Raw genomic sequence first — 144179 nt, forward strand, 5'->3', positions numbered from 1 at the left:
ATTATGCTTTTTGTTTCACCAATGCCGTCACATTAATATATGTGCACTTTAGAGACCAACGGGATTTATGTACGAGATAAAATCACACACATGTCGAATTTTACAAATTCATTGTATTCTAAAGGTAGCTGCTGTGACTGGATCATATTGGAGGATAAAAAAAAATGGAATTTTAAAACTGCCGATCATGTTTCATACAAAGCACAACCGTCCTAATACAATCAAACTTAAGTTTCTGCCTATAATGTGACAAAAATCAGGGGTTGTGAATATTTCTAAAAGCGATTCAGACATAAATACTTTTTCATCAGCCCTCGTTATCTTTCTTTTTCACAATAAGAACAGAAGATGTGCTCTATTTTGTAAAAGGATCCTTTTATTAAGGTGCCAGACATTTGTGAAAGCAGTTTGTTTTATCCCACAAAACTCAAAGTGATAAGGAAACCCAGGACACTCCACAGTGTAACTTAGGTGTAGTAACAGAAGCGGAAGATGACCGCTGACGTAGTCCAGAGATAAAATATTCACAGCGTGGACGATGGGATGGGGAGGGGGGTACTGGGTTGTTAAGGCAACACATTTGTGGGTAAAAGAGAACCTTTTCTTTACAAGACGAGAGAGGAAAAAAAAAACAGCACCAGGGATAAATTACACGCCTCTCTTTATCTCCAGAGGGAAAACATAAAAATAATGCTTCCTGTAGCTACTGGAGAAAAACCCAAACTATAACTTCTCATTTCCTCTGCAGTGGAGATCTGCTTTATTGATCCGGAGATGCTTTTTGTTAGAAGTCCATAAGAAAATCTGCTTTGCCTCCTTTTTCTATGAACCTATTAGTTGTTGCAAAGGAAGCTGCTGGTGCTTTGAAAGAGGAGGATGGAACCAAATGTTCACACGTTAGTATATATATATAAAAAAAAAAATCTAACATCAAATGTCTTGTTTGTGGTTGTTAGCTTGTTAGTGTCGAAGCATCTTATTTTCAATAAATACCAGAACACCGCTTTAGCAACAAATGTGAATAATAAAACAAAAAACTGTACAAAAAAAATTAATGTTCAATTAAAATGAAATTTCACAGATAATTAGTCCTAAATGGTGCTGAATAAAACCACCAAGATTTCATCCAACTGAAAGCGCAGGTGTGTCCGGTCACAGTTCACGTCTTTGGCTGGCATCCAGTCCTTATCTGATGGATCTTTTTTTGCATAATATTAATTTTAATAGGGTGATAAAACACAATGCAAGAGGCTGCCTTTTAGTGACAGGCGATATCACAGGTTGCTTAACGCTGTAGGGCCAGACGGGCCGTCAAAGTTGATAGCTCCAGACAGCTGGGCCAGCTCATTGGCTGAGGAAACTAGTCCATCATTGTCCCTTACCTCTTTGTGAAGGACAGGTGCTTTGTGTTAAAATTGGTTTCAGTTTGACGTCCCTTTGGTAAACTTGAAGCAGAGTCCGGTTACTTTAGAGATGAGACACGTGGAAGCTTCCAGGGAAGTGCCTTTCTATATTAAACTACATGTAAACAGCAAACGGTTCATCTATGCGGGTCTACCTCAGAGGGAGAAATCTTTCACAGGATTTTAACTGACGTACAAACAGAGGAACCATTAAAAACAGGTCAACCATCATAGAACCTCGAGTTAACTACTTCTAAGGTGTAAACAGAGATGGTTCCCTATGCTCAGATATCACCCTCACCACATATATACACATTCATGTCCAAAAACAATACAGCTTACAAAGAGCATAAGCTTCCCAACTTGCTCTTCATGTCCCTTTAGTCCTCTTCACTGTGCAAGAGCGGGTATTTAAGTGGCCTCGACCTTTTCTTAATCAGTGTCACACGGAGACAAAGACGTCCAGGTAGAGACGGTCGTAGGACTCCCTGAAGAAGAGGACGGTGACGAGGCTGAAGAGGCACGAGCCGGTTACGCACCAGTTCAGCCACGACAAATCTGCACGAGACAAAAACAGAGGAAGAGCAGATAGAAGCTTAGATACTAGGCATTTGGTCCAAGTTTATTTAAATGTGTAAACATAAAATAAATAAATAAAAAAAAAATATATACATATATACATATATATATATATATATATATATATATATATATATATATATATATATATATATATATATATTAGTTGCCCTAAAAACAGCCCGACTTCCTTAAGTCTTTTGGACTTTTTGGTTAAAGCTTCCAGACATGTAACACCATCTGTTGCCTTTTAGGTTTTTTTCTGAAAAGCTGTTTTCCTTTCCTTTTTTTTCTTCTTTTTACTCATTTCTAAATAAATACATTTTTATGTAATTGTATATGCAAATCCCTTTATTGTCCCACAATGGGGAAATTCACTCTACTCATTTGATCTATCCCCTTGGGGAGCAGTTAAGGGTTTTGCTCAGGAACCCAGAGTGGAGGCTGTGGGGATTGAACTGAAAACCTGCAACCTTCTGAGAGTACAAGCACACTGCTCTAACCACTAGGCCAACACTCCCCCAATGTGAAAGACATTCATCTTTTCATTTAGCTGCTATTAAAAAAAATATTAATTTTAAAAGGTACATACAGGTCACTTCAAGTTTAGTATTTCTTCATTTGTTTCACAGAGTGAGACTCGTATAATATAAATATTTAATTGAAAAGAGAACAAAATATTTTATTTCTTGTAATTTGCCAAGCCTAGATAATGAAAACCCAAAATTAAGCATCTCAGAAAACATGAATATTAAATAAGATCAATAAAAAAGAGATTCATAGAACATCTGCTTGCGATATTTAATAAAATCCATTTATGCCTCCATAATGCTAAAAAGGTTCGGCCATACAAGCTAAGAAACCTTTAACACGACCTACGTTTATCAATCAGACATATGAGCTCGCTCTTCTCTTATCTTTTCTTTTCTCTTCTCTTCTCAGTTCAGACCACAGGTTTTGGACAGGATTTTGGTCTAAAAATTGAACAATAACCAACCAAATATCCCTTTTAAGTTTCGACAGATCTTTGACTAAATTGTACAGATAGAGACTCCATGATATGACACACTTCAATGGGGGTTACTGGAACTTTAGGAGAAAAAAAAGCACTGTTCAGGTAAACTGGATTACTTTCAGATGTTGTGAAGTGTGGACATAATGTGGTCAGACACTAATATTCATGTCTTTCTTTCTAACAAGCTTGCAATATTTGCAGAAAGGAGGAAAAATGAACACACCCCCTCCTGACAGGGTTTACACGTTTTCTTGTGCAACTAGACACTGTTGGAGAGGCCAGATTCAACGAGCATAAATTCTTGTTAAGCTTGAATCGAGCTTCATCTGCCCGTGAGGTCCTTTTTAGCTTCCATGTCCCTCTATGTGGCATCCATTTGTTACCACACGGACAGATCCACATGGGAAAACATTCAATTCAATTCAGTAATACTTATTAATCCAAAAGGGATATTCAGTTTCAGTGCAGCCCTTCGAAGAAGACAAAAACACAGACATAACAGACGTAGGGGTGGGGGGTGTGCTGCCCATACATTTGGGAAAAAGCAAAAAACAAGAGATCACAATGGGTAATGGGAGGGAAAAAAATCATATTTTACACTTTATTTTTAGCAGGATACAGTTTGAAATTGCAGAAAACCTCAGCACAGAAGCAAAACGGCAACATTGCAAGCAAGCAATGGCTCCTACCGGCGAGGGTTCGCAATGTAAACATCCAGAGACATGTTGATATTTAGCTTATAATATCAAAAACTTTTGCAAAGAAATGACTGTCCCTCTTGGGTGGCACAATGTGGCTTTGATTCGTTGTAAACAGCTGTGTTTTTCTACTTCCTGTGTTGAGTGGTGTTTTAAGCTTGCCGTTTTTGCTGAACACACCTCCCTGGAGTCGTCCAGAAGGAGAGAAAAGCAGTTTAAAGTATAAAAGCTGCACCTATTGGCAACTCTACATGTTGCCAATGTTGATTGTAGAAACAAAAATTATTATTCTGTTGACGTCTAAAGGTTGTTTTGGAGAATTGGCGACGTTCCTATCTTGCAACATGCTGATACCCTTTCAACCTTCTATGCATCCTGCTTTGGGTGATGGAAATATCGTCAAAAGCCATTGGCTAAAAGAAATGGCAGGCCTTAACTTTCAAACCGCTGGCATTACCATTGGTTTGCATACTTCTTAGTGAAAATAACCCAATTAGTTATTTTGAGGCTACAGAAACCTTACTCTATTATAAAAGCTGTGCACTGATTCATTTAACTGAATCAAAACTTCCTTTAGATTTGTGCCAATAAAAGATAAAATGAAATATTTAATTAAATGTTAGGGGGGTAGTACTCCCTTCTGTTAGATACTGCAGGTGAGCCAAATTTGCGCCATGATTTTCAAGATTATTGGAGGATTTACTCCTGCCAAATTTAATTGCATTGAGAAGTATTAAGCAAAAGCTGTGAATGCTTATGTAGGCTTTGTGTGATTTCTAGTTTTTTTTTTCTCCCAGTAAATCTGCAGAAATCTCTCATTACTTTTCATTGTGTTTTTTGCAGTCATTGGAGGGAGAAAATGAATTTAATTAATCTTGAAATAAGGACGTAAAATCACATTTATGGACAAAGTGAGGCTCTATGAATAATTTGTGGAAGCACTGTCTTCAGAGTTATGCAGAATATATCCTGGGGTAAATAAAAGGATCAGGGAGGTAAGTCTCACATCAATCCTGAGCTATAGACCCCAACATATTGATGTATACACCTTTATAATGAACTATGACTCATCAACATATATATTGAAACCAAATGAGAGTTGGTTAGAAAGGATGTAAAGTGATTTATTACCTGGTCTAACATATAATCAATGAGAATTTCTAATATACCATAAAGTAAATAAGAGCTTGCACTCCTGTCTTTTACAACCATTCTAAATAATTCAGTAATATTGGCAGTGTTCCCTGATACCACTGACCTGCACTTGAACCTAAACATTGGGAAGAATAAGTTGTTTTATTTTCCCTGGTTTGTTCAGGCTCCATTAGGCAGTGGAATATTGCTTTTGCCATCTTTGCTAACGCTGAATCTTTTGGGCACACGAGGAGCTACACCACCGCTGAACCTTTGGTTCCCTATTAACTCAACACCTCTAGGGCACAAGCTCCTCTCATTCAACCTTACTGGTGTTTAGACACTCAACATGTATGACAGAAAGCACAAACCTCTGTCTAATGGAATCTGTATATCTTGAAATGCATTAAATGTACTAAACATGACCCTGTTTGTTGAGACAATCTCAGCCAGTAGAGGTTTGGTGGAAACAGGCTGCTGCCTTGCTCCAGTGAGGATGTAAACTAAATATAGAAAATCAGGTCAAAGACAAAAAGTGTGTTTCTGGGGCCCAATCCTAGAACAATGTCTCACAAATTAGTAGTGTTGCACCGATACCGATACCAGTATCGGGCGGGGCCCCAATCCAGCACTAAAACTGTGGAATCAGTCTCGGTGAGTACCAACAAATAGGGCACCGATACCATTTTGAGGGCCAAAAGTTTATTCAACAATTGTCACCCATTCCAGGCAGCAGCTTGACAAAGCCATGATGGCAAATATTTTATATCCAAGTAATATGCAGTTCTTCATATATATATACACACACACTCCGACCTGCACTGTCGGTCACTTTACACCTGTTTTGCACTACCCCCCCCCCCCCCACAATCTGTGACAGTACTGTTTACATTTCCTTTTAATATATTTATATATTTTTTAACTGTTTACATTTCCTTTTCCTTTTAATATATTTTTATTTTTTATTTATTTCACGGTAGCTGATATGGAAGTCCCAAATCTCATTGTATCCGTTGCAGAATATAATGACAATAAAGGCTTTTTGACTTTTGACTTTTTGACTTTGACACATCAATTTCAAACAGATGGTATTGGCCAATAATGCATAACCAGGTATCAGTGCCAAAAAATGGCATTGGCGCAACACAAAAAAATTATACTGGTTCTGCTTGAAGTACAAAGGGATTTTCATACCGGTTTTGCTACCAGATCTGCTCGGGGCCCTGCCTTTTCTTATTACGTCATATACGGCAACGCCACTCGTACAAACCATATAGCACATGTTTCTTAAGACTTAGATCTCTTCTGGAGTCTCAACATAATATTACCCATATTTGCTTTTTTTTTTACGTTTCATCCGCGATCTAAAGTAGCCAAAAGTAGAAAACCATACTTCTCAGTCTTGAAGGTAAGCAGTGCCTTCTTAGACAGACTAAGCTTTGCCATTTAACAAGTTGACAAAACAGTCTCAGCTTATTTTTATTATTTTTTATTAAGATCTAAGGGGAAGGGGAGGACAAATGGAACATTTTAAAATGACTTTTGTGGAGATGTTAGACAAAGAAAACCAGTTATCCTACTTGTAGAAAACAAATGGTTGTGACACTAAGTTAAAAGTTCTATAGCTTAATATTGCTAACTGGCTGAGCTAAAAGAACCTATTAGCTACTGAGCACATCTAGCCACAGTGCTACCCAGCTCTCTCCCCTGTTACATCATGGTCTTGCAGTCACTTTATTCACCATCAACAATTTTCTTTTTTTCAGTTGATTTTTATCCATATCAGGTAAAATGTCATTGGTCATTAAACGCGCTAACCCTACAGATGATCCAGACTCGGCACACAGAGGGTGCATTATGTTATTATTGTTGTCTGGGCAGCCACAATGTTTTATGTCATGTTGCAACATTCAGCCAATCATATAGTGCAACATCACTGGCATGCGTAGAGCTCGAGCAGATCTGGTACATACACCGGGCCCCAATCAGTTATCATGGTCAGGGCATAAAGAGGAAGGGTAATTTTCTCAAGTATAAGTTCATTTTCTATGAATAAAGATTCTCACATTAATGCAGGCCTTTCAGAGTCTATTTAAAGGGGCCATAGAATGCAAAACGGAGTTTACATTGCATGGTTGAATAACGATAGTTCAGTGGATGAAATTGACATACAAAGAAGTTCAAACCCCATGGAAAGCTCCTTTCTCTGCAAATTTCACAATTCTAAACTTCCATCATAAGACGGGGGAATTCAAAGGAAGCCCTGATTTAATGTCAATTCGGTGGGGTTGCACTGTAGTTGACCAAAAAGAGGACGTCTGGTCACCCTACCATATCAACAATTTTGATGTTTCAGTGAGTGAGTGCTTGTTGCTATGATGCGTCTTTGCTGAGCAGCCTCGCTCGTTGTAAACCAACCAATCAGTGCATCTAAATATTCATGAGCACCATACAAGTTATTAATTAATCCAAAACAATGTCTCCCCTGTGTTGCCACAGGATGACGTAAGAAAATCACCCTGACCCTAATCTCAAATTGCAATAGAATATATTAGTATTTTATTTGATACACCAACCTAACATTTACCTTTAAAAAAGTTGCTACTCTTTATTGATATGCCTCAGTTCATTTTACACATTTATAGAGAGAAGATTTAACCAACTTGTGTTTGGAGATAAAAAGGATAAAGAGTGCCGGAGAACATAAACTTTCAAGTCTCACTACAGGTTGTCACTTGGCTTAGACTTTGACTGGGCTGTTCCAAAAAAATTCTAATAAATTAATAAGACTCCAGCATATTTTCCTCCAGGACTGTCCTTTTCAGGCAAAAACAGGAACTAATGTACCATAATTCATTAAAGTTGAACTCTCACAGCTGCTGTATTCCTATGAATGATAGCCTTGAATTTGATGTCCATATCGTAATCTCTTGCAGAGGCAATTTTTGGGGTCCTTATACACACGCTGTAATACTATGATGAGGCACAGTATGTATTAATCCTAGTTTGTCCTAATACATTTTGACATTGCAGTGCACAGTGCAGTGGTTAGTAAAAACAGAACAAATCCATATATAAGGGACTTGTAAAGGAAAGCCTTATGAGTGTTTTACAGTGCAGAAAATATGGTGGCTCATTTAATTAAAGCTGGGATGAAAAGTTTGTTAATAAGAGGAATGGAGCTTTCAAATTTTCACAGCGAGAACTGGACAGTTTTTATCAACGAACTGCAAAAAAAAATTGTATCGCCTCATTTAGCCAAATCTGAGAGCACTCCATAGCAACCACCTTAGCAACCGGATACTTTGGCTGTGGCCACAAAACAAGTGACGTCACATCAGTGCTGTGCCCAAACGTCCACCCTAATCACTATACAGGCCACAATATTGTAGTTGGATGAAAAAGTAGCAGACTTGAAATTTCCCACAATGCTCCTTAAAAAGTAGTATTCATCCAGGGTCACTAGACAAGCAGATATAAGATGTAATGCTTTGCTAGAGCTCTCCTTGCAAAGCATTATGGGATTTGTTGTGGCACAGAGATAAAATAAAGATGGTGCATGAACCGTTGGGGGGGAGTAACAGAGAGTAAAAAAAGTAGTGGCCATGTGTTTTACCGGTCAGTTTACTGAGCTCACTATAAGGTCCACTAGATAGTACCAGTGTATATAGTGATTGAGGGTTTTAGGGTTTAGGGCGAACCTTTGGACACAGTCCAGGTAATCGGCTCTCGTCTGAAAGGAGCTAAAGAGATTGTGTTTTAGTTCTGATCAACACATTTTTGCTACTATCTACAATGACACGGAGATGTGTAGCAATGCACAGCTTCCAAGAGGGCAGTGGGCGTTTTCAGTAGCCTTAAACAATCATCAAATTTTCTTCATCTAACCAGGAATCTGCCTCTAACATTCGGGACAGCAGTGTGTGTGCATCCGCCACGTTGGCTTGCAAATCTCCCGCAGTGACATCGGACATTGCTAAAAAAAACTTTATCTTTATTTTTAATCATTAGTATCTGAATACCTCAAGACTGTTGTTGGTAATTAATGAGAGGAAAGAACTTTTAATCAAACATTTCATCCCATCTTTACGTCAAACTTTTTAACTGTATTATTGTTGTGTGTGTAAAACACCTTAATCTATAACCTGATCTGCTCTAATTGGCATATTTTCAACCAATATGATATTTATGATTTATCACTGTTCCTCTTTTTAAGTCTCACGCAAGTCTTAGTCAAGGCCGAACATTTTGTTTTTGCAACTCTGGTCTAAGTCACAGGCTGCTGTCCATATCTATAAATATACAGATGTGTAGTCTGTACCAAGAGCCCAGCTTGGTTTGAAATTACAAGCTTAACCATAAACTTTTACACACTTGATACTCCTGTTCTTCTAATAATGAAAAAGCATTGGGTAGATGGCGTGAAGATGAAAGTAAAGTTAAGCATGTGGTTTAAGAGGAGAGGGGTTGAGGGAATGGGATGTAGGTGTCTGCTGAGAGAAGTCAAGCCTCCAGAAGCTGCCTCATTAATCAGGACTGTGAGTCGGACAGCAGGAGACCGGGTATGGAGGTAGGTTAAACGAGTGTATTTATCTGACGAGCCTACTCCATCTCCAAATCTCTCCCTTTCTGATTTTAAACTCATCCATCTAAAGTTGGAGAAACTCAGCATGTTTGCACGTTTGCTAGGGAGAGGCAATAGCGTTAAAGGAATGCTAATATGATGTTGAAAGATCTGGGAGATCCCTGTTTTCTAAGGACAGAGCTGACAGCTGTTTACTTAAATACTTCGCAAGGGTAAGGCAGGGTTGGGGGAAGGAGGGGGAGCAAAGACCAACTGAAAATAATTTTTTATATTGAACGGCTTTAACAACAATCTTTCATTTTGTAGGAAAAAATATATAATCAAAGCCATGTACGTGTTAATGTCAGAAGAGCTTGGAACATAGAGAAAATCAGAACAAAAAATTGTCTACATGATCACCAGCATAACCTTAAACCACTGATCTCCTTATATGACAAGAAAAAACTAAGCTGATGGGGTTTTATTACTCCGACTCTAATTAGGGATCCAGAATGGGAAGATTATGGTAACATGTTGGAGACCAAATGTCATTACTAGCTGCAGGAGTGTCCCAGAAACAAGGATGGCTGTTTTATAAACTTACATTGATATGTTGTGTAGACTGGATGCTGAGCACTTTTATATGTTTATGCATGTGGATAAAAATACATCTCCAGAATACAATGGAACTAAGAAGGAAAATTTGATTAGTAAGTTCATTTTTTTACTTAATTTTTGAGGACAAAAAATGTACAATTCAGATTAAAAGATGTTTTAGCTACAATAGAATAGGATTGGCGAGCAAAAATCAAAGACGTAAACCTTTGAGGGGTGGTTGTCCAAAAAGATTATGTTTTGCACACTTGTTTAAATATTGAAAACATTAAATGATCCTTAAGTAAACTCTATAAATTGAATAAATAACATAATTAACATTCATTGTTATCATCATGCTATTTTTGAAAAAGGGAGTTTCTGTTTGAAAAAAAATTAAAATAGATCATGAAGTAATTGTCTTCTAAAGTTGGTTGTAGTTTGTTTAAAGGTCTTACATGCTCTTCTATTTACTACATAATCAAAAAACACCAACACATCAAATGTAAAATTATAACACAACATGCAGAAAAACAAATAAGACTTAAGCCCCGTCCACACGAAGTCAAAACGAACACGAAACGCTAATATTTTCCAGAATGTTTGCCATAAAGACGGAGACATAAAATAAATGTGATCGTACACACGAATGCATGAAAACGCTGCAAAATGTATGCCAGGCCTGTAAGTGGCGCTGTGGTGCCAAAGCAAAAATAGGCGACAAAATGTTGGGCATGCGCACTATTATTTATACATGGTTGCCCTGCGGGTCCATTTTCGTGGTTACGTCAAATTCAGGTGCTGAACTATGTCGTCGATATTGCTCTGTTCTTCATGGAGATATTCCAGAAGAAGAAGATTCTGTTGTAAGCCCGACAGCAGGGTGAGCAGCATGAGCAGCAACCATTCAACACAGTACGGCGCCATTGTTGTTGTGATACTGTGTCGCGCATGCGTGTTTAGAGGCGACGCTATGACGCATGTGTGTAAAAAAAAAATGCGGTTAGAGCTTAAAGATGGAAACGCAAAAACGGCATTTCAAAATCTTCCCACTCTGAAGGCTGAATAAAAAAAAGATTGTTTACAGACCCCCGAAACGCCGGCTCTGTATGGATGAGAGGCTGGTTTGGTGAAATATTTGTGCGTTTAGGCCAGGGTTTGACTTCGTGTGGACGGGGCCTTAAAAGCTGTATGATAATTTTAAAAGATGCTGTTGGCAGGTGGAATTAGAGGACTTAAAAGGTCAGATAAATGACGTGGAACAAAAAACAGACACTGTTCATTGCTGCTAACGCTTTGGTCATGAGCTAAACATGGGTTTGCTGTGAATATAGGTTTACATTAAGAGAACAACGGTGAGAGGGGCGACGGTACGATCATTAAAGGAGAAGTTCGGTTTTTAACACTTTTAGCCCATTTTCTGTAGTGTCCAGGATGAAATCGAATGATCGACACCAAAATTTTGACAATTGGTCCTGTCTCTGCTTTTTGGCTCATGCAGAATCCCCCCTGGCTGCTTCAGAATGGCTTCCATAGAGCATGTCCGATAATGTCCTTAAAACAACCTTAAACGTTCTTTTTTTTAAATATGCTACTCACCGGGTCGTCAGCGCTGTTCAATGACGTTCCAAAAAAAGTTTTGTGAAGAAAAAACGTTCCTGTAGTGTTTTATTTAGCATTTTGTAAATCCCATTGAGTTCTGTTGGAATAGTCAATATTCCGCTGCCACCGGAAACGGAAATGGGGCCTGTTTACACAGTTGTAGTCTTTTCGCTTCACTCTGTGTACTCCGACGTCGAGGTGCTAACGTCTCTGTTAAACACTTTAAAAAACTCTGAAAATGGAATACGAAAGGTGGATTCTTGATTCTCGACGTCGGAGTACACAGAGTGAAGCGAAAAGACTACAACTGTGTAAACAGGCCCCATTTCCGTTTCCGGTGGCAGGGGAATATTGACTATTCCAACAGAACTCAATGGGATTTACAAAATGCTAAATAAAACACTACAGGAACGTTTTTTCTTTACGAAACTTTTTTTGGAACGTCATTGAACAGCGCTGACGACCCGGTGAGTAGCATATTTTAAAAAAAGAACGTTTAAGGTTGTTTTAAGGACATTATCGGACATGCTCTATGGAAGCCATTCTAAAGCAGCCAGGGGTGGATTCTAAATGAGCCAAAAAGCAGAGACAGGACCAATTGTCAAAATTTTGGTGTCGATCATTCGATTTCATCCTGGACACTACAGAAAATGGGCTAAAAGTGTTAAAAACCGAACTTCTCCTTTAAGAGGCTATGATAACTGCTTCCAGACTCAGCAGACGGTGCTACAGATCAGCAAAGGAAAAGGTGTCAACAGCCTTCTTATGGCCTTTATGAGTCTTAATTGAGGTCAGTGTAGTTGTATGATTAATGATGCTCACTTATTTATGACGCTGGCCTTTGATTTGAAAGCACTGGGGTCCATTGCCAGCTGCTGCTCTCGAAACAGGGGAGGCTCAGTGGTGTTACTAAAATCCAAAAGTCACGTATTGCATTAACAAATGTTGAAATGCATAAAACCCATCACTATAACCGGTGAAAATAGCTGTTTTGAAGCACTCTGAAATATTAAACTCCTGAAACTACGACAACAGTTCAGCACAAGGCAACTGTTCTGACTGAATGATTACTTTTCCACTTGACTCATGAGGAAAACCTCCTCGCTGTCTGGCCACTGTCAGTCAAATTTCTTTAAGTATGTTTGCGAATCAGCATCGAGCAGCCAGCTTCACAACCCGCCCTGCTCCATAGACATTCCAAGACATGTGTCAAATTCAAGGCCCGCGGGCCACATCCGGTCCGTGCAAGATCATTTTATATATCTATTTTTAGCGGCCCTGTCATATGAACTATCACTTAAGTGACGCACGTCCTTTTAGACTAGGACATAGCGCTACACACATTACAGATCCCATGATGCAGTGTGATAATCGCTATTGGCAAGCCGGGGTTCAAGTTTGTGGTCTTTTTTTGTATACAATGCTGAGCGGCTTCAACCGAAATAATATTTGAAGGCAGGATGGTAATCTGGTTGAACTGACTGCACTGACGATGTTTTCAGGTGGACTTTCTCACTTCAAAATAGATTCTACTTTTTACCCACTGATCACAGCAAATATAGCTGCCATTGTTACAGGCAAAGACAGGATAGGGTAGCTCTGACCAACGCGCATCAGACCCACTTTTTCTTCCGAGCAACTAGAGCAGCAAAGATGCTTCATCCGTGCAACAGAACTAAACTTGTACAAGCATAAAAAATGAAGCAGCACGTGCGTTTTTGCTGCTCTTGCTGCTATAGGTGTTAACGTAGCATAGCACTGGCTAGCTTCCAGCCATGGCGTCCTGCACGAGCATTGGGGGGTCGATTCGTTCATGTGTCAGGGTACGCGCACAGGGGGCAGGGACAAGCAGACGACCATGATTGACGTGTCGGGAACCAATAGTGTACGACAGACCGTGTTTTGTGATTGGTTGGGGTTACTCATTGATTTCTCACTGTAGCAGGGACCATTTATTTTAGTTTCAATCTCAGACCTTCTATTTCACTGCTTGCTACAGTAAGTGGCTGTGGGGAGATCTTTAAGCCAAATGGTAAAAAATGTGTAAGAAAAGATCTCCTACTGCACCTTTAAATAACATGCTGCTCTCTTTTTGCACATCTCACTTTTCACATATCTATTACTGTAAAAATGTCCACAGCTGTTATTTTTATACACTTTCTAAGGTCCACATTATGTGACCATTTCTCCTATAATCTTTTGCTGCTGTAATACCACATTTTCCTAAATGTGGGACAACAAAGGGATTTTCTATTCTATTCTTTTACAAGAGTTCAGGGATTGTATGCTTAAAAACCTGACTTTCTAACATGCATATGCCACTTCTTTTCTTTGGTGGTTTTAGTGATTCTTGCATAAAACAAATCATTGGCAGCGTTTACACGATTACCATAGGATCTAAATAATCTTGCATTTTTGTACATATTTCAAACCTTTGCTTTAAGCACTTTTCTTTCTTTTAAACGCTCATTAAATCAAAAGTTTGATCCAAAACATAAATATGCAAATGTATTACTTTTGGTGAGAAGTCAAGTTAGAAAGAAAATGAAAAGGTTCCTGTAATTCTTGGCTGGAGACTCCTCAACCCTGAACTAAGATGCCACAAGAACTGATTATCCTTAGGCCATAGAGGCAAACACTGCCAGCTGTGTATCACCAACACTTGTCATCAACCTGAGCATGTCGTCCCAATAGTGATAAATGATGGTGACACCAGCATGCAGCGACGGGCATTTATCAATGACTGGGAACAGGAAATTCTAGAAGCTTCACTATTTAGGATAGCATTGACCCTAAGCATCTTTGTAGACGGTCTGTCTGTCTGTCTGTCTAGTTGTGATTGAAAGTTTACATACCCTTTCATTAAAGACAGAAAAAAATCCACTGCCAGTAAAATACATTGAAGTTGACAAAAGTAAAAATTAAAAAAGATAAAAAATGTAAATCATGACATTGATATTGACTGGGTTGGGGGAAGCAGAAAGAAGGGAAACAATGCGGCGTTGAGAAAAACTGTTGAGAGACAAACAGCAGACATTTTATTTGGGGATTTATATATTCATAGAAAAACTAAAAAAGGAAAACACGTATAGTAATATGCTATGATATGCTTCAGGTGTTAATTTACAGTTTTAAGTTCCACATAATAATTTCAGAGAGAACATGCTGTGAAAAAATACTTTTAGACTAGGGCATGGGTAGTAATTTCATATGCAACATACAGTATTCACAACTTAACAAAACTTTTCAAATCGCAAGAGCACGCAATTTCAGTAATGTTACATTTAACAAGACTAAAGCTACATTCACACCAAAATCAGCAAAGACAGCAGGAGCAGCTAGTTTACATGCAAAGTCAATGGTTGACGCACATCAAGGCGCAGCAAAACGTCCTGCAGCGCGATTTGAGCAGCTAGCACAGCGCGTCTGAGCAGCTCAAACAGTGCGTTGTGAGCATTTGAGCATCTGACGTGCGGGACGCGCCGCAAACGCAGCTGCTCGAGTTGGAAAATTTTAACTTTTGCTGCTCGACGCACCACATCAACCAATCAGAGAAGCTGATCTGGGAGCTGGCAGAGAGAGAGACACATCACTGATGATAAAGATCACTATGATCAGTCCTCTGAAACAGTTTATTAACGCCTAAATTAACTTAAAATGCTGAAATCTGCCGGCAAAACATGAAAACCGCTTTCGAGACGCCGCGGTAAACCGCGAAGAGGCGACCGGGCCAGAGGCTGCTATTGAATGGGATTCCTACTGACAGCGCACCGCCGGTGTACGGGGATCTGAGCGGCTCCAAAAGCTAAATATTATTTAAAGGCAGGAAGGTAATCTGGATGAACTGACTGCACAGATGAAGTTTTCACGTGGACTCTCACTTAAAAACATATTAAAAATACTTTATTCCCACTGATCACAGCAAATATAGCTGCCATTGTTACAGGAAAAGAAAGGATAGGGTAGCTCCGCCCAACGTGCATCAGACCGAAAAGCTGCTTCAGCTGCGCATATGAACTAAACTTGTAAAAGAATCAAAAATGAAGCAGCACGCGTGTTTTTGCTGCTCTTGCTGCTTGCGGTGTGAACGTAGCATAAGAGACTAATTTCTTCTCCAGCCTTTTAGATGGCCGTTAGATGTTTCAAGAGGGTTTGCTGCCTCAGAAAAGGTAAAGAGAAACATCCAGTTAGCAAATAAATCTATGCATGTGAGTAGAAGTAACCGCTTTTCCAACCAAAGGTAAAGTCAAAGGAAAATAGAAATATCGCAATGTTACTTGAAAATAATCACAACTTATATTTTTGGCAGAATCATTCAGCCCTATTTTAGATTTTATGCAAGTAGAAAGAAACCAGCAACACCACCATGGTAGCCATGAAGGTACGCCTGGAGCTATGAGAAGACTCGAACAAGAAACCATGGGAGCATCATTATCTATTTATCAACTTTAAGGTTGGAAGTGAGGAAAAGAGACATTAAAGCCTCCATCTAATGTATCTGATATTTTTAATTCCTGTCGCACAGGTTGTAGCGATCCATCTCAACCCCCTCCCCCATAAACACACGCACACATACGGTATACAAACGGTTGTATGTACATGTAATGAACTCGGATATCCAGAACCCTGCATTCAACCGCACCATGTAGTCAATCATTCAGAGCTGAGAAAAGCACTGTGCAGAGGAGGCATCATGTATACTTTATAAGTCAGGCTCTGGCGGCAGTGTGCCAGTGTGGGCCTGCAGTAGATCAATGCCCACCTGATATATTTCTGTCTCATCCATGATTCACTATTGCACTGGCAAGTGGTCATTTCAAAATAAATCAGAATACATTACCTGTCAGATGGATCGCAAATTTCCAACCGCTTTCGTTCTGATTGAGCGGTTGCTTAACTCTTCCTGCTGCGGCGAAAGATGAAACTACGCAATATTTTACGAGTGTTTAAACCCTTCATATAGTGGTTAAACGACCGGAGCCAAGATGACAATAAAACAGGGGATAGCCTCAGTTTTTTATTATCTTAAAGTGAAATAATACAGGGAGAAAAGTTCCTTAACCAACAATATTGTCCAGAGTTTTCATCAGCAGCAAATTACATCATGATTGAGCTTTCTTTTTTCTTCCTCTTTTTATTTTCACTTGCCTGCAAGAAATGCAGAGGACAGGCTGCCCTCTCTATTATGGGCGTAAATTACTGCCATAAACTGGTTTATTGAGCTAACTTTGGGACAGAGCAGGGGGTAAACTGCAACAAATAGTTTTTATATATTGCTCTGGAATAGCTTGCCCTGGAAACCATCTTCCTTTAATTCCACCCTTCATCAGCAACAAAATAAAAGCTCAAACTGATGATAGAATCCTTTGGGAGGAAAAAAGAGCCAAAAGCAATCTGAAAACAGCAGAAAAAAAACAAACAAATCTTACACTTTAAACTAACAATGAAAAAAATGAAAATATTAAAGGGATAGTTCGGTATTTTTGACATGAATCTGTATGGCATCCCCATCACCAGTGGCATGCAATCACACTGACTTACCCCTGGCAGCGTCCTGTGAGCAGAGTTATCGTCCAGTTTTGGTCAAGCCGAAAGTAGTCCGGCAGGTTTTTAGGAACAGCGAAATAAAACTTTTCTCTTCCCAAAACATTGTGTGTTCAAAAGAGCGATATTTTTGCATCCCAAAAACATTGTAGTGGAAAAAGTCACACGTCGTTATCACTTGGTCCTATTTTCTCTCTGTTCGTATCAGTGCGCGCCGTCATTCAGACAGCGAGAACCTGACAACAGCCATGTCTCCCTCCGCCTAGCTGGGCGGAGGGAGACATGGCTGTTGTTGAGCCGCCTAGCTGGGCGGAGGGAGACATGGCTGTTGTTGAGCTCGCTGTCTGAATGACGGCGCGCACTGATACGAACAGAGAGAAAATAGGACCAATTGATAACGACGTGTGACTTTTTCCACTACAATGTTTTTGGGATGCAAAAATATCGCTCTTTTGAACACATAATGTTTTGGGAAGAGAAAAGTTTTATTTCGCTGTTCCTAAAAACCTGCCGGACTACTTTCGGCTTGACCAAAACTGGACGATAACTCTGCTCACAGGACGCTGCCAGGGGTAAGTCAGTGTGATTGCATGCCACTGGTGATGGGGATGCCATACAGATTCATGTCAAAAATACCGAACTATCCCTTTAATGCTTGTAACAGTAATGAAATATAATTCTGATGCCAAACTGACTAAAATTTGGAAATACTATAAAATAATGCTGTTATAAAATACTTTTAGAGAGTAAGCAGGGCTTAAACCTTGGGGGAAAAGAAACAAAGGAGTGGTGGGACAATAATTATAACTATTACTAAATAACTCCTATTATTATAACTGTAATAAAAACATAATTTCAATCTAATTATGGTCTAAGACTGAATCTGATCTAATATTATGTATCCTGATGATATACTTCAATTAACAAGTGATCACTGAAATCTGACCAGGCTTTCATGCTTTGGTCCATCCCACAGTAAATAAACTGAATAATAAATATGCTGAATTTATACGGCATTTTTCTTAAAGGTCTCTACATTTCAGACACGGTCATTCAAACGCACAAAAATCAGAGTATAGAATGAAGTATTCTAGGGCTACGTTCACATAGCAGCCTGAAGTGACCCAAATCAGATTTTTTTGCTCATATGTGACCTGTATCTGATCTTTTCATGGCTGAACAACACAGATGTGATTTTTTCGAAAGCGACCCAGGCCACTTGGCTATGTGGTCCTGCATCCGATCAGTATCAAATCTTTTCAAATGTTAACCTGTGTCTGAATGGCCAGGACGCATCCATCCGATCTGTACGCCAATAATACTCAACAAAGGTCACCATTCTGCGTCTTACTACGCAGAAGCGGGAAGAAGATGGTGGTCAAAAATCTGGAGAGCAGTCTTTATTTTCAACATTCTTGAAAAGATGCGTTATTAATGCACTGGCTGAGATTGGGAAAGAAATAAAAGATTCCAAGATGCGCTCCAGCACTACCATCCATGTTTACTTCCGTAAACACAGGACACCGTTGCTTTTGACATCATTGCGTCCTCTACTCTGCATGCGGGACGTTTAAGTTGTGTGACTGCAGTTCACACAAGAGATCACGTACAAGTCGCATATATTTGGAAATGTGAACGGCAATGCAAAAGATTTTACACAAAGAAAAAAAAAAAATCGGAATTGAGCATTAAGGCCTGCAGTGTGAAGGTAGCCTTAGATAGCCGATATGATACTTAAGCCTGACTCCTCTGCTTCCTCATTTAGTCCAGGGCTGATTTTTTAAAGTTGGGATGTTTCCTTTTAAAGCTCTTAATGGTTTGACTCCTTTGTATCTGAGTGATGCTAAAACTGTTCATACTCACACCTGCAGGGTCTTAACCAGCGCCTGCTGAAAGAACCGATCAGAGGTGATTCAGCGGTAAATTTAAACTGACCCGCCTCGTTTTAAAACAGGAATTAAAACATATTTATTCAGGATGACTTTGAAGAGGTGATAGTATAGCACTATTTTACAGCTATTTTTCTGAGGTTCTTATGTTTTTTTTTTCTTCATCTTAATGCCTTTTTATTTCTTACTTTTAACCTAAACAGCGATACAATATAATTGGCAACATTGTCACAATGCACTCCAGATATATAAAAAATGACTTTAGACATGTAAAATAGAAGGGTTTATACACAGTAAATTTCTTTATCATACTATGATGGGGGGATATAAGTTGTAATATCATAGTTTTTCATATTGCCATGTATTTCATTTATTGCCTGGTTCTGCTGGAGGTTTCTTCCTGTTAAAAGGGAGTTTTTCCTCTTCACTGTCGTTACAAGCATGCTTAATGTGAGGGATTGCCTTCGAGTCAATGTGTCGATGCAATCAGCTGGTTTTCCTTAGATAGAAAACTTCAAATCAATTTGATTGTATGATCTGGTTGAACTGTAAAGTGCCTCGAGATGTTGTGAATTGACGCTACAGAAATAAACTAAACTGAATTTCTTAATTCTTAATTCCTTCTGTCACTGTATGCTTACGAACCTGAACTGCGGCCCGCCTTCTGGACAGTGATGCTGCTATTTCGTTTCCCCCCAGCCTGACAATACTGGAATCTGATTCTATTTATCGTTTCACTTCACTCATTTTAGTTAGGAAATACTTTTCATGTGTCTGTTCTCTGTCTTCTCATTTTAACACTGGCTGAGAAAAAACATTTATGATCCAAAGATTTTTGGTGAAAATATTTTCTTAAAATTTTTCTCCACGTAGATTGAAAGCTGCAGACATATAGATAAATGCCTTTAAGCACAAATCCCTACAAAAACACTAACCTGTAAAGTTAATTATATTTAAAAAATGCCTTTTTGCTTCACCTAGACTCATATAATCCATTGATGGCAGAATATTCTGAGCTGTATTTACATGCACTGGGATCTATGATAATTATCCACCTAAAACAGTCATTCACGTGGCATATGTGTACAATTAAAACTTCAATATTTTATTATTTAACCTAAATTAAGATAAGAAAGTCAAAACCCTGTAATGAATACATAAAAGCTTTCAATAAATAAAAGAATCTTTAGACCAATGAAATTCTACATATTAAAAATGTGATTTAATTTTGTTAAAAAAATGCCATTAAATTTTAATAAGAAAACTAAATTCATTTAATTAAATAATGCATTAATTGTGTGCATTCTTTAGAAATGTTGCTCATTGCAGGTGAATTCAGGCTTTCTGTCTTACTTGTGGGGTAAAAGGTGAGGAAGAAGAGCAGAAGACCAGCAGCCAAGTTCCCTAGGAATGTGACGACTCCACAGGTGATGCCTTCAGGGACCGGGTACACCGTCTCAATGAACAGCTCGAAGAATATCGGCACACTGCTGTTGATGAATACGCCAACCAGGATGCAGGACGTGTAAAGGATGGCTGTGAAAAGAAAATGCAAACACCGGAACCAAATGAATCACAGTTTGTTTTAATGCACCAGATTAATAAAAAAAAATCTAACTGAACAATTCTTTGGGAAAAATGACAAAAAGGGTCCAGTTTATAGAACAGCAGTGATGTATTCAACCTTTAAGGGCTTCCTGCTCAACCATATTTTTTACCAGCAACAGATTTATGATGGACTTTCACCATGAAACAACGCTCCATTTAGTAAGGTGGCCCTCAAGGTGGCAATTTAGCACAAACAAAGTCAAAATACTCTGGGTGTTTTCAGAGCAAATAGTCATTTTTTTCCAAACCCAATTCCAGCATCTCCTTCCCTCTTTTCTCAGCATGAAATTATTAGTTTGTCATTTGAAATGTATTTTTCTGGCTAACTTTCTAATTATGATGTTTCTTTTTCATGAGCTCTGTATTAGAAATAATTGGTAGAAGGCAAAAGGTGCAAAAGCTATTAGAACATGTGAGTATAAAACATTTCTCTACAGAAGGGCTTTGTATTTTTTCTGCAGACATTGTATTATCTTTTTTTTAAACTTTAATCTGTAAAAATAAATAAAAAAATCTTAATTTTTGGTAATTATTAACTAAATAAATGAGAGCACGGAGACTTAAATGCCTCACCCCATCACATACCTTAAGTTAAAAGTCTTATTTGTTGTTACTACCTGTAAAATAATAGCAAAAGAGTGATAAATCCATCTCTATTTCTTATACTTCATCTTGGAGGGACAGTTTTTCCCAGTCAGACATGAACTGCAACAGAAACATTGTTGATTGCCTGGGTCCACCGGTTCAGTTTCAATTTATTTTGCAATATATCACTGGTTTTATTATGCCTGCACACATTGCATTAAGATGCAGCTCATGTCACAGATACCACAGTACATAAAAAAAAAAAAAACATATTTCTTATTCTTTTGCCAAAATACACAGGTGTCCACTCAGTTAACAGCTTGTCTCATTTGGTCCTTGTGCATGGTGAGAATCTTGGTGTTCAAGCCTTATTTTCAGGGTATCACTAAATTTTGCTGGGATTTCCACATTTCCATTCGAATATCTTGTGTTTTTAGTGCTAGTTAATTTCTTACAATGATTTGTTGAAGGCTTTCATGAATATGTTTGAAAAACAAGTTCATAGGAACAAGATGCAGTAGGTTAAACATTTATTTTTAAAGACTTGCAGGAAATGCTAGCTAGCATGCTTTTTCACGGATTTAGCCTGAGCCCATGTTTGCACATGAACCAAACCCCGGAGTCCTCCTTTTTTACCCCCTAACTTCTGCTTAACGCCTGAAATAACGTCCCATCTGTCTATGTCCTTTTATCTGAGCTCCCCTGAGGACCACGGCATTCATGCTTACAGGTTTGCAACTGGGGACCTTGACCCCAACAGGCAGCCTTCAAAAGCTGCCGTGTTTTTTGTCTATAATACTATATAGGATTATATCCCAAAAGGTAGAAGGAGACCCTTTGAAGGATGCCGACTAATTATCTCAGCAAATGACTGTAATTATTAAAAACAGGAAGAAAAAAGGTTTCCTTGGAGAAAACAGGTGTCCAATCAATCATATGTGAACCTCACATGTTCTTCCTCTGTATTTGTAGTATTTCCATAAGCAATGCTGCCCCCCACAGCTCAACCACAGTAATGTTTGAAATATAAGTTAACCATTTGAATTGTTTGCTCTGCAGGTACGTTTTGAGTCGCAACCCGTCTTTTGACATTTAGCTATAATGTCTTCTGTATCTTCTTTTTAAATTATTGCTTGAGTAATGTTTACCTTTTGTTTGGAAAAAGTAATGACAGACCTCAAGGTACAACAATGTCTAATGGAATTGCTGACGTTATCCTTAACTTTCCTACATCTGCCACTGATTGCTAAGTTTAGCTAAAGGGGAAAAAAATGGCTAAAGCACATTCCACTTTTTCCATGTAAAAGACAGTTAGCACTTTAGAGATATATTTAACTTGATAAAACAAAAACTCAACAGTTATATTTACATAAAAAAGGAGCAACACTTTTTCTCTTTTAAATTCAGTCTGTTTAAACCTAAATCTAGGAAGTCTGTTCAGAAGCAGACAGGAGGCTAGCTACCAGAACACAACAGCAATTATTAGCCTGTTGTCGTTGTCTTACTCTTTTAGAGAATAATAAAAAGCAGCAAAGTTCTGCACATAAAGCAACTGAAGATTCCTACCAAAGGAAATCTGTTTGTTCTATAGTTATTCCTTAAGTCTGTAGCTGCGTTTAGACCAAACCGCTCAGGCACGGACTGGGAACGATTTTCCATCTGGCATTTTTCCGTCTACACCGGCCCACTTATGGACGTAAGACTGGAAATGATGCAAATCCCCATCATGCAAAGCAACATATTTTTGCAAAATATTCAAACATAAATTCACCAAATATAAGAGGAACATTGTAGTTTGGTTTAAAGAAAGCATTTTAGTTTTATTATACATTTTAGTTTTATTATAATCTAGTTTGTTGCAAGGATTTTACAGTTGAAGAAATAGAAAATTACACCATATGCCAACTGTCACAAGGATGTGCATGACAATGAAGGGCTATATATACTACATGCATCATTTTTATAGTTAACCTTGTATTACTTCATGAGCTCCTTGAGTTATTTACTGTCCCAGGTTGGTGGTTCGGCCAGAGAGTAAGTGTTGGTGCCAGGAGGTTCTAATTGAGGCTTTTCACATGTTTTCTGTTCTGCGTTTGCCTTGAAGGTTAAGCTCAGGTTTAAGTATTTAATTTCCTTTTTGGGATCAAAGACATTTTTTTTTATTTGAGTTTAATTTAAGCTTAGGTTAAGTGCTTAAGCATAGCAAATTAACGGAAACATGAATGAAAGTTAATGTAAGGTCCCTTTTAGAATAAAAGAGTTAATATTCAAGTCTTTTTGTTTCTAGGAAAAAGCATTTTGTTGTGATATCCCATCAATCTGTTTGGTAAGACATCAGACAAACCAAACTGGGAGCCGACTGCATTAGGAAGCTAATATCTGGGATATGAGGACATGAGCTAGACAGACAATAATAGCAGTGGTCGGGAGAATGACGATAGATGATTATGATAACAATCTAAGGTATAGAAATACATGACTGAGTGCTTATTAGATGACTTAGGGAAAGGGAAGCTAAATCCACTAACATCCCTTAAGGTTTTATCTCCTGACGTGAATTGATTGATAGCCCACCTTGTGGCAGCTAGTTTCTTTAATCGCTTTGACTTTGTACTCTAACACGCACGGTGAGACAGTAACTACAGGGATGAAAAGTGACTAAGCTTCAGTGGCTCAAAAATCAAAGAGTCACCTTGATGGGGATGTTAGCGTGGGCCTACCTGCGGTGACAGGGAGGTGGGTGATTGTGCTCAAACAGGTGAGAGTAAACCACGTGGAGGACAGCGAGGCTCCGGCCAGCATCAGCACCAGGATCAGCTTCAGCATCCCACGGATGGAGTCTGCAAATCTGGGTTTCACAAGAGATGACACAAAAAAAAAAAAATCAAAAACAAAATCCCAGCTGTGTCAAAATGTAAAACGCTGACACAAATTCAAAGATACAAGCTGACGAGATTAAAGGCGGCTGCTCTGGAAACAAGATGCATCCTTCATAAACACAAGATGATACGCTGCAATATTTCAGCAACTCTGTTTCTTCTGTGTGAAGCGTCAAAATATATTACAGAGGATATGCACTGCTTCGCAGGAAGGATAGATCATTTCCGTCTCCCACTTGTTTCTGAGCATGTCAGTTCTGCTTCTCATTAGACTGAGAGGCCAAAAGTGTAGAGTTGATTCAATTTGTTTCAACAACTCAGCCGGCAAAGTCAAGACATGTCATAATGTAGGGAGAAGAGAAGCCATTGGGCCATATCTACAAAGACATCTTTTAAGTTCTGGGGCTTTTCATTGCAGCCTTTTCTAATATCTATTTGAACTGCTTTCTTCTCCTTTGAGACATATGCATATTAGAGGGAGATCGGATGAAGCTGTAGAAGCTCGTATTTAGGATAGACACTAATTGCTTTAATTTAATTGGTTACAAACAATAAGCGGAAGAAAATAGGCTGACAAGTAACCAAATACAAGCATAAAAAGACCCGCTGCACATGATTGATTGGTTCAGCTTGGGGGTGAAATTCTGTCAATGAGCTGAAAGCAAGGGGATGGCAGAAAACATCTTTTGCTTTGACGGGGGGGAGCATTCACACACTGTTCTCCTGTGGCATTTTTACGAGACATAAATGTCCTCCGATGTTGTAGAAGCTGTCTTTTATAGGCTAACAAATTAGCTCTATGTTCACAGAACATGAGACACATATGAATAAGTCCACAGATCGCAGGGGCAGGAAACGGGGCAGAACCTCATGAACTTTTATCTCTCCTGATGAAATCACAACTGAAGTGCTCATGGGCCCACATTTGCCAAAACACATGGATCCATCTCATGGTTCCCAGGCTGCAACTGCACCCCCTAAAATCTGCATCCACCATCTGCCACAGGCTGGCTCACATCCACAACTCTTCATCCACTCCTGGTGCCAGAGAGACGGACAAACACATTTCCCTCAACCCTGCACAAGCCTCTCAACCCTTTGCAGAGAAGATCACAGACAACTCTGTGAATTTTAATCGGCTGTTTTATTCAAACTAAGCAGCTTTTTCAGTTGTTTCCTATCTGGTCCCAAAGTACACTTGACAAAGATGTTTCTTGTTGTTTTCCAAATGTCAGTTTAGTTTTAAGTGTTTCGAGACAACTGGCTCACAGTACTCAACACAGCAAAAAATTTCTTAAATGGTAATACTGGCAAACCAAATTCCAATAGAACAGTTTGTCCATTTTAATTTGGTTAACACCCCTGTCATATAGTTGCATATTACCCTTTGGGGCACAATATTAACATTGCTACATCACTTTATAAGAAACTAATGCTACCGCACATACACACACACACATTGTGACAGGATTGACACAAATGCAACTCAGATACTGCAGCGATAATGAGCCAATAATAACATTGCATAATCTCATGGTGATCACTGATATTTGGTCTGACTTAGAGAACAATAGCTACCCTTGCTTAAAGGTAGCTACTGTTTCCTTTTCCCCACCACAATATGCAGATGGTTCATTCAGCAGAGGAATGCGGTCGGCAATTGTAGGAAGTTTCTCTCCTTTTTTGAAAACCTGATTTTAGTATTTTACCGGAGAGGAAGTTATCAGTGATTCTTAAAAGTAAAGGAGAGGATGTTCTTTTTCCGGGTGGATCATCTAAGTAAGAGGTCCTCCTAATTTTCAGTCATTCTGGTGATATGCTTAGGTAAGGCCATCCTATGTGCCTAGTTATGTGTGGTGAGCTACGGTTTCAAACAGCCATTGAAGCTCACCTTTCTCAACGCCGTTCTTTGAAAATGACCGAGGGTCGTGAGAGAAAAAGTGTCAACGAAGCGTATGAGAAGATGAGAAAAGCCTTGGAAGAGAGAAACAAGACCAGAGTGTTTTTGGGAGTTTCTTTCATGTGATAGCATACACTAAAAGCACAGGTCGGGCTTCCCACTGATCCCTTGTTTGCAAAGTTTCTACTTGACAGGTAAAGTTTGGCATGCTATTTGGAGAAATCCATTTCACATCACTGCTAGTAAAACGAGGAGAATGGTTGTTTCTGCATGCTCTCCCACATGTTTAATAATATCCAAGTTTTCAAAAGAAGCAGCAGGCAGAATGACTTCCGGTTCAAGGGTCAAACGGCGCCGTCGTCCAATCAGCGATGTCTCATGTTTCCCATTGGTACCTACCTTTTCCGGTAGGTTAATGTAATTTTGTTTTTCTTAATGTAGTTGCGCTTTGCTTTATGTAGTTTTGTTTTTCTTAATGTAGTTGCGCTTTTAGATTTGTAGTTGCAGTTTGCACTTCAGGGCCACCGTAGCAATCCCTCTCGGGAGCAGGTACAGGGTTGTGCATGTGGAGATGATGGGTCTTTTCATAAATTCGGGAATATCCTCCCCTATACCTTTAACTTATGATGGATAAATACACTATTAATAAAGAAGAGCACTCACAGGTGTGCAAAGAAAACGAACAAACCACTTCATGCATATACAGAGGGGTGTTCGGTTAATATGGATGTTTACTTGTGGACTACGAGTTAAATGAAGAAGAAAAAAAATCAATAAATTTGATTTCACATTTTATATTTAAACTTTAGACATATTTGAGAATTAATAATCTTAATAATCATTTTTTCTTTCTGGGACCCCGTCATTCAGCACTTCTAGGGATCGAAAATGTATTGCATTTGTAATACATGCACAATTTTAAAATTTACAATTTCCCAACTGCTGGTGCCTTTTGTTTGTTTTTTGTTTTTGAGGGGGTCAGCTTACATTGAACAAGGGTAAAACATGTCCTAGGAGGCAGTGATATGATAGAGTTTGCTGCCACACAGAAAGGAAGAGAGCAGCCAGTGCATAAATCCATGCATGTCAGCTTAGAAGTAAGCACTTTTCCACGTAGCAGTAAAGCCCCATGATAATGCACTCAAGAGTGAGCAATCAAGGCCATGAAAACAATAAGGAGCCAAACATGTACATCCTTGTGGTTGGTAAAATTTCTGTAAATATTTTGGTTAAAAAAAATAAAAAAAACAACCTTTTAAATTGAGCCAAAAAGCACACAGCCATTCTCAGGAGAACGGAATAATAAATTAGTCGAAGGCCATAGCTTTACCAGTGGGCCGCTGCAGGACGCTCTGGACAGATTATGTCCCTTAATGATATCATAAGGGGAATGTTTTTCTAACAGAGCGTTTTAAGCACATATCTATCACATAGTAAGCTGGAAAAAGTTAAAGAGAGAAGGATGAGGAATTTGTAGAGCAGTGTGTTGATACCGAGGCTGGCTAACTGTTAGCTATTAATGACTTTACTGCTTTCTATCAAAAATTAACGTCCCTGGTTTCTAGGAATCTGGGCTATACCTGATATAACCTGCACTACATTCAATCATTCATTCATCAAAACAGAATTTAACGCCAGAAATGAGGAATGAGGTGATTTAAATAATGAAAAAAAAAAGGCTCATCTTATTTCATGTGAATAATAGCTAATTATCTTATTTTAAAAGCAAAAATACTCATTACAAATATCTGCTATGGGCAAACACACAAGTTTTAGATCAGGTTTTGCAGTGCAATTTAACTTCAACATTAGTTAGGGTAAGTTATCAAAAGAAAGTCAGCATATCCCAGCTGCGTAACAGAGCTAATGTGTTCTAATGTGCCAAGCGCAGAGCAGAAATAGAACAATATGATGACCAACATGGAGTCACAGATCTTCCCTGTTTACAGATAAAACCCATCAATCAGGAGCTTATAATCATTTGTTTTTGCTCCATATCATCCCATCAATCTGGAGCTCTGCACACCTCAGGCCTCCGTGATCTGGAGGAAAATTAGCAGGTTTAGTTTGCTTCCAACTACTTTTGACTCGCCTACACTTCTCCAGGGTATTGTAATGGGAAGATAATTGATGAAGTTTGTAAGTAGAAATTCTGTTCACTCCCTCTTTTCATTTCAAGAAAAAAAAAGGTGCAATATGTCAACGTGAACCCACCAGCTGACAAAGGGATACTCATTTTCTGCCATCTTTATTTCAAAGATTCAGACTTCAGTTGGTTTAATACCCCCATCCTGCAATCGCATTGCATTAATATATTATGGCTTTAAGAGGAAAGATTTCTTCCAGTTCAAGAAAATAATTTAAAGGAATACTTTAAAGGTTACGAGAGCTAACATTAAAAATAAACCGATGCTCAGATTTGGACCTCAAAGATGTTTTCGAAGACGTCTTATGCTGTTTATCAAGACTTTGTTTAGTGTCCTACAGTCTTCTCTCTTCAGGAAACGGACTTTTATGGCTGGATGTTGGCATGATGAAGTTTCTTTGAACTCAAGCCAATGTATTTCAGAAACAAGTTAATAATGCAAAGGGAAATAAATAGGGATGCACGATATTGGGATTTTGGCCGATATCTGATATGCGATATATATTTTAAAACTCATGTAGCCGATAACCGATATCGATACCGATGTTAAAGCTGGACAAAAATACGTAGTCATTGAAAATAGCAGTTTTGTTATCCATTTCTGACACTTTGATAAATAATATACTCAAATATATTTTCATATGCTGATATCAAATTGATTTTTAAAAAGGCGGTATCGATCTATTTTACTTTCAAAATCTCGTGAAATTTCATCGTTCTGTTACAAACTCTCGTGATATTTTGCAAATTCTTGTGAGATTTTGTTAGTAAAATAGATCGATACCGCGTCAATATATCAACATATAAAAATATGGCAAAATTTTGTGAATTTTCGGGGGATTTCATAGGATAACGATGACATATAGCAACATTTCATTAGTAAAAGAGATTGATATGGTGTTTTTAAATGGCAATATATCAGCATATGAAGATATTGGGATATTTTAATTTCATCTTTAGAAGTTTTTAAGTCTGTAAAAAAGAAGTTTTTGAGGAAGAAGAAGAAGTAGTATTTTTTTTTTTAGACTTTAGAAACTCAGAAGCTGATCAAATATCGGGTTAAATATCGGTGGGGTGGCCGATATCCGATATTCAGTTTTAATGCCGATACAGGCCAATACCGATGGGGGGCCGATTATATCGTGCATCCTTAGAAATAAAGCATTGTAATTTAATCTTTTAGGGGTTTTTTTTTCTAATAAGCAGACCTTCAGTGATGCCCCCCACCGGCAGACTTTTGTCTTTACACTAGAATGTCTGATTTCACTTTACACACATCTGTATATACCCAACTAGATGCATAATCTGCTAAAACCATTTTTCTCTTAGCTTTCCTGTTTGAGACTTTAGTCCTTTTCAGTTTTAATAAATGTTTTATGGTAATTGGGACATTCAGGACAAATTCTATTTTAACTTAAATGTATTTTTTTCAGCTTGAAATATTGAAATTCAGTAAAAGTTTTCTGAATTGTTTGACATTTTTGAACATGTCCCCATATCTGCTAGGAAAACACACAGGTTGTGGTGTTTCAGTTTACAGATTTTTACTTTTTTTTTTGCCTCAGACCGTTTGTGTTTCCTGTGAATTCTGTGAAAAGTGCACACACGCAGTAAACACGTATACGAAAAGTTATATTTATTAAAAAAAATGTGAAAACTAAACTCTATGTAACTTTCAATTTTTTTATTTACTGTTTTCTTCTTAGTTGTAGCTAATGACAATAGCAAAGCTTCATCGTTTAAATTGGACTTCATATGCAACGGCCATCTCTGTCATCGACTGACATTTTATAAACATGATGCTAGGCATAAAAGGAAACATGTTTAACAGTTGATGCTATTTGATAGTAAAAGTTTGTCTTAAACTATAAACAACAGTTCATTCAGGCCTAGGGTTGCCAACTACCTGAAAAAAAGGGACACTTCATGTGCGTGGCAGCTGACCCGATTGCCTTTACCCCTCCTGGCGTGGTGATTTTTTTTTTTCAGCCCCGTTTGTGTGTGAAATGATTTTTGTAACTGTTTGACTCAGATCTGCATTGAATTAGATGCATATTTGTGAGTGACATGAACAAGTGGAAAACAAATTATCCAGTAATTCACTTTAATACAGAATAACAAGCTTTGCTGAATAAAAGAAGTATTTAGGCTGTCCTGCTTAACTTCAAACTGTAAAAATGAATATAAAACAATAAATAAATAGTGCATATTCTTGGTGCAACAGCAACTTTGTGCAAACATATTTGTGCCTTAAATTCAATGACTTTAGGCTACAGCTGCAAAACATTATGTAGCGATAGTCTGTTTTTTTCATTTGTATTTCCTCTGAGCTCTTGCAGCAGTGAGGAGTTGTTTGTCTTTGAGTGCTCCATGAGCAACACTTGGCTCGACCAATGGGATGAGGGTATTCTGGACCGTAACATATATGTTGTCAGCTCATTGGTCACACAGGACAGGGCGTTTTATATCTAACCAAGTTTCATTTTCCATTAGCTTTTTACTGACTATTTTGTTACTCTCACAGTAATATGGGACAAAGTGTGTTCCTTTTCCACTAAATACGGGACAGGTGCTTCTATTTCTAAACGAACGATTCCATTTTTCAAGGGACGTTTGGCAACCCTATTCAGGCCTCACTTTTCTACATATAAACAGTGAGGGTGTGTAGCAGCCTAGTGGTTAGGACATAGGGCTTTGAATCCTGAGGTTGTGAGTTTGATCCCTCACTCCCACAGACTGCCACTCTGGCTCCCTGAGCAAGACCCTTAACCCCACACTGCACCCCGGCACTGCACAATGGCAGCCCACTGCTCCCCAAGGGGATGGGTTAAATGAGAATTCATTTCGTTGCTCTGTACTTCTGACAGTGTAATGACAATAAAATGGAATTACTTTTTTTTTTTAAGCTAACGTTAGCTTAGCTCATACCAAGTTTCAAATTTAACAATCATTTTTAGACTTAAAGGCTACTGATGTCAGAATGCATTCATGACCGAGGTACTGAACTAATTTATTTACTGAAGACTGTACTTAACCAAACTTTAATTTGTGAAGAGAACAGCTATTCGCCTGAAGATGCTTTTCTAATGTTACTGATAAGGTTTGAGGTATTGAAACTGCCCGGTTTAACTCCACCTTTCAAAACTTTCAGGTCACAAATCTTGCATTTAGCAAATGTACTCGCCGGCGTTTCTATAACCAAATACTTCCACACTGCAGACGTTTTCTTCTCCTGGTTTGTATTCCCACCGCATGAAAAAGCTGCCCCGGCATTGGATAAGAGCGTCTATTTGCCAGCTCTCATTGGTCTGGAGCGGGCCAACAGCGATAGTTAACACTAGTGAGTGTCGGGAGAGAGAAGGCTGCTCTGAAGTGACATATAAACATCAAGATGATATTAGTGCCCTATCTGTAGGTACGCGCCGATGCCAATACCACCATTTTAGTGCTGGATCGGGGCCACATCCAATACTATCAACTAGGGGTGTAAATAATAATCGTTTTGTATCGATGCATCGATCCAACAGCCGACGATCTGATGCATCGATACATCCGCAAGAGTATCGATTCATTTTTTTTTTCCTCCGGTCTATTTTTATCCATTTGCTCCTGGGCGTAATTCTCCCTCCCGTGCTGCAGTGGCGCTAAACCTATTTTGCCCTCCTACCGCGCTTCCTGGTTATACTCATACAGCAGTGTGTTGTAGTGAGCTTGAGACAGACATTTTTGATTTATGCCCAATATTGAAGCGTGGTCTTTGCTACACGCTGTGGGTCTAGATACGGCCGAGGAGGTGAGGAAGTGGGGGCGAGTTTAGTCCGACGACGGAGGGACATGAGGGCCAAAAAGAGCGGAGATCCAGGTGGAAAAAGGGTCCCTGCGTTCTCGCACACCTCGCTCTTCTAGCGGGTCAAACTTAATGAGTTGTTTTCCGCAATTTCGGTCATAAAAACGAAACAAGCCGGCCTCCTGTCTGCGGTCAGCTACAATTTGGGAGAGGTGCAGCGGAGCGTCTGAGGAGGGGGCAGGGACTTCTGGAGCAGAGGTATTGAATTGCACTCATTGCACTGATTTTTGCAGTATTTTTTGATGCAACTTTTCTACTTCTGTTATTTGCTGTCGTTTAAAAAAAAAAATGCATAACGATATTACAGCTTTCATTGATTTATTTCAACTTATAAACATTGTCTAGCCTGTAAGGTGTAAAAAAAAAAAAAGAAAATGAACCAATTAATCGAATCATATCGTGGTGTATTCTTGAGTATCGAAAAAAAATTGAATCGTTGGGTCAGGAAATCGATACTGAATCGAATCACCATGATGGGTGTGATTTACACCCCTACTATCAACCACAAACGATGAGCAGGAGCATGCAGTCATACTTGCGAAATATCGGGGGACAGATTTAATCTGTACACATAAAATGTTAACGAGCATGTAGAGCAGTTAAAGCAACTTTCTTTTCTTTTCTTTTTTACTGAAAATCTAAGACAACTACTGAAACAAAAATTTAAAATATGTAAGACTTTTTACCCTCAAATTACCAAATTGAAATTGACAAAGTTCTCTAATTTAAATGAATGTAATGTGAGGCAGCAGATGATGAACATAGCTCTGTGAAATAAGAACTGCAGACCCAGATCCTTGCTGTCATCTTCAGCACATTTCAACCGTGTGAGCAGCGACGGGATAATTGCTGAAGCCAAAATTCATTTGACTATCAACTAATGCACCAAAGAGAACGGAATAATTTCCTCCTTTGATTCTCAGACTGCATAATCTACCAAACAATTTATCAGTTTTGTTTACAAATACTTCCATCTGATGCTGCAAACAGCTACATTGATTAAGACAGGGAGTTATGGACCCATTTCCCTGATTACAACTTACAAAAAACACAAAAACTGCCCGGAAGCGACGATTGGACCACGGCCCACATCCATCAGCGCGTGAACGAGTTTCTCTTGTTCTCTTGTTTTGCAGACTCCACGCTTTGTCTTCACCATGTGGCTCTCTACCCATCAGCGAAGGGGGAAGAGGTACTTGCATCAGCATCAATTCCACTCCCTCTTTTGTCACCAGGCTCTGCTCTCATAATAAAAAAGCCAGATGACACGAGGGGAACAACAGAGACATATCCTCTTTGCTAAGTTCAAGTGGACCCTCCACTGCTCTTCATATGAGATTTATCGGTTACTACTGATGTTATAAATAATGCCGCTCTAATGCAGAAAGAGAAGTTCCTAATCTTACTGATTAGACAGAACACTGACAGCCACGGCTTTTATAAAGAACACAAATGTGTTTACACGGCGCCTCGCTGACAACATACTGCTTTGACAGGGTGTCGCATATGTCAGATTTGAGGATGTTTTGAAGGAAAAATTTTTATAATTCACATCTTTTATTTTCCTCCTCATCTTGAAAAACAATGTAAACACATCCCTCTTGCTGCCAACCATTTCTTATGCTCCTGTTTCATGTTTGTTTGGTTTAATGTCAGTTTTAGGTCAAACTGATGCTGCAATAAATTTTAATCTAAATAAGTCTTAAAACAAGTGCATTTTTTCTTAAATCTAATTTAGACACTTTGCCAATGGAACAAGATTATTTACTTTTAAAATAAAAAACGACTGCAGTCTCTTATTTCAATCACATAATATCTAATTATCAGATTTTAAGAGTAAAAATACTCTTTCCATTTGCAAATCATCTTATTTAGATACTCAAATTAAGGTCAAATATATTTAATTCAAGAATTTTTTACTTGTTTCTAGCTTGTTTTTGCAGTGTTAACGTTCTGTACAACTTATCAGCCTCAAATGGTGATTTTCGTCACGTATAAAACACATTTCTAAAAGGATAGCCTATTTTTGTTGTAGACAAGCCTTTCTTCTGAATGACTGACGCAGCACGACACTGAGGATTATACGTGGAATATGTGTGCAACTGAGCTGCGAATAAGGAGTGCAGCTGTTAATGAGGTGTTACAGTGAATGCTTATTTTCTAATTTAATGCCTCAGTGGCTCCATCAAGTTTTCTACCGAGCTGGCTTGTATTAGCTTAATAAACAAACTGAACTGCCATTTAAAAATCAGATATGAGGGAGGCCAGTTCACTCGTGAGCTTGCATAGGGCAGCGTTCAATTTGTGTTTTCCAAACATATTCAGCTCACTCTGCTTTAGAGTCGTGTAGCTCAGAAGAGAAGGGTGTTTTTTTTTTACAGCGCTCTGGGAAAACAGCTGTGATCTTTTTTGCTAATCACACATTATAAATCGAAATTATACTGCAATTTCTTGGTGGCATCTCTTTTAAGGAGCATTGATGTCAATCAGAAGAAGACAGGGGCGGAGCTAGGGGGTGGCTTGGGGTGACCATGGGTTGCAATTCCTCTCTAGACCAGTGGGTAGCAGCAGTGATTCTCTCAAGTGTAAAGTCCTACTTACTAATAACTACTTAATTATTTTACATTCTAATTATTAATCATCATTAACCATAAACTGAAAAAAGCAACAACAACAAAAAAAGCTAATATATTTACCTATCAAAATACTAATATTGAAGCTTAAAAAGTACAGATTTTTTTCTTTTAAAACTATTTTTTGGTTTCATGTGGAAGAAAGGAATGTATGCGTCTCTGCGGGTCATCTAGAGTTTTCTATGTATTTAAAAAAAACAGCTCAACCCATTTAATGGGTATTATAAATTAATTTTAACAGATTTGTATATTATGATTAATTTAGACAGCATTAGAAAAGGCTTCATAAAAATGTTGTCTGTCCTGAGTGTTTTAGTAGGGAAATTTACTTGTGTGTCTCCATTTTCCTGCTGGTACAGTATACATAGACTCTTAACTGGTTTTGTCTTCTATTAGTTTACGTATTCATATATCAGTCCACTTCAGCATCATCAAGTCTTAAAAAAAAAGAGATGAACCTCTGTAGAAGAATCTTTGGATATAATTGTTGTATTTGCAAAGAGCTCAGTGATCTGCTGTTATAGCTTTACTTCTGTTTAGTGGTTTTAGCCACTCTTCATGCTTTAAAAGACTTTTTTTTTTTTGCCATGATAAACATTTTTTTTATCATGTGGGAGGCAGATAAATTGTATTGATGGGTCTGGATTTGGTTTGCAGGCCTTGAATTTGACACATAGGCTCTAGAGGAGCTCCAAAGATCCGTGGCTCTGGTAGTGAACCCATTAACAAATTGAATATTACCAAACCGCTTCAAAAATCTGATATTGCAGGAAGAATCTCTGGTCAGATGGGACCAAATTTGATCTTTTCAGGCTTAACCACAGAAAACTAACACCGCGCAGCGATGTGACCACACAATCCTCACCATGACACGAGGCAGATGCAGCATCGTGCTGTGGCAACGCTTTCAGCAGGGAAACACAAGCTGGTCAAAACAGATGGAAGGAAGGATGGAGCTGAGAACAGGGCAACCTTAGAACCTTAGGCTGCTAAATACTAGTGACTGAGGCAGAGCATTGCCTTCAGCAGGGAAATACTGAACATACGGCTATAACTACAACAGAACGGTATAAATCTCAATGAGGCTCAATTCATGTCAGGATATAAATCTAATCATTTTTTGAGTAGAATTTAAAAATTGTTGTTCTCAGATGTTCTGGGTCCAGTTAAATTAAGGTTTAGCTATTTTTACAGGACAAGTTGATGCAAACATCTCCGGATGTGGAAAGCATGTAGAGACCCACGCTAAAGGCCTGTTATAAGGGTTGAATACCAATTAGAGTTGTTCCTATTCTGAAACCAGAATCAGAAATGTCTCTGTTAGGATAATTGTCATTGATGATGTGTGAGTTTAGTCAGAACTGATGTTTTCCCCAATAGTGTATCTAATTAAGACAGTTCCTCTGTCTGGATATACAGATATAATCTTAATTCTGCATGTGGCAAAAATTTGGGAATGAAATGAGAGCGGTGTCCTTCAGCTAAGAACAGAGTGTAATATTGTGATAAGGCTGGAGTCATGATGTCTACTCATCTGCTAACGTGTATGATGTAATGATGTATCATACTAGAGATGTATAAAATGCTTCTTTAACTGTTAATCAGGGCCACTTCCCAAGAAGTGAGCCCGGTTGGTAAACAGCTGCCTTCTGTAAATTCTAAACAACTTCTCTGATCAGAGTAAGATTACAATTTCTTTTAGAATTTGTTTTCATCTCTCCTGGTTATTTAATACATATAAGTTATGATTGATCTCTTTTCAGGAAAAAGAAAAAGAAAAGAAAAATGTAATTTAAAATAGGAACTAAAATAGGAATCTATGTACCTGTTAGTTCTGGTAGTTCTGACACGGTTCTTGTTCGGCACTCTTAAAATAGTTGCACTGTGCAGGCATAGTAGGATTTTATTTTTCCTTTTTTTGGTAACTCGATATCAACCGACAAGTTGCCTTTTGTATCTCTGCTTCTGTCTCCTTGAACCCCAGTCGGCCTCGGCAGACGGCCGCACACACTGAGCCTGGTTCTGCTGGAGGTTTCTTCCTGTTAAACTGGAGTTTTTCCTCTCCACTGTCACTAAAAGCATGTTTGTTTGTATTCTTGTGAGAGATTGCCTTAGAATCAATGAAATCAACTGTTTTTCCTTACATAGAACACTTTAAATACATTTATTGTATGATCTGGTGAACTGTAAAGCGGCATGAGACGACGTGTTGTGAATTGGCGCTATAGAAATAAACTGAATTGAGTTAAAATTAATTTGATTGATTCTCGCAGCACAAGTATTGCAATCGTATCAAGAGAAAAAACTAATGGTATCGGAACATCTCTAATAACAATGCATGAAGCACTTTACAGATAAAAGAATAAATGGCATTAAGAAATCGTTGCCATTGTCTTTGTAAGGTTGCAGTAGTTTTTTAAGCCTCATAAAAAAATCAAATTGCAATTCAGTCAAAATCGTAAAAGGTTTAAGGGGATTAAAACCTTTATAAGGCACCCTATGTGAACTACAGAGTCTTTGGCAACGTTCACACTGCAGCCTGAAGTAGGGCTGCAACTAACGATTATTTTAAAAATCGATGAATCGGACGATTATTTTTTCGATTAATCGATGAATCGGACAAAAAATATTTTTTATATTAACCTCTTTATTCCAAAATAAACATTTTAGACAGAACAAACAAGCACACAAGTACAGGTTGCCCATTAACTGTACTGGTGCAATATGAAAAATAAATGTTTGTGTTAAAACTACGCAAACTTACATGAGAAATGTAGCTGTACATCCACAAAATATAGGGTACTTTGTTTCATAAAGCGCAAAAAAAGACATTTTTGTTTTTAAAAGCCTCTAAGGGGTTCAAACAATAGGCCCCCCATTTCAACAAATGAGTTTTTTTTAGACTAGAAGAGTTCTGCCTTTTAAGACAGGAAAGTACAGCAGTTAAAGTTGCTACTTGAGAAAATACTGAACCATAGAGATAAAAATAGCCCTGTGATTCAAATTATAAATTGTATTTGGAATAAAAATGAGAGAACTAGGGGTGCTAAAAAACACATCCTCCAAAGACAGATATTTACATGGGAATGTGGCATATAATTAATTGACATATTACTGATCTTGCTGGATTTTATTCTGCTTTACTTCTATAAATTGCAGGATCATCTTTACTTTATCTTTGCCAGAAGATTTAAACTTTAAAAGTCTTGCCCTCATAATTTGCAAGTTAATTTATTTATAAAGTAAATATAAACGCTGCTTAAGCTAATTCAAATGAAATTAAAAGTAAAATAAGTAGCCAACCTTATCACTGTCTGTAACCTACTAACACGGTAAGGAAAGCATCAGATGAGCTTCCTGAGAAACTAACGTTACGTTTCCCCACTTTAAAACCAAACAAACATGGTGGTTCCGTGCCATGTTAATTTCTTTTGAAAAAAGTTGCATGTTATCACTTTTTTCGCTTTACAAAGCGCAGGCTATTTTAATTATTGTGATCAATTTGCGCCGTCAATCCCGGTGCATGCGCGCTTCATTTGCAGTCTGGACACTGAGGCTCTGACTGAGAGGGACTCCTGCGGGAAAACGCGGTTGGGGTGGGGGAGGCGCCCCACGGCAGAGTAGGAACATGCATGCTTTCACGTAAGAGTCTCCAAAAGCCGCCAGTGACACCGAAAAAAGTCGCCAGATTTGTCGCTAGTCGCTTTTTTGAAAAATAGTCGCTGGAGGGGTCTGAAAAGTCGCGGAGTTGGCAACACTGCACCTGCGGCGCTGACTCGCTCTGCCGTATTTTTTTTTCTTCCTCTTTCAGTCAAGAGGCAGTGATGACGGCGCGGCGGATGACGCAATAATCGCGCGACACAACTAATCGATGATGAAATTCGTTGCCAACGCTTTTAAAAGTCGATTTTTATCGATTTTATCGATTCGTTGTTGCAGCCCTAGCCTGAAGTGACCCAAATCCGATTTTTTTATCACATATGCGACCTGGATCTGATCTTTTCATGGCTGTCTGAACAACACAGATCTGATTTTTGCAAAGCGACCCAGGCCACTTGGCTATGTGGTCCTGAATCCGATACGAATCTGATCTTTTCAAATGACCTGTGTCTGAATGGCCAGGTCGCATTCCTCTGACCTGAATGCCATTAAAACCCAACAAAGGTCATTATTATGCCTCTTGCTACGCAGAAGGGGCAAGAAAAACAACAACCATGGCACATGATGATGTGGAGAGCAGTATGTATGTTTAACCATATTGCAAAGATTGTGTTTTTATGGTTGGAAAAGACCGCTAGATGCACGCCGACGCTACCATCCATGTTTACTTCCGGGAAAAAAGAGCACGCTGGCCTGTGACGTCACTCCGTCCTCTACTGCGCATGCAGGACACTTGCGTTGTATGACTGCAGTTCACACAGGAGATCACATACAAGTCGCATATATTTGGAAATGTGACCAGTAACGTAAAAAGAAATCGGATTTCACAAAAAATGGGAATTAGAGTGCCCATAATCTAAAAAATGAGCAAAGAATCTGGTTGGGGTGTGTGGAGGTCTCAGAAGACTTAACGTGTTTGTGCAGATTAAGAGCAGTGATTTCATTTCAACTTAAAGGAAAAAAAAAACTGCAGGAAAAACTGGTAAAAATAGAAACTTGCACTGCAAATTTGGCTGAACTTACCTGGCCATTGCTACTCCAACCACACATCCGCCGACAATAGACCAAAAACCTATCCAGCCTGCATCCACCTGTGAGAAAAAAAAATGAAAGGTGGGTTAAAAGCAAAGTTGAGAGAGGGAGGACAGAGAAAGGCAGAGAGCAAGTGTTAAGTGTTTGAAACCTACTGAGACCTTTCAGTCACTATGTCTGCTAAATTGCCTCGTCTGACAGTATGCTGTGTGTACGTGTATGCTTGAAGAATTGTTGTCCTTCTTCTATTTAGAGGAATGGAAGCCAATCCTGGAACATTTGCTCAAAGTCAGGAGACAGGATGTTACGGCCAAGGGACTGTCGCAGAATCAATGGCGGGTAAAATGCTGCATGTGTAACAAACCTACACACAAACACACAACCAATCAGGGTGAGACACCCAGATGAAAACAAGCAAGTGCCAATGGCGCCGTTTAGTCTCCCTGGGGCTATAACTCACTTTTTACCAATTCCAACCAGATGGAGGATACACAGCAAGGGAACAGAGTCAAAACAAGGATACTGGAGCTTTTTGCTTAATCATTCTCTGCACCCAAATGTCATCAAAGGCAACAATAAATAAAAATGGACAGCCAAAGTTATTAATTATAAAATGTATTTTGGCTTAGTGAGTGATGAATGCCAGAATGCTTTTATACCTGATATAAAGCACTTCCTTCGGTGTGTCCTTCTGGAGACCCAGAGTCCTGTGATACGGTAAAACTTTGACATAATCGTCAAGATTTATGATTCTAGAATTGCACTACTCAAGATGGCAGCATGTTGGAGTTGCTAAATTAGCTTGATTCTCATTTTATTTTTTTAAAGAATTTCGTTTCCTCCATTTTGTGGAGAAAGGTTTCATTGATCTGAAGTTTTTTAGCTCTGATTTTGGATGCTGTGCAGCTGAAAGGATTTTTATTATTATCTTTCCAGTTTTGGATATTTGTAAGGATATGTAACCATGTCAAGTTATGTTTTTTTTTGCACCCAGGAGCTGCTTATCTCAAAAGCTGAAATAAAACCTCAACTGCTACTTAAGGTCCCAGCTGAGTTGAAAACAAGGAGCCAATGATGCAGAGCAGGAGCAAGGACAATAGAAAGGAGGAGGAAATTTAAGGCAGCTCTTCCATCAATCATTGTAGACTCTAGCAAGGACAAGCCTTCTCCAAAAGCCCGCCACTAATGACAACATCTACAGCTGCTTGAGGAAAATCTTAAATGTCTAATATATGATTTCTCTTTGGGATCAATAATTACCTAGATGTACTGAACATCAGAACATGTGAATCATCATAAAACCATTCAGTTGCTTTTAATGACTACCTAGTATCATCAATGCAGGTTTGTGCAGCATTGTTGCCAAGCTTGTTAAATTTCACTAATTGAGGTAGCAAAGTATAAATAGGTCTCCGAGACATTTCATTTCCTAAATCCGAGTCAACGTGCACCATGTGCAGACATGGAGTTAATTAACCGCAGTACTGTTACTGCCTTGGAAACCTTAGAAAAGGCAGATTTGAAGCCTAATCATCTCTGCTATATTTAATTCGTGTAATACGCTGCAGACTGCCGGGACTATAAAAGGTAAACCCAATGGTTTTTATGTTATGTTTTCTTTTTATTAACTCTCCAAATAAGCCAATCAAAACAAAAATGTCAACGCTCAGCTTTATTCCTACACAACATTCTTTCTCTTAATAACTTCATGTAATCCTGAAAGCCTACAAGTCGTATTTAATAGTGAAACATGAGTCGAACAGCAAAGGAAGGTAGCTTATGCACTCTGGTGGAATTGAAGCTTGCCAAGACCTGAGGATATTAATTCATTGGTAAACAAAAAAAAGAGGTAATTAAACTAAAAGATGCTCGAAACACTGGATCAGCATTCCAGGTATTGGAATTAGAAACGCACGTCCATTAAAGCAGTGAATGCAGATGACTAATGAGCACCTGTTTGGTGAAACATGTTCATTAGGATGATGGGAAGCTCTGTGCTCAATGGTTCTGTCTACAGGTTTCACAGATTTCCCCATACAGAGATCTTATATGCTTTCATACACTTCGAAAAGATTCTTCAGGATACTAGTTGCTTTAGTAAGTGAGCAATCACTGTCACTTTACACACCTTGAGAGGCAGTAAGAGCAAAATGCATATGAAAGAACCACTTTGAAACTTTATTACTGTGTATTCATTACTTTGTTTACTTGAAAAAGAAAAAGGGTGGCTAATCTTGTCTTTTTAGTGGACATTTATTTACTTTTAGAAATATATTGCATTTGGGCCACTATCATAAAAGTGAAATAAAATGACTAAAATGATTCACAGGAATACTGGAGCCTGTTATTCTACTAGATAAAATCCCAATAATTACACTGGATGCCAAGTTAATCCAGGTAATAATTATAAAGCACTATTCTAACTTTTAACCCAAGATGGTCAGGTATTTAATTAGTATGGGAGAAGGAAAGCATCCTTTGAGATTCTGTAAGATGCCTTGCAGCAGCTGTTGAAAGCGGTGTGACTGTCTGGTGGCGCAAAGCAGAGGTGGGAGAAGAAAACGTTTCAACCTCTGCTCTACTGTGTGCAATTTCCCCACAAGCAGCAGCCTGTCTGATAAGAATCGTGGAATAATGCTTGTTTTGACATGGGTTGAAAGCAGGGAACTACAAATCAGGCAGAGTATTTTTTTCATTTTCCCAGAAGCTTCACAACAAACAGTATCTACACCAATATGTCCGAATTCTGGCAAAGTCATAAAAGCATCATGGCCGTCTGATGGGTTAGAGAAATGTAAACAAATAGCCTGACAGGAAAACATTTCAGAAAAGGACAAATAAGTACTAAATCAGGGTTTACACAGGAACGTGTAACTGATTTAATGCTTTTTAATGCTCTAAGAAATCATTTTAAAGCCATCAACAAATACCCATGACTCTCATCAAAACCCTTCATCATCTTTACCGTCAACAGGCTGCAATTCCTCGATTTCCAGCCACTTTTGTTTAAATTTGCATTTTCCCCATTCTCTAGCTTTTCTCCGCCTCGAGCTTCTTTTCCAAACATACGATCAACCGGAAGCAGTTCCGCACAAATATATCTCGATTTAATATATCTGACGAAATTGTTTTTAGAAACTTTTTTTATAAAGCATTTTAAATGCCACAATAATAACATTTAATGAATTTTAATGCCAAATATTTAATGACTTTAAAGGATTTTTAATAACTGGTGGAAACCCTGTAAACGAACCACAGAGCACTCTAACAGTTCAAAAGGACACATAAAAGCAAGTCAGCTCAAAATAAATGTTTCAGTGCCTAAACCTGGAAGGTCTGAGTAATTTGAATATCTAGATCTTACCTGGCTGACGTTGGCTGGTGTAAGAACCATGTCCAGGACCCCAGACCAGCCAGCGATCACTCCTGTAGGGACTGCATATGCCAATGCAATCATCAGGAACCGGAAGTTGCTAAAAGTTAGAAAAGAAACAATTAAAACATGAAAAATAAACCACTCGGAATTCATATTTCTATTTCCTAGCATGTCGATTTTTAAAAAATGTTCCAAAGTGTCATCCTAGAATCTTTACATAAAACCTGTTGGATTGATTGGATGGTTGTCTTCGTTAAATGTCTTCTTTCTGCACGAATCCCAGCTGATGACAGAGTTCTGCAGCATTAGGTGCCTAACAGCTTAGGTATGCCGACCATGTACCCACTTAACCTTCCTCTTTAGAGTGTGCGGCACCTCTCCGCTCATATGACACCCCAATACAAACACTTGGAAAACAAGAATCTAATCTAATCACCTTAACCCAGTGAGGTGGCAAACTAATCTAAAAATCAGAGCCACCTACTCAGCCCAAACAATCAGATTAGAGACACTAAGCAGTTGACAAATGAGGCGAGTCTGGCAGAGCAGGCAGCGGATTCTAAGGTAGTTTTCTGTTTTGCTCAAGTAATTTTTCTAATACAAATAAACCGGTATTTATTGAACTTTGCTTTGCTGGAGTAAGACTCTGTGGCTTAAATGTCAAAAATAGAAAGATTTTGAACCTCCTAAAAACCCCTAACATGCATGTTAAATGCAAATTTCTGGAAAAATGTGCATACCTTTTACTTTGGCAAACAGTGGTGGACCTCACTTTAAATCATGAATGACTCTATAGAAAACTCCACGTCTCTCCCTGCTGCAGATTGCACAACCGTCCTCAGTAACACTAGACTCCTTGGCCTTGATAGCAGCATGGAGGGACAATCATAAAAGCCTTCTGATGGAGAGCGCTGAGGAGTTTTTTTTTTTTGTTTTTTTTCCCTGAGCACCCTTTTCATTAACCTTGCCACAACAGTGGAAAATCAATAGCCAAGCAGCTTTATCTTTAAACATGACCTTATATAGACATCCCCTTCAAAGCAAAAAACATGCTAGGTATGCTTTCACTTTTCAGGAGTGATGAAATGTCCCTAAAGAAGTCTCAAAGCTGATGGTGTCATCAGCTAAGTGCCATTCGTCCTTGGCCCACCAGGTTGGAGACAAATGCATCAAGATGACAACTTTCAAAGCTAAAGGGAGTCTGACCGGAAAGTACGGAGGATCAATACTCACGCTTTTGGTCTTTGAAGTCTGATCTCCCGCGGGGGGGAGGGAGGAAGAGAGGGGGATAGCAATGAAAATTGTACAAAATGCGAGGAAACATCCAGGGTCCTAATTAGGTGGCTGCTGTGGAAGCAGATGTGAGCAACTGGAAGCTCTCATCAAGCTGAAGATCATTAGCGTGTGCCTTAGCTCCTGACAGGCTAAATGGATGAGCAGATACATCACTGGGAAGGTGTCAGGAATACTAAGTGATCCGCTGCTCGGCACCTGCCTTCAAACTTATCCTGTGCAGTTCTGCATTTTCCAATTTCCATTTTTTTGAAAGTGAATTCTGCAAGCTCCAGCTGTTTTCACTTCTTCATTCATGATTGACCAAGTACATTTTCATATTGACTCGATGGTTGTTCATGTATAACTGATGTGCTTAGTGAGCAGCTGGAAATAGATCTAGTGCCTTGCAGAAGCACTCATCTACCTTAAATCTTTGCCTGATCTGACACATTAAATTCCCTACCTAAGGACAGCTTTTGATCATTTAAACCGTTATGAAAAAGTGACAAAAACAGGATGTCTGGGCATCTCTGCTGAGACTGAATGGATGGATGGATGGATGGATGGATGGATGGATGGATGGATGGATGGATGGATGGATGGATGGATGGATGGATGGATGGATGGATGGATGGATGGATGGATGGATGGACCAATACTTCAAAAAACACTCAACAGACATCATCTCTAGCCCCGTTTGCCACTACTGAACACGACAGTGGATGCATCATGCTGCGTGGAGGTTTCTTTTCAGCAGGGACAGGGAAAATGAAATCCTGAAGGAAACTCTTTTAAAGGTGGTAAAGACTAATCAGGTGGAAACGCAACTTTCAGGAGGATAACGGCCTAAACAGACCCCCAGATCTACGGTAAGGTGGTGTTAGGATTCATGTGTTAGGATGGCCCAGTTAAAGTCCAGACCAACAAATCTAACTGAAAATCTGTGCCATCTTCAGCTACACAAGTACAGGAAAAAGTTTCCTAAGCTAGCTGTGACATCATCCCAGAACATTGCAGGTTTAGCTCCAGTAAAATGTCACCAAATACAGATGAAAAAAATGCTTTTTACAATTGTATTAGTGAAAATAAATACAAAACAAAAACAAAATTCGATATGCTCTGGAATCGTCAATTTGTTTAGGATTATTGGGTAGGTATTCATTAACATGTAAAAAATGTGTTTTCACCTGTACCCCCTTTCTTTGTTGAAACTGTATCTCGGTAACAAAGTACTAGATATGGAGATTCATTGCTTTACATTTTATTAGCAGCAGGGGAAAAAAAACAATGAAGACTGGATCACGTTGTACAAAAAAGCTATATAATGGAAAAATTGTCCTGATTAAAACTGCACCTGGACTCCTTTCATAGGATTAGATCAAATGGATAGAATATATCAAACCTATAAGATCTGATTTTACATAAAAGTGCTTTTTAAACAAGGATGATTGCTGAAGAAGTCGATGCTTTGTCATAAAAGGCAGCCCCAACTGTTTGTGTTTAGCTCTATTGTTTGAAAACTGAGGAACAAAACCGCATGAAATGTTTTCCTCTCATAATTTCCTGTGCTTCATCAATTACATAAAGTACAGAAAAAGACAAACAAAATACAACTCATAACTATTATTTCCTCTTGAAATTCATGCTTTTTATTTGTTGGTAAATAAAATATCCCAAAGACATGAATGAATGTTTGTGACTGCAATGTGAAAAGTTAAAGGGGTGGGAATATTTTTTGAACAAGAGAAAACGATTGAATGATTAATCTGTGGACGTCTGTCACTTAGTTGTACAGTTTATGGATGATTGATAGAGCTGCTTTTTTTTGTAAACAAGAAAACTAGAGCAGACAATGTGTCGTCATTGCAAATGTACAATTAAATTTCCTAAATAGGTTTTAATTTCATTTTATTTCCCTTTGGGATAAATCAAGTAAATCGCAATGATTCCATAGACCAGAGGTCACGGATTGGTGCACTGCGGTCCGGATCCGGACCCACCTGCTGGCTAATTCGGACCGAACCTGATTTAAAACATTTATAAATTATCACATGCTGTCTGATGACAGTGTCTAATTTCACTTGCACAGCTTCTCCTGTTAATATGGCAAAGCCCTCCAGAGCTTCCGGGACCAGGCTATACATGATACAAATTAGCCAATGAGCTGCGTCAGTCTGGGTTGCTGCTGCTAGCTACTGTCAGACACAGCAGGCAAACCTGCGGCAAGCCGAGCAGTGGGAAAGAAGAAGACGATGAGAAAAAGTGAAAGAAAGTGTGGACTGCTGGAAGAACTGCAGTGAACTGATGACAGTAAAGTGAAATGGCGTGCTCAAAGATGACCCTGCACATTTTGAGTATGTTTGGCTCAACCTGCTGCTGTGAAGCAGGATTCTCCACCATGAACAGATTAAAAAATAAATATGGATCCAAGCTCAAAATGAGCACCTTGATATGAGCTTTAGAATGGCTATGTCACTATTTAAACCCAGGTTTAACGCTTTGCAGGCCATAAAAAATAAAGAAAAAAACAAAAACAACTGTCAGATCAGGTGTTTTATAAAATGTGTGAATCAGAAAATTATTTATATACTAAACTGAAAGATTTTTGTTCTCTACTTAAAAAAAACACTTTAGATTTTTTTTAATATTCAATTTTTTTTTATTATTTAAAAAGTCAATGTATAATATGGATGCATAAACACCTAGTTTTATTTCAGTGTTAAATTCTGTTTAAAGTAACAGATTATAATAAAAAATGTCTCCGGACCTTTACTGGTTGTTGATTTTCTTTATTCGGACCCCGCTGATTTTTTATTGGTTACCCCTGCCATAGATTTTATTTGAAGTCATTTTTTCCCTGATCTCTGGCTTCAAGTCTGTCAGCGACTGGCTGCCCCCAGCAGAAGCTCTCTCAGCTGGATGGACTAAAACTTAAGGGAAATGTGTACTGATCTGTCCAGAACCTTGATATCTGTTGGGGTCTCCATCATCTATCAACAGGAACTCCTAGAGGAGCTGAGTTTCTCTGAACTGGTCACAAGCCTCTGAAAATCTAAGCACCACAGCGGAGTGATTTCTTACTCAAGGGGGGACAAACACAGCCAAAAAAAAAAAAAAAAAAAGTTAATTCAACTCCCTGACTGCTACTGCCCAGTTTTTCTTCTTCCTTCTCCAGCCTTTATTCCCTGGCCACAGCTGCAGGCATCATTCCTTAACAAGCCAGGCACCAGTTCCCAGACAGTGCTGCTTCCTGGTCGCCTAGGGGATAAAAATCACCCTTGATGGAGAGTGTGATGGTGTGAAGAGATGTGGAGGGGGGGATGCACGAGATTAAAATAGAGTGAGATTCAATTTTACCTCCACTTCTAGTCTCTTGTGGGTGGAAATACACAACAAATAGATGCCACCAACATCCAGGACCTTGTCTAAATAGACCATCTCTCTCTGTGAGACAATTCTTCTGGGAATATGTTTATACAACACAGCAAATACTTTATCATGATTTAGTCGGGAATCTAGAGGGAAAGCAGGGAGATACTTTACTAACAACCAAAGCAGCGTTTGAGTGGCGGACAATCTAATGCTCCTCATCTGTTGCTGGATTGAATCATTTAACTCTCCAAGCCAAGCAGAGCCTCCAGCATTATTAAATGTGATGCAGAGAGAGCTGAGGCCACACACATCTGTGGAAATGGACTTCAGTCACGGATAAGGGTTAGGAGGGCTAAATGAAGCAGATGAAGGATACTTTCAGCTAAAAAAAAGGGTGTCTGTAGGTCTGTGTTGTTGTTTGAGCATCAGCGGTTTTACCTGAGGAGTCTGCAGATGCTGCTCCTGTAACTGAGTCTCTGGCTTGCCGCGGCCACGCTGGGGGGCATTGGCGGGCGCGATGGGAAGTAGATCAGGACGGTCGCAAAAAGCGCCGCGATGACTGCCAGTTCTGCCACAGCACAGAGATGCAGGAAGTTATTTTCACAGTTTCAGTAAAACATTGCCCGATGTGACATTTTGAAAGAAAAAAAAATTTGAAAAACAGGTCAACATGACTTCTTAGAGTCCTCTGAAGACTCTTTGCGATGATAAATTTGTGGCCTGGAAGACATGACAGTAAAATGAATGTGTCTGAGGAAAATCATCCAATCTGACTCCGGTTGACACTGCAGCTGGCTGCTCTTGGAGGAGTAATACATTTTACACATATGGGATTAAGAAAGAAAGAATGATGCATTGTTTTTATGTCACTTTAACACAAGGCTAAAATGGAGCAGTGGAGTGCAGAAGTTTTCCCACACTTTGAACCGCTTCCCATTTTTCCACATTAAAATTCCACAAACCTCAAAATATTTTCCTTTAATGTTGTAGACCAACATAATAGGGCATACACTGTTATTATAAAAGGGAAGAAGACAATTTATTTTTCTTACAAATAGAAAACAGAAAAGAATGTTACCAATTCACATGTAGTCCTGTTTGATTTCATAAGCCTGAGTAAAATCTAGCCTTGCTGGCACCACTCAGTTCAAACACTAAGTCGTTTTTCCTGAGTTTAACTAAGATTTTATTGGGGTGGGTTCACGAATCTTTAAACGTAATTCACGTGATGCAAAACATAAACCACCTAGAAGCGGCTGGATGATATGGCCAAACCTTCTACTGTGTTATGTTTCTTAAACTCAGGCAAACTGATTTAATTACCATATCAATGTCAACAAAATAAAAGCCTCTGACATTCTCCACATTTCAGTCTTTTCTCCAGTAAGTTGATGAAATGACACATTTTTTTGGTATTGTGCTGCTGTGACCGACTACTCTGTATTAAAATGGAACAGCATATATATTTCACATTGCCAGTTTTAATAAATTGACCTCTTTTACAAGAGACCTGGCAAAGGTAGCCGCCAAATCACAAGAAATACATACATAGTAAACACCAAGTAACATTTTCAAGATTAAAAAAAAAAAAAAAAGCAGTTTTCATGTTGTTGCAACTCGTGGCACATTTAAAAGCATCTGCTGTGGGGAGCATAGTGGATCGGTACCAGAGCAAAGTGAGAAGGTGTCTTCCAAGTCATTTAAAACTTCCATACATATAATGATATGTTTTTTTAGGGGGTTACCAGTCTCTTGCATTGTTATTTTTGACACAGGTTGATATATTTGAGATGCGCTACTGTATTTGTGAGGTTTGAACTTTTTCATTCAAAATGAGTCAAAGGATTCCTCATATTATAGGAAAGCAAACATGGAGGCGCCTCAAGGCAGCGCCCAAGAACATCTTTCCACAATGTCACCGATTCTGCTGTTCAAAACGCTACAACCCAGGCATTAAACCCGCAAAAGCGCTGAATGTTGAAAACATTTTATCACTGCTTGAAACTTTAAAAACAGAATGTCTTGAGAGCTGTACTGAATGAAATTTCTTTTTGTATACACTCTGTGTGAACAAAATGACAATATAGTCTAAGTCTAAGTCATATATAGATAGATCCTAAACTTTTGTAAAGTCTAAACAGCAAAAATGTTAGAACCTGTGGATAAAATAAACATAATTAGCAAAGACCATGAGTAAGGCTTTTATTTTGATAAGTCAGAGGTGTCTAGAGAAGAAGATGTTGAGGGAAAGTTTGTGTTTTGTCGGTTTTGGAACAACCTGCTGCTGTTAAATACACCGTTCAGCTGGAGAGACTTCTGACTTATTTAGCTCTACAGCAGACTGCTGTAAATCATTAATGGCTGACAGTGTTTGAGTGTCACCGGCTAATAAATCAGGACCCACCTTCACAACGCTGCAGCTCACACACTGCCTTGTTTTCATGCCTGATCACACTGTTAATAAGACCCGAGTGTTTTGGCCTCATGTATTAAAAGCAAAAATCAACTAGTTCGTTTTTGTGGAATAAGTATGAAATGATTTTGCTGCTGAAATCCAAATTATAATTTCTTGCTCAGGGTGATAAACTGTGATTTTTTCCCACATCAGGATTTTTTCATGTCTGTCATGCATTTCTTATTGCCCTCATTAACATAACTTTTTCTCGGCACACTGTGCTCCTTAAATAGCTTAAGAAAAGCTGCAAACTCCTTGATCCTTTTCACTCTTCCATAGAGACCAGATTTGTGGAGGGACCTGTCCTGTTTTCTCACCCGATCTGTGGCTCTTTGGTAGAAGAATCGTTTTCACCTCCTCATGATGTCCAGTTGATAAGTACGCCTGCCCTTTCCTTCAGAAATTATTAATACCAGCTTGGATTTAACAAAGCCAGTGCTTCAGTCCATCACAGCATTCTTGTTTCCCTTTTCATCACACTTTTAATTTTCTGAATCAGTTAAGCATAACAGTTGGAGCAAACTAATTTACAGAGGCCCAGTTATGAGGATTATAGCAGGAGCTCTTGACGTTTGTCTAAGACTCTTGAAAACCCTGTTGCCTGATTGTATTTACGTCCCCCGACAGCTCTGACACCATGTCGAAATAATGCGCCATCGATCCTGAGTGTGCCTTCATGAGTTCCCCCCCCTCTGTATATACCTGCATACAGCACCATCTGTATCCTGCTTCGGATGAATGTGAAGGACAGCGGCGCTGCAGTCGTGGTGCTCGTCTGGGATTCATTGGGAGCCGGAACGATGAGAGGTCCCACGATGAAGGAAGCGGCGCCTCCTAGGTAGGAGAATAGTGAGGCCACAGCGGTGGCCGTTGCTCTCTGATCAGGGGCGAACCATGTGGTGGAGAGGAAGGGTCCGGCACTCATTATAGTCGGCCCGGCCAAACCGTTTAGAAACTGGCCTCCGTGTATTAACCTGGAACAGAGAAGGTGTGCTAGTTAAAAAAAAAAAAAAAGAATAATCGGCATAAATGAAATTTAACAGCAAAACTCTCTGCACCCACAGACAGAAGCTAGAGTAAAACAGCTTATATGGTCATAATTTTGCACTGAGTGGAAAGGTAAAGCTGCATGAAATCAGGAAAACATGTAATTACTCTACTTTTGATGAATGTTGCAATGATGAAAAACCTTTTTTTTTCCTCGTGTACTTTAGCAGCTTAGCCAGCAAAAACGTACATTCACTGAAGGTGGCGACAGTCCGTTCAACAGGCCAAATTCATTACTGCTAAGAAGTTTGTAAAGCAAAACCAAACACTGCATTCTAGCAGTCCTCATACATCCAGTAAAAAAAAAAATATTCCAACCCTTAGTTTGAAAAGATATATTAAAAATGTTTAAAATCATAAGTCCTGCCTTTAATTTTCCCCAGAACTAAACAACCTCTCCACAGATGCATGGCTCAACACAGCAAGACTCGGCTGTCCACCCACACCTTATGGACAAAGGACATTCGGACAAAGAAGACAGGGGGTTTGAAAGGGGTGTGAAGGAAGCCTTTAATGTTAAGAGAGAAAAACCAACCTTAAACAGAGGGGGACTCAGGATTTAGCTCTCAAAAACCTACAATGCAGCGATAGAGTCGCTTCTTTTTTTACAGCCATTTTATTTATTTATTTATTCTAAATCTTTTGGTATTGAGAAAAAAAACTTCCTCTGAATCAAGCAAAGAATAAAGAGAATCAACCCTACATGGAGGGCTGTGTGGAGCGAGGGAGTGTTGTAGTAATGACATCTGGTTTGTGTGAATAACAACATTTACAAGACTCAGAAATTATTTTGGAGTCTTGAACGGTGAGAAAGTGAGGATAGTAGTTGAAATCTGTGCCTTTGTGCACATAAAGAACCAGGCTGTCTAATAATAAATACATTTAATTTATACTTCACTTTCCATCAAAAGATGAAAAACTCTCTGTTAATCTTTAGCATTATTATTTTGAAAAGATCCTAAGATGTGAATTATAGGCAAAGTGGCATCAATGTCGTACAACACTCGCTGACTGCAGGTAAAATGGTTCAATAATTAACCAAAAGCGGGATTAACCTGTATCTACTTCATAAGGAAGCTCGCCGACAGCTCATCTTCACAGGCTCAAGGCGGTCTTGTCAACCTCTACTTTATGGTGATTATTTCTTCAACAGAGATTGCAACAAATTTCAAATAAAGCCACCGACAGCCGTAAAATAAAGTTAGTTTTCAAGAATTTGAAAGGAAAAAGGCAAGGAAAGAAAATATGATATAATTATTGTCAAAGATTAGTTTACAAACTTTAGCTGAAAGAGTTCAACTTTGCAGTCACATTTTCAGCCTCAGCTCTGTGAGACAAATGTATTTGGAGAGCCCTCCCTGATGCCGCCGTGGCCCCTCGCCACCCTCTGGACCTGTCTGACTGAGACAGCCGGCCGCTAGAGACGGCTCAGGGCTGATTGATTGTCTCTAAGCTCGGTAAAGACACCGTTCCTTCACAGCAGTCTGAGGTGGCTCAGCAAGGAAAGGGGTCGGGAGACGAGGCAAGAAAGCAACTAGAAAAAAAAGAGGAAGCTGAGATCTAAGGCCAATCTTGAGCTTAGGAGATTCAAAAATATCTCCTATGTTTTCTATCAGAATTTAAAATAGAAAAGAGTTGGATACAGTTAACTTTATCTAAATTAAACTCATTACTTTAGCTATGATTCTATACGTCTGCAATTCTTCTACATTGTTTTAGTTGAAGAAAAAGTCTCATTCAAGAACTATAAACTGCTATTCCACAGTGAGTTTTACTGATATAAAAGCCCACCTGATGTTATAAATAAGGAGAGAAGCTATTTTTTTTCTAAGAAACCTAAAAAAAAGAAGAATCGTGAGCAATACTTTTAACAAACTAATCCCAGTTTTGATTTAAAAGATATACACATTTCCTCCTTCCATTTCTTTATAGCATTTTTTTAGCATCTGCAGCTTCTGGGCGCCACAGATGAATGTGTCCCAGTCAAGCACAAAGATCTGTGGTTAGTGGCAGATGGATAGGAGAGAAACCTGTTCACCTTCTATCTTCTTCCCACATCTTAGACCTGCTGACATCTCATTCTACACACCCGCACCTCCTAAATTACTCTCTGGGCCTCACTTTTCTATTCATCCTACTCCTTTGATCTTGAGCGCCTCTGTTAAAGAGTCTCAAACTCTAAAGCAAAGTTAACTGCTACAGTTTTTAAAATCTAACATGTGAATACATAGAAAAGATTGAATTGTTTTTAATCTCTATTAATTTTGCACGTTTCTGATGTGTGTCCAATATGTTCCTCTGCTTTTTTTAACTGACAAAAAGTTTACTTTATATTGCAACTTAGCTAGTATTTTAACATTTTTCAAAGTTGCATAATAGGTCTTTAAAGAGGCCTGGTCTTAAGTAAATAACTCCAGCATCTTCTTTTATGGATCAGATTGTGTATATCATCTAATCTGATTCCCAGCTAAGCTAACATGGGATATGGGTAAGATATAGGTAAGAGGATCATACCACAGATACACCACAATACACACACACACATATATATATATTTGTGTGTGTGTGTGTGTGTGTGTGGTCTTGTTTTACCTACAATGTGAGGGAAGTATTTTGTAAAATATCCTACATGCGGGGACTTACAGGTACATATTGGGACATTCAACTGGTCCCTATATGGTAAAGTTCTGTTCTTTGAGTTGGGGTTAGGTTAAGGACTAAGGTGTGAATTCAGTTTAGGTTAGGATTAGGTACATCTTGGTAATAGTTAGGGTAAGGGCCTGGGTTAGTCCATATAAAATTAAAGCAAGTCAATCAATGAAATGTCCTCATATCTCATGAAAATTTAGCTGGATGTCTGTGTGTGTGTGTGTGTGTGTGTGTGTGTGTGTGTGTGTGTGTGTGTGTGTGTGTGTGTGTGTGTGTGTGTGTGTGTGTGTGTGTGTAAGGTCATGCTACGTTAAGCAAGCACTCAATCTGCACTGATGAAGGTTTGTTCACTTTGGTTTCCTGAATGGCTTTAGCGGTTCCATCTGACATCCGTCCAAGATTTTTTCAGCTTTTTTAATCACCGTATAACATTCAAACAGTTGTAGACATATTTTTTGTAATGTTGAAATATGTAGAAATAAAATTGACTACAACACAAAAGTGCCCCATCCTAACAAGGCTGCAACATGGAGGGGAAGTTTAAAAGGAAAAGAAAACTAATTTGAGCAAATATGATTTTTAAAACTGCGCTTTTTTTTATGTCTGTGTAGGATATGTTAACATATGTCATGTTTAGTACAGCATCACCCTTTTAGGAAGTGTAAAATACATACTGAAGACTTCGTAAAATTGCAAGACTTTTGAAGCGGTTCTGTTTTTATATAAACTGCCTTCCCAATGCCATCTTGTTTGCCAAACAGCACATCATAGTGCAACAAGGACGTGCTTCTTCATATTCCTCTATTCAACTCTTTAAAAAGGTATTCCTATGGTGCTATAACTAGTAACTGTTGAAACATTGGGTTGAAATTTGATTTGCATTTATATTGCAGAACACAAGATTAAATCCTGAAGAGTTTGTGGCAATAAACAGGAGCCGAGTTACTATCCAAATGTTTTTTATTAAACATACTTGCCTCTTAAACCTCACCTGACTTATAATGATGCCAATGAACCTTGGAAATAGATATTAAACCCATTCTAGAGGGTGAAAATATTGGGACTTTTCTCAACAGTTTTTTGACCAGGCCTTTGTCAATGAATTGCCCCTGTACCATACTTGTTTCGACTGTCATGTCCATTTAACACATCTGCTGTAAATTGAAAATGCCTGTTGAGTAAAATCTGTGGCAATAATACAGTCACGGGACTATTGATTTTATAACAGTAAGTCTAATGCTCACCCAGCTCTATACAGAACATTTGTAGACTGCATAAAAGCTGTTTGCATCTGGAACTAAATGCGTTAAAAGCTTAAGAGTGACTTTTATAGAGCTGTACAAAACCACACATTCATTTTATGCTCCTTACATCTTTTCAAACTGCGTTGCAGCTTAACTAACCATGCTTATCGGAGCATTTGGTAGTTATTTAGCAACAGCTGCAAATCCGGGGAAACTGAAGAGAGTTAATGTCTGATTGACGATGTGCTCATGTCACTGAAGACTTTGATCATTTTAATAGAAACCTACTGATGTCCTGTTTGTCACTCAGCTGACTGTGTGCCCTACCCTACATGTTTACTTGTACGGGGAGCGGGAAACAGATTTGATCACATGCTCAGGTGGTCAGGATACTTTTATGCTAAGTGTGAATGCGCATTCACAGAAAGCTCAGGTTATCCTGAGCTTTCTCAATATTTATGCTGCTATAGCCTTAGACTTCTGGAGGACATAGGGACCCCATTTACATCATTCTGCTTCATTCTATCTCTATTCTCCTACTCTGCAGAATCTGTTAATTCAAAATCTAACGTTATGCTCGCTTTGCTTTTTCTCATAGTAGCTTCAGCCCGTCTGTTCCTTTTTTGGCTGTGACACCACCCTGGAGAAAAATATCAGCTGTGCGGCTGCCATCAACACCTTTGTTAATAGATGTTGGAGATCGGCCTGGTTTTCAGTGTAGTCCTGTTTCTCTGACTGTGACTGGCTGGATGTGCTCTTTTCCTCCTCCGACATGGGAGTTGGTTCAGAGCTCGTCTGCCTGGATGTGTGTTTCCTGAATGGGGCCACCTTTTTACAGTTGCCTTTTGTATCTCTGCTTCTGTTTATTTTAACCCCAGTCGGCCTCTGCAGATGGCCGCTCACACTGAGACTGGTTCTCCTGGAGGTTTCTTTCTGTTAAAAGGGAGTTTTTCCTCTCCACTGTCGCTACAAGCAAGCTTAGTGTGAGGGATTGCCTTTGAGTCAATGTGTCGATGCAATCAACTGGTTTTCCTTAGATAGAAAACTTTGAACCAATTTGACTGTATGATCTGTTTGAACTGAAAATTGCCTTGAGAATGACGTGTTTTGTGAATTGGCACTATAGAAATATAAATAATAAATTTTTCTAGTTCATTGAGATTAGGTCATCACTAAAATCAAAAATAGGGTGCAGAATTGGCAAAATGTTACAATATGTTACAAATCCAGCCTTTTTCTAAATCAAGTATCATTGTTAAGTAGTTACCCAAAAAAAGTCGAGCAAAATTTATTTACAGAGAACATACAGTTCATTTTGTCTCTGTAACTTTTATAACTATGTTGCATAATGTTTTGTAAAAGCCAGAAACTAAGGAATTTCAGTACTTTGAACATGGGCGTAGGTTTGCATAGGGACCATAGGGACATGTCCCTACCAAAAATTTGAACCGACCTAATTGTCCCGACCAATAATTGGATGTGAGCAACATGTTTATAATTTACAGCAGTAGTTGTTGCAGCAGTGGCTTCTTTTCCTCTCGCAGCTCCTCTGCCTGGTCTCTCCTGTCCCTTTCACGTAGCAGCGCATGGAACTGTGCTGCGCTGTTTAACTCCACTCTCATTGGTTGTTCTGGCTTAAGTTCCGCCTTCTCTCTCTCTGATTGGCTGTTTTCTAGTCTGCGTGTGCTTGGAGCACAACATTGAAAATTTATTCACACTAGAATGCAGCGGTTACTACAATTAATATTAGGCTACAAAACAAGTCCCAATTTAAAAAAAAAGGAATATCATGTACACTAAAAAACAAAAAACTTTTTTTTTCTTTTATAAAACGAAATATTCTGAGTCAGCCAGGAGTTCTGAAGACTGCTGGAAAAATGGGCAAATAAAGGCTGTAAGCCATCAACATTTCTGATTCTTAGCCACAGCCAATTAAAAAAGAAAATGTGAAGGTTTCCTTTTTGCCTATATCTAGTTGCTATTACTGTTTTCATTTTTTGATGACTCTTTGATGAAATTCAGGTATAATTATTAGCAGGTGTTATTTCTCTTATACAGTTTAACAAAAAGAAATGGCGCCTATACATCTGCTATTTTTGGTTTAAAAAGCATAATTAGGGTTAAACATAATAATAGTAAGGAAGAATATCAGAGGAAGAATATTAATATTGATTTTATCTTAGATTTCCACACATTCTATAAGTAAATTAGTACAAACATTAATGTCTGGTAAAAATGCTTGAATCTTATTTTGGATATTATTAAATTCCAAATAAAATAGTGTTATATTGTCTTTTATAATTGTTAAAAGTGATTCTATATTTATATTTTTTTAAATCATATATATATATATATATATATATATACACACACACACACACACACTGCATATATATATATATATATATATATATATATATATATATATATATATATATATATATATATATATATATATATATATATATATATATATATATTGTATTCTTACAATCTAAGTGGGTTGCTCTGTCGGGGAAAGGCACATTTTACATTTATATTACTGTATGTTTTAAAGTCTCCATACTCCAGTTAATGATAAATTACATACTAAATTAGTTAACGATGATTGAAATAATCAATTAATACTATTAATTTTTTTTCAGCCCCAGATAAAATACATGAAAGGGGCTATGCAGAGTATCTACAGCCCAGATGTTCAACTTTTATAGTGAAGTTAATATTTTAATGAATGTATTATTTTGCTTGATACAGAGAGAGCATAGTAGGTAAAATATAAGAGTGGGGTTTAACTCTGCACAATTCTATATCTTCAAAAGAAAATACTGTATTTACCTTCTCTCTTAGTCGTTCAAATGAAAAGATTTTCACAGTGGAAAAAAGTCCTAATTCCACATTCATCAGAGCCGGTGATACTTCAAACATTGATAAACAGCATCTAATGAGTGTAGTGCTTATACATTTTTTATTAATGTAGCAAAAGGATGCTTCTCTCTTTTAACAATGAATTCCTCTTAGTACGGATGCTCACATCGAGCTTAAATAAGGGCATGAATATTGCATAGCACCAATGACACTCGACCAATAGTGTCCCTACCAAAGTTCAAATCAAACCTACACCCTTGACTTTGAACAAGCTGCCCTCCACATAGTTTTTTTTATACATTAACTTAGCAAAGAAATAAAAGGCTGTTTGAAACAGAGCTTCACCAAAATGATGCATTTGTTTAAAGCAAGATAAAAACTGATTAGCTCTTTAGAACCACAACTTGTAATGGACTGTTTGATCTTTGTCTTTGATTTGGATTTTTTAATGGTCCTTTCAGGTTTTTCAGTGTCCACTAGAAGCGAATCACCTTCCCCCTTCAATCGATTTCCTCTTTGATCTGTGCTGCTAATGACTTTCAACCCAAAACAATATGTCAACGTTCACCTCGAACTTTGGTTTGAAGCAAAAAAGATACTCCGAAGAAAAGTACTGACATTTATGCAAGTGTGACAGAAAATCTATTGGTACCAAAACTTTCTGCATAAGATGAATCAGGGTATATCTGAAAGCTTTGTGTCAATAAGAACCTGTTTAAAATGCTTTCACTTTTCAGGAAAGTTATGTCTAAAGAATCATCAAACACTATAATAAAACTATTTTCAATGCTGTGTTTAAATTCAAGTTTATCACGTTAGAGTGTTTAACAAATGTAAAATTATCTTGTATGCCTGCTGTCCTCACATCCAGCCCATGTAAACATTTCTTAGCCCTAACCTTTGGGCCTTACTTGGTCAGAGTCTTCTTTACATACACTATATTGCCAAAAGTATTTGCTCACCTGCCTTGACTCACATATGAGCTTAAGTGACATCCCGTTCCTAATCCATAGGGTTCAATATGACGTCGGTCCACCCTTTGCAGCTAGAACAGCTTCAACTCTTCTGGGAAGGCTGTCCACAAGGTTTAGGAGTGTGTTTATGGGAATTTTTGACCATTCTTCCAGAAGCGCATTTGTGAGGTCGCACACTGATGTTGGACGAGAAGGCCTGGCTCTCAGTCTCCGCTCTAATTCATCCCAAAGGTGTTCTATCGGGTTGAGGTCAGGACTCTGTGCAGGCCAGTCAAGTTCATCCACACCAGACTCTGTCATCCATGTCTTTATGGACCTTGCTTTGTGCACTGGTGCACAGTCATGTTGGAAGAGGAAGGGGCCAGCTCCAAACTGTTCCCACAAAGTTGGGAGCATGGAATTGTCCAAAATGTCTTGGTATGCTGAAGCATTCAGAGTTCCTTTCACTGGAACTAAGGGGCCAAGCCCAGCTCCTGAAAAACAACCCCACACCATAATCCCCCCTCCACCAAACTTTACACTTGGCACAATGCAGTCAGACAAGTACCGTTCTCCTGGCAACCGCCAAACCCAGACCCGTCCATCAGATTGCCAGATGGAGAAGCGCGATTCGTCACTCCAGAGAACGCGTCTCCACTGCTCTAGAGTCCAGTGGCGGCGTGCTTTACACCACCGCATCCGACGCTTTGCATTGCACTTGGTGATGTATGGCTTGGATGCAGCTGCTCGACCATGGAAACCCATTCCATGAAGCTCTCTGCGCACTGTTCTTGAGCTAATCTGAAGGCCACATGAAGTTTGGAGGTCTGTAGTGATTGACTCTGCAGAAAGTTGGCGACCTCTTCGCACTATGCGCGTCAGCATCCGCTGACCCCGCTCCGTCAGTTTACGTGGCCTACCACTTCGTGGCTGAGTTGCTGTCGTTCCCAAACACTTCCATTTTCTTATAATACAGCTGACAGTTGACTGTGGAATATTTAGGAGCGAGGAAATTTCACGACTGGATTTGTTGCACAGGTGGCATCCTATCACAGTTCCACGCTGGAATTCACTGAGCTCCTGAGAGCGACCCATTCTTTCACAAATGTTTGTAAAAACAGTCTGCATGCCTAGGTGCTTGAATTTATACACCTGTGGCCATGGAAGTGATTGGAACACCTGATTCTAATAATTTGGATGGGTGAGCAAATACTTTTGGCAATATAGTGTATCTCTCATTTGCTCAAACCCTAAACCACACAATGGAGCCTGAAACAGGCCACTTAAAGGTTGGTGGATTTATGGTTGCAGTTCATTAAACAGACTTTTAGGAATCCACTCGCTCTGTTTTTAAAAGCAGCAGAAAACACTTATTTAGACAAGTATTCCTTTTGACTTCTATCTTTATTATTTCATATTTTCATACTGCTTTTTTTTTTCCATTGATGTGTCTTTGTAATCTCTGGGTTTTTGTGATGATAACCTTTTTTTTTTCTTTTAATCATCTCAATTTGATTTTTAAATCTCTGTCTTACTGTAACACCATGCATTTTTATCTATGAGCAATCCTGTATAATTAAACTTTTCTTTTAAATTTATACTAAATAAACAAACTTAAATACATTTCTATATTTATCGTGTTTTTCTGAACATTCATTTTTATAATAGAGCAGTATTATATACTTTGCAAACAAATTTCCAGGAAGACAAAACAATAAACATATGAAAAAATCCCATTATTTGAAAACTGAAGCTTTAGCAAAACTAAAAGTAAGTTACTTGGGAAATAAAAAGCATCCCGGACCTCAGAGCTAGAAGAATCTTTTTAGTTTGCTCCCTTGCTGTCTATTAAATCACAGGAGAAATATGATCACCAAAATGCCTCTGATATGACAGCGGATGAAGAAAAATGGTGACAAACAAGAGGAATTAGAGGTCAGCTGAGGACACTGCACTGTGTGAGGAAAGGGAAAGTGGAGGAACGGACCAGCCATTTCAAAAAGTGATGATTAATCAAAGCCGATGAACCCTGTCAGACCGAATTTGATTGAGGACAAGACACAGAAGAAAGCAGCCCTATTGAGAAATCATCCTTCTGCTTCTGGTCCATAAGGGCTTATAGACCCGACAGCCTCCCAAAAAACAAAAAAAAAGGCCAACCAGATTCTTGAGCAGAAAACTGCAGCACAGCGATCATTGGTAATATAACAGCCTCCTGCAGAGCAACAGAGGAGTCTGACAGCCAATCAGACAGACTGCAGGCGAAGGAGGAATCAACCTGATTTATACTAATCACACGGCTGTTCTGTATGTTAATGCCAGACGGATAGATGGAGAGAGATTGAAATTACAAGAAAATTAATATCTGAAAACAAAGCAGGCGGAAAAGGTTAAAAGGCTGACCTTTTTTCACTAGAGAGTAAGGTCTAATCAGTGACCGCTGATGCAAGCCCTGATTCTTGACCTAACTTCATCAAAACATTCAGCCTCGTTATCAAAGCTATTTTTCCCCCACCAGCTCCACAAACACTATAGAGGACGTTCCTCTGGTCAGCGTTCACACGTCCTTAGCTCCATTTGAACCCTTAAAAAAAGGAGTCCTGTAGGCAAGAAATAAACAAGAACTTAACTTTCTCAAAGGGCATAAACAAAGAAAAGGGCGAACCTTTCAAAGATGAAACGATGTGCAGAACAAACAGGTCTGCGGGGGGTCTTTTAGGCAACATAACTGTTTCTACACTACAACAGTGATCAGAGAAGCAGAGAAAGATCCCTGCTGAGATTTAAACGTTCATGCAATGCCGGCGATTGAAGCAGATGTATTTTTTGTGAACACGCCAGCTTCAGGTGTTTAGTTTAACATCTGTTTTTTTTCCTCCTGTCATAATCAAAGACATTTCAGCTCCATATGTCCGATACAAAACAAGAAGCCAGTGCTTAGGAGGCAGCAGACTCCACAGCAGCACATATAACAGAGCAAGAGCTCTTTAAAAGCTGCAGAAATTAAGGAAAGGGTGACATCTACTGGTGATCTATTGAGCTACATCATTATTGTGACTTTTCTCCTGATAATGCTGGAGATCATCCATTAAAACCTGGCGTCACAAGCTCTGACCTATTACATTTATTATGCAAATGATTCTGAACTGTGTCACACTAACATTTGCAGTGTGATTAATGTTATCTCAACTTTCACCAGGCTTACTTGTTCTCTCCTTTGAAGAAAAACTCCAAAGAGCTGAAGGTCATGGCTGCCGAGGGCAGCTCTGCCAAAGGAAACAGCAGGCGGCTGTGACTGTGCGCTATTTAGCTTTCGGCTCATCAGATGCCAACGAATGATGTATGGTGTTGTGTAGCTGGACTCAGATAAGGTGAGATGTAGGAACGCTGGGTTGAGGGAGGGAAGAAAAACAACAAAGTTTAGCCTCTGTTGTAATGAAGTGAAAATCCTACTCTGACTGCAAAAGAAAAACAGGTCCGCCGAACCCATGTTTGTCAAAAGGATGCCTCTGTTGAGCTCTCTAAACACTATGATTTCATTTTTTAGGGTTTTCTGAAAAGTTTTACCTAAAATTACAGGATTAAAAGGAAAGTTGAAGGGCATTTTATTTAGTTTATGGCGCTGTCACACCTTGACGATTTAGCCAGCGCATGCTGACATACGAAAAATTTGGCAAAAACCCTGTCGTACGTTGGGTAAGATTTGTATAAGTTCCGAGCACACTGAAGCACGCTGAAGCACGCTGGCACACGTCAACATACGGCAAGTATGCTCAAATTTTCTTGATGCATACAAACGTATGCTCATACGTGGGCCATAAGTTACAGGTAAGTTATCTGATCGTTGACAAACGTTAATTATAAGTTAATGTGTGTAAGTCGTGGTGTCCAGCTAATCCACAACCTATCAAGAACTTATCTTCTGTTTTTAGACAGTAAACAGCAGCTAGGTTAATAGCATGACTGCAAAGTTTAGAGAAATCTTCTTGTGCTTTTTATGCAGGCTGGGCGCTTCCGGGCGCATTGCTGACCCCTCAGTCCGCTGGCTTGTGACATTTCATGGGCATCACGTCATGCATAAGTTAGGCTGTCTTTGGACATATATTCTGGATTTGTTTTGAATATTCTATGTATACACCCAAATTAGAAAAAAAAACATTGAAAGTTCAGCGCATGCCAGCGTTTTAGAAGATTCTTGTACGTCCGGCATACGGTGGTTAAATCAACAAGGTGTGATAGCGCCATAATATAGACTCCAGTGATAGGGCAGCCACTTTCAGCTCTTCTTATTTTGATGGATAAAATTCAGTCAGTGACGAATTGAGGAGATAATGTCTTTGTTTTGTGTTCATATGATCGTGAACACGGGTCTCCAACACCAGTATGCAAGATCTCCTTTCCTGTTAACTTTAGGCTACATTAACACTGCAGGCCTTAATGCTCAAATACATTTTTTTATGAAATCCGATTGTTTAGCATGGTTGCTCACATTTCCAAATATATGCGACTTGTAAGTGATCTCCCGTCTTAACTGCAGTCATACAACTTAAGTGTCCCGCATGCACAGTAGAGGGCGCAATGATGTAACAAGTAGCAAGCGTACTCTTTGTTAAGGGAAGATCTTGAGGACCAAGGTTAGAGACCCCTCATATAGAATAGGAAACTTCCTCCAAATTTGGTGATAATAAACAGGTGGGGGTGGGGTGCACGTATGTAAAGCTGATAGAAGAGCATTAGAAATTGATGTGCTGACAGAAGTAAGATTTAGGAGACTCGATCCAGTTTTAATAGCGGACATCGTTCCGATATTAGCCAAAAAAATAATACCAGCCTGCATCTAAAATCTCCAATGCCAATAGAAAAACTCTGCTTCTGTTGAAAGATTCTGTAACCCATTGGTCAATACTACATGGGTTAGTTGTTCTCACACCTTTTCTTGTTGACTATTCTTTTCTGTTTCACTCAAACCTTTTCTAAAATTCCACTGTATAAAATAAAAAAGTAATAAGAGCATAATGCTTTTAGCACTAAAATCGTATCGGGTCAATATTGGTATCAAAACTGCAATATTGGTATCGATTCGGAAATGAAAAAGTTCCATCACAACAGCCCCCGTATATAAAATCCAGAATTTTTTTAAGCTGTTTGAGAAAAAGTAGACTTTTTTTTAAATTAACATAAAAAAGGTTGTCTTTTTTGTTTGTTTGAATAAATCGAACCATGCAGACTTTCAGCAGTCAAATCTATCAACTTTGCTTCTGCTTTTATAAACATATTCAACATAATCTTAATGTCTCCATTCATGTTTACATCAGAAACTTATAAATAACAGTTAAACATTATAACCTACATCATTCCATTTTAAGTGTTTCTTTTAAACGGTTTCTCATTATTTTCCTTTAGATTTATATTAATAAGAGAAACGAGCAGCACGTCTCTCGAAAATGGGCCACATTTTGTTCATTTCCATGATGATTCTGCTACCAAGTTGGTGTCCGTTGTGATAGACGGGACTCCTGCATCCACCAAACATATTGGTGCACGCTAATGACAGCAGCTGTGAAACTGTATCCATGTTAGTTTGGCGTTTTAGGTATGGATGGATAAGCTTAGTTATATGATTGCAAATAATTTACTATGAAATTTTATTTTTAATGTATTTTTTTGTTGTTGTTGGTTTGTTTTTTTTCCCAGCGTTTTATTGCTATTACACTGTTATGAGTACAGAGCAAAAAAATGAACTCTCTGCATTTAACGCATCCCCTTGGGGAGCAGTGGGTTGCCATTGTGCAGTGCACAAAACTTACTCCCAAAGGCTCTCTGAGCTCTCTGAGCCTTTGGGAGTGGGTTTCGAACTCAAAACATCAGGATTCCAAGCTCTATGCTCTAACCACAGTCTTAATTGCGTGTTTTTAATTATTGGTTTTGTAAAGGCCATTCTAGGGATAAACACTCCAAATTAGCCAAGGCTACAGGCGCTATAGCATTTGACATGTGCCTTATTGCATAAACAAATAAATAGTTATTTATCCTACTGTTAGCCTGACAGATAAGCATGTAATTCTGGTTTACTAAATTATAAATTATGACTCTATTCCCTGATTTGACTTGGTAAAACTGATGGGTATTTAATTAGGATAAAAACAAAAACACATTTAACAAAGAAACTTCATGACACTTTCTACAAATCTAAGTCAAAATAAAGCAATCAGTCAAGAATTAATTTAATGGTAATCGGACCAATTAATTCTAGAGAAAAAGGTGTCAGAATTTAGTTTGCTACTTTTTATTAATTGTTTGAGTGTAAAAAAAATATGCTAGAAAATAAAGACTTGAAATTAACCAAAAAGAAATAAATTGTCACAGCAAATTTTAATAATAAAATGTTGTTTTCTGATTCTTTCTTAGTGTAACACATCAATGATAAGTATTACTTTAATATAACGAAATAAATTTCATGTGTCTGCTTATTATGAAGCTTTTTCTGTGTAGAAGTAGGAAACTGGACTGTATGCAGCTTCCTGTCCATCCATTTTCTGCATCCATTAAATTTTTAAGGTCATGGGAGGAGGGTAAAACTTTAAGGACGTCGACTCTGAACCGACTGCCGGTTCATAGCAGAGCCAACAAAGAAATATAAAAGCAAATGCTCTTATACATTAGGACTATTCAAAAAATAAGAGGAAGCAGGAATACCTGAAATAAAAAACAACAAATGTGAAATGAGACCAAAGAAAGCAGTCTGTCCGATATAAATCTGAATCAACACAACTTGGAGAATAATTTGGTTTTAAATTACTGACAAAATTAAATGTTTGAGATTAGTTTTCTAATTTATACAATCCCAAATCACCAGAACCCATCGATTGGACTATAATAAAAGCTTCAAACACTGATTTTCATCTTAATTTATTATGATCAAAGGCAATGTAACTAATTAATAGGAAATGTAAGAATATCTGTAAGCAGCTCAAATAACCGATAAGATTCTGCTTGGTTTGAATATTTATCAGGATGAACTGTTTAAAAAAGAGGCAATCAGCCCTCTATCATGTGACTTTGATAAATAACCAGGGCTTCCAACATATCATGATAATCTTAAGGAAGTCAGCCACCAGTAATCAGAAGTTAGATTATCAGAAGGTTTTATTTATAACATTTTGACTTGAATGGAAAAAGTCTCCATTAATAGCTTTCTAATAGAATTCCCAATAGTAGCGAGAGAGTTTATTTATTGTTGTAATTGTCAAAGATTTTTAGGCGGAACAACTGATTCTCATTTAACAGAAACATTATGCAGCAGGAGATGACATTTGGTGATATCCTGCCTCCAGGTGGAGCCACAAAGGAAATCAATGCACAGATTACCTACACAATGAACCTCCATTTAATAACTAGGGTGAACTTTCCTGACCTCTTACATTCTCTGAAATAGAAACGATCAAATCAAAATGAAACTAATTGCCTTTTTTTCCTATATATCGACATGGATGTGAAAGGAGAGTTGTGGTTTAGAAACAAGATTGGTTTTCAGTTTGCTTTCAGGTTCGAGTTCCTCTGCGGATTTGCATTTCTCTTCATTAAGTAACAACAACAAAAAGAAACCAACGTGAACTTGTTAAAAAGTTATATTTCCAATGGGAAAATTAATATTGACAATGAGAAAAATGTTATGGTGGTTGTTAGTAGTGGTTAGACTGCAGCATCTCCACAGCAGTTTTCAGCTAACATCTACAACAATTAGTTGCAAAATGGCACTTCAGTTCCTGCAACTTTTAATTTCCTTTTGGGATTAAAAAAATATTTTTTAAATGAATTGACTTGAAATTATGCATTTTCCATGTTTTCCTTCTTGTTCCTGACCTTAATAATCCAGGATTTACTTGCAGTGAACGACAGTCACTGGCTTGAATGGTAGTTCCTGTAATTATGTAAACATCAATATTTTGTTGGAGTTAATAATCTAAAATTAGATTACCACTGTAATTCTATTTAGCGAGAGTACTAAAGTAATAAGTTAAAGGTGCATCGACTATAAATATGACTTTTTCACATTAAAACGTTTGTGTTAATGTTAAGACAGGCCAGACAACCCAGAGTGTGCGAGTAAAAGCGTTTTTTCTTTGTTTCTTTCCATGAGTGCCCTTTGTTTGTACAAAAAAAGCCCACAATTTGGGTTCTCCTCCTTGGCTAACGTAATCTATGGAAGGGTGCTAACATTAGCCACACCGTGCTCTTACCATACTTGCCTCTTTTTCATTAAAAATGGCCGATTCCAACAATCAGAAACTCCCCTGCAGGCAGTTGGTCAGTGCTGCGGAGTGTGTAACCTTTTAACAATTGTGTAAGAGACATTGACATGACTAGGGCCGAAACAATTAGATTAATCCTGATTAATAGACTATTGAAATAGTCGTCAACTAATTTAGTTATTGATTAGTTGTTAATTGGACTATAGAGACTCTCAAACATGCCTTTAGCTGACAGAGGGACCTACTTAGAACAGTAATAATACATAGATTGTAAAACAAAAAAATACATATATATAAACATTTTCCATTTAAGAAAAATTATATTTTTTGTCCACCCATATGCTATATGCAGAAATCCTCAAGTGGAAAAGATTTAATTTTGTTAAAAAAAAAACGTCTTTAAGGAACCTTTGGCTATCTGATCATTAATCGATTAATGGAAAAAATAATCAACAGTTTAATCGATTTGCAAATTAATCTTTAGTTGCCGCCCTAGTCATAATGGTAAACAATGGTAAACTGGTAACGTTGCTAACGCTAAATTAACACACATACATTAACACACAAGTTAAATTTTAATGCAAACCATAAGAAAAAAAAAAGGTATCATATGGGGTGTTAAATTAAATCAAAAGCCATATTAGAAGGACTGTATATGTAAAATACCAGGTAATGACTCCTTTAACATCCAAAGGTCAGCTTCAATCCATTCCAACTGTTTGTCTTGCAGCCAACAGCCATTTTCACCTCTCTTACTTACTTTAAATCTAACAAAGACTCTAGATAAGGGCTGCAACTAACCATTATTTTGAATATCAAACGGTTTCTTAAAGGAGATTTTTTTTCGAAATCAAACAAGGTAAAACTAAAGCTTTTGGATAGAGCATTTTGATGGAATAAAAAAGTTTATTTTATTCTAAAAGCAAAATGTTCATACATTTTTTTTTTTGATCAATTTACTGCTATAAGTGAGTTTCTCTGTCAGCTAAAGGCATGTTTTAGAGTCTCTATACTGCAGTTAACGATTTATTAATTACTATATTAGTTGACGATTGTTTCAATAACTGATTAATCCGATTAATTGTTTCAGCCCTAATCTAGACTGAGCAGCAATGTCTTTCCTGTGCTCCATTGTTCCGTTGTCTTTGTGTTACAAATAAGGCTACATCCACACTGCAGGCCTTGATGCTCAATTTAGATTTTTTTGTGAAATCCAATTTTCTTTATGTTGCCGTTCACATTTCCAAATATATGCGACTTGATATGATCTGCTGTGTAAACTGCAGTCGTACAATGCGAGTCTCCCGCATGAGCAGTAGAGGACGCAATGACGTCACAAGCAAGCGTGCTTCGTGTTTACGGAAGTAAACATGGATGGTAGTGCCGGAGCGCATCTAGCGATCTTTCCCAACTATATAAACAACAATCTTTTCAAGATGGTTCAACATAAACACTAGGGAGGCACGATATAATCGGCCCCCTATCGGTATCGGCCTTAAAACTGAATATCGGACATCGGCCACCCCACCAATATTTAAACCGATATTTGATCAGCTTCTGAGTTTCTAAAGTCTAAAAAAAAAAACTACTTCTTCTTCTTCCTCAAAAACTTCTTTTTTACAGACTTAGAAACTTCTAAAGACGAGGGAAAAAATATTGATTCGTTAAAATATCACAATATCTTCATATGCTGATATGTTGCCATTTAAAAACACCATATCAATCTCTTTTACTAATGAAATATTGCTATATGTCATCGTTATGCTACGAAATCCCCCGAAAAATCCACGAAATTTTGCCATATTTTTATATGTTGATATATTTACGCGGCATCGATCTATTTTACTAACAAAATCTCACAAGAATTTGCAAAATATCACCAGAGTTTGTAACAGAACGATGAAATTTCACGAGATTTTGAAAGTAAAATAGATCGATACCGCGTTTTTAAAAATCTATTTGTTATCAGCATATGAAAATATATTTGAGTATATTATTTTTCAAAGTGTCAGAAATGGATAACAAAACTGCTATTTTCAATGACTACTTATTTTTGTCGAGCTTTAACATCGGTATCGATATCGGTTATCGGCTACATGAGTTTTAAAATATCGGCATATCGGCCAAAACCCCAATATCGTGCATCCCTAATAAATACTGCTCTCCGCATTATCGTCTGCCGTGGTTGTTGTTTTTCTTGCCGCTTTTTCATAGCAAGACCCAAAGTACCTTTGTCGGGTATTAATGGCGTTCAGGTCGGATAAATGCGACCTAGCGTTCAGACAAATGTCGCATTTGAAAGGATCAGATTCGTATCGGTTTCAGGATCACATAGCCAAGTGGCCTGGGTCGCACTGGAAAAAAATTGGATCAGTGTTGTTCAGACAGCCATGAAAAGATCAGATTTGGGTCGCATATGGGCCAAAAAATTTGGATTTGGGTCACTTCAGGCGGCAGTGTGAACGTAGCCCAAATCATGTCACCTTTCAAACCACCTTTCTATGACGACTAAACCCAGATTGAGATGGTACCTCTCAACAACAAAACCTGAATAATGTTAGGGTCTTAATCTTAAATTCTGAAGGGTGACCTGTAACTTTTAGATATGTATTTTGCTCTAGAAACCTGAATCAAATGGCTGAACTTCCACAGTAAAAGCAATCAAGCTCTCAGGTTTTGCAAATGACTTCATTTTAGGAGTCGGTTGTGTTGAAGCAGAGAAGCATCTAAAATGTGCAGGACACATAAAAGAGACTAGCAGGTCAGGAGGGTTAGGACGGAGCAAGACCGCATGGGTTTTTGGGAACAAATGTGCACATATTTATCTCTCTGTTTAAAAAGATTTGTTACCAAGTTTTGTATCCTCTGGAAAATAAGCACTAAGCCCCATATAAAGTGTATACATAGCAGTGGTGACAACAGCATGGATTACCTTCTTAAAGTATCTTAAAGAATTGCCTCCTTTTGAGCCGTCTGTCTCAAATCATTAAAGCCTGAACTAATAGCTGCCAAGCTCTGTGCTGACATTAATACCCAACTATAGTGATGTAGTCAGCCTAGAGGGGTTCCAGTCAAAGATCAACACAGTATGGTTTCATAATCGGCTTAGGAAAATGTTGCCTCCACACAAGAATACACAGCACCAACGATGACGCTCTAGCAAAACCAGTAAATAAAATAAAATACCATACCTAAAGTGACAGATATTATAAAACCAAACAGTCAGATATAAGAAAAAAACATCAGACTGTAAAGAAAAAAACTGAAATGTTCTACATTAATATATTTACTAAAAGTGCATTATTAGGTAATGTAGAGGGAGGTAATTAGCGGGAGTAAAGGTAATTAAATGTAATTAGGGGATGTGGCAGCCTAGTGTTTAGGGCATAGAGCCCTAACCACCACAATAAGAGCAAGTTTGATTGTGGCCAGTTTCTTAGAAGCATCTTGCTAACAAGTTAGCAACTTAGTGCTAGTAGGTTACCAATAGTAAATTCCATGTGGACCAAGTGGCACTAAATTGGTTACTTAGAAACTACACTGTCAACGAACGCTATAGACAGCAGAAACATGCAAGAGGAGGAGACTTTTGTGTCGGAGGTCATGGATGAGTGTCGTCTGTCATACATTTTTTATTAAGAGAAGGAAAGTGGGGACGAAGAGGTTGTGCAACAGGACGCCAGGGCGGCAGAAGCTTGGTTTGGTGTAGAAGGCTTACAGCCGTACATGTTTGAGCCCTTGCCTCGCAACGCTGCCAGTTCTGTTAGCTCTACGCCTGCTGAAGACACAGACGTCCATCCCCGTGAACACTGGGACGGAACTCAATGGTAAGTTAACGATTCTTTTTTCTTATTTCAGCTGTTGCATATATTAGCTGCGACATATGAATCAAGAGGCTATGACCAAAAAACTTTGATTGACAGATGACCGTTGATATATGATTGGTTGAATTTAGGTGTACGGGCTGATGTATAACTAACTGGCCTTTAAGAGTTTAAGAAAATAAATTTTTTTTTTAAATAGAAATGTTGTAAATTTAGGGAAAATATCGTCTGATAAACAGTACATTTATAAACATGTTTAAGCCAGAATGATTTGACATTTAAATGTGATTTCCCTACTAGAAAAGCCTTTATTTTGTGGAATATGAATCTGAGTGTCATCTATATACCAGTGAAATAAATACAGCTTTAAAAGGTGGGTAGCAACTATCCACATTTACTGAATTACATTTATCTGGATACTTTTTCAACAGAAGTACTTCTAGGAATAGTTGTACTTTCCAGTACTTCAATAATATTCTTTTGAGAGTACTGCTTCTCCAAACTGTGTAATATCTCTGGTCACTTCACCCACCATGAGTAATTCACAAGATGGTCTTCTACTGTAAATACTGCTTTTATTAGTTTAAGTTGAAAAAATGATTTAGTAAAGTGTCTTCTGCCCAAATGTATGTTGTTGTAATATTATTATTTATTTACTTTAATAAATTTGAAATACTGGAAATTTGCACTCGGGTGTGATAACTTCATTTTAAACATTAACTCAGAAGTTACAATAATGACTGCCAGTGACGTCTCACGTGACAGCGGATTGGGACAAGAGGTCCAAACTTCTCTGCAGCTTCCTTCCCATTCAGCAGGTTAGGCCGAAAAAAGATATGTTTAACACCTTTAGCTCTGAAATCCATGACTTCTGGCTGCACTGCTTTTCACAAGTTACTCTGTGCCTCGTTTCCACCCACAGCATCACACTGGCCCTCCAAAACCTTCTGTTTCCATTATGCATGCAGGAGTCTTACCATCGTCTGAGGTGCAGGTCGGTCAGCGGGATGCTTCGCATGACTGATCCTAGCAGCATGAAGAAGGCAGAGAGCAGGAGGGAAGCCCGTAAGCCTGGACAGCAAAAAGAAATACAAATGTCAGAGAAGCTGATAAAAGGAAACTGGAAAAACTGGCCGAAAATAAAACCAAACGTGAGCATGGTTTGTTTTAGATAATAAACCAAACAAGCACGACTGAAACGGATCACTCAACAGGAATATTTACCAGGAATTCGTTCAAGACTCACCCCAATAAATATTTCTTTATTAAATTCATCTGCTGCTTTGCTGAATAAAACTGCATCTAATCTATAAAGATATTACCTACTTTTGTAGCCAAAGAGCAAAAAGGTTTTACTCCGTTATGAAAGCTTATTACCCACTGCAAAGGTACTGCTTTACCTTTTTTTAAGGACAATAAAAAACAGCAGCAAAAATTTTTTTTTGATTGCTTTAATAAATGAGGATCTTTCATGATAGCAGGATAGGACATACCATGATTGTGTTAAAGTAACTAAATATGATTAAGTAAATGCCAAAAGCAAGGATATATATATATACATATTTTTTTTTTTTATCTTCTTGATCTTACCGGCATTGGGCTAGTAGAAAATATAAAAAATATCCAAAGTCGGTTTCTAATCGGGGTGACAATTGGTAAGAGTGTTGCCATATAATAGGGTCACGATATATTGCTTTATAAGTGCTTTTTATATGTTCATTAGAGGATATTGATCAAGTCAAAAACCATTTGCTTCAAAGTATCCTATTTATCATTCACACATTTTTTTATTTTTTACACATTTTCACTGAAAAAAAGAAAATTTTACATACACAGCAATCATAAAGTACAAGTTTTTGACTAAAAGTACTGTGCAGACATATCAAAGTAGTCATTAAAACATAATGACAGCACTGTAACTGCTATGAGTAAGAACATTAAGTATAAAGTGCCCCGAGTTACTGAAAATGTACAAAAATGAGAAAAATTTGTTTTCCTTATTGTAGGAGAAATATTTTTTTTTAATCAATACAAGGAGCTGAAAGACTGATTTCTTATCGATCAGCCGAAAATCCTCATATATCATCAAATCCTTTTCCCCGCACTGAAGCAATGATTCGGATTAATCATGAATAGTCGATTATTGAAGAAAAGGTCAGCTAATTAAGTTACTGATAATTAATTAACTGGAGTATAGAGACTCTAAAATTTGGCTTTGGCTGAAAGAGAAAACAATTTATTGCAGTGATTATACCAAAATTGTAAAAAGAAAATCGAAGAAATTTGGCATTTAAGATAAAAAAAACATTTTCTAAAGTAAATATGCTCTATCCAGAACTCCTCAAGCGGAAAAGTTTTAGTTTCATTTGGTTTAATTCTGTAAAAACAAAACATTCTTTAAGGAACCTTTGGCTAACCGATTATTCAAACGATTGATCAATTAACATATCAGTCGATTAGTAAAAGCTTCCTTGACCTTATCCATTCTTGATTGCTGTACTGTATATTCAATGCTTTATTTTTATGCCATTTATTCAAAATTACATCTTTTGTTTACCTAAAGCATGCAGATTATGGCCTGTTTTGTGCTTATTCATTACATTTGATTTAATTGTCTATTTTATTCCATGTGTATAGATCATTTTCACAAAAATAAAGAAAAAGGTTAAATATATCCTGGTGTTTTTTGTTTTGTTTTTTTTTTTATATGTGCTTTTTTGGCCTCAGCATCTGACCCAAAGAATGTTTGTGTCCTGCTTTTAACACGCCTTAAGAGAATGTTTAAGCTTTTACCTTAATAGAAACTGTATTCTGTTAGAATTGGGGGTTCTGTATTTGCTTCTGAACCTTCTCAACAACTTGAATCCTTTTTTTTTTTAAACCATTAAGTTGCAAATTTACAAAATGTTTGGGACTATTGTCTTGTAACCACTTTTTACTTCCAAGTTACACTTGTTTTGTAATCCCTCAGATCCCATCACTGTGAAATAGAACAGAACCTTCAAACATTATTCAGAATGTTCCTGGTTGCATCTTTATACTGTCTCTCTGATACAGTTTTATACTTTATGTTGTTTACTTTCCTTGCACTAAAGTAGATGCTACTGTGACAAAAAAAAAACCATTCCCTCAGGGATCAATAAAGACCTAATCTAATCTAAGCAAGAATGACGTTTGCTATGAGAGGAATGCTCCGTGTTTTTTTCCAAACACGTCTGTGTGTTTTAGATCGACACCAGAGGAAGAAGTATTTTAAGAACTCGTGCAATACAGATATTGTTAAATATTTGATGACAACAGAAGATGTGAAAATCCATGTTGTTATTTTTTAATTCTCTCTGGATCAATCAGTAGTTCTATCATTACAGCCATGATTTATGAGTCCTTGGATCCTTTTCCTTTCCTCTTGTCTGGTGTCAGATTATATATTAAGTGATCGATCAGTCATTTGAAGTAACAAAGGCTGCTGTGGGCGGGACATTCAAGGACTTCCCAAGACCCTGCTTCAGAAGTCTGAGCAGGGAGCAAATATCCTGGGTCAACTTATTCAGCTCTATGAAAGCAGTAAATGAAAGCAAAATTCAAGAATATGTTTAATTCAGGCAAGGTCAAGATATAAGCTATTATGTTGAACCTTTAGCAGCTGAATTACACAGCATTTGCGGCTTTACAGGAGAAATGCAGTTAGTATTATGTAAGGAACTAAAACTTGTTCATTACTTAATATGAAAGAGAGCAGACAAACTGCTAAATATGATATATTTCTGTCTCTACAGCTCCGTGCCAAACAGCTATACAAGAACACATAGATACGTTTTTAATCAAAAAAGAAAAACCTTTTTTTGAGTTCTTTTTTACGGCACTAGTGGCTCGCTTTTTTAACAGTAGGCTGACAGGAAAGGGGGTATGAGAGAGGGGGAGAGACATGCGTCGAGGAATACGGCCTCCGTACATGGGTCGTGTGCGCCAACCACTGTGCCCCCTGCACGCCCAACCTTTTTACAAAGGTATATTCTTTATTTAGTGAAGCAGCAGTGAACATAAGCCACTGTAAAATATGATTAAACAAAACCTAAACTAGGCAAAAGAAGAAGAAAAAAAAAAAAAGAGACTCTTTGATCAGCCCAGTCTGAGTGTGGATTTCGAACCCCATGTCTCGCCCACTAACTGGGATCATTCTCCTCTCTACTAATGAAAAAGGTTGATATCATAGATAATTTGGGATAGATCCATAAATTGGGATGGACCTCATGGATAACTGTACAGTTTAATGCTACATTCATGACAGTTTGTCTAAAGTATAAAAACTGAGTAAAGCATAAATACTTTGTTATGTCATATGAGTGCAGTTTCCTTATTGACTCTGTTAATAACGGCTATGTTAAAGAAATATTTGAATCGGAATCAAAAATCTAATAAATCTAAGAAGCATAATGAGCACGAACAGTGTTTACTCCTCTACATCTTCAGGCTGCTCCAGTAAAAGAACATGGCATTTACTTTCAGGTCGGTCAAATGTGCGACAGACTCAAGATAAGCTTAAAGGTAGTCGGGGATTTTAGCGAATTTTTGAGAAGATCCGCCCTTTCCACTTAAGAAAAAAACCTTGCACCTACTGCCAAGACGGGAAGTCTATTAAGCCGGGCATTCACTATACATTTTTTCCCCTTTTTGGGCCGATTCTCCAGTCGTGCAGGAATTTTTCAAGTGGGCCGAGTTTCTGCTTCATCGTGCGCTGTGCGTGACCACCTCTCAATCAGAAACCGAAAGGTTGGGAGAAAATCAAACATGTTTGAAATTCAGTTGAGCATCGTAAGATCACATTAGAGCGTCATGTCGCACGGTGTGAGAACATGCATTGTGAGCTGTGAACTTTAAAACCCAACGGTTTCGTCATACAGTGTGAGCTGTAGCTGCGTGCAACGATTGATAATATCGCAATGTATGTTCGGCTTTAAACGTGTGCGAGGGCGTGCACAAGCCAATTTTCTCCTCATGCATGCTCTGTTTAAGAGTTGTTGTTTGCAACGCTCATGCAAGCTTACTTTCCAATAGAAGATTTGCACTTTTTCCACAATGACAGACTCACTATCAGTAAATAAAAATACGGACGAGCACATTGGACGGCCTTACTTAACCCTGTGTAATGGGTAGTTAACAAATAAAATTAAGTTTCTTTAACTATTTAAACTTGTAACTATTTATATTTAACTATTTATATTATATATTTATTGTAAATTATTTATATTTAACTATTTATAGGATATATTTATTGTAAATTATTTATAGGATTGCAGATTGTTTGATTATATTTGTCTGTTTTGATTACCACTGTTTTGTATTTTGTTTTGTTTATTGTAATCGCATGTTGTAAAATTTCCTTTGTTATGTACCTCACGGGCTGCCGCAGCTTAATGAGGACAGGCCCTATAAAGGCCGCTGTATCAATGTATGCTGACAATAACCCTCAGAGCCGTGCTTGCTTTGTGATCCTTAGCGTTCCCTGGTGAAAGCAGCGAGGTACGTTTAATTTTTTTTGTGTGTTGTAAGTTTATGTTTATATTCTAATATTTGTATTTGTTTAGTTTTCACGGTGACATTGATGACTGAGATGCTCCGCATCAAAGAAAATAAACATTGAAAATCACCTGTTGAGACCGCTGAAATTTCATTCACATGCTGGGGAGCTGCTACACCCTGTAATGCCAAATGTATCATATTTGATACATACGGTTTCTGAAATGTTTTGCATCTGATACCTTTTGCATAATTTAATGGTAAAAACTTTGCTCAAAATCCTATTGTACACAATCAGATATACATGATAACAGAGGGCAGAAGACTACCGGTACACAAAAAATAATCTTGACTTATCGCATAGTAATAAATTATTAATATCAAAAATATATTTCTGTTTTTTCTTTTTACATATTTTGTTAAAAGGGCAAATAAGGACTTCAAACCAAAAAAAAGTTATTTTCTGTTTTGTTTTATTCTTGGATCAGGCTTTAAAGGGTTAAACATATCACCAGAATGATTGACAATTAGGAGGACCACTTCGTTTGATGATCCACCCGGTAAAAAACATCCTCCACTAAACCTTTAATAAATCCTGCCAACAACCAGAGTTGGTCCACAGAATAACTTACAGTAGCAACAAAATGTAAAACTATAAGTTAAAAGGATGGTATGTCGCTCTGCCATACTGTCAGACTTTTCTTCACTTTGCATTAATGAAATGGACGGTGTAACTGTGAAGCAGCTCTCCTTTTTGCAACTATTGGAGTAGTTCTGTTTAAAGATGAACAGCTGGGCTGTTAACAACTAATCATAAGTCTACTATTGATTTGCCTCCCTATTTGATAAACTAACAATGAAGATTTGCTGGCCAGAGGTTCAGTTCCAGGCCTGGTAACCTTTAAATATCTCTCAACATTAGCTAATGTTCTCATAGAGAAAGAAAAAAGAAAATGAACCAATGAAAGCAATAAACAAGGAATTATAGGTGAAGGCGTCTAAGTTTTTTCCATTTTTTTTTTGCAGAAGTAGATGTTTTAAGAGGTATATAAATAGTCACTACAAGCCAGATCCCATGTTATCCAAAGTAACCACGGGTACTTTCACTTCCTTTAGCGGCATTTAGGCACACGGTGGTAAATAAAGTCACTATATTAATGAGAAAGACAATATTATTTAATTAAACTCATTAAGATTGTTTTATACTTTTTACATTTAGTTTCCTCTCTATTTTCCTTGAATATATTATATTAAAAAAAGGTATACTTAAAACAGAAAACATGACTATATTAAAGAGACATTATGTAAGTTTTTACTAAATAGAACCATTAAAATAGCCTTTTTATTTAACCCTTTACGACTAAAACATTGTCTGATGACACCTCAGTAGCTCAGCACTGATGCATCTATAATCCTGTGGCCTATTTTTCTTTATTTAGTTCAAGTATGAAGTTTCCTTGCTGTTCAGCAGATGTGAGGTCCATGTTAAATGTGCCCGACCAGCAGAAAAATCAAAATGTTATATTCAGGATTTGTAGATACCGTAAATTCTCTAATATTGGCCTGTATTCCATTAGCGGCCGGGACTCTAACATTGGCTGTCAGAGGAGGTAAATAATGGCCGGTCTCTAATACAGGCCGGGGCTATAAACGTTTTTTCTGGGCATACCTCAACATTATACTTGTGGTAGTAACATACAAGTACCACAGCCCTGCGCTGCTGGACGACAGGCCCTGACTGCTGCCCGTCTGCGCGAGGAAGAGAACAGACACGCAGCAGAACATGAGGAGGAGCGCGAGTGATGAGGAGATTAAAGGGAGAGATGAAGAGGAGGAGGAAACTGAGGAGGAGGATTAAACAGAATTGGAGGAGTTTTTTTTCTTTTTTACTTCAAACCAAGCGAGACATGGTAACTGTACTTTTTCAATAAATGAACCTAGTGTTTTATAGGTTCAAATAGAAACAAAATCTCATTTTTATTCATTCCACTGGTAGTCTGTTTTGCTCAAATAGCAATAGAGGCCTGTCTCTAATTCTGGCCTCTTTCCAATAAAGGCCTGGACCGCGATGCACTTGAGTGAAATAAAGGCCCGGGCCTATATTAGAGGATTTACGGTACTCAGGAGCGACCGGGATTCAGCTCAACTCAGACACTAATGGCAACTCTGGTTAATGCCTCTTTAAGGTGTTTAAAATTAAGTTCTCTAAGGGCCGGAGTGACCAGCTATTGATACATCAGTCTCATATTTCAACAGGTAGTCGTACTCTGATCTAAAACTACCTGAACACAAGCAAATTGTTTATGTGCATAGGTAGATGCAAAACGTTTTATATCTGATTTCCTTCAAAGAATCCCATTAAATTAACTAAATGCAGTCAGAATGTTACAGCTTAAATGTAAGGATCAGAATTTTAGATGAGTCTATAACTAATTAAAACATTTTAAAAATTAAAGTTTTAAATGTTTTCTTATTACTTCTTCTTTGCAATGTCCCAATAAACACCTTTTCTCTTTAAAAGGTAACATCTCCCTCGTTAACAGACTGGTATCTACCTCTGGGGAAGAGCAAAAGCCTTTTCCCTACAGACACGCCTGTCTCTGAATACGAACATATGCAGCAAAAACATCCATTAGGACAAACATAGTTTAAGCCAGTAGCCACTTCTCTTTTAAGCAAAGTCACGCAATGTGATAATGCAATTTGGGAAAACTAGATTTCTTGTTCTCGCTGGATTAAGTCACTCAGTTCGTCTGGATATACATATGAGCCTTCGTTCTGTATGTCTGACTGGGTCATAAAGAATATTAACACTTATAAAAAGAGGGAAAATGTGCTGACTGTTGCTAACTTTAGCCAAGCAAAAGAAATTCTCCTGACTGCTGATGAATCACGCTCATGAGACTGGAGAAAACAATTTCTTTGCAACCTTTTGCACGCTTGCAATCAGTATAATAAGCAAAACTTCAGTTGGTGGTTTTTGTCATCACACAGCTCGGTGTGGGATGACACACTGTGTGTCAGGTGATGCAGTGTAAACTGGTTAGGTGGGGCACATTCTGACTCACAAGCTTAAGTCAGGTTCTTCAACTTCCCCATAATAATTTGAAAGTTCTTCCCGAAAATGAACAAATGTTTCTATAACCGGAGCTTTCTAAAAAAAAATTAAAGTTTTAAACTTTGCATACGTTTCTATGCAACATTAATGTTGCAAACCCTCACATAGCTCCAACTACAGCAACTTAGCTTTATGCAAAATGCTATTAGTTTACAGATTAGTCTATATATATATTTTTTTATCTAATAATAGGGCAGTTTTTAATATGGTGCTTTAACCAGGGCAGCAGATCCCTCTCTTGCTTCCATACATGTCCTGTTGATGAATAATGGACATCCCTCAGTCCTCTGTGCAGTTTAGTTTTTATATTACATTTTATTATATTTAGCTCAAAATCTAAAGGACGGGTCAAACAACTTAATATTCTATAATACACAATATATTTTACAATTAAGTAAGTATTACGCCTATTTTATTTTTTTTTTTTAAACAGTGTCCTGTCTGGCGATGTGGCAATAACAATAATTGCCTTGATGCCAAAGAAAGCCCATCAGATTTTGCTTTCACTAGTGGAGCAGATAATGATGATAAAACATCTTCAGTCTGCTTCATCCCCTGCATAGAGATGTAAAAAGAACAGCAGAACCAATGGATATAGTATAAGAGATACAATAGACTAACACCTTGATACTATCGCTGAATTATAAGTAGTATTATTTAATCTAACATGTATACTGTGGTAGCTGAAGATAAGATACACACATTTTTTCAATATTTTAGTACATGATATGTCCATTATCTGAACAACCGATTGCCACTAGGTATTAAAAAAACATCAAGTAAAGTGCAGTGATTGGAAATATGTTTTTAACAAAAGATTTTATTCAAAACCAGTAGAATGGGTCTCAAAAAATAATAATGTTAATTATTTAATTTAAAAAGGTTTTAGTTATCCTGTTAGGTATATTTAGTCCCATTTTGTATCCTATCATTGCATGAACAGCAATCTGAACATCAGCTAAATTGTTGCTTACGGAAGAGGATTAGGGACACTGAAAAAAAAAATAAAAATCAGTTAATTTATTTTTTTTATTTTATTTCAGTTTAATGTGGGGAAAAAGTCAGAATTGTAAGAAAAAAGTCAGAATTATGAGAAAAAGTCAGAATTTAAAAAAAAAGATTGAATTCCGAGATTAAAGTCAGAATTCTGATATTAAAGTCAGGATTCTGAGATTAAGGTCAAAATTTTGAGATTAAAGCCAGGATTCTGAGATTAAAGTCAGAATTCTGACATAAAATCAGAATTCTGAGATTAAATCAGAATTCTGAGATTAAAGCCAAGATTCTGAGATTAAAGTCTGAATTCTGACATTAAATCAGAATTCTGACATTAAATCAGAATTCTGAGATTAAATCATAATTCTGAGATTAAAGCCAGGAATCTGAGATTAAAGTCAGAATTCTAAGATTAAAGCCAGGATTCTGAGAATAAAGTCAGAATTCTGACATTAAATCAGAATTCTGAGATTAAATCATAATTCTGAGATTAAAGCCAGGAATCTGAGAATAAAGTCAGAATTCTCACATTAAATCAGAATTCTGAGATTAAACTCAGAATTTTGATATTAAAGTCAGGATTCTGAGATTAAAGTCAGAATCCTGAGATTGAAGTCAGAATCCTCAGATTATATCAGAATTATGACTTTTTCCCCCATATTAAACTGAAATTTAAAAAACAGTTAACTTTTTTTAATTTTTCAGTGGCCCTAATCCTTTTCCATAATTACTTTAACATTTTAAATAAAATAATAATATAATAAAACATTTGAATTTCTAATCAGGAAAAAGAAAAGATATCAGTAGGTAACATTGTGGTATTTAAAATAACGAATCACAAACTTTAAATGTTTTTTATCATCAAGATCTCAATAACAGACGTCTGACTATTGACCAGGCTGAAGGTCAAACTTGAGCATAATAGCCGATAGAGAACACACAGTACCGAATCAGAACCACTCACCCCTTTTGTCCATTAGCCACATAAACAGCAACCATGGGAAGAAACCCACCGGGCCCCACAGCACCAGAACTGCAATGTCAGACTTGGTGAAGCCGTAAGCTTTAATAGCCGAGTTTTGAATGGGGCCCCAGAAGTTCCAAACCATCCCCTGCATTAGAGCCAGCAAGGAAAACTGGGTCAGAACCAGCCATCTTCTGCCATACACCCGACTGTTGACTGGCTGGCTGTTAGTCGTCCCAATGGGCGCAGGAACAAGAAGCGGTTCCCTTTCTGCCTCGGTGCTCGAAGCGGCACCCATAGTAGCCGCTGCGTTTGTCAGTAAAACCCGAAAGCTGAGCTTTACGTCGGTTTACGAAGGGCAATTCAGCGTGACGCTCAAACCCTAATGTTGAGCAAAAAAATAATAACAAGCCGACAGCCCCTTGTTTTTCAACTACACCTACTGCGCATGCGTAAACGGAAATAGTAGATTTCCTGGAAACCGTGGCTGTGCAGTCGCCATTTTGGTTCAACATGGCGCGTTAGCTTTCCCGAGGTTGAAGCAACCGCGCGTGAACCAAAATGGAGTAGTTGCACTGTGGAGAATGCTAAATGTAAACGGAGAGCTCATGGTGTCACGTGATATTTGTTTACATCCGCAAGAAGTTCTCTTGCACGTGGAGGGATAGGTGAGTGTCTCGATTCCATACAAACAACATATCCTTTGAAGCTTGCTGGTTCTAAATTTTATAGGAAGTTTTAACTGTGAAATAAAAAACATGAATTTTATGCCTTAAGATAGACGTATAATAGCTAAAATCATTAGCTGCATCGTTTCAACAAATACAACCCCTCAGAGGTGACATTCTCGGTTTGAAAGCAAGTAGCTTAATAGTTTAGGTGCACGCCTGCTGTAAAACGAAACAACTAGTGATGGTGAGATGAAGCCTCATGAGGTGATCTAGTTCAGAACAATCCAGTGATGAGCAATCCATGAGAATCCGGTTCACTTAACAAAAACCATCAATAAACTTGTTGGAGAAGTCAGAGGTGCCAGAATTCTGTACAGTGGAGACCTGCTAATTAACTGCAGAGACAGCGCCCAGCAAGGCAAAGCAATACGAATCAACAAAATTGACGGGATAAGAGTTCAGTGCAGCCTAATGGAGAACAAAAAGATCAGCAGGGGAGTCATTGGAGGAGTTCCTCTAAAAATTTCTGAAAAGGAGATTCTGGAAAACATAAGCGGTGCAAAAGTAAAAGAAGTAAAACGGTTAAAAACAACAAGAAACGGAGAAAGATCTGACAGTTTATCAGTATTAATTAAATTTGAAGAAGAGCAATTACCAAGCAAAGTATTCATCGGTTACATCAGCTATAATGTTAAAATCTACAATCCTCCACCATTGAGATGTTTCAAATGCCAAAAATTCGGTCACATTGCAGCAGTTTGTAAAGGGAAACAGAGATGTGGAAGGTGTGCAGGAGAACACGAATATGGTAAATGTGGAAAAGAAGCTAAAATAAAATGCTGTAATTGTGGTGGAGAACATACTGCTGCTTATCGCGGTTGTGAAGCAAGCAAAAGGTCTGAGGAAATAAAGAAAATGAAATTTGAGCTCGGAATAACCTATGCTGAAGCTGCAAAAAGGTTCCCATCTCAGTCAGAAAAACCCAAACCTACAGTTCAACACACGGCAAATTTCAGACCTCTAGAGAAATCTCCAAAAATTGATGAAGACTCACTAATTGTTAAAAAGACAAATTTTGTTCTTTTCATGGTGGAAGTGATTAATTGTACTGCACAGACAACAAAAAAACTGAAAAAATCAAAATAATAGTGAAGGCTGCAGAAAAATATCTGGACATTAAAGATTTGAACTGGGAGATGGTTGGAAGCATGATGGGAGGACCGATGGGACCATCAGAAACTGGCAGAGTTACGATGACCTAGAGTTAAATTAAAATTATATGGGCAAATGTGATTTAGTATTATGTTGGTTTAAGTTACACTGTTTTTTTTTTTTTTTTTTTTTTTTTTTTTTTTTTGGGGTGAATCGTTTCCTGTTTTCTTGCTTTACTCCATATCAGTTGGTGGCGGTAATGCACATTTCACAAGTTTGCCAACCGCCATAAAATCTCATAAGAAGAAGAAGGAGCCTCATGAGGTGAACCCCGCCTCTCACCCGTTGACAGCTGGAGATAGGCACCAGCACCCCTTGCGACCCCACTTGGGATAAACGTGTTTGAAAATGGATGGATGTTTTTCTTGATTTTAACCCTTATAAATTCCTTTTGAAATTGTTCATGATTGGCCTGTATAATAAAATGATTTGTAAGTTTTTTATGAGTTCAACGCCATAGAAGAGAAAAATCAAAGTTTTTCTGCCATTTTAGTGAAATAAGCTCAAACAGACAGTGAAAGTGCTTGTGCAAATTTGGCATTTATAAACAAAATGAAAGGAATTAGTCATTTTATTCAAACATTATAGTTTTTCTAGAGTTTTTGGTCTTATTCGGGTTGGACGTTATGGTTTCAACCAATCTTTTGGTCAAACCAACCAGTCTACCAATCTAACTTTGGCAGTGTTTTTACCCAATCTATATTTGTACTAGGGCAAACCAATACAAATTAGTCACTATAGCCAAAAAATAAATATGATATATATCACAACTTTAAAAGTCTGATGTGGGTCTCATCAACCTCAAGAGTGGAAGTCCATCTCTTACAGCTGACCCCACTAGCAAGATGACAATGTTACTGAAAGCAATACTACTTAAAACCCATGACATCTGTAACCAGTGGTTCGCTCAGATTTTGATCATTACATTGTTTAATCTAACTAAACTAGTTTTAAGCAACTAGATTGGTTGGAAAAGCAAACCAATCTATTCTTAGAATCTATCCAACTGACAGCAAGTCTTCTACAAACTCCCACATCTTGACTGAACACTGAGGCTGTTTAAATGCCTGCCGAAGTTCTGGGTGAGCTGAACCACTTGCCGAAGCGGTCACGTGGTATAGCGGGGTAGCGAGGCTTCGGACATCTTCTATTTTGGCTCCTCCCTCAAATAAAGCGAGCCCTCGATACGCGCCTCGCGAAAACAGCCCTTCCAGTAATCGACGCACGCCTTGAAGCCTCGGCCCATCTCAGAACATCACTAGAAACTACATACAGTCTGCACAATTAATTTGTGTCTTTAGCAGAAATTCAAAATTGAGTTTAGCTTTGCAGGTTATTCAATTTATAATTTGTAAGACTGGTTTACGGTAAATGGAAATCAAAATCAAGACTCAGCCAGAATGAGCTGAAATAAGCAATTATTATTCAAGAGGTTAGATGTTGTAAAATAAATTTAATTGTTTCAGAATCATATTTTAAAAATGTCTTACATTGAAGTGGATAACACATTGAAACAATCATCCAATAATAAATATGTTAAATTACTAAATGTAACGCTAACTTTATTAGTAGAAGTGGTTTCCCCAGTTCTGGTTGGAAAGTGATAGAAGCACACATTACTAACCTCCCGCCACCATGCCTGAGACATTATGTAAAAATTCTGGGCTCACTCATTTCATTTTATTTGCTCTAATTGAATTTTTTATTGCTTTGTTTTGTACTTTGGGGGTCTTTTAGAACCTGGTCCTGGTTTCTTTTTTTTCTTGTTTGTACTTTATTTGAAGAGCAACAATTTAAGATATAGGATATATTTTTTTCATCAATTACAACTATTTGGTTTTTACTCCTATGTCATGCCAATGTTTTAAATCCATCCATCCATCCATCCATCTTCTTCCGCTTATCCGGGGTCGGGTCTTGGGGGGTAGCAGCTTCAGTAGGGAGGCCCAAACGTCCATCTCCTCAGCCACTTGGGCCAGCTCCTCCGGGGGAATCCCAAGGCGCTCCCAGGCCAGCCGAGAAACATATTCCCTCCAGCGTGTCCTGGTCTCCCTCTTGGCCTCCTCCCGGTGGGACATGCCTGGAACACCTGACCAGGGAGACGTCCAGGAGGCATCCTAATCAGATGCCAGAGCCACCTCAAAGGGCTCCTCTCAATGTGGAGGATCAGTGGCTCTACTCTGAGTCCTCCCCGGATGACTGAGCTCCTCACCCTATCTCTAAGCCCAGACACACTACGGAGAAAAGTCATTTCAGCCGTTTGTATCTGGGATCTCATTCTTTTGGTCATGACCCAAAGCTCATGACCATAGATGAGTGGTTTTAAATACAGATTGTAAATGTAAAGACAAATAGGGTCCAAAATTTCTTTAAAAAAATATTCTGACATTTATAAGGAATTTATATTTTAACCATCTATCTCCACAAGATATATAGACATTTCCCTACAAAACATAATAAATTATTAAGACATTGCTTAAAGGAACAGTAAAGGTTCTTGTAGATGAAGTTGTGTGAACGTTCTCAGTCAGTAGCTGAGATGTAACCGTGTCCCACCCTCACCAAGCCTCCTTCTATAAGAAAAGCCTGGTAACTTACTGAAAAAAAAAGCAGTTCCAGTTAGTGTTGCACCGATACCAGTATCGGGCGGGGCCCTGGTACAGCACTAAAATAGTGGTATCGGCATCGGCACACCACTATTTTCTTCATATATACACACACACATCAATTTCAAACGGATGGTATCGGTATGGTATCGGTATTGGCCGATACTGACCAGCAAGGCATCAGGCATTGGTATCGGGGACAAAAAATTGCATCGGTGCAAAACTAGTTCCAGTAAAGTACAGAAGCACAAATTATTTTCAAGCTAGAACAACTATGCATGTGTCTTATTCTATTTCAATGATTTTAAAACATCCTAGAGCTATGTCAGACCTTGATATCAATCAGGACTATTTTTTTGGCCGCTATCACTCCATCAGCTAGGTGCAGAAGACTAGCCTAGTAGTAAATTAGCCCCACCCGCCAGCGGCCAAAATCATTTTTGCCTGCGAGTGGTCTAGCCTCGATCAATGCCCCAGGTCCTAGAACTGGCGGGACAATCACAACACAGAGATGTGTTTTGAATTTCTGGATGCAAAGCGGGCAGGGTTTGAAGGGCGGGACAACAAAGCTGCCTGACGCTGGAGAAAGCAAAACAAGGAAGATGGCAACAACGATTGAACAGTTCTCGTTTGACTCAGCTTTGGAATCAGTTTTGAAAGGATTAGACATGGGGTTTTTGTTGAAACGTGAGCAGGAAGAGGCTCTACGCTCATTCATCTTTAAGATGGACGTATTCGCTGTTTTACCGACAGGCTGTTTTTTTACACTCCCCCACCAGCTTTCTGTCGCGCTTACTACGTCACAGTCAGTTGCGCTCATTGGTCTGAGCGTTGGCCAATAGGAACAGACATAGTTTGAAAAACAACGGGTTGTTCTCATCAACGATCTTCTGATGTCTCATTTGTCGGGGCCGGACTAAATTACACATTTAATCTCACATTTAGTCTGGTTTATCAGGCTAGCAGAAGCCAGTTCCTGTGAACACAAATAAACTAAATAGCTTACCAATGGCTGACGGAAGGATCCACTGCCAACAACAGAGGGAGCATGAGATGGCCTTCTGGAGCTCAGAGAAGCTGCTGCAGATTGGTGTCTCCGCTGGAGGTAGGACAACAAAACAGTCCTTTTAGGGCTAAATAAATAAATAAAAAAAAGCCATTTACAGGCCTCTTAAGAGCATTCAGCAATTCATGCTTTGTCAACACTATTTTCTCTTGCTTTAAAAAAGCTTGTTTACAACAGCTGAGATGAGGGTGTAGTGTAATGTGTCCTGAGAAGGTTTTCATGCTGTAGTTATATTCAAACAATATATACAGTATGTAGTTGTATTGCATTAATGGCTTAATAATTCACTTTTATAAGAAACTCTTAACTATTCGGCATGTTTAAAGCAATTTGCAAGACTTGCGGAAAGATCTACTATGGACAACAGAGGGAAGGTGAAACATCTGCTTAAACTGAGAGTCAGAAAGCCATCTCACCTCCCCTCCATTGTCTGTACTGAGTTCTTCCTTCTGCCGGCCGTTGATGAGCTGTGTCGTTTATTTCTGTTCGCAGAACCCGTCTTCCCTATATATGTACACGGTGGAGTGATAATGCCCAAAAAAATTTTCCTAAGTCATATCAAGGTCTGACATAGCTCTGGGATGTGTTGAAATTGTTGATATAGTCTAACAAAAGACATGCATAGTATTTCTAGTTTAAAAACCTTGGATTATTTGTGCCCCAGTGTCGTACTGGGACTACTTTTTCTCTGGTACGTTACCTGCGGTTTCTCATAGCAGAAGAATGGTAGGGACACGGTTACATCTTAGCTACAGACGGTGAACATTCCACGCAACTTCATGTCCAAAATCCTGAACTATTCCTTTAAATCAGCTGTGTTTTACAGTTTAGGTCTTTTTGTGCCTGAAGTTTTAAGAAGTATGGAACTAGGCTGTTATATTTACAGCTACATTTTACATTATATAATCACTCATTGTGTCATAACTGTTGGATTTGCTATCAGTTCCTTTTTAGAGCAGATATTTTGTTGCAGATATTAAATGCTGACTCAGCTAATATCTTATTTTTTTTCTTCCTATATTGCAAACTGTTAATAGTGTGCACCTCTGGCAATGGCTGCCATAACCCCCATTAAACCCTTCAGCCCAGAGGAGACCAGATGGGTTTTGGATCATTTGCACCATCCTGCAGTTTTCCTGAACATGACCCACGGTTGGCCTGCAATGCATTGGACTGCAGAGCATCTGTCAGGCTGCCTCGGAGGGAGGCTCATCCGATTCCGGCTTGGTAGAAAAGAGGTGACCAACGGTAAGAATGGATGATGTTCCTTTCAGGTGCATGGTCCTAATCCTGAGTAATACATCATGTGGATGTTTAACATTAAATCAGTTGGAGCTGAAACTGCAGTGGGCTTACTCTGGTTCTTATCAAGTTAAAGCTGCTTGCAGAGGAAGGTACAAATATAAAAAAAAACACTTAATATGTATTTATTTTGTGGCACCTATGTAATTATCTTTTTTTTTTTTTTTGCTTAATATGACGAAGATTTTTTGCACATTTAACACAATTTTTGAATTACCCGTTTTTAGAAGTTTGTATAATATAACTTTATATTATGTTGGCCAAGCAGTCCAAGAAATTTTGCTTTTAAAATCAAAAGATACTTTTTTGACATAATAATAATACTTGATATTGTAGAAACAAACTTGACTTGATTTATAGATAACTAAAATTTTGTACATATAAAATAAAACCTTAATTTGGATTCAAGTTAGCTAGGCATGGGTGGATTTGAGATTCTAATGCTATAATAACAGTGATGTAAATACTGCTATTTCATGAAATCATTGTATATTGTAAAATGGGTTATTGTATTTTATTTTATTATATTTTATCATTATATATTTTTAAAAATGAAAAAATTAGAACTGTAAATGTACAGGCATATGTTTATATTTCTGATTATATATATATATTTTTTTTTATGTTCAAAGGCTGCACTTTAAAAAAAAAAGATTAAATTATCCAGAGTGATGTTCCAAAAAAAATCTGTTTTTGTTTTACACTTGTGTAAACAAATTACAAATAAATCTAAGTCTTAGTATATATAAAAGTATAAAAGTTATAATATAAGACCATAATCTGTTTACTTTTATATAAAGAAAGGAAACAGCAAATATTAAACATAGTTGCTGTAGCAATTTTCTTTCAATTTTAAATGTTTTTTTTTTCTTTCTCTTTTTTTTATTATATCATGCATGTCTTATCAATAAACTGGTGATTAAATCTCAACTTGATTTAAAAGTAGTTTTCAATTAAACCTTTGGACTGCATGGAATACTATATGATTTTCTTTTCACTACATGTATATATTGTGGGTTCGATTTTGTTTCATTATTGCTGCAAGTGAAGAAAATATTTTCTTATTGGAAATATTAAAAATAAAATCCAGAACATAAACTTTAATAAACTTAATTAAAAATTGTTTTGAGATTGATTTTGCTGTTTTATTAGATTTTATTTTTATTCTGAGTTGATATTTTTTTCTTTTTTTTTTCTTTTTTTTCTCCTTTTTTTATAGTAAGTTTAATTGCTTTGTTTTAAAGAAGTGAAGAAAATATAATTAGTAAAACATAGTTTGAAGAGAATGCAAATCATAAAAGACAATCTGAAAAAGAGAAGTTTGTTAAAAATAGAAAACTTTTTTATTTTTAGTCAAATAAAATGTGAAAAATAAATTTCGGCTAAGTGAAAATCTTTTTTATTATTTTTTTTAACCATGACATTTTTCAAAGTAACATTTCTGGATCGCATTTTTATTTTTATTTTTTTAAATATCCATAAACTAAATGGGTTTGATTTTTAAAGAACGGATCTTTTACCTGCAACAACAATAGAATAAAATTAACTCCATAATAAAGTGACATAAATTATAACAAGTTGCTACCTGTGCTCAGTCTGGGCTATAAATACTTTCTTAAATGTGATTCCTTACCTTTCTGTTTGCAATCAATTGGTAATAATCTAAAAAAAAATGTGTATAATTTCTGTAAAATTTTAGGAGTAATTTGATGCCATTTGAAAAAAAAAGAAAATTCCTACTCCCTATTGTGAAACATTACTACTAATATTTTTTTTCTCAACACTAAATTTTTAAACTCAATATTGATACTCAGGAAAATATTTGATACTCAGTACCTTTTTTAATACAATTAGAATAAAAAAAAAAGGGGGCAAATAACGGCATAAAAAAACTATTTATTAACATGAAAAACCCACCTTTTACAATCTCAACATGCAACTTGCTTTCTGAACAGAATCACAGGTTCTATTTGTTAAATAAGTCTACGAATGTAAAATAACTCAAAAATAACACAATTTTACAATATTTTTAGGTTGTTTGTTTTTATTTTTTATATGCAAATAATCTAGAAATGTAGAAATAACAGTAACAATATGCAGAAAACATAATGATAATAGAAATTAGTATTTTGTCTGGATACACGATTGAGTGTTGATACTTTAAAGCAGGTGTGTCAAACTGGTTCCAGAAAGGGCCGAGTAGCTGCAGGTTTTCTTTCCAACCAAGCAATAGCACACCAGACTCCAGTCATTTCATAATGTCATCATGTTCAGATTGCACTCACTTGATGAGATGATAGGAGTCTGGTGTGCTATTGCTTGGTTGGAAAGAAAACCTGCAGCCACTCGGCCCTTTCTGGAACCAGTTTGACACCCCTGCTTTAAAGGGTATCAATCATTTTTTTCAGTTTTTATGGCACTAGTGGCTCGACTTTTCAACATTTAGCTGACAGGAAAGGAGTATGAGTGAGAGAGAGAGAGACATGCGGCAAAGGACCACAGGTCAGATTCGAACCCGCGAGGCCGCATCGAGGACTAAGGCCTGCGTACATGGGTCGCTAACTGCGGCGCCACCTGCATGCCCAGGGTATGAACCGTTGACAACCCTGGTAACAAGGGGTGAAGCGATGTCCGTCACTGATCTTCAAAAGGCCTGACAGACCCATAGCAACTTTAACAGTTGATACGTTACACCTTCAAGTTGTAAAACACATCGACATTGGCTGATTTTCAGACCTTTGCAAAAGTCTATAAGATGAATGGATAAGAACGGTTTAACATCAGACTATCGACTTATCTCCCAAAATTAAGGAGATCTGAGCCAATTGGAAACTAAATTAAACGTGAAGAAGTGCTGATATCCTCTCATATTTAATATTTTATGTAATACTTTTAACATGATCAGTTCAGTCTCCAGTGCTCTCCATTGATTGCCTTTCCCTGTCGTGTTTATTTGCTGTTTCACTCTGCAGCTCCCCTGTTTGAGACTCAGTGTTCTTACGTCGAGGCAACAGTGGCTCAGTTCCTGCGCTGGACTCAGCATCAGACAGATGTGGGGCCTTTCTCTGAATACCCCTATACAGAGTATTGGGCTTATGCTGACTACAAGTACATCAGCCTGCTGTTTAAAGAACAACCTTTCATGTTTGAGGTAAGCAACCTGTCCTGTTTGTTTCTCATTCCTCAGAATCCACTGTCCTAAGTGTTCTAAACTGCTACCTCCTCCACCACTGAGGGCTTCAGAAGCCTCTTACTACTGTATTACAGTCAGGTGTTTGGCAGTATGGAAAGCATAAACATGCAGTACAGTGGGGTAAAAGGCCACTCTGTACTGTTTGCATGCTGATTACCAGGTCTATTAATATTTAACTTCCCTTTAAAGATGGAAAGCAGCAACCTCTGTATGACCTGGGAGCTCCTTTGCTTCCTTCCTTATGTCAACACCCGACTCAAAAATGTGTCCCATCGTCACCCTTAGTTTTTGTTCTGTTTTGGCTGAAAAAAAAAAAAAGAATCCTGAAAAAGAGCCATTTCTCGGCTTTATCTCCAAGCTGCCAGAATCTGGCAATGCCTGAGCTCCATCTTATGTGGCGTGATGCTGTGGGCCTTTTGCTTTTCTTAATAAACTTAAAGTTTCTGGAGATTTTAAAGAACATTCTGGTGGACTCTACCGGTAAACTGATCTGACCGGATCAAAGCTGAAACGATTACAAAAGCAACCTTCTTACGTGGCGATCTCAGTCTCCAGGCCTGGAGAATTTTGAAAACTGGGGTAAATTGTAACAATAGACTTTTATTTTAGAAATATTTATTATTTTATGTAAATACAATACAGTAAAAATACTGTATTGTAAAATACTAAAAGTTTTTCAGTTTTAATACATTTTTAAAAATGCCACAAGTATGTTGCCATGTTGTTTACATTGCAGTGCATTCTGAGGAAATGATGTGTGCCAGGTCCTGTAGCGCTACCCCTGTCCAGTAAAAATAGGAATTAGTATTGTTACATATTTTCAGTTTAAACCAGAGTGCTTTTAAATTGATGAGAATGTAGAAAGAGTTTGGCTGAAACAGTTAGTCGGATTAATCATGATTGAAATAATCCTCAACTAATTTAGTAATCGATTCATCGTTAACTGTAGTATAGAGACTCTAAAACATGTCTTTAGCTGATAGATAAAACCCAATTACAGCAGTAATTTATGATTTAATTAGTAATTTAATAACATTTTGCATTTAAGATAAACAAAAAAATGTTTTTGTGTGTCAGTATGCTCTGTCCAGAACTCCTCAAGAGGAAAAGTTTTAGTTTCATCTGGTTTAATTTAGAAAAAAACTCTACTTTAAGAAACCTTTCGCTATCCGATTATTAATCCATTTGTCGAAAAAATATTCCTCAGATTAGTCCATTTGCAAAATAAAGGGCAGATTAGACTTCTGCAACCGCTCACATCAAATGTCACGTCTGGTCGCGAACCAGTTTTGCTGGTTTGCTTCTGCAGCGTTGGTCTGGAATTTCTAGGGACTCACAGCAGTTTCCCGCCAAAGCGCAAGGGGGAGCCTATTCGAGAACTCCCGAGAACTTCGGCGTATGGTCACGAGAACTACCAAGGACCTATCACAGCTGCTTTTTGTCTGCGCACTTCCGCTTGAGGTCTGTGCGGGTTTGCGACCTTCCCACGCGTAGTCAGGATTTTTTTGAGGTGCGCGATGACGGTTGTAGAACAGAGACAGATTTGACGGTTGCAGAGGCTATGCGTCAGAAGCATAAATTGGCCTTAAGGGCAGATTATACTTCTGCAACCACACACATCAAATGTCACTTGTGTCTGGTCGCGAACCAGTTTTGCTGGTATGCTTCTGCAACATCGGTCTGGAATTTCTAGGGATGCACTGCAGTTTCCCGCCAAAGTGCAAAGGGGGAGCCTATTCAAGAACTCACGAGAACTTCTTCAGCGGCACCGAGGGGAGTGTTTATATTCAAAAACAACATGTCTGAGGCATCGTACAAGTGGCTGTACTTCCGAACCTCCTCAATCAGCCTTTTGTTGTGGTTATCCATTGTTGTTATTACTCCTCCGTTTGTAAAAATGGCGCACCCCAGCACCGAATCGAGAACGACCACACAGACAGCCGGGAGGCATACCAAGGACCAATCACAGCTGCTTTTTGTCTGCGCACGTCCGCTTGAGGTCTGTGCGGGTTTGCGACCTTCCGACGTGTAGTCGCAGGCAGAGAGGCGAAAGAAGCGTTGCAGAAGATAGTCCAAACGCATCATCAACCCAGCATGCATTGGACAGTTAAAAATCCTCCATAGGTGGATAATATAACAGAGGATGTATCATTTTTACCCCTCGTGACCCTACTTGGGATAAGCATGACAGAAAATGGATGGATGGATGGATGTATTATTCTTTTTAGAAAAATTATGTTATTTTTACATTTCACAAACAGCATTTATGAAGTTAATACAAATCTAGCAACATATTTAAGCCAAAATTATTCAACTAGTCATGGATCCCTTTAAGCCTTTGCTTGACAAAAAGAATATGCTGCTAACTTCAGCCTTCCCACCTCTTTGTAAAATAAATAATTAACCCAAAATAGCAGTTCTGAGCTTTGGTTCCATTTTCACTTCCTGTTTGACATCTTCTTTTAAAATGTTAGGTTCCCCTCCAGTAGTTTTTTAGTAAAGGTACTCTTACTCTTTACCCTTCCTCTGCTCGGAAATGTAATAATAATGTCATCCTTTTTTAAGAAATGGACAGAATTGATTTCTTTTTTTTTTTTTACTGGATGATAAATTTTCATTGGACTTCCACGTGTAATTATTACCTACTGACATTTATGGCTATGAGACAGGCACCCAGAGGCTTAACAGGATAATGGAGCTGGTAGGAAGGCTTCCAGAAGGATAAATTGGCCAGTCTGTCACTTCCAGCAGCTTGCATGTAGGATAATAACTTCATTATTCAGGGTCCTTGTGGGATTTATTATTTTTGCTTTGACAGCTTGTAACTGACAAGTTTTTTGTTGTTTTTTTTTTTTTACTTAGATACCTTTATCTGTTACCTTTTTTGTATCCTGACACTGACCCTTTAACTGCTTATATATAAGAAATGCGATAACAGAGTTACAACTCTGGTGAGAAGTATATGCCTTTTTTTTATATTTTGAATCACTCGATGACCAAATTAATGTAAATTGATTACTTTTTTTTATAAATGTGATGTGTACAATTTTTTTCTCTAGGATGTTAAGTGGTCTGAGTTTGGCTTTGAGGGACGTAACGGGAAAGAAAGCACTTTGTGGATTGGGACAGAGGGGGCTAACACGCCGTGCCATCTGGACACCTACGGCTGTAACCTGGTGCTGCAGGTTCAAGGACGGTAAGAGGTCCCGCTTTAACCTACGGAGACATGGGACTACCCACAGCTCGTACAGGACCTAAACTATTACCCCTGCTTCTGGTTAGGAGATGAAGGAGAGTTCAAATCAATGCAAAGTAAAAATATGCTACAAATATTTTGATATTGGTAAATGAAATAACTCAAACATGAAAAAAGGTCTGGATTACTGATTTAAAAATCTGCCTTCCAAATAACTGTAGATATCTTGCTACTATATACAGGAGCACACAGGGGGGCTCCTAGACACTACACCAGATTAACGAAGGACACCAAAACTAATCAAAGAAATGCTCAACTGTTGGCTTGATGTTCTGCTCAAAGTGGAGCCTGCTGTGCCCTAGCCTGGCCAGCAAGCCTGAATTACACAGAGCGTAATTCAATTGGTTCTAAACTGATGACACTGACCCTTTCCGTTCCACCTTTGAATTGGAACTGATACACATTACCAGACTGATACGCCGTGTATAGATCGTATCAGTCTGGCTGGGCAGGCTAGCTTTGTCCACTTTTCTTCTGACCCTCACTTCATCTGTCTCTAGTCTACCTTGTTTCCTGACTTTTTTTTCCTTCCTTCCTTTTATCCCATCCCCTCCTTTGAAATCCCTACTCCCAGATGTTCATTCTTATTGTTTCTTCCTGTGCCCCTCTCTTCCATCCTTACTTTTTTAATAACTTTTCCCCTCCTATCTTTCCCTCCCCTCCTGCTTCCCTTCCTCATCTTCTTTCTTTGTCTCTAAGTCTCTGGTCATCCTGTGGTATATGCTGGTTTCCTTGGTAAAACCTTTTCTCTAGAAATATCTGTTTTATGTCCGTAGAGGATTTCAGGATTTCTATTTAAATATGTTGGGGAGGAAAGGATGACTACAAACTGTCTTATGATCTGAAGATGACTCTGGCAAGAAAAGCTTGAGAACCTTGCCCTAATCGTATTTGTAGCTTGCTCCTTTTTACTCTATGTAAAAAGTGCATGTGCAACCATAGAGTTTGAAAATAAAACTTGTCTGAAGCCTTAAAACAATATGCTGATGCACTGGAGACGATATGGAAATATATCTGCCGAGTTCAGGAGAAGGTGCAGATTGATGGTACTTAACATGCACTGCAAGATCCTCATCTAGCGTAAATAACGACAACCGACTCCAAATCCAGGCCTCATTGGTTAATAAATTAGATTTTCATATAAATATTTCATTCATTCAGATCTAGGGTGTGTTATTTGAGTGTTCCCTGTATTTCTTAAAGCAATTAATTATCGCTCTGGATGTTTTTTTCCCAGACATAAACTAGTGCGCTCCAGAGTTCAGCTGGAGCCGAACCAAGACCTCCCCTTTAGGCTGCACTGGTTTGGTGCACATAAGATTGTGCTTTTATACCGACCCAAACTGGAGCAAATTTAGGACCATCTAAATTCAGATCAGCCTTGGCTGCTAAAACATTAATCCATTAATCCTGGAGATGTTCTTTGGGTTATAAAAAGTTGACTCTGTTACTGTCTTTATTAACCCTGAAAGTTCAGGTCTCAGTCCGTTGCTAAACCCAGATTTAGAGCCTGATTGATGGTGTGTAGCTGCATTAACTGAAGTTGTGTGCAAACTTTTTAAGACCCTGCTTTGGGTCCAAAAACTATTATTTAATTCAGCTGGAAATTTTGGCACACCAACGCATTTATATTTCCCCTACGTCTACCCAGCTCCTGAATGGGTTCATAGACACCTGATGATTTCGTAATATACAGCTGAGTCTCATCTGTATAGTTATGGTATCTTCAGTTGTTCTGAGGTAGGAGGAGACTGTAGATTTGAATAGAAGGGGCCCTAAGATGGACCCTTGGGGGATGCTACATGTGATTTTTGAGCTCTCTGATGTAGTTACCTACTGACACTGCATCACGTAGGAATTCAACCAAGCTCCCAGTACAGAATGTCCTTCAGGTTAATCCCTAAACACAATGTAAGCATTTTCCTGTATAGATACTGTATTTTTAAAAGTTTTTTACTTAAGATGAAAATATAAACCAGAATGTGGCAATAATATGTACTTAAAAGGAGTATTTGTTCGGAAATATAATAGTGCTTTTTAATTATATTGTTTCATTCTATCGAAAAATATATTTTAACATTTTTTCCAATTAAAAAATTTAAACTTTTGTTGGCTGAAGGTAGTTGTGATTTTTCAAACTAATCATTGTTGTATATATCTAAATCAATGCCAGACAGACTTGCTTGTTTCTCCGAGCCTCTGCAAAAATCTGCCTGGTCCAAAGTTTATTAATAGGTATTTACCTGTAACTGAGGGGAAAGAGGGTTCAGGATTCCTCATTGGTATTTCAACACCGTCGATGGGGGAAAGTATTTTCAAGTGCCTAACTCTTCTGCAGCACCGAAGGCGAAGAGCGCTGCAGCTGCTGCCACTCTGTTTGATCTGTCCTCTGCCCTCTGGAAAGGATTTAATTTGTCCCTCTGCTCTCCAGAGGAGCAGGAAAGTGGAGACTTAGAGGGGGAGCCACAGTAACGGGGCACAGCAAGCCAAGAAATGGAAAAGAAAAGGTGTGCGTTATCTTTCTCTGCTGTTCTGAGCAACAGTTGTGTGTCATGCTTGTAATTGGGTCTTAGGTTCCTTCTATGTGGTATCGATCTCAGAAGCAATGAATCGCTGCTCCAGCAGTCCTTCGACTCCGCTGATCTATGAAAATACAACAGTGTTGATAGATACCGTGACGTTTGGCCTTTTGCTAGATCAGATCAAAGGAGAAAACGCAAGAAAGTCAAATAGTTCTTAAACAAACTATAGAGGGAATATAATCAAAGTTTTAGGTTTGAAGAGATTGTTTGGCTCTGACAGATTTACAGCTACTTTTGCTATATTTCAACTTCTCAGGGAAGACTTGAACTTTGGATTAGTTTTTTTTTTATTACCAAAATTTGACCACTATGAGAAGTTTAATTTTTTGTATTTTATTTTATTTTATTTTTTTTGTCCCTTCTCTACAGGAAACGCTGGCATCTTTTCCCTCCTGAGGACACAGCAAAGCTTTATCCAACCAGGATCCCTTTTGAGGAGTCCAGCATCTTCAGTCAGGTGGACGTTCTTCACCCTGACCTGAGTAAATTCCCCTGGTTTAAGGGGGCCAGGGCCCACATCATCACTCTGGAGCCTGGGCAGGTCAGAACGTGATAGACGATCCAAACTTAGATGCTACCTCAGAGATCACATGAGTTAATTTACTTGAATAGGGGGTTTTCAGGTGACGTCACGCTCACGTGACTACTCAGCGCGTCCGCCATATTGGGTGGCAGCCTTAGGCAGTATTGACAGTGAAAAATGGTGAAATCGTGTGTAATTGTTGGTTGCACGGCCCGTGGAGGTGGAGATTAACGCTCTTTCTATCGCATACCAGCCGTAATCGTGAATCAATGTGAAAAAACAAAACAGCTATCTGAACAACGCCGTCACCTATGGCTGACACGGATATCCAGGTCCGATTTGGACGGTGTGAAGCTGGAATACGCCAGAGTCTGCAGTGCTCACTTTGTCACAGGTAATTAACTGTCAAGCATTTAAAACATGTAAGAATATATTAATAATAGGGCTTGGGCGTCATGACGTATTACTTTCCGTGGCCGCAATGTTGACCGTCTCCGCCGCCGCTACTCAGACTACTGCCTATGACTACTGCGTACTGGACTCCCTCTCTCAGCCGTGTTTTAATTTGATTAATTTCACCTTAACTTGATTTCAACCAGCGGGAAAAGGCTCAAATATGTGAGAAACCCGGAGGGTTTAGGGAGGTTTGGCAGTTAACGTTACTAACCACACCTTTGAAACACATAGCAGCTAGTTAAAAGTACATTATATGCCTGAGTGGTTGTTAGCACTAACGGTTAGCACTGTTTGCTGGCTTTATGAGCTGCAGCTCCTGAACCCATCCATTCGTAAACTGCACATGAGACTCCAAGGACTTGTAGCTTTGGAACTGTTCGCGCACCGCCGGCCGTTAGCCACCTAGCATAGCGAGCCCTGCGTCGGATTGTTTACATTTTTACCATCTTATTAAAACTCACCCGTCCACGTATGATGGCGATTTCCTTCATGTACATCACTTCGACATCTCGTACCCAACCAGATGTGAACTGGTTGTGAGCCTCTAGACCCTTGTACGCTCTCATTTCCTCAAGAGTGTGCAGAGGATTTTCACTGAACACCGGGTAATGAACTATGTCGCTGTGCTCTACATTTGGCCAATCATCTGGATTAGTGCTAAAAAAGGCACCGTGGAGGGCATAGGGGTCCATATGGTCGATCACGGAACATTTCCTCAGATATGTTCCATGATCTGGTGGCTCTAGCGTGCTGGCGTACTTATCCATTCGCGACATGATATATAATATACGATAATATGCCACCCAAGATGGCGGACCGGCAGCTGGCCAGTGACGTCACTGAAAACCCCCTATTAAGTTTTTTTAAACTCCTTTGATTCCCAAATTAAACAACCATGCTAACTCCCTAATATGTTCATGCTTTGAAACAGCCTAAAAAAAACTTTTTACAGAGTTTATGTGTTTTCTTTAAAAACCATAGAGGCTCTTTGACATTTCCAGATTTGTATCAGGATGGAAAAGGGAAGTTAGAGAATCAGGCAGGATCAGGGTTCCTGCGGGTCCTTAAAAAGTCTTAAAAGGCATTGAATTCTTCAAAATAAAATTAAGGCCTTAATTGGTATTAAAATGTCTTAAATCAGTCTTTCGTAGGTCTTAATTTTTAAAACATCATAAATAGGATTATTTTTATTATGATTTATTTTGTAATCTAAATAAAACATTAAAATTGACCTTTTTTTTTTTTATAAAAAAAAATAAATAAATTTTGGTTCCGTTCCAATAGCGGAACCAATAAAGCGTTGTTACGGGCGGGACATTTGGGAGATGCACCATTAACCTTTTGTCTGGAAAATATGAGCAAATGTAAAGTTAACGAAAACTGTCTATCCAGCCAAGAGTTTTCTCCATGGCTAAAACCAGGGAACATACATGAGGCTCAGTGTATTTTGTGCAAGAAGCGATTCAAGCTCAGAACGATGGAAATTAAGGCAGTGGAGTCGCACATGTGAAGCGAGAAACACAAAGCGTCAAAATCGAGTTACTGAGAAACAGACAGTTTTTTTTAGTTTTGTTCCACCCTTGTCTCTGCAACGCCTCCACTTATCACCAAATCAAACATACTAAGAAAACGATGAAAAGAAAGATAGCTGAAAAAAACACTTAGCGCTGGTTATGTTGGGGCTTTAAAACTGATTTGTTTTGTTCCCTGCTAAAACAAAGTTTGTGAATTCAGGTAAATATATCTGTCATTTGTGTGTTTTTAGCTTTCTTCCGATATGGGAAGCGGGTTTTTCTTGTGTTTCTTGTGAATTTGGTCTTAAATATTTATTTCAAGTGGCATTAAAAAGTCTTAAAAAGTCTTGAATTTAGCTTGCCTTATGCTGTAGGAACCCTGAGGATGAATGTTTCCAGATTTGTTTTCTGTTTTCCAAAAGACAAAATCTGTATCGTATTTAAATTGACATGAAAAGTTTTTATCATGCAGTTTTTTTCACTAAAGCCATATCATAAAACAGGAGTTTGGTTAAAGTTATATGATGCATGTAAGAATATGAAAGAATACATGTTTTTTTAAAACTAGAGAGATCAAGAAGTCTTATTTATTCAGCGCCCCTTAGTTAACACCTTGTAAAACAGTTTTTTCCCCACATGCTTTTTTTTCAGTGATTATCACCATTTAGGTGTTGACGCATATTCTGAATTGGATTAGTTCTGGACTTTGACTGAGCCGTTGTGAAACACACAAACCTTTTTTTTTTTTACCTTTCCCATTGCAGCTTTACGGTTATTTTCCTCTACCAGGTTTTTCTCCAGTACTGCCCTATATTTAACCACAATGGTCCCTGATATCATTTTGAGTCTGACAGAAATAATGATAAAAATTGTACAAAAATAAAAAAGTAAAAGTCAGACATTGCTTTTCAATTAACAGAATAATTTGAAAATTTAAAGTCAGAAGTTTCTCTAAGTTGGGACAATAATTGAACAAAATTCACTCCATATATGACTAAATGAAAATAAAGAAATGTATCATACAGACTTTAGAAAATAAATACTTGATCAAGGTAGTGGAAGAAAGTAACATTTTATCGTTTCACATCAGCGATAAGATTTTATTTTAAAACGTCAGATTTGGCGGCAGCGTGACATTTTAGCATCAGAGCATCTACACATGCTTGCTAATTTGACCACCATATTGCCTTTTTATCTTGTTACCCCCAGATTCCAAATCCTCCTTCCCGCTCACGTACGTTGTGCGGAGCACTTGCACAGTCATGTTAATCAATGAGAACTGTTCCACATCTACCAGTACTCCTCTGCACGTCACCGTCCACGTACACCTTCTCCGTCCTTTACCGTCTCCGGCCAGGTCAAGATCATCTATTGCAATCGCACTAAACTGGAAAAAGAATGTTGAGGAGATCCGGTTTGTCAAATTAAAATATATAACGACAGATAGGTAACTACAAATTCGAGCAAAATTCTTATATATTCCCAAAAACTAAGACCGTTTAATTAAATTATTGGATGCAAACTATACCAGGAAGCAAATGTTTCATCTTGATCCAACTATTTATTTCATACTCAGAGGCTTAAAAGTTTAATCAGATCCAGTCCTTCCAAGAGAGCGTCTCACAACTTCAAAAGAAACTTCCAATTATCACTATTACAAAAATACCCAGAAGGAAAAGCTAATGTTTGGGCAGAAACTTGTGTGATTGATCCTGATGGTGACTTTTAATTATGTCATATTAAATAAAGCGCTCACTACCGCTTGTTTTTCTTCTATAAATAAAATATTAATATAGTGCAGGCTCTACTTGGGCTCTGAGGAAGTCGGAGCGGAGCAAGACGGGAGGAACCGCAGAGGTTGTAGCAATGGCGTAACGACACAACAATAGGCCCGTTAGCAACATTATCTGGGTGGGCCACATATGAAGTACAACATGTGATAAAGGTCCAGGATATGGCAACAGTTCCATAAATCGGCCAAGAAGATACAATTATGCAATTCTCATTAGTATATATGATCACACACGGAAAAATAGTGACTGCCCACCTTGAATGGAACCATTGGTGTAAGGGCACTACCACGTTACAGACATCCCAAGTTCCAAAAACTCATTTCATTTCAGATACTTATCAAACCTAGGTGGGTTTAAGAGGAATTTTTTACACCATTCCATCTGCAAAGAGACGTCCTAGTCCACAATTGCGTAGGGGACCCACCAGGTGTCAGTGATGGGGCCTCTAAGAGGTCGTAGGCCCGTAAGCAACTTCTGTCTCTGCTTACCGATATTTACGCCATTGGGTTGTAGGCTTTGCTTTGCATAGGCGGTCTGGAATGGAGTGGTGCGGGGCAGTTATGGAGGATGTGAGATTTCTGTGTTAAACCTCCTATTATGCATAAAATAGGCATCACCACATATGTTACAGACATGGAGGATAAATAATAAATTAGACTGCACTTACTACAGTCCAAGGAGTTTATGTCCCATCCAGTTATATGAGGATAGAATAGCGATTAACTCAATGGGCCCGAGCTGAGGCCTTTAGTATGTCTGATGACACTGATGAGGGACTAACTCTATGTTTACAATCACATAAAACTTTACTATGTCACAATAAAGAACCAATAAAACAGATGCAGTGTAGATGAGGTGACGGGTGGTTTAAAAGTTCCTCAGGTAATAAAAATGTACATTTAATAAAAGCCTTGAATCTCTATAAGGACATGCATTCATCAGTTAGTTGCTTTTTTTCCTTTTTGTTTTTATTTAATTAAATCTCTTAAATGTGCCGCAGTTACTTTTGTTTTTGCTCGTATCTCCGAATGTACATTTAGTAAAGGACAGGCAAATTTATTTCCTCCAAAACACTCAGAAATGGTTTTTCTCCTTGTGTAAGTAACATATCCTTATTGGTCTTCTGAATAAAATTAGACCATTGCAGAGCTGACTCAGCTCTAAGTGATTTTCTATGTAAGAGAAAACAAGAGCTTAGACTTTAAGGTAAGCTGCATTGCCTCTTTAGATAATTTTGCGGGGAGAAGGAATCAGAGTTAAGTCCCGGTCAGGGGGTCGACTGATGAATCAGTTAGATAAAGATGAGCTCCATATTACGACAGAACTGCTGTAAACTCAGATGTCAGCTTTTTAATGTGGAGCTTAAATGTTTCTTCTTTTAGCTGTAGGTTATTTTAGTTTCTATTTCCTTTATTTGTTCTTAAATGGTAAATGCTAAATTGCCTGTATTTGTGTAGTGCTTTTTCAAGTCAGCAGACTTAACCAAACCGCTTTACACACATTCAGTCATTCACACACACACACACTGATGGTGATACGCTACATTGTAGCCACAGCTGCCCTGGGGCTCACTGACAGAAGCGAGGCTGCCGTACACTGGCCCCACCGGGCCCTCTGACCACCATCAGTAGGCGATGCAGGTGAAGTTTCTTGCCCAAGGACACTGAAAGCCAGAGCCAGGGCTTTAACCGACAACCCCTGTCACCCACTCTCGGTTCTGCTTCACCTGGTAGAGATTCCAGCTTTTATTTTGTGACGTTAACCCAGAAATTCGCTGCGTGTCTCTGTTCCCTTACCTAGCGGCAGGCTTTCTGCGAGCTCGATTTATAGGTTGAAGTCACCCCTGACCTTTTTTGCTTTATTTGTTTAAAAGAATATCTGTTTTTAGACTGATAACCTGAATTAGTTTAATCAGAAACCATTTTTTTTCACTTGATATGTAAATATTCTCAAGCTATGACGACTCTGTTTGGCGTTCCTGATCTTTGCACCTTTAACAATCAATTTCTTTGTTCTCCTTGAAGTCCTATGCAGCTCCTCACATAATATGTAACCTTTGATTCTTCCAGACACTGAGATTGTTTTTACTCTAAATTCAGAATTAGCTTGTTGACATAAAAAAAAAACAGCTTTTTATCTACAGCAGCCTCTCTCCTCGGTGGCTCCAGCCCCATTAAATCAGAACGGGGATAAATCTCTCCTCGGATGAATCCTGACTGACAGAGGACCGAATCAATAATCAATCTGCTTTATAATAGAGTCTCCTTATGAATGAATGGACTGGTAACCACAGTACTGGTAGTTATGGTTTATGCTGCCATCTACTGGATTTTCACAGTAATTCAAACAGCTTTTTATCTTTGGAAAACAGAAGTTTAGAAACTAATTGCCATCATTGAGCTGCTGATAAATGAAACTTTCTGAGGAATTTTGTTTTTCTTATCGTCTGTGTACAGGTGCTTTATGTCCCGAGGCATTGGTGGCACTATGTGGAGTCGATAGATCCCATCACAGTCAGCGTCAACTCCTGGATCGAGCTGGTAACCGCACCCCCCGCCCTTTCTGGTTCTCTTTAACTGAAGCAAAAAAAACAAAAAACAAATGCTATCTATATTCTAGACACACGGACAGTTTAAACGGGATTTTCCTATGCAGTCTCAAAAAGCTTGGGAAAGACAAGGATTTGATTTTCCTGATTTCTAGGTCTTTCTAAGTAATTTTTTTCTAGATTTTTTTTCCCTCTGTGATAAAATATCTACAATTTCCAACAGGACTTTTAATATTTTAGTGTGGCTATTTGAGAAAATATGAGAGCAGCAGTCTGGAGAATTGAATGAATTTAATTTTGATCATAAAAAAAAGGAAAATAAGATAGAAGTGGTCACACAATGTGGACCTTAGAAAAGTGTATAAAAATAACAGATTAGAAAAAACACAATATTGTACTGTACACTGTTTTTACAAAATAAATACTATATGAAGAAAATCTATAACAGCTTTGGACATTTTTGCAGTAATGGATATGTAAAAAAATAGCAGCAACACCAGATATGTGCAAATAAAATGACAGCAGCATGAATAAGCATGAATGTAACAACTTATTTAGGTTGTTAGGTGGCGGTAATAAAGTCTTACAGCTGTTGGGAGGAAGGATCTGTGATAACGCCCCCTGGTGGATTTATGGTGCAGCAGTCTGTGACTGAAGGATCTTTCCAGTTCAGATGATGAATTATTTGTACTCTGATTCTAAATTATATCCTTCCATATTTTTCTGTCTCTTCTTTCCTTCCTGCTTCGCTCTTCCCCCTTTTTTTCCTGTTGTCTTATCCGCCCTCTCCTTCCTTTCTTCAGGTTCTTCTTTCTTTTTCTTTAAATGTCCATTTTCTATATTCAAAGCCCGTCCTCTTTCGGAGTATCAGCCATAAATAACAGTGATTGCACTTTTCCAAAGACAACCTTCCTGGGTTCCTGGTCTTTAACGCTCATTTTAAAGCAGAGATGTGTAGGAACCCTGAAGCGCTAACCTTAGCCTAAATGTTCCATCTGTTTCATTACTTTGGTAGTGAAACAGATAAAAACAAAAGGTTATTTCCAGGATTTATGGATCATATATTTGATTTTTATTCATTTCCTCTTTGGTTTGGCAGTTAAATTGCATTTTGCCTCTATAAACTCTGTTCATTGCAGAAAAACAAATATATTTTAAATTGAGCTCTCTGTTTATACAAACTAACAGATAAAAAATCTGGAAATGATGTGGTTGTTTATGTCTGTAGAAATGCAGCTGATTCAAACAGTGATTATTGCTCCCAAATCTTGGTTCCTCTTATGTCTGAATAATGAGCAGCTTTGTAATAAAGGATTCTCTGTCTGTATATGAAGTAGATGCTGGGCTGCATTTAAGATGTTTATACTAAAATTCACAGGGCAGTAAAAAAAACGATTCACTGTTTTTATGTTTCTGATGTTTCAGGTTATATGTTTTATTTGCTAATTAAATATCTGAGATATTCTGTGTAACATATGACACACGGTTTCTGTGAGAAACGGTCAACAAAACAAGCTATAAACAAGCAATCAGATAAATATGTGTATGTCCTAAAAAAAAAAAACAGGGAAAAGCAAAGGCAATATCAAACATATTTTATTACCAGGTTTAATTAACAAATCTTTTTTAACAATTGTTAAAAGCATCCAGCATTAATTACTGTCTGGCATCAAGATGAGACTTTAATAGAACCTCTCTAACAGCATGAAGTAGGCTTATAAAGGTCAGAGAAACGCATGATGATCCTGATCCAAAAAAAAAGAAAACATAAAGAAAAAAATTAATGGGGATTGATCAATCTTAAAGGTTTTTTAAGGACTACAGTGATTTTTTTGAAGAACGACAAACCTCCTAATGTCGTCCTAACAGAGTAATGACGATTTCCCAATGAGATTATGAAAGAACCCATATTTATATGTAAAGCTCTTCAGGCCTCACTTTTGCATCTGTTGTTTCAGTGTTTATAATTGAGCAATAATCCAGCTGCGGTTTTGTAGCATTTTTAAGCCTGTTTTTTTTTACAGGCTGCTGATTCTTAAAGCCTAGCATAGCTTGATTTAAAAAACCTGAACCATGAAATAATTCTAATTTTTCAAAATTAAAGTTGTCATCAAACTTTCTCACAAATCAAATTGAAAAACATGAATTTTGCGTAATTAAATTTGATTATTTATTTGCATCAATTTAGATACATTAGGCTTTTCTGTTAATCTTTTAACTTGTTTTCTGTTCACTACATGTGTCTGATTGTGAGTCAAGGTTTCAAGAAGAAAAAACATCACCAGAGATGGGAAGTAACGAAGTACAAATACTTCGTTACTGTTCTCAAGTAGATTTTTCTGATATTTTTACTTTACTTTACTACTTATTTTTATGGCGACTTTTTACTTCTACTCCTTACATTTTTACACAAATATCTGTACTTTCTACTCCTTACATTTTAAAAAATTGGCTCGTTACTTTAGTTTTTAATGATTTCAATGGAGTTACCGTTATTATTTTTCACGTCATCAATACAAAATTCAATCTAATTGGATGGGAATCTACGTTGCATTTGACGCACCACTACAAGATGAATCGACAGATTCGGCGGTATTCATTCGCGGCAAATCATTGCAGCTTGGTGGCGGTGGCGTTAGCATAGTAGCATGGACGACGAGATGATTGAAAATGAACACAACGGAGATCTAGTCCTATTGGCAGACATCCATTTAAAATGTAGGCAACGGCATGAAAAAAGTGGTTTCTACTTTTACTTTTATACTTTAAGTAAATTTACAAGCCTGAACTTTGTTACTTTTACTTGAGTAAAGAAGTTTAATCAGTACTTCCACTTTTACCAGAGTATTTTTTAACACAAGTATCTGTACTTTTACTCAAGTACGGAAAGTGAGTACTTTTGCCATCTCTGAACATCACACAGATGATTCAGAGGTCTCAATAACTAATGTATCAAATATGATACACTTGGCTTTAAAGGGTTGAAACGATCATTTAAGGAGAAATTCGTCAATATTTTTCTACAGAGGTACAAGACTAATCAAATAGTTGATTGAAGTTGTTGTTGCCAAGGGAGATAAAACCATTAAAGTCAATTAACTTTACACAGAGGCTGTTTACCTTTAGATTATGTTAGTTATTTGAAACTTAATTTTATATTTATTCAGGTTATCTTTCATATGAAATTAGTTTCATTATATGAAACATCTAATTCAGAAAGAAAATTAATTTTAACACCTTTCCTTGAGAGATATAATCTGTCTAAATCAGAGTTAGAAACTGTAATAAATGAATTAAGAGATATGGAAGGCTAATTCCACTGATTTGTTTCTGCAGGAAGAGGACGATGTGGCTAGAGTCGGTGAAGCTGTAACCAAGGCGGTCGTCTGTGCAATGAAGAGTACTGAAAGTGATGAAAACACTGACACCTGGCTGAACCCCACTGAGGTAACAAAATATGTGAAAACATAAATAATGTTTGATGAAGCTCTGTAATCTACGGAGCCAAAGTACCTGTTTGTTCCCACAAAATACTAAGTTTTGTGCACAGAGCACTTATTGTGTCCAAAAAGAGCATTTACTGTAAGTAAGGTATAGCCTTACTTCCTGTTTTGTAATTTCATCTTTAAAGATCCTTTTTAAGAGTCCAAAGTCTGCATTCTTCCCTCTATGTTCCTCCTCGGTGCAGTGCAGCACTGACTATATGTCTATACGTCCGTACAGACCACAAACAAAGCAGTCAGCCTTCAGCATGTATAAAGATGCACTTTGAGGCTCCCTGTGCAGCCAAGCAACAGAGGAGAAATGGTCAGGACAGAGCAAGAGATCGCTGCTGTGAATGATGAAGACAAAGGTTATAAACTGTAGCAATACAGAGGAGTAAGAACAGAAACAAGCTGATCAAAATCAGTAGCTGGATCAGCTTAATGACGCAGCATTACAGGTCGTAAAGCAACGCTGAAGATAAGCTCTGATCACTTGAGGTTTGATGAAACTCGGCTCCTGTCAATGACCTAAATGCCTCACTAATGAGAAATCTTTGCAAAGCCAGGCTGATCAGAATGTCTCTATCTTGCTCCTTAAATAAAACTCGATCAGACTGTCACGTCTATCATGCTGCTTTGTTCTGCTGGTCCTCTAACTGCTCTAGCAGGATTATGTTTTTGTATTTTGTGTGCCATAAAGTAATGCTGTGGTCAAAAATGCTTAAATCATGAGAACAGGTTTGCGCCCAAATAATTTTTTCGAGGGAATAAATTAGTATTTTGTGGGAACAAATTAGTATTTCATCCTGGAGAGACTCACAGAGTGAGAAGTTGTAATTAGAAGAGTTTTTTGCCATGAATATTATATATAAGTTATTTGTTGCTCAGACAACGGCTGAAGACTTTGTGTTAAGAGCTGATGGATGATCAGATTGATGGATTTAAGAGGAAAAGGATAAGTTTTCCCCCGGTGTCCAGACACTGATGGTGGAATAAGCCCAGGATGAATGGGACGGAGCCTGCCCCGACATTCAATTCTTGGGGAGGAGAAGGGGGGGGAGGTGGGTAGAGAGAGAGACGGCTTTTGACCAGGAGGAACGTCAGGGATGACGCTCGAAGAAGGAGACCTTGCAAGTCTTAGCTATGGTGGTATGGCTCCAGCAGGTAATCCAGGTGAGGCTGATCAGAGTCTCCCAGATTGAATTTTGGCTTAAGCTTCAATTCATGCACACACTTCCATATATATTTTCCCGTGTCAGCTCCCGGGCTCCGTAGTAATTCCTGCTTTCACTGAAGATAAACCGTAAGGATGAAAAGATGCTGTAAAATATAAAGACTGACAGCTATTTAGAATATTTAGAGATGTTCCAGTAAGTCTTTGCTGACTGATATCCAAAGAAACTCATTTCTTTAAACATAAAAAAATTAAATAGGAAAATGTTCATTAGATTCTTTCATACAGAAATTCTTCAGAAAATGATAATTCCCATTAAATCAAACATTTGTCTCTGCGTTTTACCATTTGATTCTATTAAATAAATGTGGAGAGTAAATGCTGCTATTAGATGTTTGAATCAATCCAAAATGGAAGAGTTAGTTTAGATGCATTTATTGAATAAAAAAATGTCAGATTTCTCAGTATTGTGATCACCGATCAAAGGAAATGACCCATTTATGTCTTTCGGCCAGTTGCTTTGTCTGCCTCTAACAAACACAGTTTTATCATTCATTCCTACTGGAAAAGCTGCTTATTGTAAAAGCTAGTTTGTTTTTCTTTACCTTGATTTCTTTCAAACTTTCTAGAGACACTATGGAAAATAAAGCTCAAGGGAACCTTTGATTTGATTTTACCTTTTAGATTACTTGACTGATCTTAATATTGGATCAACACGCATCTGAATCAAAACAGCTTTTTTAATCCCAATTTGACACAGATTTCAGTTTTATTTATTAGAGGGAGAAAAAAAACACAACCTGATTTCAATTTTAAGTCCTATTGATCTGCTGCAGTAAACATTTCATGTTTATGGTGCATTAAATGCCACACGCTGTGAGAGATAATTATGTGTATATTACTAAGCCTTAATCCAATCAGACTGATACATTTTTTGCACTTGTTGGCCCATTTTTCACTCTTTTTTTGGGAATATGAGGCAAATTTGTCTCTATTTTTCTGTCCACCAGCATCATCCACCTCATGTAAAATTTTTAATCCCACCTATAGAGCGGTCTGTAGCTTTATGTTGCAGTGGGAGGCACAGGTTGAAAACACCTCTTTGCTGACAATGCACGGATGAGCATCTCTTATTGCACAGGAGCATCATTACAGTGTGTTTATTACGGCGCTTTGAAGTTAAAGAGTTCAGGCAGAACAAGAACAACTGTGCAAACAGAGTAAGGAGGATCTGAACATTTGGTTTAGTATCCATGTCGACTGACAACTGCTATCAAATGAGGTGACAGAACGGCTGTGTCGGGTTTGAAGACCCATACGTCCTCACTGTAGCCTGCAAAAGCGCCCCACTCAGATTTTAAAATCTTTTCACACTACATCCACACACATTATTGTATTTGTTAGGTTTATAATTTATACATCATGTGCATTGTTATTCTGTTAGCCAGATTAGACAGAGTAGAAGGCCTTCCTTCACATTGTGGATGTCACGGTGTGTACGGAGGTCATCAAATCAACACAGCCTTTGTTTCTTTAAGAATACACAGGATATGGGCACATCTTGGAGCCGGTCTGATAGAGGATGGCTATCTGTAACCCTGAAGCTTAGAAGCAAGCTGCGTGAAGTTCAAGACATGGATGGCGTGTCAGTTTCTGATACGGCCAGCTAAACATCAACATGATGCAACACATAGACCCATGAGCTATAAGAAGCAGGTGATGACGTTGTTCGGGTTTAAACTTTGCCGGACGTGATTTTTGAGACCACAGCTGTGCAAGCTCTAAGCATTTTTCTCTGTCCTGTAACGACCTGATCTGGAATAAACTCTGTCATTTTTTTTACTCCTGTTTTTATAGTCCTTTTTATATGGTTTTACCCAGTTTGAGTTAAGAGTAGTAAATATCTTGCTCCCAGGAAAAGAACCGGTGAGAAGGCCCCCGAGGCGCTACAGCCTTTACTTCCAAGGGGACAAATCCTCCTCATTTTAACATATTTTATAAGAATTTTCTTTGAACATAAATGAAAAAAGCCACCTTAACTCTTGAACTCCGAAATAAAAGTTACTACAACCAATTACTTTAAAAGCAAGGCTGAAAAAAGTAATTGTTTATGAGTAATTGTTTATCAATATAACCATCTAATAATCGACATATACAGACTAAATCAGGCAATTTACTGAAAGAATAACCCATTAAGAGCAGTTTCTATAAGAGTGAAGATGAAAGAAAACCTTCAATAAATATGTTCCATCCAGAAGTCCTCAAGTAGAAGTTTTGCTTCAAGCGTTTTAAAATGAAATTTTTGAGCATAAAAATTAAGGATTTATCAATTAGCAGCGCATGGTTAGTTGCAGATCCATTCAGAAGTCCCTTTATTAACCTCTTACACCCTAAGGGGGTATAAATAAATTTCTGCCTGACAAAAACACACAAAAGTAAATAACTTATAGCCTCAAAGCTATTAGATTTAAGAAGAAACCTTTGGTACGTCTGTAAAGGTAAGATGTCATAGAATGGTTTTCTGGTGTCAGCACCATTGTAGCTTTGACCCTGCCTGAAATATTAGGGACAAAATACAAAATATTTTGCATTTTTTGAACCTCGCCAAAATTTTCTTTGAAATAAACATTGCAAAACACTACCAAAATATTATTTATAGCACAAAAAAGTAGTACAGACTTTCAAATCTAAATGTTGTGTAAAAATATACCAAATTTGGACTCAATCAGATGAATCATATTTATTTTAGAATGGTATTAGTGAGAAATTTCTTAGGCGGAGAGGCCATTTTGGCACATTTATCCATAAATGTCACCAAACTGTGCCAAATATGTTTTTTACATCAATACTGGGGGTTTGGTAAAGCTACGAGGTCATGTAGCAGCTGGACCCGCCGGTGGGTCCGTAGGGTTCAAGGGGTTAATAATCTCAGCTGTTCTATGAGGACTTCAGGGGTTGAATATAGAATATTGGTGAAGAAACTTCCTCCTGAAGGTCAAGGAACTCACCAGCCAGGGCAGGAGGAAAGCAGAGGAGAGGCTTTAAAGCAAGTTTAGGTTAAAAAAACAAAATGTCCTTATCTTTGGCCGTCTCACAGAGCTCTGTTCAGTTTACCATCTGAAAATGAAAAGAATAAGCTGCAGATCTACCAAGATAAGGAGATCATTAGTCCAAGAAGCAGGCCATAGGCCTATGGGTGCAGCAAAACATTCGTTGATGGCAGCATCATGCTGTGGGACTGCCTGTTTCAGCTCTACAGTAGCTTAGAAGTCAGATGGATGAGCTTAACCCATTAAAGCATAAATGTGTTGGTAGAAGGACCAACAGGAACACACCACTGATGATCACAGATTTTCAGCATCCAATCCCACTGAGTTTTAGCTTCTTATGCTACCATTAAATTCTCTAGATTATCCCTTCTGGTGGAGAAATTCCCCCAAAACAGGTAGAGCTGAAACTGGAGCTAACGCTTTTTCTATCAAGTATTTAGTGTCTGAATATAAATACATGCTGTGCATTTCAGATTTTAGTTTTTAAGCTGAAAACCAGCTTCTTCTTCACAATATTACACTACTTTGTGTTGATCTTGATTTATAACTTGATTTCATCTGGTTATTAATTTAAAATGTTGGAGTTTTATGCATAACTGAAGGCTAAGCAGGGAACCAACAGTTCTATTTAAAGGCTACAAAGTCTAAAAATGTTTTGTACGTTGTGATTCCTCCAGGAAGAAAAGTCGTCCCACGATGAAAACATGCAGTATCTCAACCTGGCAGTGATGGCGTCTGCTCAGAGAAAGAGGAGAAACTTCCAGAGGAAACCAGTAAAGCGGGACTCATGCGGTCAAGTAAAGCCCAGGGGAGATGGGGGGAAGGTATCTGGGGAATTCAGTATCCCGTTCGGGCAACATCTGCTCCCTGTGAGGTGTCAGGAAGAGGAAGCGACGGTCCCTGAAGCGTCCTCCTGTAGCTCTGCCGTCTCTTCCCAGCAGTCTGCTGGTCGTGACTGTGTGACACCGGACCGAAGGACATCTGAGCGGTCCACAGAGAATAATCAAGGATCAGGACCCTCACTGATCACCACTAATGACCTGTTAGACTGTCTGCTCCATCCGGACATCATCAGCCGCGTGACAGAGCTGCTGATAGAGAGGCACACAGGAGGCCATCTTTAAAGCTAACCTGCTGAAGGCCGGACATGAATCTGTAGCTCCTGCTGTCACAAAACACCTTTCCTTTCTCTACTCTTATTCTGTGATCCTGCTATTAAAGACCTTAAATATAAGAAAACATCATTATGCAGCGAGTCATGCTGTCCAGCTGCTCTACCATTTCCTCACCGTGTCGTCCAGCTCACGTTAATCTGGTTTAGATCCTCCAGCAGAGGAGAAAATGACCACCTCCATCCAGTTAGTATGCTAATGGCCCAAATAATTCAGTCATATTCCCCCAACAGAAACCTTTGATTTCCTCTCTAATGTTTTGTCATTCAGGGATAAAAATAATGCTTCCATAAAGGGTTGATCATAATGCTGTCTGGATTAATGGCCATCGACTGAATCTGCTACCAGAGTACATCCTACCAAAGGAGACAGTCATGTATTTGCAATAAATTGAAATGTTTTAGGGTTTTTTTTGTTTTAGATATTTCTATATAGAACTTTATAAATCCATATGTAATTGAATAGTTCCACTATTTCATCAGACCAAGCAAAAAAAGGACATAGAGAAGCTATTTAACTGCTATGTCCTGAACAGTTGGGTTATTCAGTTTTAATAAATGTCCTTCACAAGAAAGGAAAAAGTACTAAACATCATTACTGAACAAGCTGGCTTTTCACAGAGGACTTTATCAACCACTAAAAATGGAAAGTTTAGTGGAGGAAAATACTGATGGGAGAAAAAAAAAAAAAGAGTAAAAACAATCCATTGGTTTTTTTTTTTTTTTTTTTTTTTGTGGTTTTCTTTCATACTTAATTTGCAAACCATAACTTTTTTTTGGAGAACTATAACCTAGAGCTGAAGCTAACGATTATTTTCCTAAATTATTAATCTGTATTTTATCTTTTTCATTAACCCTTTAAAGCCCGACCCAAGAATAAAACAAAACAGAAAATAACTTTTTTTGGTTTGAAGTCCTTATTTGGCCTTTTAACAAAATATGTAAAAAGAAACAAGAAGAAATTTTTGATATTAATAATTTATTACTATGCAATAAGTCAAAATTGTTTTTTGTGTAGTCTTCTGCCCTCTGTTATCAGGTATATCTGATTGTGTACAATAGGATTTTGAGCAAAGTTTTTACCATTAAATTATGCAAACGGTGTCAGATGCAAAACATTTCAGAAACCGTATTTGGCATTAAAGGGTTAATAATCAAATGGGGAAAAAATGCCTTAAAGTTTTATAGTGAATTTAAATAAAACTTTAAGGCATTTTCTCCCACTAGAGTTATGGGTAAACCATATTCTAGTTTTTCCATCTTAAATACTCTTTCAGCTAATGGCATGTTTTAGAGTCTCATTACTCCAGTTAAGGTTTATTCATTTGCTTAACTAGTTAAATTAAAAACCAATTAATCAAATTAACCGTTTAAGCCCTATCAGAAATAAAGCTCAGTGTGTGACGAATGCTGGATAGAAATAGGTGAAGCTATGATGGTGGTCAGTTTAAATTCACACCTGAAGCAAACTGAACCAAAGAGAGAAAAAAGCTGTAAACACTGTTTGGATAAAAACAAAAACAAGCCAGTTTTACCATCAGATATTTATTTACAGAAGTTTGTTGGGAGCAGCATGATTTCCACCTTCTCTGAATTAAAAATGGAGACAGATTTAGACTATAGCTTTGGTTTTGGCATAAGAACCAGATCACAACATAATAGGATCAGAACGCATGTGACTTTATAGTGTTGATATCACTGTAAGAATTACATTGTCCCTGTAAATCAAAACAAGCGAGTCAGCATGAGCAAAAGGAACTGCTTTTCCTAATCTCCCATTTAATAACACTTAAAGTAAATGAGATATCTTCCCACACGTTACAGTCCATCGTTATGAAACTGTAACTTAGCTTACGGAAAATCAGCGTCACTGTAAACCTTTCATCTGTAGATTCTGTGCTGTTTTATAGAATGAATGTAAACCACATTATATGCACAACATTTAGAGCTAATATGCAGCAAACGTATGCAATTTTAAAAGTCAACAACGGTACCTTTGATCATCGGGAAATCATTGTTTCAGGTAAACATTACATATATTTAAACTGGTTCCAGTGCTTCCTGTGTGATTGCAAACTCAAGAGTGAGTAGGTTGATGAATTTCACTGAATATTTTTCTGAATACCCAGAATATTGGACCTCTAAACCAATAGAAGTGTCTAATAACCAAGCTCTGTGACGCAATTACAGTCTGGTGCTTTTTTCTCTTGTTTTCAGTGGCATGTCGTCAATTTCCTTCTTCTTGATTTCGCCTCCATCATCTTCCTCCTTTCCCGGCTCCTCAGAGTACATTTTGTTCAGCTGTTCGGGGTCAACATAGGTGTAGAAGTGGGCCATTATGGAGAAGATGACACAAACACCCAGCAGCAGGCCTCCAAACAGCAGGAACTCGATCCACTGAGGAAATATTGCAGGTTGTAAACAAACTGAAGGTTCAGGAGAGTGAAATTATGTTGAAGATATTATTGGGATACCTGTTCCAGTCCCGCCCCCTCGGCCACAATCAACACAATCACATTGCCAAATGCGACTGTGAGCAGCCAGCCGGCCTGCAGCACTGACTTCATGTTGGTTGGAGCCTGAAGGAGATAAAAGAGGTAAACAAAATGCTTCGCACTTCAGTCAAAAAAAAAAACAATTACTACCTTAAGCATTGAGCCAAGAAACAATGACAAAACACAATAGAACCTCTTTCTATGCTTTAAAATCACATTTTCCTTAGATTTTTAATCCATTAAATAATTAAAACTTTAAATTATTTTAAATGGGATTTATTTGTCTTGTTTAGTGTGTGTTAGTATATAAAAAGAAATACATTGATTCCCATTTTTATACTTAAAGGACATAGCTACAACTTGTTCCATCAAAACAATAAAAAAAAATAGTTTTCACTGGGAAAAAAAATATATGTATATAAATATATATATATATAGTACATGCATTTCTTTTTTCTAAATTTCGACATCTCAAAAACATGCATTTAATTACTTCTGGTGGGTGACCTATAGGCAAATGACATTAAAATCCTTTGAACATCTAAAACAACACTGCTTTTGGATATAATAAGAGACACAATAAATTTAGTACTTGTTTTAATAACAGTTACTATACTCAGTTATTTTAAAATGAAACAATTAAATAACTTTATTTTAAAATTATTAAGAAAAACTAATTTACCAGACACATTTAATATCATTTGAGAGAAGGATCTAAAGGTTTACATTTCTGAAATAGAGTCAAACAATAATTTGTAAATAGTTGGACACCAATATGTTCACACAGATGGAAATGCCAGAGTCCAGAGGCCACTCTGCTTCATGGATTATGGAATATTGGATTTCCTCTTGTATTGATGGAATCGCAGGTGACATTTTTGAATTCTCCCCCAGGATATAAGTGCCTGGAGATCCTGCAGTAGTAGAGCACTGCCTTTCAAACAGCAATAATGACAGATAGACCAAACCTGCCAACACTATGTTGTGAAATATAGGCAGTTTTTTTTTCTCCGTCTGTGTTTCGACCCACAGGGTAATTATTTGTCATTTCTTGTCTTGTATTTTAAAGCCGATGAAGGAACTTTATTCTGCATATTGTGTTTTTCTGACATTCAATTGATGATTTGGAGAAAAAAAGTTTTATGGGTAAAATGAGTGTATTGAGTATGCAGCAGCATTGGTAGGTCGAATTAATAAGCGTTTAACCCAGACTGCCACCATCTATGGTTTAATAGGCTGTTGTCATGAAAAAAAAGTGGCCACTGAACTTGAATTTCAAATTCATGTAATGGGTTCTATGCATCACACTGCGAAATAATTAAATCTACATAAGTTATTTTTTCCTAAAATAAGTGAATTTTTTCTTGAATTGAGGAGGAAAGTGAGACATTAAAAAAATGGAACGAGACAATTTACATTTAAAATAAGAAAAAAAACAATGGCATTGTCTAATTTCAAGTGCTTAATACCTAATTATCTTAATCTAAGAGTGAAAATGCTCATCCCATTGGCAAACCATCTCATTTAGTTACTTAAATTAAGGGTAAAAATACTTAATTTAAGAAATTTTTACATATTTCTAGATAATTTTTCCAGTGTAGTCAACTATTTCCTGAATTACCGGTACATGTATAGTGGAGGATCTTTGCAAATTTTTAAAAAAGACCCAGCCTCTCCACTTTTAAAGAAATAAAATGCAGATGCACAATCCTGTACCCGATCCTGAGAAGGAACGCCTATTAAATGCCTATTATAGAGCATGCAGGAGCCCATTTTTCATCGTGCACGCTCTGTTTAAAAGTTGCTGTTTGCATCGCTCATACAAGCTTACTTTCCAAAAGATTTGTAACTTTTCCACTATGTCAGACCTACCGCTGGTAAGTATAAATGGGAAAGAGCACGTAGGATGGCCTTATGTAAACATATCATCAGAATGATTGACAATTAGGAGGACCACTTATTTTCCACCTGGAACAGGAACATCCTCCACTATACCTTTAAAGCTGGCCCCTTTGTTTTATGTCTTTCTCTTCTGGATGAACTGATTAATCCAGTGCTGACTTAAGGAAACTGAGGCTCAGAGCCACACGAACAAGTAGGTTTAGCGTCAGCATTTTGCTAATTTCCTGGTAACCCACTGGCAAAGAGCTCAGAACAAGAGCGGGCGAACTCAAGTGTGCCACTTAGTAGATGTGTAACTTTTAGCTTTCAGCCTTTATAGGGCAAGTTACCGTTTTTGATCACTGACATATCCCTCACAAATGGAGTCCCCCTCGTGAGGTCTAGAAGCACAAGATCTATATCCAGCCATTCAGCAAAGATGCTGCTACATGGCTGTACATCTGATTTTGGCATTTGACCAATTCGATGAGCCCTTGAATGATACATTACCTAATGAAAATTAAGTTGGGGGGAAAAAAATTAACAAGTCAAGAAAAAAAAGGTAGAAAGCTTATTGAAAAGATAAAAAGTAAAGTTAAAAAGTTAATAAGCCTAGTTAACAATTATATTAAGGTTTATAAACTAAAAACTTTAAGTGCCATTATAGCATTAATGCCTCTAAGGTTGTACCCAAAAAAAATGTGTTTCAAAATGAGTGTTTTTCATGAATTTCTTAAAGAAGCACTTTTGTTATTTTCTTAATATATTTGGGCAAGTTGGGGTTTCTTGTTATCACATTGACATTAACTTTTGATGTTGAAATATCCATGTTTTTGAATGTTACAAAGGTAATCTTTGATCTTTTCCTGGATTCTCATAACACTATCCGCTTGAAATTTTGATTTTTAAAGTATTTCACTTTATGCCCTATAAAGGGATAAAGCCAGATACGTTGTGCAACACAGTTAATGTGAAAAAAAATTCAATACGCTGTTTTAAGAGTTTCATGGCAAACCTGTGAGTAGGAGAACTCCAAGCCTGTGATGGAGAACATGACCTCTCCTGCGGTGATGAGGGCATACTGGGGGATCTGCCAGGCGATGTGCACGTTGTTTTCTCTAACATCCACCATCTTATTGGCCACAATTTTACCAGATTCCTGACAAGGCAAAGAGAGACATCTGTCATGCTGTGTAGAAAATATTATCATAAAGGCAACAAATCAGAATAGAGGTTTTTATCTGGCAAGTTTTGTTTGCAAAGAAGGACTTCAAATCCAGTTTTCCATCACTCAGATCTTAGTATCTTTGAAAAAATGATCAGAGTGCCCAGGTTTCAGTTACACTGTTGTGCTTGTGATATCAAGCTATATTTGTCCATAAATCCTGATTAAACTAACCTATTAGATAGACTACATGCTCGTCCTAAATAACATGAAAACTTGGATGGGCTTAAATGTTCTGCTTTCATATTCAAACAAGGCAGAAGTTAGTGTATTTGGATCATTATTGGTATTTGAAAAAGAAGACTTCATATTGACCTAACAAAGTAGAGATGTTATCAGGGCGTTTCATTTAATGTAAATCCCACATTAAACAAGTTTCTAGAATTTCCTTCTATATTTCATGATTATTGCAAGAAATTTGAAATATTTTGTTAGGTAGGCCTAATTACTCTGAAAAAGAGGTCCATGCATCTTTTACTATCAGGAGGTCAACAGACTGTAGTTAAAAGCCTTCAGTTGATCCAACATACTGCATCCAGAGTTCTGATAACAGTTAATGAAAGATCATATTTCTCTTCCTCCAGCTTCCCTTCATTCATTTCCAATTAAACACAGAACAGAATTTAAAATCCTCCTCATGTATAAAGTCCTAAAAACCAAGCTAATATCAGAGATCTCATTGTTCTCTATGTTCCTAACAGAGCACTTTGCCCTCAATCTGCAGGTTTACTACTGGTTCCTAGAGTATCTAAAAGTAGAATGGGAAGCAGATCTTTTAGTTATCAAACTCCCCTCCTGTGGAACCAACTACCAGTTTTAGTCCGTGAGGAGCTAATAGTAAGTGACTCGGAATATACTGAACTATCTCTACAGTTATGCTGCTATAGGCTTAGACTGCTGGAGAACATAGCGACCCCTTTCCATCACCATCCTGGAGAGAGTCATCACATGGGCTGCTGCCTTGACTTCAATTATAGTTGATAGAGTTGGGCCTGTTTTTATCTATTAGTCCCGTTTCTCTCCCAGACATAACTATAGGCTAAGCTTTTACTGTTACTAACTATATCTGCTTGTTTCATCCCTTTTGACATAAAAACAGGCTATCAGCTTGTCTGCTTGTTTCTTTCCTGGACAGGAAATATTCTCTAAAATAGGAAGTATGTCTGGATCAGCGCTTTTTCAAATTTGCTTTTTATTTATTTAGTAAAGTTACTCACAGTAGGTCAAGAAGCCAAATATTTTTTCAGTTAAAAGTAGGTATAAGTTATGATAGCATTACTTAAGTATAAGTAAAAAGTATGGCATAGTGAAACTACTACTGAAAATACAGATTTTTTTAACAGTTACTCAAGTAAATGAGTGAAAACTTGGGCTAAACTTGCAATGGGATGTTTAATGGATTTTAGTCTATACTAACTGTTTGCCACACAGCAGCATCACATCATTATTACTCACACTTTAGAAAATGCATGACAAGGATCAGTAGAAAAATGATGTATTGAACGCTTTTTATAACTCCTATATCTTTTTACATCAGTGCCACCAAAAGAATCAGAACCGGCTAAAATCATTTTCAGCAGTTTACAAAAATCATCCATTAAAATTCCACTCAGTCCAATGACTACTTATTTACTCATCAAAATAAAATCTGCTTGGTGAAAAAGGTTAACCTGTAGGAGGATGAAGGTGTAAGAAGCTCCAAAGTCCAGCAGGCCCAGGTTGAGGTTTTCACATTCGGTCAACCCGAGGCTGCAGCCAACTGCTTCGTAACTGCAAAGAAAGGTGATCACTTTAGGAAGAAAAGAACAAAAAGGTCTGAAAATCTATGTAAACATTTCATTTTAAATAAGGCGTTAGGAGGATTTATTTAGAAAATATTGAAATCTAATTCATTCAGAGTTAAATTGGGACCACTGCTGTGGCGCTGGGATCCTGCTTCCGTTTTAAACTGTCCCTTTAAGCATACTCACCTTCCCTGATCCACGCTCTTGTTTATGATACCGTAGTCAGATGGCACATAAAACTCAGTTTCTCCCACAGTGATGTTTATGGCTTCTGTCTGTGTGTTTAGGAAGCTGTTAGATTTAAAGCAGGAGACTCATTAGAAACTCAATTAGCTGATCTGAATTTGAGGTCCAGACAGACACCATTTCTTTAAATGTATTGCAAAGCAACATAATCTATGTGAATAGACTCAACATACCGAACGTTCGGGCTCCCATCTTCATTTTTCTTGATGTTATCCTCCACCTGAAAGATAATTTGGGATGCAGTTTAGCAGTCACTTCTATTACTATTTCATTATTAGGCTATTTGTTATATTTTTTTAAGTTTAAGTCTCGTTAATAATAGCACCAGTTTACAACTAGACTATAACTGCTTGCCTCTCAGATATATACTACTAGGTTTCTCTTCTTACGTGTGTAGCTTTATACAGGAATGAGTAACTCTATTTAATGCTTTTTTGATGCTCTTTAAATGCTCTTAGAAATAATTTTAACGCCATGAATTGAATGCCATGACTATTATAATACATACATACATACATTACAATATATATATATATATATATATATATATATATATATATAATATTCTTTACTGTCGACAGGCTGCAGCTATGTTCCAAATTCCTCGTTTTTCAGCCACTTTTGTTGAATTTTACATTTTCCCATTCTCTCACTTTTTCTCTACCTTGAGCTTCTTTTCCAAACATAAGATGAACAGGAAGCAGTTCTGCGCAAACATGCAGAACCAGTTAAATCTGATATAATATATCTCCCAAAATTGTTTGTATAAGCATTATAAATGCCCTGATAATCACATTTAATGAATTTTAATACCAATTAAGGCTTTAGTTTGAAAAATTAAAACCTTAATATTTTATTATAATTATTTTATGCTATTACCAAAAGAAAGAGAGAAAAACAGCATTTAGTTAGTGCACTCACCCGTTCGCAATTAATTTTAGTATCCTCCTTGTATATGATGAGACTATAAGCCTTTTGTTCTTCAAAGTCCAAAGTGCATTTGGACGTATTTCCTGCAAATGTGACGTCAACATCTAGCTTCGTGTTGGAACCCCCCAGTGGAAGAGTTTCATACTCAAGAGGGTCCTGTTAGAAAAGAGCAGGATGGTCAAAATATGTACATAAAATCTTTAAATGTAAACAACCACATAGAAATGAATAAATAAGAAAAGGAAGAAACAAAAAAATGAGCAAATTTCTAGAACCGTCTTTATTTTTTGGTTTGTAAAACATTCTGACCAACACCCAAAAAACCTAATAAGTTCTTTATAAGTACATTTTGATCCTCACAAATTTTTCAAAGCACTGACAAAAGTGAGGCTCTAACCTGCAATATGCCGTTAGCTACAGCCATATTAAGGTTCCTCTGCTAGATCTGTCATGATCAACCTGCAGCTCCTGAGCAACAAGTAGGTATTTGGTTCCTTTAATGAACTAAACAATGGATTATTCTCTGTTGTTCGTTTGTTTGTATGGTTCACTCCCATGAAAAAACACTGGCCCCACGCAGAAACTGTTTTTGACAGCTGGTTATCGCAAGCTGTGGTCTGCAACCCCTGACTAGAAGGTTTAAAATAAAAAAAAAACAGTGTCTAGTATGTGTGGGGTCTGCAGTGACGTATGCCCAATTTGTAAACCGATCCAAGCTTGGATCAGTTAACTGTGCTGAGCTTGGTTCTTACAACATCTACACATCACACTAGCTTGGTTACTTGCCTCCTATTGGTGGCTCTCATAAATTCAGGAACTTATTAATTTAGTTGTGAACAGGTGAAGAGATCTGTGAATTACAAAGCTGGATATGTCGGAAAACCCACAAAATGACTTTGCTGACTGTAAACAGGAGATGACACAGCCTGCTCATGCGCTCTTTGTTATTCCATTTGCGTTCCATTTACTCCCAGCAGTTAACAGTTCTCAGCATGGTTTCATAAGGGTAGTGTAAATAGGGATAACAGATGCCCTTTTCCTGACCCTAGACCTGAATAAGTCCTGGATGGAGGCAAAGTCAGCCCTACTGTGGACTTAATTGTTTGCTCTGTTTTTTACCTGAAGGTGTTTAATAGGTTGTTGAAACAGGTTGCTGCCAGCAAAATTCACACTGATGTCTCCTCCGGCCAGATTATAAACCTGTAGCAGGGACTGGCCGGCTGGCGCAGGTTCCACCACGGTTTTCTAGCACACAGAGTCAAAACCACACCGGTGAATATAAAGAAAACCATCTTTTCAACACCTTAATTTATTGTTATGAAAAGCGGTAAATGGTCAAAGATCAAAACTATTTGGTGTAAAGGACATAATCTTTAAAACAACAAAATATTTTTAAAGATTATGTATCCTGATGTATCTTTAAACTTATATACCACTTCATTGAGTGGGAAATCATGATTAATATTCATACATACCACAACATTGATCTCCACCAGGGTGGCAGCCCCGAATGCTAGTGCTGCAAAGACCATCCCTGTGGCCATTTTCCTCAGAGGCCTGTAGGAAGAATTTCAGGGATTTAACAGGGATCACTTTTAACACCAAAATACGCTGCACTTACCGGATAAAACAGCAAACAGATAAAACCAAATATAAAATGTAAAAATAAAATAAAACCAAAATCCAGTCAAATTGACTTGGTATTACAGGGGTCCCTATGTCCTCCAGCAGTCTAAGCCTATAGCAGCATAACTATAGAAAAAGCTCTGGATAACCTGAGCCACTCTAACTAGATATTGAATAGGAGTTTTCGTTTTGTTTTTTTAGTTAATATTTTACAATAAAAAGGTTCCTATTTGATAGGGGTAAAACCTTACACTTTATTTTTGAAATGTCCCTTTAAACATCTTAAATATTGAGGGTAGGGAGTTTATTTGAGCACTTTCTTGTGTTCCCTCACCTTAGATCTTCACCTTAGGACTATTCATAGTGAACAAGTTATAGCCAGCCAGATGTTTGATCACTTCCTTCTTTAATTAATTGATTTATTTTCAAAACTACAATGCAACTTTTTCTTTTCCACATATAACAATTCTTCTCAACATCTCAATACTTCTCCAAAAAAAGGAGATTGAAGAATAAACATAGATTTCCATCCAAATACACAATTCAATTTTAAAAGAAATACAAAAAAGTTAAATAAAACTAAACATAGGTTTTGTGGGGTTTTTTTTACTGTGCAGTCCAAAGTTAATTAGCTTCTCTTCAATTTTTTCTTTTCTTATTCTATTTTAATCTGCTTACATTTATCTCTTGGAGAATTTCAATATAAAATTCCTGAAAATAGACACATATTCTGAAGCTGGTCTTTTATCTATTCTTTCTGAACGATATTGCGTAAACCTTTAAACTTCAACAAAGATTTAAAACATGACAAGAAAAATGCTTACGATAAAAAATTAAATAAAAAAATATGACTTGACGAGGGACAGAGTTTTTGAGTCATTTTATAAATAAAGGAGAATTTTACAAGAATGTTTCTAAACCTCTTTTGTACACTCTTATCTTTTTTTACTACTGTTACTGACACGTCTTTATCAGGGTGATTTCCACTAACTAACCTCCATTATCAACACTCTGATAAGACTTCAGTCTAAACATGCACCTCTAAGCTGAAAAGAAATAATTTTAGCATCTCTGCTCATTATTGTAAAGCTAGGATTTTTTTTAAACTACTAGCTTTTTATTTTTATTTATTTATCCTTTATTTAACCAGGTAATACCCATTGAGATTAAAAATCTCTTTTGCAAGGGAGACCTGGCCAAGATAGGCATCAAAATTACATCACATCATTACATACGTACAAAGACACACACATAAAAGCCAAATATGCACTTACAATAAAATTTCAATTAAAACATTGACATGTGAGGGAGTCTAACTCAAAACATCTCATTCTCAGCTTAAAAGTATTCAAAGGAACCAATTTACCAAGTTTCATGTTGTTTTGCAGCAAATTCCATGTAAAGGGAGCAGAGTAAGCAAAGGCCTTTTTACCCAGCTCAGTACTGACACGTGGGACAGAAAACAAGACAACAGCCTGAGAACGGAGAGAGTAATGACCAGTACTTTTTTTCATAAGAAGTGAACATAAATAAGATGGAAGCGCACCAAGAATAGCCTTATATATAAATATATACCAATGACAAAGCCTCCGTGTAGCCAAGGCAGACCACCCTACACGAGAATACAGCTCACAGTGATGGGTGCGAGCTTTACAATTAGTAATAAATCTCAATGATGCGTGATAGGCTGCGTCAATCATCTGCAGGCATTGAGCAGATGAATGCATATATAATATATCACCATAGTCCAGCACATTTAATAAAGTGGATGCCACCAACCGTTTTTTTACATTAAAAGAAAAGCACAGCTTATTTCGAAAGTAAAAACCCAATTTTAGTCTCAACTTTCTCACTAGACAGTGAACATGAGGCTTAAATGATAGGTTGTCATCAATGACAATACCAAGATACTTATAAGTTGAAACTATCTGTATTTCACGACCATCAAGAGTAACCACTGAAGGAACATTCAGTGACCTGTTCCGAAGGTCTGTGAAAAGCATACATTTAGTTTTTTCTGTATTGAGCACAAGTTTCAACTGTAGCAAAGTATTTTGGACCACATTAAAAGCATTCTGTAAGTGTGCAATGGCTTGTTTAAGAGAAGGTGCACAGCAGTAAATAACTGTATCATCTGCATAAAAATGAAAATTTGCATCAGACACATGCTAACTAGCTAACTAACGAGTGCATTTTCCCCAAATAGAAACACATTCAACAGACTTGGATTTGCAAATACCTCACCAGTACTACCAAAGTAAAATACCTTAAATGCATAACAAAAATTAAAAATATGATTTAATAATAAAAAAATGAAGGTTAAAAAAGAAATTGTAATTCTTTTAATTTCCCTTAAAAGAATCATTATGGTGGTATTTCAAGTGACTTTTAGCTGTACTACAGTTATGGTGTTCAGAAAACCATCTTAAGATCTGTAAATGTTTTTACAGTAAAAAAAAATATTGAACTGTTATTCACTCCTTTGTTCCCATCTAAAATAAATTAGTTTATTTTAATCATTCAACTTTGTAATTTGCAGTTTGTGTCCTTTTGTTTTGCAAGGATAAAATTCACTATGAGTCTCAAGGGAACACACTCTAATCAATTAGAATATCACTGAAAATTTTATGTTTAGGTCATTGAGTGAAACCTATTTAGTTTGATTATATACATTCTGAAGTTTTCAAGCCTTCAGTTCTGTTTTCTCATTGCATCCAATTAAAAGTTAAAAGCTGTGATTATAGTGTTTAATTTGCAGTGAACAAAATTAGAAAATACTTAACTATTGGGCAACATTACTTTGACAGCAATATTTTTGTGTAATTAAGTGTTTTGAATAAATTTATACAAATATCAATTTGTCTACCAAAAATAATTTTTTAATCTTAATAATTTTTGAGTCTATTACAATTCATGGATGCATGTTTCCCTTTCCTATGTGATAAAACCATCTGTGGTTCAGTTTTGACTTTTTCCTGAGAGCTGTAGGAAAAGCAAAGCTTTTATCATGTTCAGTGAGCTATAGATTTTAATTGTTATTCTATAAGGTGTAGCTCTGTGATTTTAATTATCCTCGATTTACAATTTACAGGTCTGCTTAAATGCTCCCAGCGGCCATAAAGATGGAGTCGTACAGAACAACAGGGGCAAACTCACGTGATTTTGATCCTGCAGAGGCCGACGAGCGGATATATGATGAGGTCAAAGATGGGTACAAAGACGAGAATCAGCAGCGCGTTCAGCATCTAGACGGAAAACATGAGGAAAACACAGCAATTAAATGGTTCCATAAAAGTTCAATAAAACTCATTAAAGCTTCACTCTTAAAATATAATGAGGATAAAGTGATAGCAAGGTAGTGATAAGTAGTCATAAAGGTGGGACATAATAGTGAGAGCACCATTAAAGAGAACAAAACACCAACAGTCTTCTCTTCTTGAAGAATTGTGGACGCAGAATTCAAAACATAAAAAAAAAAATGTCTAGGCTTGGCCTGCATGTTTTCAGTTATATAAGTCCTGAGGTATAATCTGTAGCTTAAATTAAAAATGCGAAGATAAGGAAAAAATAAAGTATGAATGGATCAGTAAACTTTTATTATGTCTTTGTGAAGCAGTCCCTCTGGTTTAATAAAACACTCACTTCTGATGTACATTTACAGACAAGTTAACCTTTAAACTTTGTTATTGAAAGTCATGTAACCTCATAATTACTGGTAGTGATGAAAAAATATGTTCTTATAATAAAAAAAATAAAAAAAACGCAAATGGTCTCAGCTGTCAGACAGAGAGAAACACAGACCAGAGGAATTGATTTAAGCAAAGGAGGAGTTATTATCATTAGCTTTACTAACAAAACATCAGTGGGTTAGTTAAAAAAAAAAAAAAACGTTGACTTATTAGGAAAAAGAAAGTGAATAAGCTAAGGTTAAAAAAAAATAAAATAGGCTAAGATACCAAAAAAAATCATAGGACTGCTAAACACATAAAAAAAGGCGACAGCTTAAGACCACCGATGTTTTATCTAAAAATAAAAAGATCAAATTAACAAAATTAACCCAGTTATGTCGTAATGATTTTATCCCCTTATCTTAAGCCTTTGTTTTGTTGATTTAAGACACTTAAAACCACTTTTACACAAACACACAGTTTCTTCCTCTTCAGTAAACACCAGGATGTCTGAGTGTTCATCTGACTGCTGTTCCAAAGGCCTGATAAAGCGAGAATGTAGAAAATGTGGAGAACGTAGGGGTTTGTGACGGACTCAGCTTAGAGCTGACCTTCAGGTAGCAACCTCCCCCCCTTTGTCCTGCTAACGTCAGCGCTGGGAAAACCTGATAGATTATTTACAGCTTTAAAAACACATCATGTTCAGCCATAAGTAAAAAGCAGCTGTTTTTGTATATTTTAGCTGTCTGCGGTAGCAGTTCCTGCTTAAATGGTGCATAACAAAAAATGATGCCAAAGAAAGGGCAGCAGTATCTAACTAGCTGTAAATATGATTTCATTTCCTCTCATCTAGTTTTTATTTTAGATTTTTCTCATAAACTTCCTATAAAACGTGCATTTTTTTTAATCCCACAATCCAACATTTCCAATTGTACATAGAAGTCGTTTTCATCTATAAGTAGCAACAAAGCAAATTTCTTGGTAAGTGTAAAACACTAGTTGGCAATCAAGTTTCAAACAAGCCACATAAATAATGCACTTAATAAATCCAGGTTTGCTAAGAGGTGCAGTATTTTATTTCACTTTTTTTCCCAGGAGCGTAACGCTGGACGTTAGGCTTTTTTTTTTTACTGTGGATACAAAAAAAAGGACACTTTTGTTTCTTCCTCATTGGGGGTGCAATTTTACACATAATTTATGCTTTAAACAAAACTATTGCACCACAAAAAAAAGGCTGTTCATATTAATTATTGTAAAAATGTCTTAATATATTATTAATTAAAACAGCACATAGGGTATTTTACAACAAAAACAAAAAAAAAACCATGTTCTCTTCAGTATATTGACTCCTCATGAAGTATTCTAACTGTAAATCATCATAATGCTTGAGTGTAATAATCGATGTTTTACTTCCTGGATTTTTAACATTCAACACTAGGAGAGGATCCTAATTGGAGCAATTTTTTTCTCATTTAGAATGATTTTCACCAAAGAATGAAAGAAAATTGGGTTCCCTTTTTTCTCAAATCAAGAACTAAACTTTGAACCTCATAACTTTAACTCATGAACACTAAAGCACATTATGTGCTTCATGAAGGTTTTATGAGGATGCATCGCCTCTCGGGCTGGACGTCCTGTTGTGATTCTGAAGGCAGAATGAGGTGCACATACCTGCATCTGGTCGGGCTTAATGGTGAAGGAATTTCCCTGTTAGAAAACAGAATTACCATTTAAAGTTAATTTAATAAATACATACTGGGGTGTGCACAAATTATCTATGCCATAAAGAATTTAATTCACTATAAAAAAAATAAAAAAAAAGTGTGGCAACAGCCCAAAAATAAAAAATAAAAAATCTGTTTTATGAGACGGTTTATGAAATCAGATCTTCACTGAAATCCACCCACTGATATCAAAGAGCAAACGTTTGGACTTTTTAGTGCTTTTAAACAACATAAAGACTTCCTTACAAAAGCCATGTTCATCCTTGTCGCTTGGAGAGTCCAGCGGGAACCCTGCAATAAAGTAAACAACAGGACACAATCATATAAACAGAATGACACTCTGATCACAGCCCCGCCTTTATCTACAGATTCCTAAAAAACGATAACACACAAAAGAAACACTTCATATGCTTACAACAATTTTTACTCTGATTTGTTAACATAAATGAAGGGTGAGCTTATTAAAATAAAAATCAAGGATGCTGAACGTAACATTTTGATCTTTTTTTTATCCATCATGTTGATTTTGGTCAGTAAAGAAAAAAAAGAAAATCAGCAGCTTATTAACTTTTTTAATGACAAATTTATTCCTAATTTATTCACTATATATACTCTGATTTAGGTGAGCCTCTAAGAGCAGCTCTGTTTGTACTGGACAATAGGAAACTGTAATCTATCAATAATTGCATGTAAAAATATCCCAAAAATGCATAATTATCGCTTTCATACAGAGGTGTAAAGTAAGTACAAATACTTCGTTGCCTTACTAGAAATCTATACTGAAGTATAGATTTATTTATTATTATTATTTTGCAATTATCTCTACTTTCTACACCTTACTTCAAGATGATGTAAATTTGAAACTTTTGCCATTAGCTATAAAACTAGGAAAACTAATTGTAAGTAAGTCCTCATCCAGATTTGTACAAATATTTACCTTTTATAGGGTAATGCAGGAACAATTATTTAAAGCATCTGTTCTAAACATTTTTTCCTTTTCCATTTTTAATAATTTTACTTTTATATTTTAAGTAGTAGTAAAAAATGGTACTTTTGCACTTTTACTTGAGTAAAAAGCTTAAGTTGAGCCTCTAACTTCTACAAAAGGGTTTTTAAATGGTAGGATTTAAACTTCTAATTGAGTAGTAAATATTAATAGTTTTGACACCTCTGCTTTCATCCACATATATTTTAGCATATATAGTCATACACCGTCATCTCTTATTTTGGTTAAATTTTTCTGTGTAAATATTACCTGGTTTGTCTTTTACGTCTGTTTGACGCTGCTCCTCCTATTCCCATACTTGGATGAAAGGTTTTTCTGATTCTTAAAAACTTTGACTTGATAACAATCATAATCACCTTTTAGGATTTCTTAAGACAATGCGTGTATTTCTATATATTTATATATATTCTAGTCAAGATGCTAGATGACTAAATGAAGTGTGGCCACTAAAGAAAGTTATGAAAAACTACAAATGAATGAATGTTTCTTGGTCTGCCAGTTCTTATCTAGAATAACCATATCTATAGCAAGGCTGCATACAGCTATGAAGGTAAACTATGGTTTAATTAACTCCGGACTCTGATAGAATCTTCTGCCTTGTTGGGTCTTAATGTTTCAATTATATGGGATAAACCTTTCTCCCTAAAGAGCATCCACTGAAACACATACCTGCTGATCAAACAGAGCCCAGAACATGGGCAAGGGGATGTAAAGAACCAGAACCCGTAGAACCATCTTAATCTCCTGGATAAGGCGCTTCTGTTAAAAGGAAAACAGAAACCTGGTTGGATTCTTGCACTAATCTGGGTTTAGAAAAGTTTCTTCCAGACCCATTAACTGTAGTTTTTTTTCTTCCGTTTTTTTTTTTTCCTTCTTTTTCCCTTGCAGAGAACCAAAATGGGTGGGTTATTACCGGGTACATGTCTTCAGCCCAATCCAGCCAGTGCTTCCTCTGTAGGCCAGGCTTCGAGCTTCTCCAGCGGTTTTTGATGGCAAACTGACAGGAGAAGTAGTTGGGGATGAATTATAAGGACAGGAACTTAAATGTGATACTAGAATAATCCCACATTCTACATTTGCTGTTCAATCTGATCCTAAACATGATAGAGGATAGAGATGAGAGGAGAGGACTCACACCAATACATTTGCAGACTTCTCCGAGGACGTTTCCCTGAGGGGGAGTCTTCTTGTACATACTGCTGCCAAATATGAACACAGCTGTGGACCAGCAGATGCAGAATTAACAACAGCTCCAGTGGAAGTACAAAAACAACAGCTTTGCTTAATATTTGTAACATTAGATGAGAAAGAAATGTTAAAATGGATTTCATCTATCCTTACAAAACTCTATTATCCATTAAAATAATATATATTTAATATGTTATGGTTCCAAATCTGAACAAAATCCAGTCCATTCCATCCTCCATTTAGTAATCCTTCTTTTATTATATCTTATTGTTCTATTTGGTATCAGTGTTGAGAGTAGGAGTGTTATATTATAATGGTGTTAGCAACTTTAAGTTTTCCATTTAAAAAGCAATCTAAGTAATTACTTCTTACATACTAGTAACAAATTTACTGTACTTGCAATTTAACGCTGTGAGTTACTACCGCATGGACGGGGGGCATACACTATGCAATATTTTCAATCGTTGCATACAGCTACAGCTCAAACTGTAAGACGAAACCGCAGGGTTTAAAAGTTCACAGCTAATGATGCATGTTCTCACACAGTGCGTCCCGACAACCTGAGGCGATCTAACGACGGCCAACTGAATGGCAAACATGTTTGATTTTCTCCCAACTCAACTAGTGTTGTAGTCAAGACCACACCAACTGAGACCAAGGAGTACAGAGACAAGGCCAAGACCTTGGTCTTGTCTTGGACTCTTCCTCTAAATGCCTTGGTCTTGTCTTAGTCTCAGTCTCTAAATGTCTTGGCCTTGTCTTGGTCTTGGCCTCTAAAGGTCTTGGTCTTGTCTTGGTCTCAGCCTCTAAATGCCTTGGTCTTTTCCTGGTCTAGGCTTTTAAATGCCTGAGTCTTGTCTTAATCTCAGCCACTGTGTGTCTTGGTCTTGCTCTTGGCCTCTGAAGGTGTTGAACTTGTCTTGTTCTCTGCCTCAATATCTCTTGGTCTTGGTCTCGACCGCTAAAATCTTGGTCTTGTCTTCTAAATGTGTTGGTCTTGTCTTGGTCTCTGCCTCTATATGTCTTGGTCTCTTCCTCTAAAGGTCTTGGCCTTGTTTTGATCTCGGGGCTCTACATGTCATGGTCTTATCTTTTTCTAGGCCCCTAAATACCTTGGCCTTGTCTTGATTTTAACCCCCATATGTCTTGCTCTCGGCCTCTAAAGGTCTTGTCTAGGTCTCAGCCTCTAAATGCCTTGGTCCTTTCCTGGTCTAGGCTTTTAAATGCCTGAGTCTTGTCTGGGTCTCAGCCACAATGTGTCTTGGTCTCAACCTCTAAAATCTTGGTTTTGTCTTGGCCTCAGCCTCTATACATCTTGGTCTTGTCTTGGTCTCAGCTTCTAAATGCCTTGGTTTTGTCTTGGTCTCGGCTTCTAAATGTCTTGGTCTCGGCTTCTAAATGCCTTGGTCTTGTCTAGGTCTCTGTCTCTATATTTCTATGTTTTGTCTCGTCTCAGCCTCCATAGGTCTTGGCTTTGTCTCGGTACTCCTTGGTATTTGTTGGTATAATTGGGTTAGATTGTGAGTTACTAACCCAATTATTTTGAGAACTAACTAATTACTATAACTAGTTGATTTTTTAAAGTAATGTTTCTAATGTGCTTGAATGGTTGTTTGTCTCTGTGTTGCCCTGCGACTGGCGACCTGTCCAGGGTGTACCCCGCCTCTCGCCCATAGACAGCTGGAGATAGGCACCAGCACCCCTAGTGACCCTTCTTCGGATTAACCATGTAAGAAAATGAATGGATGGATGGATGTTTCTAACACTAATTATTGCACCTGGGTAAGTTGTCAATGATTATTTTAAAGATGTTCTATTTAGTTTTTTTTGAGAAAAAACATCTAAAACAGCCATTTTAAAAAGTTTTTATCCTGCACACATTGTGGATTTTTGGTAAGAATAATATTTACAAAAATACTAATAGATTTTATTTCTAATACCCTTTCATTTCAAAACAAATCTCTAAGTGCTACAATCAATAAAAAATAAAACAAAATAAGGACATCAAAATATATATTAAAATACAAAAAGGTTAAAGTAAATCAAAGCCTTTCAAAACGTCTTAAAAATGAAAATGATATAGTCCATGAAGGCTAGAGCAAATTTATGTCTCGCCCCATATGTGACATACATCTGTTAACATTCATATTGCTAAACCAAAGTTGTTTTGCACAATGAGCATCCGACCAGGCATGAAATCCACAAGGATCAGTGCTGACGGTGAATAAGGGGCAGAGAAAACTGGCCGTCACAATGGATGTGGATGGCCTTGATCAGGAGGAATCCAAGCTCATACAAACAGCCTCAGCATGCAGACTTCAGCCTGCAACTCCATCAATTCTATATGAGCTGAAACTATCTAAAATGAGCATATTTTGTTTTATCTAAACCATGATAACGAATATGACAGTTTTTTGTTCCAGGTAAATAAATCATATCCAATCTGAAATAATACAACAATGAATATATGTATAGATATAAAACGTATCATGACTCGTGTATCGGGGTGTGTATCGTATCGCCAAGTTCTTCCAACTGATCTGCATCTATGAAGAATAGATGAAATTCTTACCTAGAGCCACAACCATCAAAGCTGCAGGAACTCCAAAAGCCAGGGCATAGCATTCACTATCAAAACACTTCACTTCACCTGCAGGAGCAGAAGGTCGTTACTAACATGGGGAACTTCACAGGACATCGAAAACATGATGGTCATTTTGACTGCAATTACTGACTTCTGAGGATTGGTGTTATCAACGTTGACAAAACACTCCCAGCGTTGATGGACATGTAGAAGATGGAGAAGAATTTCTGCCTTTCCTTTATCTAGAGGTAAAGATGAAAATAAAGTGGAGTTAGACAAGTTAAAGTAAAGTGTGCACCCAGACATTAAATATTTCACTCAGGGTTATAATTATTCCCTATATCAAGACGTTAAATAGGGTTGTCGTTTTGTCCAGATTGTCTTTTTTTGTTATTTGAACTGGAATGTGTGCAGATTTTGTACTTGTATTATTTATTTTGCTTAATTTTTTGGTCAAGTAATTAAAAACATGCCCTGAGATGGACAACTTGGTACACCTATCCAAGGTGTACCCCGTTGACAGCTGGAGATAGGCACCAGCACCCCTACAGACTCTGCTTGGGATAAGCGTGATGGAAAACTGATGGATGGGTTAAAATTGATTTTCAAAATTGATTTTCAATTGTTTTTAAACATTGAAATTGTAACCATGTGTAAGAAAGGTCATCTGGAGATTTTCTTCTATATTTCCAAACATCTGAGGTAGTCCTAATGCCAGAAAAAAAATAAAAACATTTGGAAACTATATTTTTGTTTTTGTTTCGTACATTTCAAACTGTACTTATCTATGATCTATTTAAGGTTTTACCTATACAGTTTTTTGGGGTTTTTTTTGGCTTTTTTATGACATGCAACAGAAAGTTAGTTGCGGATAAAAATACAATAAACAGCATAAACCACCAATACAAAGATACTTACATGTTGTTCTTCAAACTGATCTCCTCCAAACGCCGCCACGCAGGGTTTGATTCCACCCGTGCCTAAAGCGATGAGGATGAGGCCGACCATGGACAGAGCGCTAGAAGGAGTCAGAAACAGTGCAGGATGGAGAGGAGAATACCGAATCAACAAACTGGACACATCCAAGTATAAAACTGGAAACTCTGGAATGGCTTTTAACGATTCTGACAAGTTGGAGGTGGAGGCACAAAGAGCTGCTCAATCTTAGATCTGATTTCAAGCTTCTGGATTAACCCTCATGACACTCCTCATCCTCATCAAAGATGTAAAAGGTATCAAAACAGCAGCTTACATGTGTACGTCGGTGTTTCCCACAGTAGGAATGGCTCCAACAGACTTAATGACATGGCCAATCACATAAACGATGGACAGGTAGATGATGGTCCTGTTGGGATTAAACATGTGGGATTAAACATTTGTAATCCTGCTTTCATACAGATTATGAAATCATATAGATTAATCGATCATCTGTGAATCAGAGAGAGTGGAGGTAAAGGACCGGAAAACGCACTTGAATTTTCCCAGCCAGGAGTCGGCAATGATGGCTCCCAAAATGGGAGTGAAGTAGCAGAGGCCGCTGAAGGCGTGATAGATGGCGGTGGAGAGGTCCTTGTCCCATTTTAGATAGCTGAGGAAATACAGCGTCAGCACCGCTGCAGTCAAACACACAAACGTTAGCTGTGACCATCGCGTCTGTTCACATCTCTGTTAAAACAGCAGGTTCAACTCATGCTGCAAATTGTTTTCAACATGTATTTGGAAACAGAAAAGACAAGAAACACCTATTGTACCTTTTGATTCAGCTAAGCTTCTTGTTTTCTATTAAAGGAATCCCATTATCCCACATCTTCACTTCTGAACTTGCAAAAATCGTTCAAATTCAAAAGATTGTGGACATTTTGTCGTGTTCTTTTGGTCAGCCTACTCATTTGCTGTTAGATTTCCTCCTAGAGTCTGTTTAATTATCTTGCCTCTTATGAAATCACTGTTTCAGTTTGTTTTTGCATGTTTTATTTGCAATAAATGCTGCTTTCTTCATCTAGATATGAAGAACCAGGAAATTCCAGCAAAGTGTTTAGAGCTGCCATCTTCCACTAGATGACTTTTAGTTTAGGTTTCAACTTTTATGCTTATTCCAATTCTTGATTGCTGTCTTCATGTGTTTATATTCAGTGCTTTGGATTACCGTTCTAAGATTAAATCATTTGTAATCCTCTATAGCCTTACTGCAAATCATGGCATCAGTTAAAGGATACTAGTGAGAAAAGATCTTAAAAACAATTTTTATAGCAGCCAATCCTTATTTACTATATGCAACAATCACTGCCATAATTTTGTCCCAAACAAATGGTGAGGCGGTCTTTCGTTTTACAATAATTCAACCTTTCACGGTCGCTACATGCATGCTCAGTATGAGGGATTGCTCTAAAACTAACAACTTTTTTCTCAATTTTTTTACATTTTTCTTAACCAACTGACAATCAACTGAGCCTGACTGCAGTATTTATAAAATGCATTAAATAGGAATTTATGTAACTGAATTTGTCGGTACGACTGGATTGTATTTCCTATAATTTTTAAGCATAAGAATGTTTAAAAAAAAAACCTTGCAAATTAGAGCTGAATGAAGAAATTATTTAATTTACTATAGACAGCTAAAACTAAACCTGACTTTAACGTCCCTTTTTTAACTTAAACTAACTGCTACATCAAAAACAGGTAACAGTCACAGTTTAAAGCATGTTTAAGGTAATTACATTACAAGGAGAAAAAAGTTATTGACCAAGGGGATATTTGGAAGTCTCTATTCAAATTAGTTTATTTATATAGCGCCAATTTCCAACACGGGTCATCTTAAGGCCTTTTATAGAGACAAATCAATCCCATCATCCAGTCAGATCAGTTCAGTTTTCTATCTAAGGAAAACCTGCTTATTATATCAACTCATTGACTTTACAGGATCGGTTCCTCCTGGATGAGCATGTGGCGACAGTAGATATTCACACGAGCATACATACAGCGAAAGTGGAGAGGAAAACTCCTTTTTATCAGGAAGAAACCTCCAGCAAAACCTACTAAATCATGGAACACATCTTTTTAGTTCTTAGGGTAAAAAACGGGATGAAAACTAAGCTGACTTCTTGAAGTGAATGTGGTCCACGTTGCAAAAACACACATTTTAATCACACCGATGAGATAATTAACAATGAAATCTTCCTAAACAACAAGTTTTTTTTTTCATCACCACTTATTTTTATGAAAAAATGGCAACGAAGATAAACTTTTGAGCATAAAATTTTCTAATCTAAGTTTTAGCTGTTTTCTCAACCTAATACATTCTATTTCAAATAAAAACAATCCAATTCTTTTGGTTGAGGATAAACCCACTATCTTTATCATTCTAACAGGAGCCTTTCCTACCTTTCATGCCATAGTAGGAGAATCGTTCACAGAACTCATTCACCACTATGAAGCAGATGCTGAGAGGATAATTGGTTCCACATAGTTTCTAAAAGAAAAACAAAAATCATTTTCAGAGGAATATTCCAGACATTTACAGCATCATGGTTCACATTGCTAATAAATGAAAAAAGGAAAGGTGATATGACTGTAATCCCACAGTTCTTATAATCTGTTGCTGATTCTAAATAAAAGCAGATCCTATTGATCATGTCTCTGTTTCTGACCAACCAAACTGTAATGCGATAAGAAGAATGTGTCCAATGCTTTCTGTTAGCCACTGAATCCCAGGTTAATCATTATGCACACATAGAGTTTTAATGAAAGTTTAACAGATTTAAAGCCCATAGATCAGCTAAGCTGCAGTGGTAAATATTCTGCTTCAACTCCAGCAACTACCATGAACTTCTCTGCGTTCCCATCTGTCCGACTCATTTGACAAAACTTTCAATAGTCTTTCTTTTAGTTATCAGTTGGGGTTTTTTTAGCCCAAATTGGATGCACACATAAGGGTCCCTATTGCAAAAGCAGGTCTGATGCAGACCGGCTCTAGTTGAAACAAAAAAAGGGAACTTTTCTGTACTAAATGTTTTGAACATAAAAAAAAAAATTTGATTTCTTTAAGTTCATTTTGCATCTTAGAGAGCATTTCAAATGGAATAAAATAATAAAGCCTTTAAAAAAAAATGCCATATGTCTAAGAAAGTCATACATAATCTTTGTCAAAATCTGGCGACCTTACTTAAGCTATATGTATAACTATGTAAAATAACTGGATATGTTTTGTATACTAAAAAAAAACACTAACTTATCTACTTCTTTGCACTGCAAAAACGATCTTAAAATTAGTAAAAAAAAATCTTAAAATAAGTGTATTTACTCTTAATTTGAGGGGATAATTAGGAAGATATGCCAATGGAATGAGTATGTTTACGCTTAAAATAAGAGAGTAAGATTTTATGCACTTGATATAAGAGGCTGCAGTTGTTTTTTCTAATTTTAAATGTAAAGTTTCTTATTTCATTTGCAAAGTGTCTCGCTTACCTGCTCAATTCAAGAAAAATGCACTTAATTTAAGAAAAATGTACTTACTTAGATTTGAATTTTTTGCAGTGTTGGAGGGGAGTGGGGAGGGACGGGGACAGTATTGTTTATTTTCTACCATTTCTAATATATCAATTAAAAACTTATAATTTTTTTAAGTGATTTTGGTAGATTAGTGACCGCAGGAAGCTTCAGACCTGCTCCATGTTTTCTCTGTTTGTGGAAAATGACTCCCGCTGTGGTCTGCTGGAGCTTAGTATCCTTGGAAATGGCTTCGTAAGCCTCTGCTATACCCAGACTGATATTCAGCTGGCTGAAATCTTTTAACCTATTTCATCTTGTCTGATAGGAGCTTCTTCATTTTAAAGGTTTTGCACTTATCAAGCATTGGTTAAATAAATTCTGCTATCCAACTGAATTTGGTTCATTTCAATTATTTCGTAACTCAATTATAACATTTCAGACAAAGCAGGGTTTGTTATACAGTTTGTTTGTAATACAGGGAAGACGGAAGGAGAAGCAACACTTGTATTTTTTATTTTTTCTGTAAAATGTGAACTCCATATTTACTTCTATTTGTATTTTGCTTAATTTTAATTTAACTTAATACTTATTTGTTGCTTAATTTAAACTTAATTTAACTTAATACTTTTTTGCCCTGTAAGCTGCTGGTAACCTTAATTTCCGGAGGGAGTCTTCCCAAGGGATCAATAAAGTACTGTCTGAGTCTAAGTCTAAGTCTTTGTAAATCAAATAATTTTTTCTTTGTCTTATTTACTCTGTTCCCAGAATTCCAAAAAGATTTGTAGAATTTGGAGGCGACATGGATCACTGCTGATGCCTGAATCTGCCTACTGATAGGCAGTGTTGGGTTTCTCCTTATATATGTAATTTACTTTTAGTTCTACATTCAAACATGTCAAAAAAAGGATGCTTAGTAAATAAAGTTTACTTATATGAAGAGAAGACTTGTATTCATAAATTGTTCCTGGCAGAACACAACAGCCAGACCACTACTGATACTTTTTAGGATGGGGGGGGGGGATTCTCAAACTATACATTTTCTTTGAATTCTTTTTCCAATTTTAGCTATTAAATCTATTTATACAGCACATCAGGCTTTAAGGGGCCCCCTAAGTTGGAAAAAAAGATGGGGAGGACTTTTCAGAGCTAAGAGTGTGGTGAGCAGAAGAGATGGTGAGAGGACATGAGAAAAAAGAGATATTCTCCATAAAAACAAGCACCAGTGAGTTAATAAGACACTACTGGCTAAAGGCTGGTAAAAGCATTTTTCCTCTCCCTTTAGTTTAAATGAAAATGAAAGACATAATTCCCTTTTAAAACATCCTTTTATTCTAGTTATCCATTCCTAAAGTGCAAAGAAATCCAAGCTGAGAAACCAGCCTGTAGAAAATAATGAAAGTATCTCCAGGGACTAGAGCACAAAGTGACAAACTCATGTCACTTAAGACCAAGATAGACGTATAGATTTATTTTATTAACTCCAAGATGTGAAATCTGCAGCAAAATGGCGATTCAAATTTAAAATAAAATACACCCCCCCCCCCCCCCCCCCCCCCAAAAAAAAATGATAAAAACCCATGAAGTAACCTTTTGTACAGTAAAGATGTGTAATTAGGGATTTTGTACCCCCTGAAATCTGATTACCCGCCAAGATGATTGACATGTTTCAGCACCAGATTGTTCCTGTACACCATTTGGTGGTATGCAGAGGTGGAAGGAATGCAAAAAAATAAAACAACAACAAATAAAGTATTACTCAAGTAAAAGTACAAGTACTTGGATAAATATTTTAGAAATAGAGCCCACAAATAGTTTAAATACACGTAAAGTTACCGGTGCAAAATGTTACTCTAGTAAAGGTTTTTAAAAACACAGGAAAATTTAAACTTAAAGTAAAAATTACTGAAAGGAACATTTCTTCTGTTCCATTTTATAGACACAATGAGAAATCAATGAGATCAGTTGCAATAAGTAAGATGAGAGATTATAATCTTGAAAAAACAACAGTTTTTCTAATTTTCCATCAAAAATGGTTTATTTAATACAAAAAATACTTTACTATGGCACTTCATTTTTCTTCTCTGTTTTATACATATTTAATCATCTCCACCTCTCCATATTTCAAGTTTTCTTTTAGTTTCATTTTTGTTAAAACTGTTTAGAAATGGCAAATTACATACAGAAATAATCTCATTTGAACCTTTGAACCAAAATCATTCCCATGTCTGTTACAGGAGCGGTTCAACTCACAGAGACGCCTTCATAGCAGACATTTTTCTGCTTTGTTGCAATGTGACATAATGATATGGTTGTTCTTAAAATAAAGTCTTACTGCAGCAGAAACAGAAAGAAAATGTTTACTTCATGCATGAAGTGTGGATTGTTCCAAATGTTGCCAAGAAGTTTGATCCAAGCTTATTCCTATGTTTTTTGCTTTGTTTTTTTTTGAGTCCATATCTATCAGTATGGAGGACCAGCTCTACCATATTTATAAATAAATAAATAGTATTTATTCGTCCTCAAGAACATGCTTGACAAGGACATAAGTCCGTACTCATGTTCTTAAGAATAGAGAAACGGTCAGTGACTTCAGACTCTCCTCTCCTCCTGTAGATTGGACCAATGCAGTAAAATGTTAACCAACCAATTCCAGGCCAAGGACCCCCAAACTGGGGCAGAGCGCGGACCCCCTAATTATATATAGTGTATGAATTGTGTTATATCAAACTGATCCTATAGTCACGCTATTACAGATGGAGTCATGTAATGAAAGTAATTTCTCCCTGGGATTATTAAAGTATTTCTAATTCTGATTCCTGATTGATTGGACAGGTGTTGTGAAGGAAACGGTGCCCAGCTTGAAAGAGCTCCAGTGTGTCACTGAATGTGTGCATTGATGACTGAAAGACATCTTCTGCCTCAATTTATATGTTTACTACAGTGTGTTGAATTAATGTTCATGTGGATTTGAAGACATTTCAATTAGTGGAAAAAAAAAAGTCTTATCAACCAAAACTTTTGCAACCCCCATGCAGTACCTCCCTGGAGCCTCTAGGGGTCTCGGACCCCATGTTAAAGACCTCTGCCCCTCCTACTTTGCATAATGAGGCAGAAATGCAGAAAGAAATATAAAAAAACAACAGGCAGGAATAAATAGCATTGAAGAAATAAATCGGGTAAAAAAAAATACAAAGGAGGAATAAAACAGAGAAAAATATTATAACATGCACATAAATAAATAAGGTAATTATTACAAAGGTGAATAAATAAAGAAGCTCACTGTGTAATTTAATTTCTAACTACATTTATTTGGGGTTAATTAATTGTATGCTTATTTTTTTACTGAGCATTTATTTATTTCTGTATTCATTTTTAAAATGGTAGAGCTGGTCCTCCATATATTAGAAGCTGGGTAATGCAAAAATATATTTAGATTTTCCAAAGCTTTCATTTTTTCACCAAATATATCCCAGTTTTAGTCAACCTAAAAATCTCAGGTCAGGACATTATGTAAAAAAAAATGACTTTTTTTACACAATGTGTGATTTATGCTTAATGGAAAGCTTTAGAAAACCTGATTTCCTATTTCAGATCAAACCAAAACAGTTTACTTCAAGTCAATTGCTCACAGAGACACCATGTGACCAAACAGGTCATGACTGATTATCTTATTATGCTCCTCTGACCGTTTAGAAAAGCAAAGAACGGATCAAAATAAAAAAAGAGGACATATTTGCACAGATAAACACGATAAGCTTCATTTTACTGATGCAAACTAAAATAAAAAAGGTATGCGATGAAGATCGGTCTCCCAGTCAGAGGTATGCGGGCCACAAACTTCCAAACAACCTTTTTTTTTTTACTTTTGCACGAAAGTTGCGTCATTGAATCTATAATTGAGCCAAGTTTGAATAATCAGACCAAATCCAACCATTTTACGCACAACAATCTGAAACTCGCTGGAATCCTTACGGGTTTTTTGTTAGTTTTTTTTGGTTTAGAAACATTTTTCTTGTTAAAATGCATCCATAAAATAAAAAAATAAGAAGGAAAGCATGTAAGCAGATCCACGCAGGCAGACATCGCTGGCATTTACCTTGCCCATGTTGCTTTATTTTCCAGTGAGTTTCCAGCTCCTTCCCTCAGCGCTCCTCTGTCTCTCTGCTGCGGCTCGCACATAAACCTCCAGATCAAGCAGCTGCGCTCATAAAAACACGCAGAGTTTAGGTTAATCTTCCACCACTGGAGAACTTGGACTTGTCACCTTTGTGAAAAGAACCTCTCCTTCCTGAACAATCCGAGGATCATTTAGATCCAGAAAGTTGGATCCTTTCCGTGGAGCAGGAGATCCGTTAGTGGGAGTGGGGAAAGTGGGAGGAGAGGGGGGGACTAACCCAGCAGCAGCCCCTCTTGGTCCACAATAGTTCTGTTGTTAGGCTCAGATTCAGACCTGGTTCTGGAAGCAGGGTCAAAGTGATCTGGACTGTCTGTCCTCTGTGCTTGGATCATATCTAACTCATTGTTTCTGAAATCACTCTGAGTAAAACTCACTCCTCCATGCAACACTAAGCCTCTGCTTATTATGGCTCATTTATCAGCTTCATCTAAATAAAGCTGCTCCTGCTGGGCAGGAGACACATTCAAGACTGCATCGCATCGTTTGCATCAGGTACGGAGAGGATTAGGGACACTGAAAAAATAAAAAAAAATTGACAGATTTTTAAATTTTATTTCAGTTTAATATGGGAAAAAAGTCTGACTTTTATCACAGAATTCTGACTTTTTTTTTAGTTTCTGACTTTTTTTCTAAAAAATTCTGACTTTTTTCTCAGAATTCTCTTTAATCTTAGAATTCTGACTTTTTTTTCCTCAAAATTCTGACTTTTCTTCTCAGAATACTGACTTTAATCTCAGAATTCTGATTTTAATCTTAGAATTCTGACTTTTTATCAGATTTCTGACTTTCATCTCAATTTTGACTTTAATCTCAGAATACTGACTTTAATCTGAGCATTCTGACTTTTTTCTCAAAATTCTGACTTTTTTTCAGAATTCTGACTTTAATCTCAGAATTCTGACTTTTTCTCAGAATTCTGTCTTTAATCTGAAAATTCTGACTTTTTTTCTCAAAATTCTGACTTTTTTCTCAGAATTTTGATTTTTTATCGCAGAATAATGACTTAAATCTAAGAATTCTGACTTTAATCTTAGAATTCTGACTTTTTCTCAAAATTCTGACTTTTTTCTTGGAATTTTGACTTTAATCTCAGAATTCTGACTTTAATCTGAAAATTCTGAATTTTTTCCCCTCAAAATTCTGACTTTTTTTTAAAGAATATTGACTTTAATCTCAGAATTCTGACTTTAATCTGAAAATTCTGACTTTTTTTCTAAAAATTCTGACTTTTTTTTAAAGAATTTTGACTTTAATCTCAGAATACTGACTTTAATCTCAGAATTCATACTTTTTTTTCAGAATTCTGACTTTAATCTCAGAATTCTGACTTTAATCTCAGAATTTTGTATCTTAATGCCGATGGGCACCATGAAGGAAGAGATGTGGGAGCATTCAGCTTCACAGGCAAAGATGTGAGTTGTTTGGGAGGGCCAGTAACACATTGGTGGAAAACACATTCCCCGGGGGTCCCCGGTGATGCTATTTCATTAATGGAAGAGCAGAAGGTGATTAAAACAAGAGAGCTAATCTCTAAAACAGACGTGGCTACGGCTTGATGCTGACATGTTGTTAGCTGTCAGAATTCAGTCAGAATTATGAGATTAAAGTCAGAATTCTGACTTTTTTCTTTTTTTACTGAAATAAAATGTAAAACTCAGTTACATTTGTTGTTTTTTTTTCAGTGGCCCTAATCCTCTTCTGCAATCAGGTGTCATGGAGCAAAAAATTCTCATTTCATTTATATTTTGTTGTTCATTTCACCATTATATATTTTTTTGATATAAAACATCCACATTATGAATTTTTATATCACTGCTTTATGCACTTTTTTGTCTTATTCGAACCCTTGTGGCTCACACTGAAACGACTGTAATTGCACCTTTTTTCTTTGTAAGAAGTGATAATAAAGATGCATCAAAAAAAGGTATCACAGATACAAAGGAATAGTCTAAAAGGTGTGTTTATTTTTGCCTTTTCTCTTGTAAGCTGGATGTTTCTTCTACAGTATTAGAAATATCATCACTCTGAGGTCACTGCAGTGTTACCTGCAAGTCATCCAAAATAACCACTGGTGTTATCATTGCATAGTCAGCTTGGTTATTCATCTGCTGAGTAAGGATGACAGGGATGCGCTTCTGAGCAAGAATTGCATGTCGTTATTTTTATTTTTTTGTTTGTTCTAGTTTTTTTTTAACCTGCTGATCTTTTATTCCAGGTCTCGCCAAACTGTGTCATAAAAAAAAAATTGTAAAAATAAAGTACATCGGCTGGTGACGATCATCCACCCTCTTATTCACTACAAAACCACATTGTTCTGTTCACATATTATTTTAAAG

At 37.4% G+C, this 144179-nt stretch overlaps 3 protein-coding genes across 4 annotated transcripts; 1 reads left to right on the plus strand and 2 right to left on the minus strand.

The window, feature by feature from the left end:
• Positions 1 to 354: 354 nt before the first annotated feature.
• slc49a4 (solute carrier family 49 member 4) lies at positions 355 to 81672 on the minus strand. The gene is made up of 9 exons (XM_038277747.1): positions 81220 to 81672; positions 71602 to 71695; positions 50493 to 50764; positions 47774 to 47903; positions 42677 to 42785; positions 39304 to 39371; positions 23936 to 24063; positions 20376 to 20558; positions 355 to 1961 (listed from the first exon to the last, which is right to left on the minus strand). The coding sequence occupies exons 1-9, from the start codon at positions 81515 to 81517 to the stop codon at positions 1846 to 1848; spliced, it is 1398 nt and encodes a 465-aa protein (XP_038133675.1). The 5' UTR covers positions 81518 to 81672; the 3' UTR covers positions 355 to 1845.
• A 64-nt stretch (positions 81673 to 81736) lies between these two features.
• Positions 81737 to 113499, plus strand: hspbap1 (hspb associated protein 1). Its single transcript, XM_038277746.1, has 8 exons — positions 81737 to 81887; positions 87812 to 88022; positions 91049 to 91227; positions 94329 to 94465; positions 97477 to 97648; positions 103850 to 103933; positions 107278 to 107388; positions 112328 to 113499. The coding sequence occupies exons 2-8, from the start codon at positions 87827 to 87829 to the stop codon at positions 112772 to 112774; spliced, it is 1326 nt and encodes a 441-aa protein (XP_038133674.1). The 5' UTR covers positions 81737 to 81887; positions 87812 to 87826; the 3' UTR covers positions 112775 to 113499.
• An 848-nt stretch (positions 113500 to 114347) lies between these two features.
• On the minus strand, positions 114348 to 142048 carry slc15a2 (solute carrier family 15 member 2). Of its 2 annotated transcripts, XM_038277745.1 has the most exons (23): positions 141946 to 142041; positions 141763 to 141864; positions 136560 to 136647; positions 134650 to 134791; positions 134431 to 134523; positions 134097 to 134196; positions 133330 to 133420; positions 133167 to 133244; positions 130542 to 130624; positions 130320 to 130403; positions 130076 to 130165; positions 128647 to 128691; positions 128348 to 128383; positions 126165 to 126253; positions 122858 to 122939; positions 122502 to 122627; positions 121374 to 121538; positions 120626 to 120672; positions 120393 to 120497; positions 120093 to 120192; positions 118213 to 118356; positions 115296 to 115400; positions 114348 to 115218 (listed from the first exon to the last, which is right to left on the minus strand). In XM_038277745.1, the coding sequence occupies exons 2-23, from the start codon at positions 141769 to 141771 to the stop codon at positions 115006 to 115008; spliced, it is 2115 nt and encodes a 704-aa protein (XP_038133673.1). In that variant the 5' UTR covers positions 141772 to 141864; positions 141946 to 142041; the 3' UTR covers positions 114348 to 115005. The 2 variants fall into 2 exon arrangements, with proteins under 2 accessions (XP_038133673.1, XP_038133672.1); XM_038277744.1 differs by having other exon boundaries at positions 141763 to 142048.
• Positions 142049 to 144179: the final 2131 nt, after the last annotated feature.

This window comes from Cyprinodon tularosa, unplaced genomic scaffold (genome assembly GCF_016077235.1).
Source record: "Cyprinodon tularosa strain WSP-4 unplaced genomic scaffold, ASM1607723v1 ctg134, whole genome shotgun sequence".
Classification (NCBI taxonomy): Eukaryota; Metazoa; Chordata; class Actinopteri; order Cyprinodontiformes; family Cyprinodontidae; genus Cyprinodon; species Cyprinodon tularosa.

What these genes read in the sequence shown, in the direction of transcription:
- slc49a4 (XM_038277747.1), bottom strand. Translation starts at nt 81,517, where the DNA reads ATGGGTGCCGCTTCGAGCACCGAGGCAGAAAGGGAACCGCTTCTTGTT. An exon ending in GACCTGCACCTCAGACGATG is followed by an intron (nt 50,765 to 71,601) that starts GTAAGACTCCTG and finishes TCTCTGTTCCAG; the next exon opens with GTTAATACACGGAGGCCAGT. An exon ending in GTTGGAGTAGCAATGGCCAG is followed by an intron (nt 24,064 to 39,303) that starts GTAAGTTCAGCC and finishes TGTGAAACCCAG; the next exon opens with ATTTGCAGACTCCATCCGTG.
- hspbap1 (XM_038277746.1), top strand. Translation starts at nt 87,827, where the DNA reads ATGGCTGCCATAACCCCCATTAAACCCTTCAGCCCAGAGGAGACCAGA. An exon ending in AACAACCTTTCATGTTTGAG is followed by an intron (nt 91,228 to 94,328) that starts GTAAGCAACCTG and finishes TTTTTTCTCTAG; the next exon opens with GATGTTAAGTGGTCTGAGTT. An exon ending in GTGCTGCAGGTTCAAGGACG is followed by an intron (nt 94,466 to 97,476) that starts GTAAGAGGTCCC and finishes CCTTCTCTACAG; the next exon opens with GAAACGCTGGCATCTTTTCC.
- slc15a2 (XM_038277744.1), bottom strand. An exon ending in TCCTGGCTGGGAAAATTCAA is followed by an intron (nt 134,524 to 134,649) that starts GTGCGTTTTCCG and finishes TAATCCCAACAG; the next exon opens with GACCATCATCTACCTGTCCA. An exon ending in AACCTATTAAACACCTTCAG is followed by an intron (nt 121,539 to 122,501) that starts GTAAAAAACAGA and finishes CTTTTCTAACAG; the next exon opens with GACCCTCTTGAGTATGAAAC.